The sequence below is a fragment of the Sebastes fasciatus genome, chromosome 1 (genome assembly GCF_043250625.1).
Source record: "Sebastes fasciatus isolate fSebFas1 chromosome 1, fSebFas1.pri, whole genome shotgun sequence".
Taxonomy (NCBI): Eukaryota; Metazoa; Chordata; class Actinopteri; order Perciformes; family Sebastidae; genus Sebastes; species Sebastes fasciatus.
This window is the reverse complement of record NC_133795.1, coordinates 13,679,196-13,823,374: the sequence shown is the minus strand read 5'-3', so window position 1 is coordinate 13,823,374 and position 144,179 is coordinate 13,679,196. Positions and strand designations below refer to the sequence as shown.

The 144,179-nt window shown below is 39.6% G+C and overlaps 6 protein-coding genes, 1 long non-coding RNA gene and 2 other non-coding genes across 10 annotated transcripts; 3 read left to right on the top strand and 6 right to left on the bottom strand.

The window, feature by feature from the left end:
• Positions 1-1,805: 1,805 nt before the first annotated feature.
• psma5 (proteasome 20S subunit alpha 5) lies at positions 1,806-6,296 on the bottom strand. The gene is made up of 10 exons (XM_074630665.1): positions 6,171-6,296; positions 5,833-5,883; positions 5,294-5,360; positions 4,634-4,760; positions 3,919-3,986; positions 3,726-3,833; positions 3,506-3,564; positions 3,289-3,391; positions 2,437-2,523; positions 1,806-2,202 (listed from the first exon to the last, which is right to left on the bottom strand). Exons 2-10 carry the CDS (start codon positions 5,859-5,861, stop codon positions 2,125-2,127), a joined length of 726 nt encoding a protein of 241 aa, XP_074486766.1. The 5' UTR covers positions 5,862-5,883; positions 6,171-6,296; the 3' UTR covers positions 1,806-2,124.
• Positions 6,297-7,350: 1,054 nt separating this feature from the next.
• trnae-uuc (transfer RNA glutamic acid (anticodon UUC)) lies at positions 7,351-7,422 on the top strand. The gene has a single exon. It is a non-coding gene; the product is annotated as a tRNA-Glu (tRNA).
• A 1,404-nt stretch (positions 7,423-8,826) lies between these two features.
• On the top strand, positions 8,827-20,878 carry LOC141764942 (matrix remodeling-associated protein 8-like). Its single transcript, XM_074630651.1, has 12 exons — positions 8,827-9,094; positions 10,121-10,147; positions 10,248-10,553; positions 12,012-12,113; positions 12,200-12,333; positions 12,459-12,638; positions 14,450-14,591; positions 18,568-18,726; positions 18,807-18,831; positions 18,913-18,998; positions 20,068-20,139; positions 20,259-20,878. The coding sequence occupies exons 1-12, from the start codon at positions 9,043-9,045 to the stop codon at positions 20,279-20,281; spliced, it is 1,308 nt and encodes a 435-aa protein (XP_074486752.1). The 5' UTR covers positions 8,827-9,042; the 3' UTR covers positions 20,282-20,878.
• Positions 20,879-21,876: 998 nt separating this feature from the next.
• On the bottom strand, positions 21,877-37,412 carry per3 (period circadian clock 3). Its single transcript, XM_074630608.1, is given in 23 exon segments — positions 21,877-23,285; positions 23,385-23,535; positions 24,515-24,701; positions 24,863-25,049; positions 25,166-26,031; positions 26,130-26,381; positions 26,491-26,643; positions 26,836-26,981; positions 27,087-27,198; positions 27,300-27,408; positions 27,506-27,634; positions 27,873-27,981; positions 28,074-28,233; positions 28,378-28,484; positions 28,602-28,680; positions 28,837-28,985; positions 29,411-29,462; positions 29,770-29,968; positions 30,152-30,270; positions 30,403-30,563; positions 31,966-32,089; positions 32,092-32,363; positions 37,194-37,412. Coding segments are annotated over 22 exon segments (3,762 nt in total). The 5' UTR covers positions 32,180-32,363; positions 37,194-37,412; the 3' UTR covers positions 21,877-23,162.
• A 2,740-nt stretch (positions 37,413-40,152) lies between these two features.
• On the bottom strand, positions 40,153-51,466 carry vamp3 (vesicle-associated membrane protein 3 (cellubrevin)). The gene is made up of 5 exons (XM_074630619.1): positions 51,328-51,466; positions 46,995-47,073; positions 44,349-44,507; positions 43,991-44,042; positions 40,153-42,658 (listed from the first exon to the last, which is right to left on the bottom strand). Coding segments are annotated over exons 1-5 (309 nt in total). The 5' UTR covers positions 51,330-51,466; the 3' UTR covers positions 40,153-42,641.
• Positions 51,467-60,879: 9,413 nt separating this feature from the next.
• On the bottom strand, positions 60,880-60,952 carry trnar-acg (transfer RNA arginine (anticodon ACG)). Its single transcript has one exon. It is a non-coding gene; the product is annotated as a tRNA-Arg (tRNA).
• A 1,087-nt stretch (positions 60,953-62,039) lies between these two features.
• On the bottom strand, positions 62,040-75,350 carry LOC141764911 (uncharacterized). The gene is made up of 5 exons (XR_012593319.1): positions 75,221-75,350; positions 74,987-75,100; positions 66,489-66,574; positions 62,575-62,717; positions 62,040-62,170 (listed from the first exon to the last, which is right to left on the bottom strand). It is a non-coding gene; the product is annotated as an uncharacterized LOC141764911 (long non-coding RNA).
• On the top strand, positions 62,395-77,446 carry ccdc3b (coiled-coil domain containing 3b). The gene is made up of 3 exons (XM_074630588.1): positions 62,395-62,759; positions 69,372-69,546; positions 75,002-77,446. Exons 1-3 carry the CDS (start codon positions 62,395-62,397, stop codon positions 75,293-75,295), a joined length of 834 nt encoding a protein of 277 aa, XP_074486689.1. The 3' UTR covers positions 75,296-77,446.
• A 14,350-nt stretch (positions 77,447-91,796) lies between these two features.
• Positions 91,797-143,755, bottom strand: camk1b (calcium/calmodulin-dependent protein kinase Ib). Of its 2 annotated transcripts, XM_074630567.1 has the most exons (13): positions 143,605-143,721; positions 140,047-140,059; positions 134,244-134,357; positions 108,911-109,042; positions 101,387-101,461; positions 99,433-99,571; positions 99,146-99,272; positions 98,740-98,815; positions 98,457-98,569; positions 97,024-97,102; positions 96,776-96,863; positions 95,110-95,209; positions 91,797-94,943 (listed from the first exon to the last, which is right to left on the bottom strand). In XM_074630567.1, exons 2-13 carry the CDS (start codon positions 140,055-140,057, stop codon positions 94,846-94,848), a joined length of 1,152 nt encoding a protein of 383 aa, XP_074486668.1. In that variant the 5' UTR covers positions 140,058-140,059; positions 143,605-143,721; the 3' UTR covers positions 91,797-94,845. The 2 variants fall into 2 exon arrangements, with proteins under 2 accessions (XP_074486668.1, XP_074486676.1); XM_074630575.1 differs by lacking the exon at positions 140,047-140,059 and having other exon boundaries at positions 143,605-143,755.
• Between the last annotated feature and the right edge of the window lie 424 nt (positions 143,756-144,179).

Sequence of the window (144,179 nt, the reverse complement as noted above, 5' to 3'; positions counted from 1 at the left end):
GTGTAACGGTCTATATAGTGTATATTTGTGACATCACAAATAGACAGAAATCCTGATGGCTTGTTTCAAACGCACAATTTCTGAAAACGAGTTGTGTGTATTTCTCTGTATATTGAGCATTTCGATACTTTCACACTATGTATATAGCACTTAAACCTTCTTTATAATATAAAAGATATGAAAATCTTACTTTTGACAATATGGGATCTTTAAAAAGCTCTGAAAGGTCAAAGTGGATTGATTTTATCAGACCCCAAAGACAAGACTTTATGTGAAACACGTGCATAACTTGAATATTCCTCCCAATTATCTTGTGTTGTACATAGTTATGTTTGGTAACAGCAATTGATGTCTGTAAAATATGACATATGGGGAAGGAACCCAATATATTTTCATCTGGTAATTTTATTATGTTTTTTATGTCTTATGTTTGCAGACACTTTAAAGGGGAGAAATGTCAGATAAAACAAGTAATAAGTAACAAGGCGTCATTTTTCATACTTTCAATGTTATTTAATTTACTCATTTATTATTATTAATAATAATATTTTAGTATATAAGTATAAAACATTCCCCTGGATAATAGAGATGACTGTCTTGATGATTCATTTAATGGAAATTGATTTGAATCTGGATGTTTTTTTTTGTCTTTGCTATCTTGTTTGTTTCTTTCCTATAAGCACTTGCTTTTGTTGTGATGTAAAATAGTCAAAACGTGCGTGAGGCAAAGTATTTGTAATTGTCTTCTGTAAATCCTGTCTACTAATAAAACGTAATGAAATATCTTATGACATTTTAAATATTATTTTAGCAGTTCATGATTATGAAGCCCTGAAACTGACTAAAGGAGAAAAATATAACTGACCACCTCTACGATCATAAAAAATATTGTTAGTTAAGTATTCAAAATGGAGTGTAAAAACAATTATAAAGCTTTATAATTTTAACCCCCAAGCAGTTGATTGAAAAAAAATTATTTTCTTTTACCATCAATCAGTTGTTTTAATAAATTAAAATGTACTTATTTTACTATTTTATTTCTAATTAAATAGAAAATGTGGTGAGAAAAATAGGACATTTTACACCGGGAAATATATAAATAAGTGTGTGCCAAGACAAAAAAATTTGAAAATTAAGGAGTTAAAATTAAATAGTAGTAAAGGATAAATAGAAGAGTCAAATAAATTAAGTTTAAATTTATTTTGAGGGTCATTTTCTGCCTTATTTAGATAGTGACATGAAAAAAGGGGATAAAGATTGGATAAGACATGCATTGGCAGAATGTTAAACCCCTACAATATGTTTTTGTTTCTGATATACGTAGAGCTACAACAATTAATCGATTAGCTATCAACTATTAATCGGCGACTATTTTGATAATAAATTAATCAGTTTGAGTAAAAGTCCAAATTCTGATTCCAGCTTCTTAAATGTGAATATTTGTTGGGTTTCTTTACTCCTCTATGACAGTAAAATCTTTGAGTTGTGGACAAAACAAGACATTTGAGGACGTCATCTTTGGCTTTGAGAAACACTGATCAACATTTTTCACCATTTTATAGACCAAACTAATCGATTAATCGAGAAAATAATCAACAATGACAATCGTTAGCTGCAGCGCTAACTAAATGATTTTCTTGTAGTTAAATTAATTCCTTTTACCATGAGTATCACTATGTAATGTGATGTTGCCATGTACATGTAGTACAATACTTTGTCTAGTATTAAGTACCCAGCTTTTAAACATTATACTCGAAACAATAAGAACACAAAAAATACACAAAAAATACAAAGAGTCAGACCACTTTCTGAATACAACAGTTTAATTGTAGTACTGATTCGTAACAAAAATTACCCCCCCACACCCCCTACTGTTTTCCTGCCACTCAGCTGTAAGCGCTGGTCAGACTGCTGTACAGAGTTGTATAGAAACTGAGAGACAAGAAGTAAATTAGCACATTACAAAGAGAAGCTTCTTATGCAATCAAAACAAATTTGAATGCAGCTATGAGAATGTGCTGATGTAAAGTTGTGGTTGTGTTGTGACTTTAAGCCCAGGTGTACTTCCATGTCCTCTCCTCTCCAGCCCAGAACTCAAACCAAGACTTTCAAGTCTTTCCTACTTTAGATATCCTTGATTACATCCTCCAGCTCCTCTTTGGAATACATGTGGAAGGTCTTCCCGGGCTCTACTGTTGCCAGCTGCAGGAGAGACACAGATAAAGAAAGCCTGCATGAAACCTGAGGATTTAAACTTTGGCAGTCCTGTACAAACTCAACACTAAGTTTGTTTTTCAAACAAATTCAAAAATAATTACACTGGGCATTTCTACTGATGTGGTTTCAACTACACATTATCAGACAAGTCCAATCTTCAAGCACCTTGCTGTAGTAAAATCAATTATTCAGAAACTGGGTGAGAAACAACGAACAAACCTCAATGTTGGTGGCGTTGAGCTTCTCCTCCATCACCTGCTTCAGAATGGTGAGAGACGACTTGATGGCGTCTTTTAATGTCATGGACTGTCAGTTACCCAGCGAGAGAGGGAGACATGGAAAAGAAACAACTCGTCAATCCTGGTGATTTGCATGTATTTCCTTTACCTTAGACGACTTGTGCCTATACAGGTTGAAAACATTCTAAAAATGTTCATTTCGCACACACAAGATAGCAGCTTATTAAAGGGATAGTTTGGGTGTTTTGAAGTGGGGTTGTATGAGGTACTTGTCCATAGTTAGTGTATTACAGATGACAGTCGGCACGTCCCCCAGTTTGGAGAAGTTTGGGAACTGAAGCCCTAATCTATGCTCTCACCAAAGCAACTAGACTCCATTGAAAAAAACAGTAATTCTACAGCGTTAGACCAGCAACCCTTATGTTCTGCAAGGTAAAATTACAGTTATTTTTCAATAGAGTCTGGTGGCTTTGGCAAGAGCATAGACAGATACAATGGCTGTAGTTCTCCGTCGGAATGGGCTGTCTGATGGAAAGGTAAACTGACAATAATATTCTAAACTGATTTTTTTAGGTGAGCCTTTCTTTTAGGTGCTAAAATGTGTTTTGCTGCCAGTCCCGCCCACAGCAGTACATTGCTTTGCTCCCGTGCGGTTACTCCCGTCTGCTTCTCCAAACTGGGGGCATGCCGACCATCATCTACTGTAGATAATACACTGACAATAGATAAGTATCTCATACAAACCCACTTCAAAACACCCAAACTATCCCTTTAACATCACAATTTGCTTAGCTAATCTTCTTGTTGAATTTAATCATGCAGTGGTCGGTACCTTGTGGTAGACCTCTTGCAGAGAGCTCTGTGCTCCCTCGGACGCTGAGCCGATGGCCCGAGCATCGCACTGCACAAAGGTTCCTGATGGGTCCATGTGGTACCTTCATTCACAAAGAGATAACAGTCAGGTCTCTGAGAAGTCAGAATTAAAGGTGAACACGTTTCTGTTTAAAATGTCAAGTATGTGAGGTCCACAAATTGTAATCTTAACGTACAGCTGGGGTCCTTTTTCATCAACTCCACCGAACAGGAGTGCTACGCCGAATGGTCGACTCTGTATAGATGACAGCACAGAGGAACAGAGCAGAGAGAGAAGACTATGGGTTATGGTACTTTACTCGAACACCATCAAACATTATACCTTTAGAGAAAAAAACATGACATGACATGGCTTGAGGTTTGAATAGATGAGTATTGATAAGCCAAGTGACTGACCATGGCACCGGGATCAGCGTCTTCTTCTCCAAACTGCAGTGCCAGGTTAGACACAGCCTGAGTCACACTCTCCACTGTCATCGTCTCATTGTAAGTGAACCAGTGGTTCTAGGGAGGAATTTAAACAGATTAATTATAGATAAAAAACAAGGTCATTGAAATGCTTATATTACAGTGTGCTCAGCATTTATACCTGTGTTTCCACTCTCGCTTTGTCAATTAGAGTCTTGGCATCAGCTATCAACCCACTCATGGCACAACCTTTGAGGTAGAAAGAAAGAAAATTAAGAAACTGCAGGTCCTGCACCTGCTATAGCCTTAAACAACAATCAGCACAGTCAACCTGGGAGAAATGTGATGTCATTCTTTGTTATCTGAGGGAACATTATTATGCAACATATCATTCCTCTGATCAAACTTTGAAGTCACTTGTAAGGGATATGACTGAAACAGCATCCTATCAACTAAACAACAAAGGTGTATGTTTTACTGGGGAAAAAATCATCCCAAAGCTCCCAAAATATTTAAGCAGCTACTAAATATTATCACCATTTAGCATTTAAAAAAAAAAATTTTAATGAGCATTTTAGTGCTTTCATTAGTGTTGAGAAATTTGGAAAAATATGTAATTGCGATATGATTAGCGATATTAGAGGGAATGATTTTTTTTTTTACATTATTATTTTAATTTTAATTGAAAAACATATTAAAATGATAATGGATTGATGTTTGCAGGGATCTGTACCAAACAAAGATGTTTTCTTAAGTATATAGAATATGATGCAAATACAGCTGATTGTTAACCAAATCTGACTGGTTATCTTCTTTATGATTACAGAGGCCAGCAAATGACATGTTCAAGTTAACTCGTCTTCGGACGGCATGCAAATTTGTGTCTTTCCACTCACCGATGTGACTGTCAATCTCCACGATCTTTTCAATGCTGTTGGGCTCCATCAGCGGAGAGGTGATCCTCTTCTCCACAGCCAGACAGACCCCCTCTGTTGTCTGGATACCGATGGCAGTGGAGCCCAACTGGGATAGCAAAGCCAGACCAAAGAAAACTTATCAGCTTCAAGTAGGGCTGCACAATATGAGGAAAATATGCGATATACGATAACATTGTTGAATATCACGATAACGATATTACTTGCGATAAATAAGCAGATATTAAAGTGTCCTTAGTTCTGCCTTCCTGCTGTTTTCAGTATTCTTCTAAAATACAACTAATTGCTTGTTGAATTAAAAGAATTAAAGGAACTTATGTCCAACATTGTTTTATTGGACAAATTGAACTGAAAACAAAAAAGAATGATAGTTGCATTTTAAAGTGCATTTTTTTTCCACTGATACTCTCTTTCAACTGATTAAAAAAAGACCAGAGTGCAATATCAGTCTTTCGCGATGTGTTTATTGTGCAAGTTGATATTACCATGACAAAAAAAACAACACAATATATTGTGCAGCCCTAGCTTCAAGGTGGACACTTGTTTTCAAGTTTAGTATACATTATATCACACAGAAGAAGTATATTAGCAAACTGACATGATTCAGTGTGTAATACTCACTTTTATGGCCTCTATGGCATATTCAACCTGGAACAACCTTCCTTCAGGAGAGAATGTGTTCACACCTCTAGAAGACAGATAGAAGAGTGAAAATTATTAATAATATAGTTTGAAAACAACTTGTGCTGCAAACAAATACATATATTTAACAATATGTTGTGTTTGTGTTTAGAGTTACAACACAAAATAGCATCGTTTTAGCTGCGTATCTTAAGTAGAACAGTACTGAACACCACATTACAATCTAAATTAGGTTGGGTGGTTAAATCAAGTAAAAAAAAAAAAGCGAAAGTGAAAGCAAACTTGTTGCGAAGTGACTACTAGCTGTAGCTGATAGCTAACTACCTGCAACAAACAGCTACAAGGTTACAACAAGGGGTTGGAAACAAGAGTATTTCCACATTCCCATGAGCTTTTTAAATAAAAAAAACTGCCTGTTTAAACAACTTCTTAACATGACTGTGCTCTTCTGAGTTTGCTCGTTTCCACTGAACTGAGGAGCGCTCAATAAATGACAAAGCAGTTTGTGTTGCACCGACCTGTCATACTCCGATCTGGTCAAAAACATCTTTTAACGTTGAACACAGGGCCTGCAAGGAGAGAGGAGAGGTTTATGTACCGCACAAATCAGTTAAAGCAATTATAAAGAGGATAATTCTTCAGAGTTTGCCGTGACACCGGGTGATTAGCTAGCTACAGTTAGCTAGAGACCGAGCATGCATGCAGCTAGCTGTGCAGTTAATCACTAAAACTGATCATAAACACGCTGATAGAAGTCAAACATCAACATTCAGGTATTATAATCATATTTAACATGACATTTAGCAACAATCCCGCGACATTCCTCTAAATAATCCCACTTGTTTGACTCGTTTACCTCCAGACACAAACACTTCAATGAGTTCGCTTGTTTGAGAGGAAGCGTCCGGGGTGTAACATACAAAACGCGCCGGTTGACAACAAATCGACAAAAACGAAGGTTCCGTGTGTGTGCAGCGCTGTCCACGGTGTCATTCACACACTGTTTTAAATATCATGTTTGTTAGCAACGAGGACAATTTATAATGTCTGCTATAAAAAATACGTTGATATCAAATAAATCATGTGATTAATTCACAGTTTACATAACAGGGCAGGTTATTGTGAAAGTCCACAATAAAAGAACACAGATTAACAATTTAGCTGGGAAAGACAAAACATCCCAGAAACATAAATTGGGGCTTGATATAAATGATCCTGTTATTTTTTGAGCTCCTTTTTTTTTTTTTATAAATATAATATTTGTATTTAAGAAAAATAATATTATTCACAGATATTTAACAAAGAGCATTTTCACTTTCTCCCACTGCCTAAACCAAATAACGTATAATAAAATATCTACACAGGGAATGATGGTTCAAAATTAAGTAATACGATTAAAAAAAAAAAGATAAATAGATAATAATAAAATTAAATAAAATTAAATAAAATTAAATTAAATTAAATTAAATTAAAAATGGATGTGTATCTATGTATATATGTGTATTATCCTATGCAAAATGTTTAATTAATTAATCTGTATGTATGTTTTATTTTATTAATTATGTGTTTGCTGGCTTTTTTAATTCTTTATTTATTTAATATTTAATTTTTGTTTTATTTATTTATTTATTTCATTTATTATTTATTTTTTATTTTGTTTATTTACATTCATATTTTTTTTAAATGTGAATTAGTCTAGATCAAGAATATATCCCAATCATGCAAGTCATTGACTAATCACAAAGGACAGTCAGAATAGGCTATTCCTACTGGAATAGTGACCTGGATAATACAAAACAGATCTTGTAATCTAATACAATTCATAGGGTCATGATTTATTTAATTTTAAAGACTATGGACAGTCCCATTAATCAGTCACAATTTGGAAGGAACCTGCCATATTTATTATATTATTATTATTATTATTATTATTATTATTATTATTATTATTATTATTATTATTATTATTATTATTATTATTATTCAATAATAAAACTGTATTTATTGTGAGAGGTGATGGATATTGCACGTATCGGTCCCATATGGTCTAGCGGTTAGGATTCCTGGTTTTCACCCAGGCGGCCCGGGTTCGACTCCCGGTATGGGAACACACTTTTAAGATAAGTGAGCAATAACTCAGGACTTTGTTATACTGAATAGAGAAATCCGTGCCTTAAATGTCCAAATGTACAGATATAGAGCCTATACGGCTGTTCCTACCTCCAGCCTTTGTGATTACATGAATAGACACGATGCAGATATAATATGCACCTTGCAATGTTGTTACAAGAGAGCTTTGATGACTATACAGTAATTGTGCATGTCATAGCATGAAATCAGCCACTAAGGGTCGCCTTTGAGCTGAAAAACGAGCAGTATCAGCTGGAGCAGTGGAAACAATTAGATACTGAGCGACTTTACTGGATAAATAGGATCAATATACAGTAAAAGTGATATGGTGTACATTCAAATGGATTATATGTGGAGGTTTTATTGACTGATGACGATTAAGGACAAACTACAGCCTAACCAAAAGTTTGATATGACCCCTTTGCCCTGCCCTATCAAAATTATGCATTAACATGCAGAGATCAAGCTGTAGTGGAAAACATCTTTCTAATTCTAAAATTTACAGAAAAATGTTTTAAAAGTCCCACATCCAAAACTTGAGTTACTTAAAAGCACATACGTACTGTAGGTATCCAAAGTACAAGTTCGCAAGAATGTCTCCTATCTTACTATATGTTATCTTAATATTTGTACACAAAGTCACATTTTTTATTCAATCTTTTAAAGTTTGTTTTCACTTCCTTTTAATGTTTGTAAAGCAACAAAAAATGACTCGTATGAACTGTGCAATGTAAATACATTTATCTTACCTATATAGGCTATTGTTGGATAATAATAATAATAATAATAATAATAATAATAATAATAATAATAAAGAAGAAGAAGAAGAAGAAGAAGAAGAAGAAGAAGAAAAGTAAAAATAAAAATGAATCATAATCATAATAATTCGTATCATTATATGTATTATTATTGTTATTATTATTACTAGTATTATTATGATGGTGATTACTATTATTATATTATTATTATTATCATCATTGATGCTCTGAAAAAGCAGCATTTTGGACTTCTGGCTGTTCAAGGTGGAGTCAATTTTATATACTCAATGGTAGAATAATCTATAATAATTCATATAAAATTATGATAAATGATTTAATATAAATAAATAAATATACTTTATATATATTTATATCCATATATACTTTATATATACTTTATATAATCTTAGAAGTAAGTAGTAAACGTAGCTGTCAAACAAATCAAGTAGAGTATACAAATATAGGAGAACATATAGGATAGTAAGTCTACTATACTCTGGTAATATTCAGTCTATGGTAGTATAGCCTACTGTTATTGTTATAAGTAAAGTTTAGTGAGGAGAGGGAGGGGATGTCCATGCAGACCGGTTGGTGTCTGGTTTCATTTTCCGGGTGGGATCAGATCAGTCCTGTTCTGTTTTGGTTCTGTGTTGAAGCTCTAACGTGCTGCTGCCTGTTAACTTCTCCAAACTCTGAAATCTGATCAAATCAAGTCCTGCTGCTGCTGCTTCTGCTGCGGATGGATACACGAGACGTGTTTTCTTACTTTCTGCAGGAGCGTCTGCCAACAGGTGCACAACCTTAACAAGTCTCCTTCTTACCATTACAATAATAGTCAACATGAAGTCTGAGAGGGAGGACATCATTCTTCAGGCTCTCCTCTTGATCCACAGTAAGTAGGCTGGAGTCTGCTTTCTGCAGCATTATATTTAAAAAGCATGCATGCAGATGTATGAATGCTTATATAACTTATTTTAGGCTTATTTTAGGTGGGTTTTCTGTCTCGTCCTGCACTGCATATATTATTATTATTATGATGATGATTATTATTAATAATCGTAATAATAATAATAATAATAATAATATGTTGTTGTGTTTGTGTATTTTTAAATTGTGCAAAAAATTAATAAACTAAAACTAAACTAAAATGTTTTTAAAACGAATATATAAATATATTTTATTTTATTATTTTATTATTTAAAATGTTTTTACTTGTGTATATTCTTTTTACTTATTCATATATTTTTTTGTATATAATATGTTTTTCCTGCAACTATTCTGGCTTATTTTATATTAATATTAGGTTTGTTAAGTTTCTTTGTACCGAGAATGTTATTATTGGGGACGTTTGTGAATGTTTGTTCTGTTGTTTCAAAATGAACAAAAAAACAATAAATATAATATTGAAAAATTGGCCTATTAAGGCCAAGCATTTGTACTGCACTAGTACTTGTTTAGATTGAGTTTTTCTTCAATTTTGTTCCTAATGTCCTCTTTTTCATATTTTTTATCTGAATATTTTCAGGCTCATATTAAATCCAGACCTGATGCTTTCATCCTGTCCACCTCATGATTCACACGCAGACACGCACATTCCTGTCAGATGAGTTCTACTGTCTCACTGTCCAAAACATCAACAGTCATTTGCTTAACTGCACATTATGAAGAGTTTAGACTTTCCATTATTGTTTTCAATTATCCATATTTAGTTTATTTTAAACAGCTGTAGTAAATTGTCTGTTGTTGATCTCACTTGCTGACCTTGAATCATTTTATTACTTGAACAAACTTCAGCTGTATTTAATCTGAATTTAGAGACTCCTCCAACATGCAGGAGTTATACATTTTGACACAACATGCAGTCTGACAGGATCTGTTTAAGTGATTATTCACACACTCCCTACTGTTTCCATTTCAGTCCCTGTGGCCTGCCTCTTCACTGCAGGTATGTTTCTCTTTGTGTGTGCAATCATAATTCATATGTACTTCTATTAGATGCTGAATGTCTCAGTGTTGTAACTCTTCACCCTCTCGGTGTCTGTCAGTGTCAGGTCAGGGTGACAGCAGCAGCAGTGTGGTGGTGGCAGGGTATAATGTGAGTGCCCCCGCTGGGTCGAAGGTGGTGCTGCAGTGTGTGAGCGGACGCATGGTGTGGACCCGGGACAGCGTGAGGGACAGGCAGAGGGTGGTCCACTGGGACATGTACCGGGCCCGTCCAGACTACGCCATGGAGAGGGTGATGGACATGTTTTCTGCAGGCGACCAGAGGGTCTACAACTCCTACAACCAGGGCCGGGTCGGCCTCAGCCCACGAGCCTTCAGGGACGGAAACTTCTCTCTGGTCATCAAAGGTCATACTCACTGTCTTTGACTCTCATGTCTGTAGCTGTTGATGTTGGTGAATTGGTCTCATTATGACTGACTTTGTCTGTCTGATTCATTACAACTCTGCTTTTATGTCATTTTTTACAACTGATCTCTATAAAAGGACCAACTTGGTTATACTTGTACTTAAAGGTACAGTGTGTAGGATTTTGCGGCACCTAGTGGTGTGGTTGCAGATTGCAACCAACTGAGTACCGCTCCGCTCACTCCTCCCTTTCCAAGACTGTGGTTACGTGAGCCGCCGAGTGCAAAATCATGGTAACGCCGTTCGCCTTCCTCAGAGACCATCCTTACCATAATGACACTACTTTAGGAGCAGCGGAAGTCAGACGGCTGGCGTTACTACGGTTTTGCACACTGCGGCCCACGTTACCGCAGTTTCACAAGCGTGTCGGAGAACTACGGTGACCTTGTGTTTGTTGGTTGAAGTTGCATTATTGTCACATTATACAGCTGAAAAGAAGGTTGGTTAAGGGGTTTGTTCCCCATAAGGCATTGTTTAGGAGAAGTGATAAACCAGATCTTAATGCATCACACATAATAACCATCGTTTAATCTTTTATTTCACTAACATTTTTTAATTTTTATGAGGTGGTATTTTTATGAGGTGGTCTTTGTTTCAAGCGAGGCAGCTCTTTCGTACTACATGTGGTAAAGCCTGCTGTTTTGATAAATGCATTCATGTGCTTGTGGGCAACATCCACACAACAACAACACAATTGAGAGTCGACTCCAACGGTTTTGACTCAAGAATTTAGAGGATTATTTTCTTTACATCTGTGGTTGCGTGTTGTTGTTGATTTATCTTCCAACAGCTGCATGAAAAAATAAAAGTAACATGAAGTATCATGATTTCTAACTCATAAACTTCAGCACAGCACTGTAGTTCTTTGTAGACTTTTAAAGGAACAGTGAATATGGATCCTACATCTAAGTTTAAAGTTCCAGTGTGTAACATTTCAGGGGATCTATTAGCAGAAATGGAATATAAGATTCATAACTATGTTTTCATTAGTGAATAATCACCTGAAACTAAGAATCGTTTAGTTTTAGTTAGCTTAGAATAAGTCTTTTATATCTAGATAGGGAGCGGTTCCTCTTCACGGAGTCTGCCATGTTGCTCCGCCATGTTTCCATAGTAGCCCAGAACGGACGAACCAAAACCCTGCTCTAGAGAGAGCCTTTCATGTTTTTACGTTACCTGAAAGCCACCGTAGTTTTCCGACACGCTTTTGAAGCATTTTTTCAGCGGCTCACGTTACAGTAGTCTTGTAAAGGGAGGAGTGAGCGGAGGGTTACTCAGCTGGTTGCAATCTGCAACCACACCACTAGATGCTGCCAAATCATACACACTGTCCCTTTAAGTAAATAGATAACGATTTCATTATCAGCATGTTTTCATATTCTGTGTTTCTGCATCACAGACGTGACGATGAACGACAGAGGTCTGTACTCTTGTAACCTCCACCATCTCTACTGCCACCTGTACGAGACAGTCAGAGTCCAGCTCAACGTCACTAAATCACGTACGTATCACACTGTACCGTTCCAACTATAAGCATCTTCAACGCGTAGCAACTTTAAAGCTGACTCGGTTCGTCTTTTCATAAAGGTCGTAAACAGCAGCGCTTCTGGGACGGACACAAGGCGGTGTACGTGGTGCTGCTCGGTAGTACCGTGGTGCTGCCGTGCGTCAACCGACGCAACGTGTGGACAGACTGGAGCGAGGAGGAGGAGGACCAGCAGGTGTGTGGAGGGCATGAGCTTGTTTTCAGACAATCAATCTTGGTCTAGATTAACTTTTTAATTTAGAGGGAGTTTGTGATATTTACTGTAAAATGTAACTCCCTCCCTACCTTGGTGGCATCCAGGTGGTCCACTGGGACCGACAGTCCCCAGGAGTCCGCCATGACCGCGCCGACCGGCTGGTGGACCTGTATGCCTCTGGGGAGCAGCGTAGCTACGGACCGCTGTTCCTCCAGAGGAAGATGAACATCAGCAATCAGGCCTTCTCAGAGGGAGACTTCTCACTTTCCATATCTGGTCTGCAGGTGGGTGTAAAAGGAGAGCAACTTAACAGAAAACATCACAGAGGCCCGATAGTTTCAGTACACATAGTACAGATTTACTGCTTTGGCAAGAATTCCCACTGTAGTCCCCCTGACTGTGTGTGTACTGGTAAACAGTGTTTCCAGAACACATGGTACCGTCATTAGTAATGCAGCTCTTTATCGCTCCGTTGAGAAAATGAGGCAGACACAGTAAATTGAGCAACTACATCAGTTTTCTTAAAAACAACAACAGTAACATAACAAACAAAAGGCCTACAAGATCTGTCCCCTACCAGTCCCCGCTCTGTGTTATTGTAGTGATAGCAAGCAGAGAAATGTTCACAGTCACATTTTAGAGAACTCAGGGTCTCTGTGTTTTTTGATAGAGCTCATAAATCAGAACATTTAGGTTAAATACAGGCTCAGCGGGCTACTGTGCTTAACTACCACGCTGAGGAACGGGGCCAGGTTTCCAGTCAGCTACAGGCAACACTCAGCAGACTGTCACACCAATTCTGTTCTTGTTTTAGGTTTCAAAATATAAAGGTAGAATTAATTAGCTCTGACACAAAATCTATTATTCTGGCAGGACAGTTATAGATAATTTCTCAAGTTTTCTGCTATATCAGAAGTTTTAAATGTTTTAAAATGATCCCGTTTGCACAAATGAGCATTTATTCAACACAAGTATGTTGTGTAAAGCGCATGCAAAACAGGGACAAACGTTTTTTGACAAATTATAGATAGTTAAAGAGTGATTACTTAACTTAATGATGAAAAATTAAATTAATTAAAAAAAAAAAATTTAGGCAGAACAATGTCAAAAGGGTTGTGTGTTAAAGGGTTAAATTACTGCTGTAAACCATAGACTTCGTATAGGTCGTGTCTAGAAGGGCGCCCACAAATTGCAAAATCTGATCTGAGATAAAACTTGCAAAAACTCTCACGAGACTCGCTGCCCGATGACCTATCCTAACCTTAACTATTCAAGATCAATACCTAACCATAACAATCTCGTGAGAGTTTCCCAATTTGCGGGCTCCCTTCTAGCCACTACCCTGTATATAAAGATGGACGACATGACAGCTCCCCAAAAATGAAGCCAAAACATCTGGATTGCCCCCTGGTGGCTGGCTGCAGTATAGGTCATAAAAAGTGGATACTGCGTCGATACTGCGGCTCCACAGCCTGATCACTACTGCGCAGACTATGGTTCCACATGACGTCAAAATTTCAAGATGTCAGTGTGTGTTCTGTAGTGGAGGAAGTGGAAATGCGTCGTCCATTTTTATATACACATCTTTAAAAGGGGCTTGTTAACAGTGACACCTGTGATTTTTGTGCTTCCGTGGAGTTTGTGTTAGAGTCTGAGTTGTGGTGGAGGCTGGTTGTTTATCCATTTCTAACTGAACGTTAGCTATCATTGCACACTGTTAGCCCTGTAGGTGGAGCGCGCATGAAGTCACATCCGTTGGATTTTCCCGTAAAAAAAACGTTCGGCATTCTTCACATCAAAAGTAGTCTTCAGGCTGATAGAGGAAACCCAGAAAGTCGCGGAAGGTCTTATTTTTTAGGTTAGGTTACAACCTGTTCACACATTGTCAATAAAAAAACACTTTAAAATGTTCATACGTGTAAAAACTTACATACAGTCCCTCTCACAGCACCAGAAACTTTTATCCTGCGTTAGTGTGCACATTCAAATCAATCCATTCTTGTGTTTTTGAACTTCAGTTTCTTTTTTTGTTTTTGGTGGTGTTTACATTTTGATGATTCATCTGTGTGTTTATCTGTCTGCGTTCCACACGCAGCCCACAGACCAGGGGATGTACTCCTGCCACCTCCACCATCACTACTGTGGTCTACATGAGAGGAGAGAGTTTCACGTCTCAGTGGAAGCACCAGTGATTCAGGCCACCCTGCCGGCCAAAGCTCTGCCCAGTGGAGACAAAGGTAACACACACACAAATATACAAATACATCCACACACAATCTTTCCTCCTGCTCTAGCTATAGTGAGTGCCTGAGCAGAGAGGATGTTTTATGACTTAGTGGATTTGAACTATCATGTGTACAATTAGGATAAAAAAAACACATCTGCTCTTTCCGTCACTCTTCCCCTCTGAGCCGTCCTCATTCATCCTTGCCATGTTTCGCCTCAGACTCTCCACAGAGTAACATTAGAGGAAGAGGAGATGAGAGGAGGAGGAGGAGGAGGAGGAGGAGGAGGAGGAGGAGGAGAAGGGGGAAGAAAAGCTCTTATTGCTGAACTTTTCTGTTTGTTTCATGAGAGATTTCTTTCTTGCGCCGTCAGCCTTTCTGACACCAGACCCCTGAAACCACACTCCCTCCCATAAACCTCACCCTCATCGCCTCTCACCTTCTTCTCACCCACCACCCTCCACTATTTCATCATAGCTACTAGGCAGACTTTTTCTTGGCATGTACCTATATGTGTGCTTGGGGAGGTCTGTTTTTGTCTTCGGTGCATTATCCCACTTTCTTTTCTGCTTCTTCCTCTCCATTTCTCCTCTCTCAAAAAATTCACTTCACATTTCTCAGAGCTTTGATCTGCCTCAAAACTCTTTCCCCGATTAGAGAAAAGGGAAAGAAAAGGGAGAGGATTTGCACGTTGGCATGCCGGTTGCCTACCTCAAATTCTTATTGAATGAGATAGTTTTTTGGGTGCATGTGTCTGTGTTTCCAGGAGGTGACTGAAGCAAAGCAGATAATGACAGATGGATCAATGTGGGAAACTCATTGAGAGAGGTTTAGAAATGACTCAAATGAGAGATGCCTGTGGCCAGGTCCATCTGTGTGTGTCAAAGAGCGCGCCAAGTCCGATCTCATTTCGTCGGAATCTCTCGGATACTGGACACAATTAATCCTTCACTCCCTGAGCCTGAGCTGTAATACAGTATAGGATTGCACCATGGGAATTTAACTGTTTAGAAACAAGATGCATAAATGATTTATGTCCAGCGCAGGAGTGAGTTTGTACAGTTTCTTCCTCAGACAGTATTTTATCATCTTAATCTGCTCCTGTTTCGCCCTCTCCGATTGTTGACTCTGGCTCTCTCCTGACATCTGGAGAAGTTTCACTTCCCTCTGTCTGGCCTTCTTTCTGTTTCCCCCCCTTTGAGAATCCCACAAACTCAGGTTTGTTTATTTTCATCACGCTCCTTTCTCTTCTTTGCTCTTTTCCATCACTTTCTTTTTAACCTTTCCTTATGAAGGAAGAGAGCTGTTTTTGGTTGACAAGAACAGGAAGTTTGCCTCATCTGCGCGGCAGCTGCCACCACAGACAGACTGAGACAGAGAGGAATGAGGTTTTTGAGACGGGAGATACACAAAGAGAGACGGAGGGACGGGGGCGAGGAGTATGTTGATGAAACACCGGAGAGGAGATGTAGGTCACCCCTCCCTCCCTCCCATCAGAGTTATTTCTCCTTGAGCCGGGAGAGGACGGGGCAACCAGTCTAAACACACACACACATATGTTCCCATCTGGGCACGGGTCAGCAGAAACTGGCTTTAAACTAAATAAAAGGATCAGAGGATTTGTAATGTTAATGAACATGTTGTTTTCATGTACTCTGCAGCTGCGTATGCGCGTTATAAGTTTGTGTTTGGGGATCAAGGGTCTTTTCTAGCTTCATTTTTGCGAGGCAAATCTCTGGAGAAACATCTCGCCGTCCCCTTCCTCTCCCTTGGCTCTCCTCCTCTGTTCCACCCCGCTCCGTCCTTCCTTCTCTCCTCTTCCTCTCCTCGCTTCTCTGTGTTTTATTGCCAGGAAAAGTAAATCACAGCGTGAGTTTCTGTCTGGATCTCATTTTGGCTCAAATATGTTGAGTCTGAGGTCCACAGCTGCTCCTTGCCTTGCACTTTTTTAACAAGGCAAAATGAAACCAGGCCTTCGCTCACCCCTCTGCTTCTCAACACTCGGCAGAACCGCACATCTCACCTAATGCTTAATTATTCCTCGCTGCCCTGGAAATGTGTTTTTACAGCCAGGAAATGTCATTGCATGAAAAAAGGGAAGAAAAAAACATAAAAATTTAAGGTGTCAGACCTTACGTGGCATCACACACGTGGCATCGCACACGTGCAACAACAAATGCACACGCATATGCAGCCACATGCACAGACTGAAAATGATTTTCGTTGGCATTAGATGTTGTGTGCCACTGCAAACACACATTAGACACAAACCACAGAATGCCTTGAGATCAAAGACAAGATAATTTGATCCAGTCTTTTAGTGTCTTCAGTGTCCACCACAAATTGGTAACAAAAATGAGGATATGAAAGACAAAGTGACAGTGGGTATTGAAAACAGATATATTATTCATCCATTTAAAAAAAGAGAATATCTTCCTTCTTTAAATGATTTCCTTGTTTGCTGAAGAAATAATCATTTAACTAAGTACAGTAGTAACCTGGTCATTATATCACAGAAGCTTACATATTTGCATGTTAGCTTCTATGTGTGACTGTATTTAGCACTCAAGCTAAACATGAGTATGCTTACATGCTCACAATGACTATTGAACCATGCTGATGGTTAGACAGTAATGATTACACTGTATTTATCTTAGTTTGCATGCTAACATTTGCAAATTAGCACGAAATAACAAAGTTAAACTAACATTTTTGACAAATTAAAAGTTTGACCTGATGATTATAATTCTTCTGAACGGAGGTATTAATCAATGGGCAGCTCTGGGTCCGAAAAGTGAAGCCAATGCTGAAGTGTTTTAAACTTTCATTCTTTCTAACAGTCAGCAGGGGGCGACTCCTCTGGTTGCAAAGAGAAGTCTGATTGTATAGAAGTCTATGAGAAAATGAGCCTACTTCTCACTTGATCTATTACCTCAGTAAACATTGTAAACATGAGTTTATGGTCTCAATCGTTAGTTTCAAGTCTTCTTCAATACAGCATGATGTTCATTTAGTCAATTATGGTCCCATTAAAGTCAAATAGACCAAAAAGCAGGGTATGCTTTAGGGCGGGGCTACCTTGTGATTGACAAGTTGCTACCACGGCGTTGTCCGGTCTGGGAGTTGTCCGTGTTTTTGTCTTACAACTTTAACCCTTTCACAGTGTGTTTTCAGTTCATGGAAGTTAATTAATAACCTTTTTGGTTGCCTAAAAATATCTTATTCAGCGTTCGGTTGTACTTAGCTCCACCCTCTCGTGTCACTTCTGGTTCCAAATAACCAAGATGGCGATAGCCAAAATGCCGAACTTAAGGATTTAAAACGTCAGTCCACAAACCAATGGGTGACGTCATGGTGACTACGTCCACTTCTTATATACAGGGTATTAATATGTCCTAAATTTTATGACAATCCATCTAATAATTGTTGAGACATTTCACTCAAACCTACAAATGGAAAACTCATGGTGGTGCAAGAGGAAAGGATAGTAATGAGTCATGTATCATCAGGGAACCATGAATGTCTGGACCAAAGTTTGTGTCAATATATCAAGGAGATGTGATATTTCACAGGATAATTGAAAATATTGGCCTGCTGTTGGCACTAGAGGGAAAGTCAGAGGGTCACCAAAGTCAGTAGGATTGATTCTCTATGTATCAGGAATATCTGTGCCAAATTTCATGGCGATCCATCCAACAGTTGTCAAGATATTTCAGTCTGGACCAAAGAGTGCATGGACTGACTAACACTGCAAGTGCGGCTAAAAACATGTTTACTCTCTGACTGAGAAAGAGAATTATGAACCTGCAGGAAGTTAACTACTCCACAAATACAGTTCAGTGGGAGTTCTGTGTTACTCATGAGGTGTGTAATGTCTGTAGTATTCAGTGAAAGTTCTGGTCTTGTTTATTACATTTGTAAACCTCACGGTGACACATTGTTCAGAGGAAAACTAAATGCTAACTGTTGTGATTTCTGCTCCACTCAGACGCCACGAAGGCTGAATCACCGCGAGTCATCAACGTTATTCTGCCAGATCAGAGACACCACTTTCTCCTGCCGCTGGGCTACGTCCTCACCTCCTTCCTCCTCCTGGCATTCATCATCCTCATCATCATCCTCATCACACGCAGACGAAAAACCAAAGGTCTGAGCTCCAGCGCCTCAGTCTGACTGTAGATTTACATTGAATTTACATTTCTGAATCAGATTTTCTTGTGTTTTCAGAGTTTTATCCGCAGCCATCCACCAGGTGAGAACTCACAAACACACACATATAATCACTGTCTTACTCTTCAACACACTCTCAGATGTCTCTTTATCACCCTGATAGGTCCAGCAGATGTCAAAGCAGCTCGGAAGAGTTTGAGATGGACGTTACTGAACTTAACGTGTGCTGTCAGGAGGAGAGAACATTTGGTGAGTCAGAAGAAAGAGAAAGAAAATGGCTTTTGTCTCGACTGTGTGTGTTTGTGTGTTTGTGTGTTTGTGTGTTTGTGTGTTTGTGTGTGTGTGTGTGTGCGCATAGACTTAATATAAAGATGGACGACATGTCAGCTCCAAAACATCTCGATCGCCCCCCTGGTGGCTGGCTGCAGTATCGTATAAATCCAGCCCCCACCATGTTAGTGGATGGGACATGGGCCAGACTAAAAAGTCAAAACTATTAGGGCTGTCTTCGACTAAAGAAATTCTTCGTCGGCTAAGACTCATACGATTTTGCCGACTAATCGATTCGTTGATTTAATCGGCAGATCTGTAAAACCAAGTTTCTCCACAAAGAATCACACAAAAGCAGCACATCTTGTGTTTACCAAAGGTATGTGTGTCGGGGTTATCAGGAAAAAACACTTACAGGAAACAAAGATGCAGCGGATCGAAGCAAGTACAAAAGCCAATCCACATGGTATGGTACAAAAAGCAATGTGCGGGAAAAGGAAAACTGGAAAACCGACTCTCTAGGGTGAAAAATCACACACAAGGAGTGACGACGAACTGACAAAGAAACAGACTAAATACACCAGGTGAGCAGGGGGATTGAACACAGGTGGAACAAATCAGGGCGGGGCAGACAATCACAAAAGGCGGGAAGTTCACCAGACAAGACACAAGAGGAGTGAATTTTCAAAAAAAATAGGAAACACTACGACCAAAACCCAGGACCATGACAGTGTGCTCATAAGTTTCTTGGAAATAAGTCATTCAACATGAAAAAGCATAAAAAAGGACTAATCGACTAAAGAAATCTTAGTCAACTAAGACTAAAACAACCAATTAGTCGACTAATCGTCTAAAAGAAGGCAGCTGCTGCCATTCTCGGCTCTTGATTGGCTCGGGTGTGTGTATGGGCGGGACCTTGTTACCGCCAAATGACGTCAAAATCTCAAGATGGCAGCTCCCGAATCTGGGATATTTTGGCTTTACTTTTGTACAGTGGGAGGAATTGTGTATATAAAGTGTGTTTTTACTTTCTCCTGTGTGATTTCAGACTATAAGAACAATCTGCTGAAAGAGAAGGTCCACAGCAACATTCAGCCGAAAGTCATTGATCTTGACAAAGGTAACACACACACACACACACACACACACACACACACACACACACACACACACGTGCAAAGTCAGCTATCATGAATTGTCTCATTTTCATCCTCCTTAACTTCAATTTTGTCTTTGCAGAGATGCAGAATTTTTCCAAGTGAGGAAAAGACAAAGTGAGTGAGGAAAAGACAAATAAAAAGTGACACTGGAGTCACTGGCTGGTCCAGAGGCTCCAAACTGAACAACTCCACAGTAGTGCCTTCTGTCCAGGGAGGAGAGACAGCAACACGACTAAATGATGCAGAAAACCAGTAAAAAATTGAGGCTTTGTGGTTTCAAATTGTCAGTATTAGAAATTTTGTTTTCTTTAATTGTTCTTGATCAAACTCAATAAACAGGACTTGGACCACAGCACAATAGCGCCACCCAGAGGGGAGTTTAAACTGAAGCCTTGACTTTTAAATGAATGTGTGCATACTTTGAATAAAGTTGTGATTGAGTGAATTTGAATTATCGGTTATTACAGCTATGATCATTATTCCTCATGTTTTACTCACATATCCATCTTGGCTTCACTGACTGGACTGAAGCGTGACTCTCAGTGTGTGCTGCTTCTGTAGACGATGATTAACTGAATGCTAACTGACCAATGAAGCAGTGTATGTACAAATGATTGATTTTGATGCTCAAAATGTATTTTTTGTGGAAGGTTCCTTTTGTACATGTAATAAACTTCAATGTTCGATGCTGATTTTTAACTGGAGTCCATTATTTGTGTGGTCGGTCTCTTTGCATACAAATGACTAAAGGTACGTGTCCACAGGCTCCTTTCCACGCTTCCCATTCATTATGTATGTAAGCAGCCGTGCAATGCATTCATGGTTTGACTTTTGAAAACTAGAGCCAATGAAAATGTGGGACATCGTCTGAATAAGTGGGATGTGGGACAAGTGATAAAAATGCTGTGCAGTCACCCATCTGGTCACCCATGGTCTGTCAACTTAAGTTTCACCCCACCCCTATGCATTGAATTTTTTATTATATTGATTTAAATTTATGAGCAAGAGGGTCAAAGTTCAAGGCACCATGTTTTGACAAAGTAGTATGTCCCGATTGTGTGCATACTGTATGCAATATGTACTACAAGTAAAAAGTAAAAAGCATGTGATTTGGAACGCAGCCATTGAGTCTACAAAATATCAGAATCAGCTTTAAAAAGCCACCATGTGATTTTGTAGAAAGTGAACTCCTCCTCAGGGCATGACGTCTGTGTCCTCATTGGTGGTTACAACCCTGGTTGTGCTGCCACTTGTATGCATGTAAACACTTTGCTGCTGATGTTTGCCTTTTTTAATGTTTTGCGTTGAGCCAGCACCTACTGGTAGCACTGATGAGAGTAGAAATAAATGATGGAAGGTATCAGCATAGCTATTATCTATTTTAAAATAACTAAAGCTAACTAATTTCCGGGTTTTAGGCAAGGCCTGTGGAAAGGAGTCTGGGTCACGGGCGGACATGTATCTTGGGGTATGGGGTATAACATGCAGTGTAACTGAAGCTGCAGTCATACGTTGCGATTGACTCAATTTCGGGGAGTGCAGGCCAGATTTGACTTTGCATGCGTTATACCCCCAAAGATATGACGCGTTGATGACGCGTATACCAGCTTCCTTTCCATATGCCTTTGTTTTAGGACTCCTTCCTCTAGCACTCTATAGTGCTTAACAGACAGTCACACCAAAGTACATGATGTTACGTACATAGTTTATTTATTCATTCCTTTGTGTCACAAACAAACAGTCCCTGAATTCAAGACAAATGGCTTTTTATACACTTTGTGAAGTTTGTTTTTGTGTCCTTTTTTTCTATAAAATACATGGTACTGTAATATACTTTAAATTTAAAAATGGTAGAAAACCCTGGTCTGTCTTTGCACTGTTGGACAAATCTATTGAAAGAAGCAGCTCTCAATCGCACCCTCACCCGCTCACATTCACAAAGTCAGCTGCAATCTGAAGCCAGTACAAGAAAAAAGAGTGACGACATTCACAGAACTACAACGGGTTAGTTAATTCCCCTCTGGCTGTCTCTTTCATACACATACACAGTCAAACAGACACAGAGTCTAAGAAGAAATTCATTCAGTAAGTAAACCCAGGAGGATCAGAGGATATTTAGGGCCACGCTGTGTGTTTACAAAAGGTAAAGGTAAGCTACAGATACAGTAGGGTGATGACCAGGATACTGGGTGGAGTAAGGACTTGCTACAGGACATTTTGGACTTGTGCTGTAGCAATAAATTCAATTTAAAATGATCACCATGTTTGCTGTTGTTCGTGAGTCAGAGTAACATAAAAACTGATGTTGTAGACAAGAGGAAACCAACATATGGAATAAGAGAATACACTCCAATAACAACTTACAAGACTAGAATCTGAATATCATAAACAGAGAGCAGCAAATGTGTCTTTGTCTTTATGTCCATCAAAAAAAACATTCACCATGTGTCAACCACGGTGAGTTACTACGCAGTTGAAGGAGTTGACGTACTGTACAACCTGCCCTCCACGTCTCTGGAGAAGAGTACAGCGTGTGCTCTCAAACTGGGCCAGTGCCGTCTTTGTCAGCCGGTCGCGCCCATCTGACAGACCGGGTGTGTCATGTACACAGTGTTCGTGTTCAGGGAGCAACAACCATGGGACCATCTTTCTATATTGAGTGTCAAGTGGTCCACGGTGCCAGTCTTAAATATAAACTAAACCCCTACCGGGGTCTATGATCACAACAAGAAGAGAGGTATAATATTTATGGTCTGATAAAGGCAGTCACGTCAGGTTGACTGAGAGAAAATGCCCGTCTCTTTTTGCCTCCTCCGTTCCTCAGAGCCCGGTCCAGCCTCCCGACACCTTTACAAAAACATGTTAAACTAAAGCAAAGGGACCCGCTCCTCCGGTGGTCAGAAGAGACGCATGGTGGGAGTTGTTGAGGTTTCTGGCAGGGCTGGTTCGCTGTAAGGTTGTAGGTTTTGTGGTCCCAGGTCTCTCAAGTGTCCTCCACAGGTCCGACGGAGTTCTGCAGGGGGATCTGCAGAGGGGCCGAGCTGTTGGGGGCAGTACGGTGAGGCGGGTGGGCGACCCCTGGGCCAGAGTTGCAACTCACACAACCCTGTGAGACACAAAGAGACATTAAACATGTGTTCAGGTGAGCAGAAAGATTAATATGTTTGTGATGAGTGTGTGTGTGTGTGATATCGGAGATGCCCACCTGTGTGTCTATCTCCTGTGGGATGGTGTGCTTTTGAATCCAGGGATGGACCTCCGCCAGCTCCTCTTTCTGCTCCTGGCTGAACCAGGGCTGGAGTGGCTGAAGCACCCGAAGCTTCTCCCTGTCTTCTGCCAACACCTCAGTCTGGTCCCTGCAGGAGAGGAAAGACAAGAGGATGAAGGGTTAATTGACATCTTACACATAAAAGACGATGCATTTTTCTGGATATTACACATGAAAAGGTGGGATTGTCTTACATTCAAGGATTATGACAATGTCATTACACAATCAAATCAGCAGAGGGCACCTGTAAAACTGAATTTCACCTTTGCCTTTTAAGCAGCTACCCTCTCTAACGGACGACTCCAGTGAAGACACAGTGATTGTCCAGAAAAAGTGTCTCGAACAGTTTTCCACGGTAAAACTAGGATTGAGAAGCAGCTATGATACTAATGTGAAGATCAAGGGAATTTGAGAAGCAAAGTCATCAAACAACTGTCGAGCAGCCGTATCACAGAATGTTATTAAAAAGATGGCGAGCACAAAAAGACTTTTGTCCCAAAACCAGCTGCTTCAAAGAGCTTGACAGGACACTGAAAGACATTAGTAAGGAATGCATTATTCACCAAACAGTTGAATCCACTGGTTAATGCAAAATCTCTTGAAACTTTCCAAAATTAAATTACATATTAAGTATTGATTTAATTATGAGTTTGGCCAAAATTAACATGTTTCTTTTAAGGTATTTTTGTTCATTTATTTTATTTCTTCCCTTTCTTATTTTAGACTGCTCTCTATGTGGATGCACATGATGCAATAATAATAATAATAATAATAATAATAATAATAATAATAATAATAATAATAATAATTATTATTATTATTATTTTGTTAAAAAAGATAAATAGATAAAATAAATAAATATAATATAATTTGAATATATAGTAGTAGTATATTTCACCCCCAAAGGATGGTGATTTCAAATGCAAATCACATTGATGTTCTGATCTGCTCGGGTTGAAATGTTGCTTTTATGGCCACATTTCAATCAGTATACCAAAGTAAATGACATTTTATTTTCATACATCCTGAGTGGAATGAAACGGTTAAAAGTGGTGTTGTTTGTGTACCTGGTGTGGATCTGGTACGTCATCATGACACGCTCAGGCGTGTGCTGGATCATGCCCCACAGCGAGTTCTCCTCCCGAGCGCCGAAGCTGTGTTGGTGCTCTGCCGCTGCCTCCTGGCTCTTACGGATTTTGCGCGATGTGTCCGATGAATCATTGCTGGCAAAGTATTTGCTGCTGTTGCTGCTGCCTGTAAGCCCGAGAGTGATCTGCGTCAATCGCTTCAGTAAAATGTATTTTTTATTAATTCGATGCAGATTGTTTCAACTATGAATGTGTTTTAGAAATATTGCCAAGGGGACAGTGTTTGTTGGTGCATGTATGGATATACGTGTGTGTTTTCCCTCTTACCAGTGAGTGAGATGGAGGTTCCATTGGAGCCAGATCCAGATCCCAGGGAGCCTCCAGACTCCCCTGACCCAGACCCTGAGGCGTTAGAGCCGGTCCCTGACCTGGCATCCTCCTGCAGCAGCATGTCAAGCAGCTCACTGGATGTAGACTGGGCGTCGTGGTGCCCAGACTCACTGGGGTTATCACCCTGATCAAGCCAAAAGGTTTAACAGTCAGAACTAAGCCAAGTACTTGTGCTGTGAATACAACTGGAGAGCTATGAACTCTATATCAACATATACTGTGTATGTATGACGGACTGACCTGGTTGGCATGTTGTTTGTGGAGGCTCTCTGCGTGGTTGTACCCGATGCAGCTCTGTCCTTCGCTCGTCTTTGGCAGCTCCTCCTGCAGCAGGTTCAGTTGGAGCGGAGAACTGGAGCGAGAGCTGGAGAATAAAGCCCGAGGCTCGGCTGCCTCCTCTTCTTCCCCGACAGAGGAGCTGGCTCTGGGTGAGCAAAGCAGAGGGCCCAGGCAGGTCAGTGAGGGGCCCGGCAGGGCTTGGAACTGGGGCTGAGGGAAGGGGACACCGGCGGGAGCGAAGCCCGTCATGGTGATGGGTGCCAGGGGCAGCATGGAAGGAGCGGCCGGTGGGTAGATGGACGGGTAACCTGGAGTGAACGATGGGTAGCTGGGCAGGATGACAGCCATGACAGGAGTCATGTAAGGGTTGATGCCCGGCGCTGGCGCCATGGGCTGCAGGTTGGGAAATGTCTGGATATTCTGCAGATTCTGAAAGGGGTCCATCTGGAACGGCTGCATGCCCGGCAGGCTCTGAGCGGACTGCATGATGTTGAAGTTGTAGCCGAGCTGGGTTTGGTCAGGAGGCTGCAGCACCATGGGGGTTGCTGCAGGCAGCTGTTGTGGTGTGGGCGGTTGCTCAGGACCAGGCTGGGTTGCCATCATGGGGAAGAATGACGACTGGAGTGGGGATGTTTGGCTGTAGGGCGCCCCCATCTGGGGCTGGGAGGACTCTGAGGAGGGCCAGGAGGAGTCTGGGACACGGCGAGGAGGGCCAGCTGGGGAAGCGTAGCTGTCTGAGGAACCCTGGGGTTTGTGGCGCTTGTGTCTGGGCTTCCCTCTCCGAGAGCGGTTTAACCCGCCACCGCTTACTGGACGCACGTAGTCGCCTGTGGTGATATGGACACAGGCTGCAGAATAAGTTTCATTGAAGGCGCTGAAGTGTCCTTTATATTCAGTAAAAGCCTTATATTAAGTAAATAAGTACCTGGGTGGTGGGAGTGAGCCACAGAGCTGTTGTCCAGCTGCAGATAGGAGCTGTAGGGGCTCTGGTGGATGCGATGGCAGAATCGATCCACATACTCTTGCTCCTCCTTCTGGGTGTGAGCTGACAGCACCTGCTTAGTGAGACCTATAAACCTTCGTCCCTCGGCGGCAGGGCTCGGGGCGCGACGGGAAGGGGTCGGAGCAGCATCAGCAGGCTCACTGCCCATCGGGACGTCCTCCAGTGCCGTGGCCTCTGTGGAAGAACATTGAGGAAAAAAAACATGTTCAACAATGTTAAAAAAGATCCTAAAAGAGAGTGATCCAAAGCATTAAAATGCAAAAGAACATTTTTGTTTATGTACCTGATTCAGGCTGTGGCACATGGACGATGGTGCTGCTGTACGAACACTGGCTAGTGACACTCATGGCCTTAGTGGACATTGTGATGTCTGTCAGAGGCGCTCCAACAACAGCTGCTGCCGTCGGGGCCACTGATGCCGCACTGTCCAACACCACTGGAAAGTGAGGAGAAACAAGTAAAACAGTTAATATTACAAAATATTACCCAAATGATAAGCGAGTAGGGGTGTCGCGATTCTAAATCCAAAAACAATCGATTGATTTCAACCTTTAAGTCAAAAGCAAATCAAATCGTGACACCCCTATAGCGAGTAGTGAACAGTTGGGTGTATGTGCCATGTTTATACCGTCTGAGCTGGCCTGAGCTGTGTGAGTGGCTTCAGCAGGCTTGTCATCTTCTGAGGAAGAGGATGAGGATGAGGAAGAGGACGTGGCCAGGGAATGAGAAACACTCTTCCGCTTGAGGGCTGGGCCTGTACAGTTCTCCAAATATCTGCAACACACGAAACAATTAATGAGTGTGACAGGAATGAGGCGCTTTAGCGCGTAATAAACTGAAACGATCCAACAGTGGCGTGATGATGCTGCCGTCACACACCTGATGATGTTGTCCACACAGTTGATCTGCTGATAGGAGGGAATGTGTGTTTGCTTCCTGCCTTCTTCATGATCTCTGACCTTAGGGTTGGACACTGCAGGGGGCAGACGTGCTGGGGGGGGAAGATCATTTTAGCAAATAGTATAAAATATTTGCACATTTTAATAACAGTGTGTGTTTTATGTTTTGTATTTGTACTTGGGGCTGCATTACCTGTGACTGGTTTGCCAAGAAGAGCAATTTTGTGGTTGGAGCCCAGATAAGCCTGCTGGCCCCAACTCTTGACTCTGTTCACATCAGCACAGATCCGCTGCAAAGTCATCTGCAATATCACACAAAACAAAGTATCAGCATGATTAACCTCGGCAGCAGTGTTACTACTCGCTTCCTGGCTTATGATGTTCACTGTGTTGTCTCACCGGTTCCCGACGCGAGTCCTCCCACAGGTTACCATTGCTGTCACTGGAAGAAGCCACGCTGATGTAGGGCTCATGAGAGCCGTTACTCCCCAAACTGCCGTAACCACTGGAACCATTGTTACGGACCGGCTGTGGAGGAGAGACACAAACAAGTGAAGGTACTATAGAAGCTCTGACACACAAAAAGAAAGAAAACAAAAGTTAGTTAGTTAAGTAAGAGCTGTGTCAACTTGCTTTCATCATTAATACATCAATTATATAGTAATATTTTTTTTTTTAAAAAGGCCAATAATGGCCAACAAATTAATTATTATTATTATTATGAAATTATAATAAATATTTGAATAAACTCTACTGAAATAATGACCTGCAGGAAAAGCTTATAGATCTTTGATTGCAGATCTTTTATTTCTTCATGGGTGACAGGGACATCCTCCTTAGTCGGAGCAGCAAACACGTCCTCATTCAGTGGACTCCTGGTGAGAAAAGACGACAGCACAGTGATGTCATCTTAATGATGATGTAATTTCATTTTAATAACGCTCTGTGTAACAGCGCTGCCACTTACGTCCTGACTTTGTGCCGTCCGATGATGAAGGCCACCTTGCGGCTCCAAGGGTTGATGAAGCTGGACCAGCTGGTGTCCAAGGTGATGTGATCTCCGTTCTGACAGCGCAGACGCACCGGAGAGTGCTCGAACGGACGAGACTGGCCCGCGTACTTCAACACTGCACATGGCACGGAGAGTTTAAGTGAGGAAAAACGTCAAGAGAGCAGTGAAGATTGTAGACTAGATAGTAGACTGTATCGCTGATCGGCAGACAAATTCTCGTCTCAATATACAAATTATGTCTATTTTTAAACTTCCTTACCTTTCCGGTGCATGGACAGCATGAGGGGGCGGTCATCTGGGTGAATGCAAGTCAGCAACGACGTGCCAATCAGATCCTGTGGAAGGTATCCTACCAACGGCACAGCCCTGTGGATTATGACCATCAAATTAAGCTTCATCCACACACCGGCACTTTAAAAGCTCAATGTAAACTCTGATTGTGCACGCGTGCGTGTGCGTTTATGTGTGTGTGTGCGTACTGACCTGTCATCCACTTCTAGAAACACACAGCCAGGTGAGTGTGTGGTGGTGAAGATGCGCTTGTCGATGGGGATCCGAGGTGCTGTATGAGCGAATGAAATCAACGTTAGGAACATGTCAAAGTCTTGTTATGTTAAAGCTATGCATCCAAACACAAGCCAAAAAAGGAAGTAAAATAAACAATTTGTTGTTTACTATTCATGGGGAAAGGCTGTTTGAGTTGTGCTAATAATTGTACCCTCATATCCAGAGATGATGCGCTCAACCAGCGCCAGGCAGCACGGCTCCTCCTCTTCCCCACTGCTTCCTGTTCCCTGCACCGTCAGCAGGTAAGGGGTTACCCGAAACGGGTTGTAACGCATCTCACCCTCACGGTCCTTTCCACCCCTAAAACATGAATTAAAATGTTTATTTGTTCTGTAATTTATTAAGTAAACATGAGACAATTTACTCAACTAATATTAAACACTGAAAAAATAATGTCAAGCTGGAGACGATTTAATCAAATGCAGACAAATCTCCATCTTTCTTCTACAAAATAAATCTGTACAACAAAGTATGTCAATGTATGTTAACTATCTTTAGCTAAATGAAGTCCAAAGGGGTTGGCAGGATGTATGAGGAGCGTTAAAAAGTGAATTTTCAGCTGTGCTTTACTGAAAGGTTTTGGTAAAGACATTTAAGATAATGTTTATAAAGAATTCATATTTTCTGAACACATCCGGTTTTCCCAGAGAGATGTTATTATTGTGAAATCACAGGTTTATGGGAAGCCTAGTGAAGAAAATCCTGAACAGAATGAAGATACTGACCTGATTCTGCAAAAGAAAGACTTGACCTGGGCACAGTCAAACAGAACCCCCGCTGCAGAGACAAACAGCAGAGAAAAGTTAGTCTTAGTTCAAAATAAAACAGAAAATATTTACAACAAACACATAAAATCAACCAAACAGTCAATTTAAATATAATCTGGAAAAAACAAACGGCAAAAGGATTTTAGAATATATTTGTGTTATATTTAGGGACTAGCAAAGGTAACGCAATGATAACGTGTTAACGCAAATTAATTTTAACAGCTATCATAAACTAAACAAATCATGAAAAAATATTTATATAATGAAAAAAAAAAAAGACAACTTATTCAAAATATAAAATTGTGGTCCAAACACACCTGTATGCGAGTTGCTCCAGGGCGGCAGATGCGGCTGAGCCGTGTGCGAGTAGAAAACGTTGACATCTTGGTGGAAGAGCAGCTCCACAAACTTGGCCGACTCCAGGAACTTCCTCTTGCAGCAAAGGATGCTGGGAGTCTGCTCCGACGTGTACAGCACGCGGCCGCTCGACAGCGAGAAAACCACCACGAAGGAGTCCTACGCACGCACATGTAGAAACACATGCACACAAGCGAAAACAAAAGTGTCACTGACACACCCAAAGCAGTAAACACACATACACTCACACACACGCCCAGGCGTGAGGCAAATAAACATGTGCACGTACTGTATGTATGCAAGTGTGTGTGTGTGTGTGTGTGTGTGTGTGTGTGTTCTTACCGTGTTTTTAAGCGTGTGTTCAGATGTGACTCTTTCCAACTCTTCCAGGGTGCAGACTGTGGCATCTCTCCTCTCATCCTGACCGTTTTTCATCAGCAGTTTGTAGTATTCGCTGTTGGCTACAACACAAACACACATGCTGCTTTGAAACAACACCAAACGATGTCAAGCTTGTTGGAGAAAAACAGACTACTCTGATTTCGAAAGGAAACAAAACAGTTTCTAAGCGTAACCAAGGGTTTCCGGGTTACCTTGCACTTGCTTGACACAGTTGAGTGCGTATTGTAAGGCCTCCACAGTGCTGGCTTTGCTGCGACTGCGTTTTTCTGATGGGATCCTCTTCTTCATCTCAGACACTGTGACCATCACCTCTCTGTGGGCCTGTCCTCTGCTGCTGCCTGTATTCTCACTGCTACACACACATTCAGAGAGTTTAACTTAATAAGATGCAGCAGCAAACAGAAAAAAAGGCTTTAAGCCCTGATTTAAAAGAACTGAAAGTTGGAGCAGATTTCAAGTTTTCTGGGAGTTTGTTCCAGATATGTGGTGCATAAAATCTGAATGCTGCTTCTCCGTTATCGTTTTGAGTCTGGGGACAGTAATGCCGGGTACACACTACACGAGGGTCAAGCCGATTTCAGGCCCGATTCCCCCCTCCCTCCTCGACAATGATGAGCAAAGCCCTGATTTTTTGATGGTTCTAAAGATTATCTTTTCAGATATTCTTCCCCCGATCGGCACAGAAGTCCATCCTGGCCACACCGTATTGAAATCATAAATATTAAACAATATTTATAATCGGATATCCTGTTGTGTGTGGGAAACCCTGATGACAACCAATGACGCAGTCACTCTAGAAAGACCAAAAGACAACTGGGAGCAAAGCTGACTGAAGAAGGAAGGACAACAACCGCCGTCATGGCGGTCGCGGCAAATGCAAACGCGGAGCATAAAGTAGTAGTAAGATTGAAAATGGAGGGCCAACTTGTTGATTTGTGGCACCAACACAAGTGTTTATTTAACGTGTCTCCATGACTTCATACATATTATTTTTGCTTCGTGAATTTTCAGTTCAAAGTAGAGCTAACATCGCTAATTCTTCCTGCCTCATCATTTTATCCCTGATGTTTATTTTATTTTATTGACTTTTATTTAAAATTGTATTGTTTATTGTTGTAATTTTTTCCACTTTTTATTGTTTTTATTTTTGTTTTTAATCTTTCTATGTGAAGCTCTTTGGGCTGCATGCTTGTATGAAAGGTGCTATATAAATAAAGATGAGTTGAGTATGTAAGCCAGCTTGTTTTTCTGGCTATTCTGACCCACAGTCCTCTGTGAAGAGGATATATGAGCAAGAGGGTCAAAGTTCAAGACGAAGTAGTGTGTCCCAATTGTATGCATACTGCATGCAACAGTATGTACTGTGTGAGGGCAGCTGCAGTATGTACTAAAAGTAAAAAGATAATGTGATTTGGAACGCAACGTTTGTATTTCTGTGTAACGAATTAATTTAGTTTTTACTTCCAAAACAAATGGTGTAATCTGGCTAAACTGTCAGCTTGTTTACAACCTGTATGATCATCTGACTGGTCGTGTGTCTCCATTGGAGTTCTCAGCTATTAGTTTGGTGAGTACAGTGTTATAACGGATAGAACCAAAGGCCAGATCTACAAAAATAAAACCCAAGCCACTGCTACGTTTTGCTGTGGTTCATTTTAAAACTTGTCCTGAGATGAATAAAGAGATGTGGCAGCAGCTTGGTTCACTGTGGTATGAAGTGAACATACGCCAGGCACACACAATCAGATAACTACCTCTTGGTTGAAGCTGAGGTGGATCCTGTGACGCTACCAGGGCTGTGATTGGCCGGAGATGAGAGATCATGCGATCCACTTGTCATCTCCTCATCTTCCTGACCCACTTCTCCACCTGGCGCCTCTCCGTCCTGCTGCCTTGACGACATCCTCGCCTCCTGTCCACCTCCTCCTCCTCCTGCTGTTGCTGACAGTAACGCAGGCTCATCCCCATCACGACAGCAGTCACCTCCAGGCATCTCGGTGCTTTGGTCACACATCAATAGTAATTTGTCCAACTACAGTGGTCAGTAGAAGTCTTCATATGTTCAACCAGGGAATGGGTTCCATGTGGTGACAAGAAATCGGTGCTCAATGAATCAGTGCTGAACGTGGGATGTGAGGGTCGGCCTTGAGCACTGTAAGGTAAAGGAAGTAAAGAGAGATATAAGAAACTTGGGGGTGTAAGAAAATGTCGATACACATGAGTATGGCGATATTATGTTTTACGATACTGTATTGATTCTCCAAAACACTGTATTGATTTTTAATTAACCTCTTAAAAATCCTGGCCGCAGTGGGCTTAGTTTTAACGCCAGAGTGAAAATACTGGCATCATATGAAACTAGAATTGCGAAGGAGGCTAAATAACACTCCGCAATTACGCTAAATTTTGGCGAGGAAAAGCTGGCATGGCCATTTTCAAAGGGGTTCCTTGACCTCTGACCTCAAGATATGTGAATTAAAATGGGTTCTAAGGGTACCCATAAGTCTCCCCTTCACAGACATGCCCACTTTATGATAATCACATGCAGTTTTGAGTCAAGTCAGCACACTGACACACTGACAGCTGTTGTTGCCTGTTGGGCTTGAGTTTGCCATGTCATGTTTTGAGCATATTTTTTATGCTAAATGCAGTACCTGTGAGGGTTTCTGGACAATATGTGTCATTGTTTTGTGTTGTTAATTCATTTACAATAATAAACATATACATACATTTGCATAAAGCAAGCATATCACAACAAGAAAATGAAAATGTCTTAGCTGTGGGACCCCTGTGAATCAAAAAAAGAATCTATCTGATAGTATGTTTTGAATATACTTCATTTTTCCAGTGTGAACACAGTGAATCCTCTTAGAATCAGTACGAAACTGGGACACAGATATAATACGGAGTAGCAGGAAAGGCCACAGGTGTAATTAATAACATTGATGATTGCTGCCTTCTATTTCTGTGTGCTAGTTCCAGGCATTACTTTAACTGGGGCATTGAATGAAACAAAGCCATCATTACTGGAATTACTTTCACCAGTGCCGTGCTTTCTCCTGCTATGACGTGTCAAAATGTCTATTGAGGAAAACCCCAAATTAAAATGCCAAAAAACGTGTGCCAAGCCCGAGGTGGTAAAAACACCAAAAAATAAAAAAATAAAACCAAATATAAACAAATCTTCTGTTCTATGTTTTTCATTTCTCAAATGTGAACAAACACAATCTGCCATGTTATCTAATACTGTTGGACAATCTGACTATCAAACTGGCTCACTGCTTTCTGACTCACTCCCATCATCCACGACTCACACATATGGGCACATTTCATCCATCAATACTGCCAACAACAACTCTGCCAAATGCCATCCTTTACACACCACCAGTAACACAATAATAATAATGTGATACTCTGTCGCATAATAGCTGAGAAATGTTCCTCATCTTTCCTCTGAAATCAAATGCAGCTCAAATCCCCTGCAGACACTCAGAAGTGACGCATCTTATTTAATGTTTGTAGAGTAACCCATCCCATATGGGTCTAAATTCAGACACAGTATTTACTGTATATTTCAAAATAGTTCTTTTTGTGAAGTATCTTTCTGAAATCGAACTCAACATAACAGAAGTAAATGCATTTGTCTTCTCCAGTCAAACTGCCTTTTGTCAGTTTTTTTAGGCCATCATAATATCAGTAATTAAAAAAACAAACCAAACCGGCTGCTACCACCACATACACAAAGCAGCGAGACAATATAAGTGAGACACAGACAAAGAGGCAGGCACACAGAGATAAAAACAGGAGCCAGTGAAAATATCCTGCGTCGTTCAACAGGTCGTCACTGCAGGATTACATAACCAGCTTGCTCAATTCGGAGCGTATAAGCCATCCTCCTATTACTTGAGACATTATATTTGTATTTGTGTGCGTACGACGCAAACCTGTGATTACGGTGGTGTAGGGATAATGCTCTGGCCTTGCTTCAATTTACAACACCTGATAAAGCCACGGTCATGGTGCTCAGGCAGGTTAGTAATTAGTACTTTTCTCGAGAGGAATAGTGTGAGTTTGAATTCTTGTTCAAAGTACATTGTGATCCAAATGTAAACAAAAGTTTAGACGCAACACTAAGATTGGTGATTGACACATACTCCCGGTCATTTAATGAAGGTTATCACAAGAAAAAAAATTAAGTTATTTATGTTTTTTGACACTGATTTGTAGAGCTGCAATGGTTAATTGATTAGTCGTCAAATATTAAATTAATCGACTATTTTGATCATTGATTAATCGGTTGAGTTATTTTTTTTAAAGAAAAAAAAAGTCGAAATTCTCTGATTCCAGCTTCTTAAATGTGAATATTTTCTGGTTTCTTTACTCCTCTATGACAGTAAACTGAATATCTTTGAGTTGTGGACAAAACGAGACATTTGAGAACGTCATCTTGGGCTTTGGGAAACACTCATTGACATTTTTCACCATTTTCTGACATTTTATAGAGCAAACAAGTTATCGGTTAATCGAGAAAATAATCGTCAGATTAATCAACAATTAAATAAAAAATCGGTAGTTGTAGCCCTATTGATTTGTATACATAGTTAATGTTTGGAGTAGTATTCATAATTATGCCTAAATGGGAATTTGCAACACCTAACTGCCGGGTCAAAGAACAGCCATGAGCCAAATAAAGTCAAAAATCTCTTTTTCCAGCTTTTTAAGTGTGATTATTTTCTGGTTTCTTTACTCCTCTTTGACAATAAACTGAATATTTTTGAGTTGTGGACAAAACAAGACATTTGAGGACGTCATTTTGGGCTTTGGGAAACACTGATCAACATTTTCTGACATTTTATAGACCAAACAACTTATCGGTTAATCAAGAAAATAATCGCAGATTAATCAACAATGAAAATAATTAGTTGCAGCCCTAATACAGACTGGCTATCCACACTTTAACATGTATTTCACATAGGAAAATACCAGGAAGATTTAGGTGTAAATAGGTTGAATTAAATATTTATGAGTTGAGGTATATATGTGCAGCCAGAAGTGGTATAGTGAGCCTGTAAGTAAGTAAGTGCATCTATATATAGGTCACCTCACACCAAAGAGTATAACAAACATACACAAATACAACAGATATAAAAGAGGATTTAAGGTTAAGTCATCATGAATAGTCTACCTGTTTTACCTTCGCCCCACTAGAAAAAGAAAACCTTCAACAACAGCCCCATGACCTGTTCCCACTCAAAACAAACCTGACACTTGTTTGAGGGTTCACCACCCCCCTCCCCACATGAACCTAGTAACCTCAACAAACCCAGCAACGTGACATCATCTATACGTCTTAAGGCTTAACACACAAGCAGCCACTACTACTATAACAACTAAAGCACAAATTCATTACAAGTTTTGGGTCCTGTTTTATATATTTTAGCTTACATATATTGTTGTTGTTGTTGTTGTTGTTGTTGTTGTTGTTGTTGTTGTGTGTCACTATGTTTGATCTATGTTTTTTATGTACAAGCTGCTTCAAACCAATTGCCCCTAGAGGGATTAATAAAGTTGTTTGAATTGAATTGAATTGAATACAATTACATTATTGTGTATATTGCCACACATTTTGGCGAGCTATACATTACATTTAATGTCAAATTTGTAATATAGGATGTGAACATTAATAAATCATGGCACTAGTAAGTGAGCAAGTAAACTAATCAATACATCTGCTAGTGTATTAGCTGATATGATAACTGTATTTGTTATTTCCTGCAGTGTAAGAGTGACAACATTAACTACAGCTTGGTTTGTTTAGTAAACAAACTTGACACTCATTTGACGTTCACTACCCGCCCCCCCCACACTACTACTATAACAACTAAAGCACAAAAGCATTACAATTACATTATTGTTGTGTATATTGCCACACATTTTGGCAAGCTTATACATTACATGTCAATAAAATGTTTAATATAGGATGTGAACATTAATAAATCCTGGCACTAGTAAGTGAGCAAGTAAACTAATCAATACTGTGTAAGGTGTATTAGCTCATATGATAACTGTTATTCATGCAGTGTAAGAGTGACGTCATTAACTACAGTTTAGTGTGTTTAGTAAACACATTAGCAATACAGGCTGCTGAGCACTGCTTTACAGCTAAGAGATACTGTTTGGAGTATCCAGCTTAAACTACACGATACATACTCACAAAGTAACTACTATAACAACTAAAGCACAAAATCATGACATTACAATGACATTATTGTGTATATTGCCAGACATTGGGCAAGCTATACATTACATTTAATGTCACATTTTAATATAGGATGATTAATAAATCCTGGCAGTAGTAAGTGAGCAAGTAAACTAATCAATACATCTGCTGCTGTATTATCTCATATGATAACAGCATTTGTTATTCATGCAGTGAAATAGTGACATCATTAACTACAGTTTAGTGTGTTTAGTAAACACACAGAGGCAGCCACTACTATAACAACTAAAGCACAAAATCATGACATTACAATGGCATTATTGTTGTGTATATTGCCACACATTGGGCAAGCTATACATTACATTTAATGTCACATTTTAATATAGGATGTGAACATTAATAAATCCTGGCACTAGTAAGTGAGCAAGTAAACTAATCAATACATCTGCTGCTGTATTATCTCATATGATAACTGTTATTCATGCAGTGTAAGAGTGACATCATTAACTACAGTTTGTCACTAACTGACTATTTCAGATGTTATTTAGTAAACACATAAGCAATACAGGCTGCTGAGCACTGCTTTACAACTAAGATATACTGTTTGGAGTATCCAGCTTAAACTACAAGATACACACTCACAAAGTAAGTAAAGAAAACAACAAGAACGCTATTTAAATTTGTTTACATCCTCTGTAGTCTCTCTGGTTGAAGCTAGTGAGGGTGAGGTGGTTAACTAGCTGGCTTGTTCAGCCAACTCACCTCAAATCTTCGGTCTTTTTAAGGAATATTTACCTTTTTTGACTCCACGTGTGTCTCCGCTTCAATATGCCGAACAAATAAAACTCTATCAACTTGTATCTAGACTGTTGTTATAGTATTTGTTTGTTTTTATGTGCCAGTAAGTTAGCTTAAAGCTTCATCTACTCCTGAAGGGGCTTCACACATTTGTGCAACGTGAGGCCGGCGTGGTGAGACTCCGCCCACTGCGCGCTGATTGGTCAGACGGAATATTACATCTGTGCTGTGATTGGACGAGGCGTCTGACAGGTGGGCGTGTCTAACAGAGCGGCGTGTGGTGGGCTTGATGGTTCACGTGGACTTCAGTGTTACGCAACAGGAGGGACAACAAGCCAGCTGAAGGGCTGCTGGAGCTGAAGGGCTGCAGGAGCTGGAGCTGTAGGACTCACTATACTGCATCCATCCACCCCTCTGAAGGCTCCTGGAGCTGCAGCTGTAGGCACCAACTCACTGTACTGCACCGACCATCCACCCCTCTACTACTAGAATGAATGAACAGAGCCCCTATATGATGGTCCAGCTGGTGCATTTCACACATCTGGATGCCTTTCACAAGAATTTTTTTAATCTTTTTAACCTCTTGAATTGTTGTCAGTTATCTGATCTTCAGCATTTTTCAGACACAAATGTCACCTTGGGCGCTAAAAGATTGCGCTGGACATTTTTTCACTATTTTCTGACATTTTATAAAATGATTTAATTTGAACTATTTGGTATCACAAAGAAACTTAAAGGGACTGTTTGTAAGAATCAGAAATGCTTGTTAACAGCAACACCTGTGGCCGTTAAGTCAACGAAAGTCAGCGTCGGGCTCGCGCTTGCTCGCTCTAAATAGACATGAACGAGCGAGTGAACAGTGAGGCGACACACGTCAGCTAAAACCACAATATCACTCTATATTTCACCTGCTCGGCAGTAATGTTAGCTGACCAGACGAAGGTCTCTCCATGAATCACTGCTGATCCTACTGTTGGCTTTTCCTGCTTCAGAGAAACGTTATCGTCTCCGACTGGGTGCCGGTGTCTCCCTCCGGCACCCGGTCGGAGACGATAACGTTTCTCGCTGCGGAGCCCCGTCACTTCACAAGACACGGGAAACCTCTGTTGGTCTGGAGGAGCTGCAGCATTTATTTTTGCACAAACGTCCACTGTACATTCACTAGATATTCTCAGAGCTAAACTAACTCTTCTGCAGTGTGGAGTGCGAGCGCGCATATGCGAGCGTGCATGGGACACCGACCCGGTAGGTTTATACGTGTAAAAAGTTACAAACAGTCCCTTTAACAATATGTTTTTGTTGAATCAACTGGCAAGATAATGAATATTTGCTAGACAGAGTTGGCCAAGGTGGCATTTTTCAGACACAAATGCCAAGATTGTGCTGGAAATTTTTTTCACTATTTTCTGACATTTTATAAAATCAAACTTAGTTGTTTGATTGCTTGAAAAACAATCATTAGTTGTGGCCCTAATTTGGTTTACTTGGTTTTACAATCTGGACTTGAAGACAAATTATTTAATTTGAACTATTTGGTATCACAAAGAAATTTAAATTTGAACTTGAGAACGGTTTGATACAGTGATCTCTGTTATTTATTAGTCTACATAGTAATAGAGCAGGCAGGTCTGGATTACTAATTGGGCAAAGTGGGCAACTGCCCCAGACCCTCAGTGGGCCAAGGACTCCAGGTTTATCATGTGATTTGTAGTAGATAATGTTTTCCTGTGCATGAGTAAGGCACACAGTGGGCTTAGCGGATCATTTGAGGCCCACAGCTTATTTTTGCAACCGTTTCACCTAGAAGGTCATTCCTGCCCTGATTGCAGGAATTGTACAAATTATTTTTTGAATACAAAAGTGTAAAAATAATAGTGACAATTGCAAAGTTAAGAAAACTAATTGATACCAGGAGTCCTCCTCCTGTTGTAGGTTTGTTGGGGCTGGGTGTCATGGTTCTGGCTAATAAATAGGTTGAAGGCTCATATAGGAGAAAGCTACTGAGGTGAACAGCTGGTGCTGGGTAATAAGAAGCCACAACCCTTTCTTTCTATGGAAAATTCGTAGCAATGACGTAACATTATATTACAGTTGTTTTTCTTACAGTCTTTCTAGTGTCAGTGACAGTCAGGTGACGGCCAGTAAGCTGCTCAGCAGAGCAGATGACCCATCTGGATCTTTGAATTATTTAAGAAGTATGTCTATATCCGGCTCCAACAGAGGAATCAAAGACAATATAGCCGTCTATGAAGCTGGAGCTGTGAGACAGCAAGTCTAAGGATGCACTGATCTGACTTTTTCAGTCCCGATACCGATACCTGGGCTTTGTATGTATATCGGCCGATATCGAGTAACGATCCGATACCAGTGTTTAATTAATAAACTGTATGCCTCACTGTGTGGAAGGGATCATTCCTTTTAATGTAACGCAACATCAGGCTTGACTTAAACATTGCTCTCAACTTTGTAAAACAAAATAAAATAAATACATAGATATACATGTATTGAATTATATAATTATGCATCCCATTTCAAGTATTTAAGTTTGTTCATTATATGTGGTCCCTGTCAAATAAACTTGTAAACAAATAAATAAAAATAAAAATAAATATTATTAAAATAATAAATCATGCCACCAGCAACTTGGTAAAAATCTTCAAAATTAACAGGTATTACAATTCAGGTGTAAACCTTTTTTAATGCAGCAACAAATTGGTCAAAACTGAAAAGGGAATTCAAATATAAAACAGTATATAGTATATAAACATAGCACTGAATTTAATAAATCGGCCCCATTGTCACCGATATCCGATCCAGCTATTTGAGTCAGTATCGGTGCGTCCCTGAGCTGCTTTTGAAAATTGCAAACTTTGACATTTATTCTGTCACAGATCAGAAACAAATAACAGATGAGGCTTTGTGATTTAAGTTAAATCTGTTTTATTCAAGCAAAAGGCATTTTGGGCCAAAGAGTAGAATTGCACTTATTTCCAAATGCGTTCCCAGTGGGCAGACATAAGCAAGGGTTTGACGTTACTGGGTCTCACATTTCTCGTGTAGACGTGAGAGGATGATGACAATTCCACACATCTGTGATAGAAGCCTGGTCTGCAAAAGTATTTTCAGTGGCCTCTGAAAATATTACAGTTTCCTTAATGGCTACAGTTTGTCTATATCTATATACTCTAAAAAAATAAGAGCCCATCCTTGTTTTAGTGTTCATTTCAATTACCATATTATCCTGCATACACTGGGAAGGCCATATAACTTCTTATGCCTTACTGAAAAATGCAACATAAGCAGTTGTACTTGCAGTATTGAAATTCAACACAGAGTGAAATGAATGTACAAAGTAATCCCAAACTGTTTATCTCATTAAAACATGTATTTTAATAGGATAGAGGCAACAGCAGGGAATGCAATCATCCAGTGTCGGTATATAACACCGTCATTGCCCAACATTCTGTACACTCATATACGCATGACGCTCACCAGCAGACAAAAAAAATACTATACAGTCTCCCTAAAGTTAGTTCTACATATAATAGACTGCAAAAAAAGCTATTGTTAATAAAAACTAAATTATCACACGTGAGAAGTACTTTGCATTGATCAACTGGGATAAATGCCAGTGTAACTAAACAGAAGACTTAAATCAAGGTTAATAAGCTCAGCTGAATAAGCAAGCAGCACAGTATTTGTTTGGAGCGTTCAGAAGGCACTAGTCTTTATATATGATCAAGGAGGCGTGGCTGTATTTTGGCTGTTCTCCATTGGAGAAACCCATTAAGGCATCTGTCCAACACTACATTTTCTTACTTCTCTTTTTGTGCTTGAATATATCACAAAGGCAAACGTTCTGGCACATCCTTGAGAGCACCTGATTGAGACACTTTTAACCCAGTGTAGCACTTTCTTTAAAAATCCGTGGCAGTTTCTCTAGCTGTGAGGCTTTAGATCTTAACATAGAGGCACTTATCTAAACACAAGCTCATGCTAGTTTTTACTGGAACTAAGCTCTATTTGAAAGGAAGATGGACAAGGATAGGTATGATCAGGTGGTTCAACAGTGTGTTACTGGTTAGCTTATTTGTTGTTGGGTGACAAATGAAATAAACTTTTTATTCAATCCAAAATCAAACATCTTACACAGAGAAATTAATTAGCTCTAGACCATGTGTATAAATAAAATAAAGGCATCAGATCCCACCATTCCCCGGCTGACTGTAACCATCTCACAAAAATGGAAGGAGTCTCTGTCGGTATATATGTCCTTTGATTTTTCTCGACAACCGCTGATCCGATCGACTTCACATTTGGTGGGTGAGGACCCAAGGATGCAAGCTCTTGAGATCTACGGGACAAATTTATTAGTAGTGTGTTGTGTGCACTCTGTGCAGTGTATTGAGAAGGGATCCCTATTAACTGTTACACCGTCGAATGGCATGCTGGGTACAGCTCACTCTCCATCGATGGTCGCGTGAGCTTTTGCACCCAAATGACGCCTATACTCTTGCATTGCTAGGAGATGCAACTATGACATGGCAGGTGTATTGATAGGGATCAACGGAAGCGCAGCGTGGAGTGTGAAGTTGCTTGGATGAGCGGTTCTCGAGAAAGCAACACTGGAGGCCACGCGATCGGCCCATTCTGAACAGGCACAATTTGAACAGGCACGGTTTGAACAGGCACTGCACTAGTGACACTAATGACAGACCAGCAAATCTTTTATATTAAAAAAAAAAAAAAAAAAATGAGGAGAAAAATCTAAATTTTGGCATCTGTAAAGTATAAATGTGTGTGTTGGAAAGCGGCATCTCTTCAATGATATGCAGGGTTACTGTTACAATCATAACTAACACAGAACAGCATATCCTCAAAGGCACTTCTCTTAGCCTGGCACACAAAATCAATGGCTATTAATAAAACATAAAAAAGTAAATATGAGTTGAGGAGAGTTTACAACAACATCTTCACTTCTAGTCCTGAGGTTGGAGTATGTGTGTGTGTTTATGTGTTCTTTGTCATACTTTCAAAGATGATTCAGTTGTACTTTTTAGGTTTGTTTGAGTTTGATTTTAATTATCAAACTGTTTCTGTTTACTTTGGCAACTGGCATAGAACTCTAATACAAGTTGAAAGATGGTATGGTGCAGTGATGCAGGGGAAAACTCTGGTATTATGACAATCCTTTGCTCAGGCACATGTACAAATACTCACAAAAACACACGCGCACACAAACACACACAGGGAGCAAAACAGGACAAGGAATGAAGACTCCCTGCGAGGAGAAAAATGTTGTGGAGCTCAGTAGCCAGTAATCATGCGACGTCTTCCTCTGAGACATTAATTATGTACGTCGTTTCTCTCCTCTTCTTCATTGTTTCCTCCGCTCCTCCCGTGGCTGCCGTTTTAGGAGTAATTCCAAACTGTGAATGAAGTAGGCAGGAACTTCTTAGATGAAAGACTTACATGAACTAATTCGATTTAACAAGAATGTAATAACTAACAAAAGTATCTGAAATTTAAATATATTATATTTCCCCATACTGTGTGTGTGTATATACAGTATATACACCAATCAGCCATAACATTAGGACAGCGTGGGCATCTTGACCGGTCTGCGGCTACACAGCCACATACGCAACAAACTGCGATGCACTGTGTGTTCTGACACCTTTCTATCTGAACCAGCATTCTGTAGCTCAAATTGCTCACTTTTTCAGCAATTTGAGCTACAGTAGCTCTTCTATTGAATCGGACAACACAGGCCAGCCGTCGCTCCCCACGTTCATCGATGAGCCTTGGGTCTGACCCGGTCGCCGGTTCACTTTTGGTAGGTCTTGACCACTGCAGACCGGGAACATCCCACAAGAGCTGCAGTTGTGGAGATGCTCTGACCCAGTCGTCTAGCCAGCACTATTTGGCCCTTGTCAAAGTCGCTCACATCTTTACGCTTGCCCATTTTTTCTGCTTCCAACACAAAGTTCAAAATGTTCACTTGCTGTCTAATATATCCAGCCCACTGCCAGGTGCCATGGTAACGAGATAATAAATGTTATTCACTTCACCTGTCAGTGGTCTTAATGTTATGGCTGATTGGTGTATATATATATATATATATATATATATATATACAGTGTAAACAACCCAGATTAAACTGAAGTCTCTGTAAAGTAATTATAATGACACTTTATTATTATATACAGTATATATTATATCATTATTATTTACTTTTTACTGACTTAACTGTATAATAATTTGTGCAATAATTCACCTGTGCAATACTGTAATTAATACTGCATTTATACGGTATATTCAACAAATATTCTTATTTCTGTTTTCTATTTAACACACTTTTGTTACAGCATTTTGTATTTACCTTTTTGTATTTACCTTTTTGCATGCTTTATAATGCATATATTTGAACGTACATATTTCATATTTTTTATATTCTCATTTTTAATTTGAATACTTATTTTAATTTTATTTTTTTACATATATTTTGTTTATAATGTAGCATTATGTACATAATTTACATGTTACTTACTATTTCTATTTTCTTACATTTCTTATGTTTATACAAGAGCAACTGTAACGCCCCAATTTCCCCCCGGTTGATCAATAAAGTATTTCTGATTATATTAAGGGCTTTGTGCAGTAACTCATTGAAACTCAGAGATACTTTTAATCATCTGAAGTAACAAAAACCGCACCGTCTTTCGATGAGAAGCTCCTCTAACAAAAGGCTTGATACTCACTAATAATGATGACGATGATGATCAATATGACAGCTATCAGGATGGCCCACATCTGCAAGGAGTAATAATACAGCAAATTCAGTGCCACACACATTAACTGCAATTAGTAATTGGAAAATGTAAGAATTTTTGTTCAACAATATCTTTTTGTATATGTTTGTTTCACTTCAGTTCACTTTTATAAGTGGCATGTGTATATAATGTATGTTGGGTAGGCAAATGAAACTATTCATAGAATTTAGGCCACTTACAGCCAAGAGACGTCTGGTATGGAGTTCATTTTAGATCAGTTAGTTATTTTCATTTACAGAGGGAAAAGGGGTGTGTGTTTTTTTTGGACCAAACTGTGTTTAGGCACCTTGCAGTTCTTCCACCAGAACTTCCTCTTCAGCTTGGCAGCACTGGTCTCGAACTGGGAGGCTCCGGCCTGCAGTGCGTCTGCTCTGTCATCCAGTTCAGACAGCTTCTGGTCACGTTCCAGCACTTTGTCCACATTAACACGCATAATATCCACCACCTACTCACAAAGACACAAAGCAAGAACAAAACATATGGTTTAATGTCAGTACTTTTTAAATGACTGTACCTGCAATGCAATAAATACAACGCAAAAATGCCGCGTGGGCATACAACTATGTGTGTGACAACTATGCACACCGGTTCCGGTGCGAATTATCTGCGTTTGAGGCCAAGTGGGTTTCCTCCTAAAAATTGCCGTGTCCACTTCACACAACAAAAACGCAGAGGGGCTAACGTTAACTACAAAATACATAAACTAATTGAACCCTAAATTTGATACTAACGCTAATGTTAGCTGTTGTGGCTAGCATACACCAATCATATACCTCTAGGGACTTTTACTTTGGAAAATCTCTAAATTTACACAGTGAAAATGTTTGATTTTCAGCGTGTTTGTAGTCAGAGATGTCCTGAAGTCAAATATATCAGTCATTGTCAGGAATAATTTATTACATTTTTTTCCAGCAACCCAAAAATCAAAGAATAAAGACATTTCCCTCACAAAGTAGTGATATTTTCTTTTTAATTTATAAGGGACATGTAATGTTTTATACTTCTGGTGAATATAATCCAATCAATCTTATTTCCATATATGTATTTTGTATATACAGTTCCCTTTGTTAACACCTTATTTTGAAAACTGGATATAGTCACACGTGTATACTTCCACTAACTTCACCAAGTCCGTCACTAGCTTTCCCGTCAGCTCTGTTCTCTTTATACATCCATGATCAGCTCTATCGGGGCCGTTTGAATACATTTAGCATAAATGTCAGTATATGGGTGCTCTACAGTTGTAGCGTCGGCCGATTTGACCACGGAGATGAGCGTGACGACTGGCTTGACCGCACGTTACCGCAATACGATAACGTTTCCTGTCCATGACAGAGTTAGCATGCAGCTTTAGCCATGATGTCTAGCTCTGCTTTTCCTGGCAATGTGTGAAACCAAAAGTGTTTCCATACTTTACTGTATGTGTAGTGTTGTAGTGCTGGAGCGGTAACTTCCTTCTACCTCCGCATAGACTCAAATGAAGCAAATACAGTATATTGATTCTGGCATTAAAAAATAAATTTAAAAATTGTAAAAAAAATAATTGCGATACATAGGTGAATCAATTTCCCCCCCCCCCATCCCTACTAATTATCATGCCGAATGACGGTAATCAGTTAGAACAAAGGATTTCATTGGTCAAACATATATTTCCGCAGGTGGAAATCTCCTGAAATCGAGGCCTGTCCGAATATTTTTTCCCCACACGAATGTTCCGCAGGGCATTCATAAAAACCAACAAAATCAGTTTTTATAAATTTACGTGCAAATTTTTCAGACAAAAATCCTTGCTTGGCGTGAAACGGCTTTAATCGTGACTATAACTCATTGAAGATCAATCAAACACTGCCTTAATTAGTTATTTTAGAATTAATAGAAGAGATTGGAAATGCACCTATATACAATGCAGAATCATGACATCAATGCTGGAAGTGTTGAGTAACAATGTTACCGAACAAAACCGCCAAAAGTAGAGATCACACCTTACTGTACAAGGTTAAAAAAAAAAAAAAGGTATATAATACACATTTTCTGCTTAATGACAGAGATCACCTACAATCAGGCAGGCATGCATGTGCGCACACACAGTATCGCAGACTACACATAACCCATATGTTCCACTGATCCACAAACACTACAACTGCCCCTCCTCTCAGACAGAGTGGCAGGGTGGAGAGAAGTGTGTAGGGCCATGCAGCTCTTACATAACCATGGAGGCAGCGATTATATAACCCGCTGGCAGCCAATTGGAGGCTTCGTGTGACATGCTACGGTTAAACCGCTGTGTAGGAGGGGCCAACATCAAGACGGCCACAGCTAAGAAAGGGAACTGTAAAGAAGATTAAGAACAAAACCACAGGAGGAGTGAGACTAAGCAGACGTTTCTTCCTGGTGGCCTCCTGACATGCTTTTGAATATAATTTTTCTCTGGCATGTGAGCTGACATGTGGAGGTGGAGCATTATAGAGCCACTGATTCCACGTTGTGGTGATTCATGACACTGCTGCCAAGGATTATGCAAGTCTCTGCTCCACACAGACATTAAGGAAGATGGGAGTCTCACAGAGTGGCTGGAGATGGAGGGGGTGGGTGGGGGGTAAGGTGGAGGTCAATAATAAGAGTGAGCTAGGTGAGAGACATGACGCAAACTGGGAAAGGTAGACGAGGTAGAACCGTCTCTAAATTTGTCCACTGATTTCATAAATAACATGTGATTGGCTTTGACAGGGGAAAGAGTTAAATGGTCTCTTATATGGCAGCTTTCTTTAAAAATTATAAACAGAAATGTGTGTATTACTCATGGTAGGTCATATATTAATAGAGATTATAAATGTATTTTTTGGGGGATTATCATCAATATCAACTAGTGTGAAAACATAAGTTTGGGGCTTTATCTGGACCTCGTAAGCCAGTAAAAAGAGACGTATCATACCTCATCCACCTGGGCCTGGGTCTGCTGCAAGCGCTTGTTGCCTGACGCTCCGCCGGAACCTTCTGGACCGGCTGCTGACCTGGTGAAATGATGACAATTAAGTGTAGATATTAGCCTTCTGTGAGATTTCACCAAAAAATATTATTAATATAAAAATATAACTGTTGAGACTCATATGACTAATAACAGCTGGTGGTAAGTGGAAGCAAACGGCCTAACGACAATTGTAAAAATCCATTCTTATCACACTTAAACTCTAGTTTATCCCATAGCTATATATCTCCTGAATCACAGTCAACGCCATTGAAAATATTGTAAAATTGTAAAGAAATGAACTGATGATTACACATCTGTGACTTTATTTTGCAGCTCAAAATACAGTCTAATATTCAACCTATTGTGATTGAGGTAAATGTCTGCAACCTCCAATTGGAGGGGGCTCATATAGGGAGGCCCATACAATTACATGATTACAAGCCAAAATAGTGTAATGCATCCTAAACTCTTAACCTACCTAAAGATATATATATATATATATATATAAAAAACATTATGTACATAATTTACATGTTACATACTCCTTTATTTCTATTTTCTTACATTTCTTTATGTTTATAAGAACAACTGTAACGCCCCCATTTCCCCCTCCAGAGATCAATAAAGTATTTCTGATTCTTTTAGTTTAGGGAATAATTATGTAACATTTTGGGAGGGGAAGAGGTGGGGCCTTCTAGCCATGTGAATATTGCACTCATGCTCTATTTGTTTTGTCCCTCTGCCAATAACGGCAGTCATAAAGCACACTTTCCTTAACATGTAATGTTCATCATGTCTGCCTGGTGGCTATGGGTGTGATTTAAAAAAATTAAATGAGAGCTGAGGGTGGATAATATGACAATGGAGGATATTTTTTGTAAAGCAAGAATACACTGGATGATGATAGGGAATGAATGGGATGCCCTAAGAGTTGCTGCATGATTAATGCTTCATATAAATGCTTCATAACAGTTAAATAATTGACAATAGAGAGCTGGGTGAAATACATGGAAAAAATGAACCGCTGCGCAATTTAGACATGACGTCATGCACCCACAGCCCACCTCAAACTGCAAGCAAGCCTCTGAATTTTTATTTTTCTGAAGCTTGTTCTTTCATTAACAACTTGGGAGATTGTTTCTAAACAAGGACACAAATATAAATCACGGAAACTCGCACAAGGAAATTATACTGTTTACATGAATCATTTAATTATGGTTTCTAATTTGACCCTACAGCCCAGCCCATTTCACAGCGGTTAGCTACTGCCACCCTCTGGCACGACACAGCATTTCTCTGCAATGGCTACACTTTTCTCAAGAAAGACAATAGATAACTGAATGTGGGAGGATGGGTTGAAGGCCGAACTGAAGAGATTATACAGGATTTATCATGACTCAGTGAAAGACACCAGTGTACACCAAAAACTCAGACTCAGTCCACATTAAAAGACAGCTGTAGATGGATCACTCCTTTATGCAAAACAGTTACTGCACACAGCAAACAGGCACAGCCTTTTTATAAATAAAAGCTCATCAAATTAAAATATCAAATTCATATTAAATCAAGGTATGAAACAAAATTGAGGGTCTAAAAAGGGCCAAAGAACCTGATGGTGAGCAGTACAAATTGATCCATTAACATTTAACTGCAGATTAGATCTGCTGTGCACTAACTCTCACATGACGCTGATAAAAACCCTCACAGCCTCTCTCTTATTTCTCCTGGTATTACAGAAAGAGGGCCCTTAGTTTCAGAGTGCAGCAGTAAACCTTTTTATTGCAGCAACAAATTGGTCAAAACTTAATAGGAATTACAATTTCAGTAAATAATGTATATGGTATATAAACATAGAATTGAATTTAATATATTGGCCCAATTGTCACCAATGTCCGATCAAGCGATTTGACTCAGTATTGGCCCGTTATCCGATCCAGTATCGGTGCATCCCTAATTTTCATTATTGATTATTTTCTCGATTCATTGTTTGGTCTATAGACTGTCAGGAAATAGCGAGACGTCTCAAAATGTCTTAATTTGTTTGACCAACTGTCCAAAACTTTTTCTCAAAATAGATAATATATTTTCTGTTGATCAACTTATCAGTTATGACTACTGTTGCCTGCCTGTTAACAAACATGATAGTTAATTTTAGCTGCAAGGTCACGGTATGTACCCCTGCAACTTGTATTTTTTGAATAAGACTTTTCTGTAGAATTTCTATTTGACCATGTCTTTTATTTACCTTTTACACAACAGACATTCAGACTTGTGATACCACAAACATCACAGGTATAATTAACATGAATGATGACTCTATTCAATTGAAGTGCTCCAGTAAGTAGTCGTGCCAGGTGAGCCAGCTTACACAATAACAGGAACCTGAAACTAGCTGACAAAATGGAGCAGCAACCATTTATGTTATTAATAATTACACCTGACATTTCCTCTATTGACATGTCAAAATGTCTGCCATGTAAAACGGTTGTAAGCAGATTACACTTCCCAGCAAAAAGCATTTCACATGATTGTACTTGTATAACCGGCGTGACAATAAACATCTTTAATTATTAAGACTCTCTCCTATCTCTCCTGACCCTAGAGGTGTAAGATGTGTTCACAGGCTTAAAACTGTCCAAAGTTACTGCAATTGCATGAGACAATGTATTATGGGATTTAATTTAACTTTGATGTTTTACTATTTATTTGTTCATGAAAATGCATAATGAATGGGTTCAAATGGCTTTATGCTCACCCCATGTCATACATCCATTCTCTACGCAATGAAATCCAAACTGTGGCTAAACAACGTAGGTTTTCCTGAAGCAAACCAGCCCATTTATAGAAAGTTAGAAAAACAAATACTGTTATTTGATTTGCCTTTATTGCTGATATTCTTCAGTAGGGATGCACCGACACATATACTGGATCGGATATAGCTGGATTGGTGACAATGGGGCCGGTCTATTAAATTAAAATTTATGTTTATATATTGTACACATTACATACTGTAATTTTAATTCCTGTTTAAGTTTTGACTAATTTGTTGCTGCATTAAAAAAGTTTATACTTGAATTGTAATTCCTGTTAATTTTGAAGGTTTTTACTCAGGCGTTTAACCAACAATCTTTGGACAGATGTTACATATGTATAAATCACTACTTATTCATAACTCGTAGACAAAAAAAATATTGAGATAATGAATTCGGCTATACTTCTAGGTTCTCTACTGCGTTGTCAAAGCATAAAGCACACACAAATTAGGTAGTTAAGATGTGTCATGTATCTGTGTAGTGTGACTGAACCGTTAGCTGACTAATGTAAAACACTGGAAAAAAATCACAAAGTCAGCAATATTGATTAAATGATTCATGCAATCCTTCATCATAACAGTGTGTCTTTAACACTGATTTAATAAAAACACCAGTTCCATTTAATCATGCAAAATCTGGGTTGCTACTCTGAGAACTTCCCTTGACTTATAAATCAATTGGTTACAATGCCTCTAGTACTATTTAAATGTGGATAGATTTGATCAGGGCTGCAATATATAATTTTGACAGATCATTGGATTACACTCCTACATATTATTCAGACAGACTTCCTGTGTAGGGTGGTAAACAAGGGTGGTAGGTAGGAGCAGGGTGGGAGTGGATGAAGGGATGGGGGGAGGTTAGTGGAAACAGGGAAACAAACAAGGGCATTTGATTTGGCTTTAAATCTATTGTAACATTAAATCTGATAAACAGTGAATGACAAGAATAAAACATCACTCCTAGTCACACCACTTTAATTACCCACTAACATGAAGTTAACCATCAATACATTTCCTACATGTCAACACTACTTTGCTCAAACTGTTAATGATTCCCAATTACAGTTCCTGTTTTTCCGCTTTTTTTAACTGAACATAAACACGTCATAAACGTTGCTAGCTCAACCAATAACACGGAGGAAATGCTAAAGTTAGCATGAAGCTAATTGTCCCAATATTTATATTTATTTACGCAGCTGTAAACATTATATAAACCTGCCATGTATGTTCTCATTTAATTATCTAAATTCACATAGGGCAAAGTTACTAAACTCTTAATGTAACGCTGCGATAACTAGCTTAGCTTAGCTTAGCTTAACAACTAGCACTTGTTGCATGCTAACGTTAGACTCAAACTTTTGGGCGTTGCTTTTCCTTCTGTGATCCTGTTTCCCCAAATCCACCCGGAAGAGTGCGGTAAGTTATGCAGCTTTCACGGAGTAACATTTATAAAAACATTTGGTAGAAACATGATAGACTTACATTGTGAAATGAACTTTCTCTGAGCGACACCGACGCTGTTTGTTGACTGTGAGCTAAAAGCTAAAAGCTAAAGTGTCAACCCGTAACAGTTACTGCTCTGGGTTGTTATGCTGCCTTCACGTGCTGTCGGAAATGGGACAAATAATACGTATGCAAACGAGGTAATTAAACACTAAAGTGGGAGTTTCTATTTTTATTAGCTGTACCAAGATGTGAGGGCAATTTATATTAAGATAATATTGTCTATATAATATATATATATATATAATTAAATATATAATTTGTAGCACAATTATTATATAAATACCCCACACCTCACCTCCATACCATTATTGACACACAGTACACCTGAACTGTATGGACTGTAATGCTGTGCAACTGTCTGAAATATATTAATTATTTATTTTTAAAAATATTTATGAGAGCTACAAGTTCTTTTAACATGGTCATGGAGCATATATATATATATATATATACTGTATATTTGTATTCTGGGGGTATCGTTCCTATGCAGAGGGTAGTTTAGTTTATTTATTGACTACACTGAGGGCGTTTTATATTTTAATAATTAATTAATTTATTGTGTTGAGTTGAATGTGCTACTTATTTTGTACTGTAATTACCTTGTGCCTTTTCTACCTTTTTTCTTTTTTTTTAAAGCTGACTCGGTGTAAACTGCTCAGAATTCCAATTAGGTGCAAATGGCAAATAAAACTCTTGAATCTTGAATATTGTCTATAGAATAACTTTTTTTTAACACAATTAATATATAAAACCTAAGTTGTATAGCCAATTTATCTATTTGTAATATTCCTTATTCACTGTGTAATCATGCACAAAGCTGTGCCACTTAATTTCGAAAATAAAATATCACCCAATAAGAAAGTAAATAAGAAAAATCCAAATAAGAAAGTATTTACTTCTAAAACAAAAGTGAGTTTACGATGAGAGCCTGAAGGCAGCATTAAAGAGGCAGTAGGCTAAAGGCCTCTGTGCATAGCTACAATTATTAACACATAATTGGATTACAACATTAAAGGGAGCTTGTACTTGAAAATATGGCAAGATAGATGATTAGTCTTTAAAATAGAAGAGTAACGCTGTCTATTTTCACCCTCCATTCATTCTATTGGTCAACTGTCCAGTAGATATGTGAGGAGGAGGAGGCGACCATCAAACCCCATGATCAGCATGTGACACATGGGAACTAAAACTAATATTTCACAAATGCTATAGAGAAAGAAAAACAAATCGTTATTTGAAGCGGTCCACATGGACAAAAGGGATCTCTGTATAGTTCAAATATGAAATACTTGGAGCAAGAAACTGCTGGAGCATTTTTGTTGATTGTGTGCATTGCTCTCTGACTTATAAATAGAAAGTACTCAGAGGACAATGATATGCTTTGTTTCAGAGAACACCCAGAGTTCACAGATATGAATTACTCCTGCAGGCTACTGAGTGAGTTATTAAAGGGATTAATCAGTGGGTTGGTGCTAATTATCTGGATTGGTTTAACCAACACATGGATTAATAATACCAACACAATAACAAAGCATACAAGACACACAGGTCCAACTAGCAGAAGAGAGGACGACACACAGGCTTGTTTACAACCTAAATGAAGAGCTAAATGATTACATTTTGCACACACCCTGTCACAGCATTAGCAAGTGGCTGAGGGCGACCAAACATCTTACTAAACAGTCCTTTAATTAACTCATGATGAGACAAAATTAGCAAACATGCATAATATACATTTATTAAAACGTTAATATAAAGCTTCCTGCTGAGAATGGTTAGTTTGTACTTATCATACACATAAGATTCATGGTAGGTCAATATATTTTTAAATGTTAGTTATAATTATACTACAAAATGTATCTAATATTGATGTACTTTTAAACTCTTAAACACTTAAAAATTATATGTGTAATGAAACAGTGTTTACAAAATATTCTCAATTTTCTAACATACAGGATACCTACTTTTTTTTCTATTTCCAACTCAATACCAAGTTACTGAGCTGGAACAAGATATCAGTATCAAGTACTAAACTAAAAACAATAACAACTGTAGGTAACAAATAAAAAGTGTTCTTTAGCACCATTCTTAATATTTTAATGAAAGGAAATTAAGCATGCAAATTCCCCCTTGAAACAAATCATCTTAATTGTATAAATCTTTTGTTCAAAGGTTCATATTAGTGATTATATTATTAATTTATAGTGTATTGCTAGTAATGTTTTTTTACTGATATACAATCAATAAAAGTTGGTAGCAGGATGCTTTTGGGAAGGCTGAGCTTCCCTCGACCCAGCAACAACGTCATCGTCTTGCGCTCTCCCTCCTGGCTACATCCCAGATCCTTCATCCACCTGGACTTCCCCTCCAGGGCTCTGCTACAAGACAAAAGGGTTTTTAGGCTTTATTGCAACGGTTTTATTCATAATGTGTAATATAACTTGTATTTATTTATTAAAAACAACATAATGAAGATAAGATTCAAAACCAAACTACAACTTACATTGATTATTTCTGTCTGAGCAGCACCTCCATTATACAGCTGGCTGGAACTCTCGTCCTATAAATGAGTTGTTATGTTTATTCCAAATGCACATAATACACAACAATACCATGATTGCTAATAGAATCAGAATCAGAAATACTTTATTGTTGCCCGGGGGGGAATTGTAAAAACATAAAGAAATGTAAGAAAATAGAAATAAAGGAGTATTTAACATGTAAATTATGTACATAATGCTACAACCTAAACAAAATAAAAGTAAAGAAATATAAGTTAAGTACTAAAGTTCAGGGCCGGTTGTAGCTGTTTTGGTGCCCTAGTTGAAATTTGGATTTGGAGTCCCCCCCGTGGCCATCACAATGGTTTTAGGACAGAAATTAAGATTCTTATTTTCATAAATAACTTTATTTATTTTATATATATATATATATATATATATATATATATATATATAATAAATAAAGTTATTTATATATATATATATATATATATATATATATATAAATATATATATATATATATACGTAAATAAACAATTGGACCCTGATATTGTTGGCTTAAAAGTGATCAGTCAGTTTCTCTACAATTTACACTTTTATTAACAAAGAAGTGCGACCGGGCAGATGAAAAAGTGAGAGAAAGAGAGTTACAGGGGTGACGAGTGTATTTCTTTCTTTCTTTATTTGTTCATTTGTTACCTCAATGCAGAAAATGGGGAAGGACGGCACTTTTTTAAAATTATTTTTTTTAGACGACCAGCGACCCCCAGAAGGTGGTGCTCTAGGCGACCGCCTATATGGCCTATGCCTTAAGCTGGCACTGCTAAAATTTAAAATAAGAAAATAAGAATATACAAAAATATGAAATATTTACAAATATTTGCATTAAGACGTGCGTTATATAACAAACAACAACAGTGCAAATAAGTAAATACAAACGCTGAAAAGTGGGATCTATTACGTGTGTTATATATAAATGTCAGAATGGTGTAATAAAAAATGAATAAGAATATTTCTTGAACAGTGTAAATGCAGTATTAATGACAGTATTAGTATCCATGAGGTCTACCTTTAAAATTAAAAAATGGTTTATGCCATGACTTTATGTGAAATAAACAATAATGTACCTAAATGTCATACAACATAACAGAAATCCTAGCTGATCACATTCCTCCTCTCTGCTGGCTTTCATGCCGGTCACCTGATATTAGCAGCAGGTGCACTAAGTGACAAAGTGGATGTTAATGGCCTGCCTTCACTCTAAGCCCGGTATGTAGGAACACGGTAATGGTAAACGCCTCAGTGACTCGCTTGATTGAGTTACAGCGTATCCCTGTCGAACAGAGGAGTACTTCTCAACCCTCGAGTCTAGGCTCTGGACGTGGTCTTTATTAGTACTTTCATGTGGATAGAGTCTCCCTCTGTGCAGAGACCTGGCTAATGGCCAACTTTTAATTGAAACCTTCCTGTTGACTACAGTTACTGACATCTACACTTGTTTTGAAAAATGAGAACTTGCAGAGAGTAAGATTTTCAGTCTGAATACATATTAAAAATAAACTTGTGCTTTGAAATTTGTTATTTATATTTAGTTTTAGTTAAAAGCCTGAGCTGAATTAGTTTAAAGAGGAACACTGAGAATAAACATTATCTAATGAGTTACATTATTAAGGTCGAGACACTACAGGCAAAAACATTGTTTTTTATAGAACATTTCATTCCTAAAAACATGGCAAAAAATGTTTTTTTATGGCTGTTGACAGTTTTTTTTTCTGATTTATGGAGTGACAAAAAGAGATATCCAAAATCTCCTCTGTAAAAACCTTCGACTCTAATTTTTCGACAAAATGAAACAAGTAATTTGAACCTGGCTTCATCCAGTGTTCAGATTTCTGTTCTGGAAATGTTTGCAAATTAGCACATATTTAATAAGATAATGCCTCATTTGAATACAGATACATTTGAACATACAATTTCATAAAACTTGTAATACTAAAAAATAATGGTCTTAATATAAGTAATCAACTGGGGAAGTTAAATGGTGATCTGTGATGATGATTTTCCCCTATTCACCCGTAGTGTCTCCCTGTAAGTTGGAATTTGTCTACGTGTTTCTCCCAAAAATAAAACCAAACTAAGACTAATTTGATGTCAAATTAGTTGTATTATCAGGTACATGTTTGCTGTATGGAATCTTCTATTGGCATTGAATGTGAAAGAAAGTACAATTTACAGAGAACTTACATATCCTCCATCTTCTGCTTCCATCAGTTCTCCAGTCTCGTCGACCTCGGTGCTGCAGCCTCCAGGAAAACACTCAGATTCACGCTTCTCTCTTATTTTTTGAAGGAAGTTCGTCGCTGTCGACTTTCTCAGCAGCGCTATCACATAAACAGATGCATTCATTTCCCAGATAACAGCTGAGAGGTTACATTTTCTCTTGGAACTATCAATCATAAAAACATCTCACCTCCCTCGCAGATGTAGGGGATCATGAGCATCACGGTCAACAGTGTTGCATCCATGTCCTCGTGCAGATTCTTCACCTCTCACACACTTGAGTGTTGTTGCCGCTCCTGGCACTTTGTGTTTGTCACCTGAGAGATCCCCACGCCCACCGGCCTCCCAGCTTCATTCCCGAGGGGATAACAGCCATCGGATGGATTTGTACTGAGCAGTGGGGAGGGAAAAAAATGTGTTGTGAGGGTGTGGAGAAAAACATCATAACTACCTGTTTGAAGGCCTTGATGAGAAAAATATTTGTGTGTCTGTGTTTGGAGAAAGTCCTAAGAATAGATTCTGGTTTGGAAAGAATTTTAATTTTGAAGGACATTTAAAACTTTGTATTTGCTGTGGTGAGTTACTTTTCTGGCAGTATGATTCACTATGACTCACTAACGGGGCGTTCGGACAAGAGACAAACTGTAACTGCCACTGTAGCATTCAAGTACATAATGAAATCTTGTGTTGAATGTTTTGCAAATCATGCTTTCTATGTGATAGTTCAATTGAGTGACGAAAAGCAAATTAAAAGTGAAGTGCATTTGAAAGGATTGGCAACAACTTATCTTAATAATGGAGACCAATTGTACTAACTCTCAAGGCATTAAGGCTGTGATACTTGATGATGCTGCCACCTAGAGGTTTATTTGTTTTATATCAAATATACTATGACTGCATGGGAGACATTTTTGTACAGTTACCCATATGACTGTATGTCATGACATTTACTGAAGTATTCAACCTACACGATCTGTTCTGTTCAGCTTAGTGAGTCAAGTTATATAACTAGATTGAGTAATAGGCACATTTGTTATCTGGCAATAAGACATGATAACTTAATATGATGATTTTATCCTGATATAGAAACACAATAAATACATAATAATTATTATAATTTGGTTAGATGTCAGTGTATACCGCTGGTTCTTAACTCTGCAGAGCCCAACTTTTTTGGGACTGATTTCCACCCGGACACCAGCGACAACACAATACCTGAAGTACTTTTGTTTTTTACTCCTTCTGACAGAGGCCTGTTTTCTGTAGCTGTTAGACTGTATCCAAAGTAGATACAGTAGAACAAAGATTAATCAATTAGCTGTCAACTATTAAATTAATCGCCAACTATTTTGATAACTGATTAATCGTTTTGAGTAATTAAAAAAAAGAAAAAGGTAAAAATTCTCTAATTCCAGCTTCTTAAATGTGAATGTTTTCTGGTTTCTTTACTCCTCTATGCCAGTAAACTGAATATCTTTGAGTTGTGGACTTAACAAGACATTTGAGGACGTCATCTTGGGCTTTGTGAAACACTGATCAACATTTCTCACCATTTTCTGACATTTTATAGGCAAAACAACTAATCGATTGATCGGGAAAAAATGCAACAGATTACTCGACAATGAGAATAATCATTAGTTGCAGCCCTAATCCAAAGTCTGTGCTGTTGTGTTACTATAATTACTTTCCATGATGTTTTACGTTACGCAAGTGTTCTGGATGCTCTGCAAAAATGTAAAAAATGTTGTGCCAGGCAGGAGTCCCATCCAGATGGCAGCTTGCGAAGAGGCTGAAGGGGCAGCAGTGGCAGGTCGGCTCCGGCTTTTGGAGGATCTCATCTCCATCTTGACCTGAATGGCATAACGGATCACGAGATACTAGTGTGAAATGTACCTCTGGAAGGCTCTTTTGTTAATGAGGTTTTTATATGAATCAGAGCTTCCTGACTCCCCTGACACTGATGCATACCCCAGCGCATCCTCAGCCAACCACTGAAATGTTTGGCCCCTCAAGATTATGAACTGTAGCTGATGTTGGCCCAGGAGATGCTGCTCATTATCAGGGTCCTGTCGCAACGCAGAACAGCCATCAGGGTTGGAAATTAGCACCAGCCAAATGCTTGTAAAATATACAAGTGGCTGCTAGATTTGCTTCACTCACCAGCCAAAAAAAGCTATGGTAATCTATTGAGTGGTTGGTAGATTTTGAAATCCACCAGCCACAGTGGCAGGTAGACAAGAAAGTTAATCAAATAACTAAATACAATGACTGACCCATACATATTTATTCATCTATTTTAGCCTGTTTGTGTATGTTAACTTAACTGGGGACAGATTATGTTGGTAACATTAACCTGTAGACTATGTCATTTCCATCTTATTCTACTGATAAGATAACGTCAGTGTTATTGCCAGCCGGTTATTAACTGTACATGATTTACTAAGTAAACAATAGGCTAACACATCTAAATGCTCTCAGCAGTCTTAAATAAAGCGTAGTTATACATCAGCTAGCTCAGGGGTCTGCAACCTGCGGCTCCGGAGCCACATGTGGCTCTTTAGCGCCTCTCCAGTGGCTCCCTGTGGATTGTTAAAAATGGAAATGAATAACTGTCTTTTGTTTACTTTTTCATTTTTATTTATCATCGTTGTAGGTCTACGGTACGACGGAGTACCAGGGCCACATTGAGGAAATAAAATAAATCTGAGATTTCGAGAATAAAGTCGTAAAATTACGAGAATAAAGTCAGAATATTATAAAGTAATAATTGTATGTGCTATTTTCTTTTTTTCTCGTAAAGTTATGACTCTATTCTTGTAATATTACGAATTTTTTTTCTCGTAAAGTTATGACTTTATTCTCGTAATATTACAACTTTTTTTCTCTTAATATTATGACTTTATTCTGGAGATCTCCAATTTGTTCCCCTCAATGTGGCCCTAATACTCCGTAGTACATTTGCTCTTTGGCCCTCACTGCATTAGACTTATATACTATATACTTAGACTATAAACTGTGTTACCTTCATCAGAATACTCAAATGTTTTGCGGCTCCATACAGATTTTTATTTATTTTTTGCCTAAAATGTCTCTTTTGACAGTAAAGGTTGCTGACCCCTGACCTAGCTGGTTATGAATGGAGATTTGTGTGACTTTGGCCAGCATACACTAGCTAGGTTATGCTATTTTCATAATTAGCCTGCTAGCATGCCGCCTCGCAACCACTGTAAACCACATATTTTCAATAATTTAATTTAAAATATAATATTAAAACTTCAAGACAATAGAATAACAGTTAATTTACCTAAAATACAGCAAAAGTTGTCAGTCTGAACGGTCCGAACCAGCTCCCCCGCCTCAAAGGAGGACTTGACCATGGATGTGTTAAAAGGACTTGACCTTCGTTTCTGGGGGAGGGCTTCCGGCTTCGGGTCGTATCTTGGTAGATCTACCGCTCCTGATTGGTCATAGCACTAGTGGGACGGCCTCTGATTGGTCAAATCTTGGTAGATTTTTGGTATTGATAGGGTACGTGATTGGCTCTCACATGACTGATTCACTCGGCCAGCAGGAGATATCATAGGGATCTGTGTTACCTCGGTAATGATTCACAGGATCATTTCAACCGAAAGCTTCAGTACTGCCTTGGTGGTGTCTACAAGGTCAAGTCTTAATATACAGAGTTTACGTATTCTAGGCTACACGCTGGCTTGCTGGGCTATTATAATCATTACACTATCCGTCCACTATCTGTCTAACTTAGATAACTTATGGTAAACCCTTATACAGGCAATTGGCCTCATCTTGATTGTGTTTTTTTTTTACTTTATTGCCATTAATACAAATTAACAGGCAATTAATCAGAAATGCACTGCTCCCAGTAGACCACTTACACACCAAAAAACTGACAATAACCTGATATTTTTAGGTGAAATTTCATTTAATTCTCACTGTGCAATATCATTTTCCACTTGTGAAATTTTGTTAATAGTCTGTTTATTTTCGATACCGTATATACTGCTCCTATTTTTATACTTCCTTTTATTTAAATGGTTCATATTTTGTTACACTTTGTTTAGCTCTTTTTTACTCTGTTAGATGATGCATCTTGTTTTTTGCACTATCCCCTTCTGCTGCTGAACACTGCTAATTTCCCCACTGCGGGATTCATAAAGGAATATCTTATCTTATCTTATCTTATCATCACAACACTAAACCGCCTTGAGACTGGGCCTCACTTGACATACATGTACACAAAAACAAAGTAACGCTGCATATGGATGGAGTGCACACACATCCACCCACATACATACCTACAAAAACTATACATCAAAGACAATTAAGTACAGGATTACTTGACTAAGGTATTCTATAACTAACATCCATCTCCTTTTTAAAATAGGCAATTTCAGTTGTACCAGGGAAGTCATGTATTCCATCATGTACACCTGTTTGTCTTTTTGTAAACATTGAGCAATTGTGGGAGTTTTTTTAGTAGTTTTATAGCCCTTTTGCACCCAAAGGCAGAGGACTGGAACCATCCTTACATACAGTAGACTTTATTCGCTTCTAAGCAATCTCTGTAGATATGACAGGCTACCATGTTGATTTTATCTCCAATTTTAAGCAATAATCTCTGTTTGATAGTTGAGGGGGAAAAAAACAAACTACTGTAGACATGATGACAGTTTATAATCAGTTAAGTAATTAAAGTGTTCTGGGTGCACTATGTAGATGTTGAAAATTCGAGCCAGCCAGGAGTCGAACCTAGAATCTTCTGATCCGTAGTCAGACGCGTTATCCATTGCGCCACTGGCCCTACGGAAGGACTAAAACCACGTGGTTGATTTTAGCTGTGTTGTGATTGGTTCCTATCGGAGTCAGCTGATCAACAGCAGTCTACCTACCATACCTGAGCAGCAGGCTGAACACAATGGGACAGCATATATATATATATATACATATATATATATGTATATATACATATTTTCAATCGACTTTATTTTAAATTTGTAAACAATAAAAAGAAAAATTAAATCAACACATAGGTAAAAAATTACATATAAATTAAATAAAGGGATAAATAAAAACAGAAATAAAAATAAAATTAATTAATTTAAAAAAAGTTACATAAAACACAAAACATGTCAGGGGATAATATAAATAAATAAATAATAGTAACTTCAATAAAAACATTAAAATGGGAGCACAAACTCACGGTTTTACTAGCCTTTTTTTTTTTTTTTTGCAGAAGATATTGTCTTAATATATAGCTCCATTTCTTTCTTGAAAACATTAGTGACTTTTAACTTTAACTTTTTAACTCTAAATTTGCATTTATGAATCTAAAACTTTGCAACAATGATAATGAGACTGATTGGAAAATATTCTCTCTCATATATTGTGTTGAACCTTTAAAAAAACAAAACATTTTCCAGGCGAAATTCAAAGTCACATAATATTTTGTGTGTGCCACCGGAAAACGTTGAAGTAGCCTATAATAATCAATTAACAGTGAAATAGCCAGGAGGAAATCTATAAGACTCGTCATATACTGTACATACAGGTACATGAACCCACTTAACCCATCCTAAGCGTTTTTTAGGAGCAGTGAGGTGCTCAAGGACACATCGACATGCGAATAGGAGGAGCCGGGGATCGAACCACCGACCTTGTAGTCAAAGGATGCTCAACCCAGTTTTGGATAAACTCCACTACAGACCATTGTGTGTCCATATTGACACTAGAGGGCGCCACTGATTTATTCTAAACTTTCATTGTTTGCTGTGTAGACTTCAATACGGTTCTTCTTTGTTGCATTAAATGCCACCTAATCTCACAACATTGGAGGATTTGTTGTACATTTTCATAAAGTTTTTACTTTGGAAAGTTGACACGCATGCAGGCCTGAATGCACAATCTTTATTTACTCCTCCTGATCTCATCTCAAAGGTCAGATCAGAGGCACATTTTCTTTTTTTTTGCATGGGGATGCTGGTGTGAATGGGCTGATCCACTGGTTGCAGGTATATTGTGGCTGGAGGAGGGAGAGCAGAGAGCAGAGAAGTTGACAGGACTATTTTGTTGCGTAAAACCTTTGTTTAAATTGATTTACTGTGAATAATCAGCATTAGTGGAAGCATATGCATGTAAAGCCTTGCAGGTTTTTTTGTTTTTTTTGGTGATTTCCTCCATCAGCAGCATCGTGCGCCTCGGTGCGCCTCTCTGACCCACTAGTCGTCTCCTCTCTGCCGGATCATCATGTGGATTATTGTGTTGTTCATCGTGGCAGCGTTGGGTCCTGATGGGAGCTGGGGATGTCAGCTGCCCAGAGACTGGAGACCTCAGACAGAAGCGTGCCGAGCCGAGCTGGCGCAGATCATAGTCTTTGCCAAGGTGTTGGCACTGCACAAGGAGTCTTACAATGTGTATAATAACTACCTGCCCGTCCTGGAGACCGACAACGAGCTGCTTTTCTCCGCCGAGATCGAGCTGCTGTGCGACCAGGCGTGGGGCAGCATGCTGGAGGTCCCTGCAGGCTCCAGGTTCAATGTCACCGGCTTGGGCTACTTCACCTGCTTCTCCTACAGTGTCACCAAAAACAACAACTACTACTTCTTTCTAAGGTCAGATAATCCCTATTTTTTTTTTTTTATATATTATATTTATAGTTTTTTTGTTCATTTTGAAACAACAGAACAAACATTCACAAACGTCCCCAATAATAACATTCTGGTACAAAGAAACTTAAAGGGACTATTTGTAACTTTCAGAAATGCTTGTTAACAGCAACACCTGTGGCCGTTAAGTCAACTCTCTGCGGAGCCCCTTCACTTCACAAGACATGGGAAACCTCTGTTGGTCTGGAGGAGCTGCATCATTTATTTCTGCACAAACGTCCACTGTACATTCACTAGATATTCTCAGAGCTAAACTAACTCTCCTTCAGTGTGTAGTGTGCGCGCATCCACGTCTAGAGGTGGAGCGAGAGCGCGCGCGTTGTGTGACTGAAGGCAAGCAGGCAGCGGAGCAGTCTGAACAGCTTAGCCACAGGCGAGAGCGCATACGCGAGCGCCATGGGATCCCGACCCGGTAGATTTATACGTGTAAAAAGTTACAAACAGTCCCTTTAATATAAAATAAGTCAGTATAGATACAGGAAAAACACATTATATACAAAAAATAGATATATAAGTAAAAAGAATATACACAGGTAAAAGAAATACAATTTAAAACAATAAAATAAAATAAAATCTATTTATATATACATATATATACTGTATACATATATACATACATACACATATATGCACACGCAGTATATACACAGATAATCCCTATTGATCTAATCAATCATGAAAAGGATTTATTGTCACAGATGCATTCAGTTTTATTCACATGGAGCAGAAAGAGTGGATAGTCTTTATGCATCTGAGTAATATAGGCTATAAAAAACTAATCTTTTTATGATGAATTTCCAACAAAATAAACTGTTCAGTTGGGCTGTATCAGTTAAGCGTTCTCCCATAAATGTATGCCCTGTTATAAATGTACTTTTTACCCTATCAGGGTAAGATTTCAAGAATATGAATATAATTGTGTTATAGGCTGAAAGTTTTAAAAGTGTGTCTGATGTTCAGAGACCCACTTTCACCTTCTTTTACAACTGTGTTTGTGTCTTTGCTATTTCAAGTTAAAACTTGACTAAAACTCTGGGTGCTGGAAAATCAGGCATCTGTTTTGTCAAGTTTTGTGAAGACAGTCTATAAACTCAGCCAGTAAAAGATGACAGGACTGCCTCCTTTTCTTGTTGGAATGCATGACCATGAATGGCAAAAAGTTAATGATTTGATCATAACCGATGTATATTCCAGTGATTCTCAAAGTGGGGTCCGGGAACCCCCAGGAGTCCGTAGCACTCTGCCATCGGGTCCATGAAAAGTTTTCAGATTAAATAATTTAAATTATCATGCTATAATTTATATATATATATATATATTTGTTTGCAAAAGGCTTCATAGTCCAACGAATAATATAGATATTTTTTTAAATCTACAGTATAATAGTTCATAGATTACATTCTAATTAGGGCTGTCAAAGTTAACCTGTTAAAGCTTCAGTAGGCAGTATATTTTTGGCATCATTGGGAAAAAATTCTATAATAACCTTTCAGCATATTGTAATTCAAGTGTTCTGAGAGATAACTAGACTTCTGCAGCTCCTCATGGCTCTGTTTCCAGGCTTTAAAAAATCTTTTTGAGAGACCGTTCCTATTGGCTGTGATCCGGTCATGTGGCGAGAAATAGGCATTAACGTAACATAATATTGATTCATATTTGATCAGCGCTGCCTAGTTTGACCGTTTGGTCGGAGTTCGCGAGTGACTGACAGCCGGCTCTCATAGACAGCAGATGGACAGCAGACCTCAGATCAGCTCTGACTGCCTGTTTTTCTCCGGTCTGTAAAATCTTGCAGATGCCGTTAGGAGCACCGGAGGACACAGAGACACATGATTTTTTTCAGGTTACCTGTCTCATGTACTACTGTCACAATATAGTGACTGTTTTATAAAATAACTCTTTTCAATCATATTTGCTCCAATCTTACCTACTTCAGCTTTAATAACACGTTAACGCAAATTTGTTTTAACTCCACTAATTTCTTTAAGGTATAAACGCAATCGATCTTCCGGAGGTTGTAACGGGCTCAGCTTTAAAGCTAGAGCAAAGATACTGGCATCATACAAAACTAGAAAACCTAATGAATCCATTGGTACCAACCCCGGCATACTCGTCAGGAAGGAGGTTAAATAACGCTCGAAACTTGTGCTAAATTTTGTCGAGGAAAAACGGTCATGATCATTTTTAAAGGGGTCCCTTGACCTCTGACCTCAAGATATGTGAATGACAATGGGTTCTATGGGTACCCACAAGTCTGCCCTTTACAGACATGAACACTTTATGATAATTATATGCAGTTTTGGGGCAAGTCATAGTCAAGTCAGCACACTGACACACTGACAGCTGTTGTTGCCTGTTGGTCTTCAGTTTGCCATGTTATGATTTGATCATATTTTTTATGCTAAATGCAGTACCTGTGAGGGTTTCCGGACAATATTTGTCATTGTGTTGTTAATTGGTTTCCAATAATAAATATATACATATATTTGCATAAAGCAAGCATATTTACCCACTCACATGTTTATATGAGTATTAAATACATGACAAATGTTTTAGTTGATTGACAGCCCTAGTTCTAATCTAACAAATCTATAACTGATCTGAAAATATGTTTAATACATATCTAATATCTTTCTAATGCATTTCTTTTGTGTTGTTCTTTCACATAACTAAGACTAAAAAATAGGCAACGTTAAATTATTCCCAGGGACATACATGAGGGAGTCCCCGGTATATTCTCTATTTTGTAAGGGCGGGGAAAAAAGTGAGAACGTCTGCTTTATTCAATCTCTATAAAAGTGGGAAACAACAGGGTAAGCACCATCAGTCAATCACACTTGAGATATCCAGGCGGAAATGCCGACCGCTGAGTGACCTCACGTCGGCTGTGTCTTGGCCAAAAAGTTGCACTTGAACTTGACTACAGCTGATAACCAACTACCACGTACGTTCTACGCCAGCGTGAGATGAAATGACTCCACACCAGCAGGTCGCGGAAGTCTATATTCAAAATTCAAAAAGGGAAACCGGAAGACCGAGGACTGTGGATACAAGATATACAAGCAGTTGTTATGATATGTACATGAAACATAACGGCGTTTGCTGACCATTTTCACACCACTCTCACTCACCACTTAGCTTCATTCCAGATGGCCATGTCGAAAATATCCGTGTATTTGAATGATCAGATGAGATGACGATGAAAAATGAGAAGAGCCTTCTTTTGACTTTACTCGTTTGATTTCCTCACTTCTGTTTCTCTTCTCGCTCACTGATTCGTTTAAGCTGAACAGCCAATCAAAGTGATTTCTCTCACAGACGGGCTCCGCCGCCGATTCAACATGCTGAATCGGCCAAAAAGCCTCCAACACAGGTAGACTAGAGCCGACGGTGCAGGACACACTGCAAATACTAGACCGACAGACGCTCACCGACGGCCCTAAACTGTCCGACAGCAGGATATCCATCATTTCTTTTTAGAAATTATTTTTCAATTTTTTGGGGGGGCATAGTTGCCGTTATTCAATAGTGAACAGTTGAAAGGAGACAGAAAATAAGGGGAGAGAGAGGGGGAATGACACTGAAGTGAGTATATTGTATGTGTCTTAATCGCTAGTCCACCTCAGTAATGTATTCTCTGTGATTATGATATAAAATCCATGGATTGAACCTCACCTCCTCCTGGCCCATCAACTCTTCAGACCTGTGCAGAGATCCGTCATGGAAGTAAAGACTCTCGGAGGAATCAATCAATCATCGGCCTGTAAGGAAACATTCAGCTGTCAAAAGCAGAGGATTGGCACCATCCTCACATATTCTCTTTTAATCAGCATCTGTCCATGTGATACCGTAGCCCACTGATTTCAGGTTAATAATGTATTTAATAACCTGCTGAACATTCCACTCAACAAAAAGTGTGTGGCAGGTTAATTCTTAAATGTCTGTGTTGGACAGAAACAACACTGTTACTCAGGAAACGTCTATTGCATTCCAGCCAGCGTAATTACAGAGCCAGACATTTCCCAAAAGCTTGAAGGTAAACCCGGTCGGTATATAGGACCACCTTTTGTCCTGCTCAAACACACCAGTTTGCCGCTCGATGATGAAGGGAACGTGTGCTGACAGGCCTTATACCGATATTTCTCTCTTACTCTGCTTTTCCTCTCAAACAGATGAAGAGTTAGATATTCAGAGGGGGGCACTGGAAAGCATTCCTCAAGTTTAATGTTTGGGGCTGTCCCACATTAGGGCCAACCACAATAGTATTCTTTATAGCATATGTTACACATCATGTGCACAGAATCACACTCACACTTTGTGTGGTCATGCAAAAGACTTTACAGATGATTTCACTGGTTTTAGTTAATTACACCTCCAGGGACGACTTTGCTGTCCCCTGTTGTGATGGTGAAAACATCCGGACGTTATCCCCGTAATCAGCCGGGCGACCACCATCGGAAACTTCCTGAAGCTAAAGTCACAACAGAGTTGTGTTTAAGTGCAGACCTGATGATGATTAAGAAGCAAAGATTGCTTCAGTAAACCAGAGCAAACAAAAGCTGTTTTGCCAGTTGTTTACCAGGGAAATAATGGAGAGAGCGAATCCTCTAAAACGCTCATGCACATTTTCCTTTGCAGCCGACAAGCATGTACCTATTGAAACAAAACATAGTTCAGATGGGTATAAAATAATATTTGTGTCCAACTTGTCGTTTACTTGTCGTTTAATTAGTGAACTTTAGAGGGTGCTGGTAGGCAGATTTTGTTACCTTTGGGCAGCGCCATGCTAGCTGTCTCCCCTGTTTCCAGTCTTTATGCTAAGCTAAGCTAACCACCTGGTTTTAGCTTCATAAAGAGTGCTGCAGGGATGACGTATATTTGTAGGCCATCCTGGAAGTTAGCATCGCCCTGGTTCCCTCAACAAAAAGTCAATAGGATTTTCGAATGGATTTTGCATTATTGCAAAAATGAAACTCTGTCGCAATCAAACGTATATAATGCTTACACATTTTGTTCAGCAAGATAATCTCAACAAATGAACACCACTTTTATGTGGTTTGAAGTGTAAATGCAATCGCCAGAAGTAAAAAGCTAACGTTGGGCTATAAACAAACCACCACTAAGTTAAAGGCGGATTAGTGTTCAGCATGATGACGTTTATTAGTCTCATTTAGCCACTTGTTAGCAACCGCCTTTTTTTAAGACACGTAAAAGCTTCAAAATTCACAAGTAGGGTATTTATTGAGATATTTTAAGTCGTAGACAGCAGACCTTATTTCAGGCATCTAACAAAAAATACATTAAAAAATCCATTGACTTAAGGCAAGGGAACTGTAAGTGCAAAAATGCTCATTCAGCACTCTATTAACCGTACAATTATGGGAGTGGTATCGATCTTCTCATCTAAGTCTCAGCAAAAAAATTAAACTTTCATGAAAATAGAAAGAAATGAGATATGGCTAAACAAATTGCATACACATGTCCCACTCTGTGGCATTCTCGCTAACGTGAAACTCCCCGTCATAAACCTAAAACAGATCAGTGTAGAGTTTCAAAGGAGTGTTTCTGTGGCAGCTCCACAACACTGAGTCCCAGACACCGTATGAGCGAGCCAAAACTGAAAAGTTCTCATCGTACTCTCCAATGGACATCCATTTCCTGTTATAAAAGCCCCAACAACACTTATCTCAGCCCAAAAATAGTCTCTCCAATCAATCATGAGTATACGCTCCCAGGACAGAACGTATGTGAGCTTAGCATGGAGAAAAATGTAACTCAGGATCTCCCTCAGGACCTTTAAATGAACCAGACCAACTGTTCTGCTTGAGCTTTACATTCACTGTAAAAACTCCCTCTCCCTTCTTATATAAACTGTCGAGTAAATATGTTGAGTTGTACGTATGTACCAAAAATGTACTAAATTTTTACTGTAAAAAAAGAGTTTTATGTCACTTTTCTGTTTACTTTTGTTTCCATCATTGTAGAGTTCCTCTGTATACACAATTCCTTCTGACCTCCTGGTCACTGTGCTTACACCTGACCTTTGACCTCTCCTGGTGAAGCAAAACATCAGCTTTCTTTTTGCTCTTTCAACATGCACACACACACACACACACACCCCCGCATACCCACACAGTCTCTGAGGGACAACCAAACTTTTGATGTCCCTCGAGGGATGCAAGATGGAATCCAGATGTATGGAAACACACTGCTTCAAGACTTCCTCCCTCACACTTGAAGATATGAAACATGCTCAGTAAATCCCTTTGGCTTGTAGTTTGCTGGCGTTACACATCCACATAATGCTTGAATTTGCATAAAAATAGACCAGGATCTGCAAACAATTTTGCGTAAATGTTTCTTTTTTGCTAATGACATACTGTCAACTTTATGAGATGAATAGGTGAAACCTGTCCGTTTGCTTCCATCTGACATCCAGATGACATGAAGATAAAGTAGACTTCTGTTTGTGTGCATCTGCTTCTGTTTTTAAAACATGCACAACTTTATACGTTCATTTTTGCATTCGTTCCAACTGCAATCTTTTCTGCCATGCAGGATGGATGAGGACTACAATATTATCCCTCATGGAGTGAACTTCCAGGACCCCATCTTCCCCGACACTCCAGAGAACCACCGTGCATTTGCCAGCCTTTTCCAGTTTTCCAACTGCACGTCTGGTACTCAGGTCCACAACTACGCCCCGGAGTGGGAGGCTCAGGAGGACAGCCGGGTATGTATCCCATCAAAACCACCACCACTAACTGGTTCCTAGTGTTGTTTGCCTCTTTTGAAGAGGAGGAGTTAGTGATAAGGACGTCTATTTTGAGGCAGTTGTTGCGCATTTATGCTGGTTACGCAAATGGTTTGGGAAAAAGAGTGGAGTCAGCCACAATAGCCCGAAGTACTGCGGTGCACACATAAAAGGATTCAATATTACATCCTGTTTTTTTCAAAGGAATACTATGAAGAAACTGGAAAGTTAGATATGTTCTTAATACGTGGGAAACCAAACACACATTTTCTGAGGTTTCGACTACACAAAGAACTCACTATGTTTAAAGGAAAAATCGACTTTAAACAACATTGTTTTTGCCAGCTCTTTGGCAAACCTTTTTGTTGTTTAATGGAGAAGTTTCTTGTGCCCAAAGACGACAGCTCTAATGTGGAAGTAAGTGACATCACGTGGAGACATGTCCAATTAAACTTCAATTGTCTCGGATGGCTCACAAAACACTAAAGTCAGGTTTGGGTGTCAGTCCCTCAGAATCAAATACAAAGTGCTGTTTTATGCAGATGTTCAACAAAGAAACAAAATTCACCACAGAAGAAATGGTAATGTTTTTAGACCACAACACAAGTGTAGCCACAAGATATGATGAATATTGTGTAAAGAGGTTGATTTAGGGCGCTTTCACAAGCCATAGTTGGTTTGGTTAGTCCAAATCAAAGCGAAATTGATACTTTTGGTTTGCTTTCTATTTAGTCTGGTTCGGTTTCACAGTGCACAAATCAAAGCGAACCAAATAAAAAATTATTTTTACTGAGGGGCGTTTATGAAGGAGCAGGGCCAGAAGTCTTTCTCATTGGTCAGAAATTTGGCGGTGGAAAATGTAAAGACGGAAAGCGATAACGCTAACCGAGCAACATGGAGCAGAATGCGCCGTGGATACGTTTGGTGATACTAGCTGTAATCCTGCTTTGGTGTTCCTACCAAACACATTTGGAAAAGAGGGTTAAACGCGCTTCAACCGTTTCACAAGGAATAGTAGGCGTGTCCGGTGCTCACAGAATCGGGTAATCTTGGAGAAATCCAGGAGAGACTTCAGAGACCAGGTCCAAAGCACTTTGGAGCACATGGATTTAAGGCAATCAACTTTATTGCAGACTAACGTTTCAACGCCAACTGCGTCTTCATCAGAGTCCTTTGGAAAGAGTTCAGAACAAACGTCTCCAGTTAAGGGTCTGGGTTGTAAACAATATATTGAGCAACTATTTCCAAATACTTGCTGCGATCAGACAACGGCACGGGCAGCCCAAAACTCCCTGCGTTTTGGTTCACTTCCTGCAATTGGGTCGGATTATATTCTCAATCCGACCTAGGGTTCGCTTGGAAACGGTCTGAGAGCACCTCTCGCAAGTGGTCTTGAATCGGTTGTTTTGGTCCGCACCAGAGTATAATTACAGCGTTCACAACCGCCCAAACAAACTGCACCAAAGATCGATTAAAACAGACTAAATGTGGGCTTGTGAAAGCACCCATGGATCACTTTTTTTAGGACTAGAAAAACCAACTCTCCACCTTTTTATACAACCAATGCAACAATATCATGTCCATCCTCTGGGGGTTACGGAAAAGAATTTATGGAAATGTAGAAAATCACTAACTAAAGTAAAACCAGGGGAAGTGGATACCTCGTAAAAGTAAATGCTCCTGGATTACACCGGACGATGCAGATTGATGACAGTGTGAGACTATCTAAAGGTCACTACTCTTTTTATGACCTGAATCAATAAGCTTCAGCTCCACTGTTTAATTGATGAAAGCTCTTTTTTTTTTTACCTTAACACTCTTGGCAAACACTAACACCTGGTGCTCCTTGACTCTGTAAATTTCCTGCATCTCGTCCCAGAGTCCATGTGTCGGTACATAAATGGTTTCCAGTTACTCAACGCTGCTTTATCCCCTTTAATGAATCTAAACCTTTGGCCTAATCCCCCTGATTCAGGCCAGTCTTCTTCTGTCTGTTTCCAATCATCTGCTGACTATAAAAGCAAAAGCCGGCCATGGGTAAAGAGAATGAAAACATGGTTTGTATTTCCATTAACTGCAAACTTGTGGGCCAGGATTGTGATTATAATTACAGAAAAACATTTAGATATCAATGCTGCTCTCTTACATCATTCTCATGATTAGATTTCCTTCTACAGCAAAATAAAAACAGACTTTGTTTTTACTGGTACTGCGCAACCATTGTTTGGACAACTGACCTAAACTGACAGAGCAGATCATGCCATACGCATCACATAATCCAGTGTCAACCACAGTAAATCAGATAGCATGTAGTCATGGTGACATTTAATGTCGAACACTATCAGCAATAAAAACATTATTTTAAGCATTTTCCCACAGTTTTATGGTCCCAACACTAATGCGGAAATATTAGCTTTGAAGGGCTACAAACACTTTATAAAGGCAAAACTGACTCACAAGATTTCAGCTTCAGTTAACGTGGTATGACTAAAATGTGTCTGTTTTCGCTCAGATATCAATCATGCCTCCTCTGAGACGGGAAATGACACTTGAAGAAGGCTTTGTTCTTGCATAAAATATGAACCCTTTTTGTTTTGTCCATGTTGCAGTTGGGTTTGGATGACTAAGAGTGGATGAAATCCTGCTGGGTACCGAGGGTGTGCCACATGGATCCATTTTGGGGCCTCTCAAAAACTGGGGCTCTTGCGTTTGAAAGACGTGGGCATTTACCAGACGGGGAGGGTCTAACGAAAGCGCTATGGAACAAAGTTGCATTGTGGGAAATGCAAGAATCAGTGTTTTGGGAGCTGGGTACTCAGTTGGTTGCAATCTGCAACCACACCACTAGATGCCGCCAGATCCTACAAACAGCTCCTTTAAGAAATAACAATTGTATGTAACAAAATATATGTTGTTTTTGAGATCCAGAGGTATACTGTAGATGGCAATAACTTCTCCTTTCGGACTCTTTAATATTGAGAAAAAACAAATCTTGGCATCTGGCTTGATGGCAAATAGAAAACCTTGTTGGTAAGCTGTGACAGAAGCTTGACTTTTTAAAAACAAAAAGTGCTTCCCAAATTAGTTGTAGAAAACATTATAGAGATATGATTCATGGATATGCGACTGTGTCCATTCATAAGCCCTTAAGACTATTTTAAAACTTTCACTCCTAAGTTTACTTCCTAAATGGAGGCAATTCAAATACTGACTGCTGCATTTTATATGATAAATAACACCACTTTGCGTTCCTCTTATTCAGAGACGTAATAACCACTGGTCTATGTTTATCTACAAAACCCTTGTTGGAAAATTGCCAAGTCGTACCTCATCTTTGCTGCTCTGGAGCTCTTGCCTGTACTTAAACTGCTCCGATGATTGATTAATGCTTATGAAACAGTATATCACACAGGAAAGAGTGCTTTTCCTGATAGCGCAGTAGTAGTCTATAGCCAGTATCTTCTTCACTGTCTATCATTCTGTCCTCTTTAGGTTGTTATTTGTCAATGTAACTGTAATTAGCTTCTTTATCAAGCTCTATCCCCAACATGTGGTACAATAATTTGTTTATTAATACCCTTACATTGCACAGAAATAACACAAATGTACCTTTCTTGTCTCCTGGTTTGAACGTCACATTGATAAATTACAAAAGCTTATCACTAGAAAAATATGTCAGGTTTATATTGTATGACTGTGTCTCACTCTCGACTCCAGACTGTTTCAAGGGCAATTACTTAAGTATTTGTCTACACTGCAGCTTAGACTGAAAAACTGTCAACGTGGACAAATAGAAAAACAACTGAAGGCGTCTTTGTTTGTTTGAGTGAAAGTCATACCTGGGTGCACAGAGCAGCGATATGCTGTTTTACACCTCCTGCTTTACATAACTTGATTGTTCTGCTCCTGAACTTCATCTTTTGCATTATAAAGTTTCAAATCCCTTATGGGACATAAGTAACTGCACATGGGAGAAAATCCACAGCTAATATTACAGCGGGTAATGCACTAACCAGTGACGTGGGCCGGCAGCCAGCCGCACATTTTTAACATTTCCTCAAAACCCTCAGCGGTTGTTATCTGATGGCAGGGAATATACATCAGAGTTTCACGCTGGCCCCATGTGGAAGCATTAGGATCTGAGGAGGAAATCCACACTCAGGCAGACAGGCATGCAGTCAGAGGCAGCTGGAGCTCATTTTTTCACCTAGGAAAAGGTCCGGGAACTTTGGATCGTCTGTCGCAGGTTCGCAGGCATGTTGGGTTTCATCTCGCAGCATGTTGTGTAACCATTTTACCTCAGAGTTATCTTGGTCCCTATCTGGAGCAATACTGTGTGTTGTGTACATGGTAACTCTTAAAGAGGACTTTATGATGCTTTTGTGCTTTTTCTCCTTTCCTTTTTGTGTGTTATATACAGTAGTTTTTTGTGCATGTAAAAGGTCTGCAAAGTTACAAAGTCCACGCCAAAGGGAGTTACTCTCCCCCACAGAAACACTGCTCCTGAACTCCCTGAAACGCCTTGATTGAAGTCCCGCCTTTTCTTCCGTAACATGGTGATGTCACCGAGTAATACGTTTGCATAATCCCTGCCTAGTGTCTAGTTTGACACACCATCAAACAAAGCTAGATAGAGCGCAGCTGGAGCGGAGGCCGAAAAGTGACCAATCAGAGCAGACTGGGCTTTTCGGGGGTGGACAGGAGCTCAAACAGAGCGTTTCAGACAGAGGGTCAAAAGAGGTGCTGCAGCACAGCTGATATGAGAAAAATAAAGTGTTTTTTGAACATTAAATCATGAAAACATGTTTGTAATGTAATCAAGTATGCACTTGAAAAGAAGCACAATAGGTCCTCTTTAAAGTCTCAGTGAATTATCCCACAGCAAGAAAGCAATAATCTCAAACATACTTACAGCAATAATTAATTTCTTGACTTTTTCCCCTTCTCTTCTCTTTCTTTTTAGGCTACAAGCAGCCAAAAAACTTTCTTTCTCTTTCTTTGACTCACTCATACCAAAAACAGTGGAATATGCTGAAAGACTTACGAGCTGTTGCCGCTGGTTGTCAGCCCAAAGAGCATGCCACATGTGTTCTCTCATATGATTTATCCAAAGGAAATCCTGCATCAAAAACAGTAGATCTGTCCGGGGCTACGTCATAAATGTTACAAAAACATACCAAATCTGACACTAGTATTTAGTGTGAGCCGTTATGGGATAAAACTCCAGTGTACGATTTCATTCAAACGGCAGAGCGAGATGAAAATCTGTTGGAAATTTCACGGAATATAAACCGATCCTGGCCTTATTCGAGCAAGTAACCTGAAAGCCATTAATCAATATTTTGACAGTTCAAGTGTTCAAATGCTCCTTTTCCTGATATTTCAAATGCATTTAATGCAAATAATAAACAAAACGTACCTCTTCTCTTCCCAGTTGTTGTGCTCTGCGGTGCAGAAGGCTCTGTTTGAGGAGGAGGAGAGGGTCTTGACTCTCTCTCAGAAGGTGCGCTCCTTGGAGAAAGCCAACGACCACCTGAGGGAAAAGGTGAAGACCATGAAACGTCTGCTACGCCAGGCCCAACGAGAAACGACGAAGGAGCAGCAGACCCTCGGCCTCAAACAGCTCTACGAGTCAAAGACGCCCCAAACTCACCCGGATCAGGACACGACCCAGGACCAGAGGAACCAGCCGCTAAAAAAGGTCCTCTCCAGGACGCTAAAAAACTAGAGTACAATTGACCTTTTTGACAGCAGCCATGTTGACATGAAATAGCAGGTAAACACAGGTGTTACCAATGATGCTAATTAAGGTCTGGTTCCATTCTGGACAAACAGAGTCAGTGTGCTGCTGTTGTGTATGTTGGCTCACTGGAAAGGCTCTGCTACACTAAATGGAATCTTAATTAAATTCATTAATTAAACTTGTGTTTAGCTGCTGTTTCATGTCAATGTGGCTGCCGTGAAAAAAGTCTATTGACAGTGGTGATCAATTTAAAGTAACGCAATGAACTCCATGTCTTTAACCTAATTAATATGCTTATTTCAAAAGGAACATACCAAATCTCAACAAACTTCACCTGCTCAACACTAGTTTTAAAATTGACCTGTACTATCGAGACTGTCACCTAGAAAGAGACCATTCGTGCCCATTTACATCCTTATCCGTATACTTCTAAGCACTGTGTGTGTGTGATTGTGTGTGTGTGTTGGGAGGGCTTTCAGTTGACCTATTTTGACTCCCCAGATGAACTAAAGTGAGGGATTAACTGCCTTTGAGATAAAGGATTTGAATGGTTTTCACAGAGATCTTCATCTAAATCTCCTCAACTCTTATTTCACCCCATTAGTCCAGTGTGATTGTTCTCTCTGAATAACTGTTGCTGTAAAAACCCTTTTTATCTTTTCTTAGTTTAATTCAGTGGCAGCACAAACATTTTCCAAACATCGGAGAGAGCTCTCAGCTGGCGGATGAACTGTTGAACAACATTTAAAGCTGCAGTCGGTAACTTTGAGCAAATGAGATGAAAAGTTATTTTTATAAAATGGTCACTATATCATGACAGAAGTGCACGAGACGGATAATCAAATATGAATTAATATTCTGTTACTGTAATGCCTATTTCTCACCTCAAATGTTTTCAGAAACATCTTGTAGTGTACTGTTTAGCTGTAAAATGAGAAAAGTTTGTTACTTGAGATCAGCTGAGGAAATACCAAGCACCGCCCACCAGCTGGAGCAAACTTTAGGACACAGGAGGACATAGAGGAACACGATTTTTTACAAACGCAAATGTCTGTCACTGAGCGATGGAGTGAGTGTGGAAGTTACATGATTGGTCAGCCGAGTGTTGGAGTTTCCTCATTGGCTGTTGCTCTTTCAAAATGAAAAGGTTGGAACAGTCCTTTGTTTATGTTTTCAGGGGGGCGTGTCAGCGGTTCCACTCACCGGCGCTTATTTTTTCATACATAGCTTTACAATGTCGTGATATGCTACTGCAGTAGGCTACATTTAAGAAAGACTCACTGCATTTAATATTATCGACATGACCACTGACTATTTGTGTAAGAATTTAGCCACAAATTCACAGACAGACCGTAGACGGTCCAGCCATATACTCGGTTTTGACCGAGTCTTGTTTTCACAGATTACCTGTCTCATGCACTACTGTCAGGATATAGTGACCGTTTTATAAAAATAACTTTTTTATCATGTTTGCTAAAAGTTACCGACTGCAGCTTTAAAGCATTGAAAATTTGATATCTTGTTTCTTTCTGTGCTGGACACATAATGCATTGTATAAATATTAGAATTACTTCAGAAATACTATCGTCAACATGCTCCAAATCACCCTCCGTCTTTTGAGGTGTCTCGTCTTTCACATAATGCTCTGGCTGTTTATATGAGCGTATAGTTACAGAGGAGCAGCTGTGCCAAAGTGTAAAAAGCTGCGAGACCTAACGTCACATTACGTCACATCATTATTTTCTACCATTGCCTGCTTTTCATTTACTTGCATCTATTTATACCCAAGAAAATATCCCAAAGTGTATAATTCTTTAAATTCAGTGAATTGTTTCCCAAGAGTGCCTTTTTTTCTCCAAACTCTTCTTTTATGCAAATGTCTGTTCATACACGTTGTACTGAATGAAAGTATAATGTTTGTATTTGAAAACAGAGTGTTGAGCACTCATTAAGTCCAGCCAGTGAGCCTGGCGTGGTACAAGATTGGCTTTTTCTGTGTCAGAAATGAAAGTTTTGCTTTTATTATACTTTTTGCTTTCTCTAAACTACATATGGTTTGCTTTGCCAATAGCATAATCATTTGTGTAACAGTTATTGTAGTTTTTTTTTTTTATGAATAAATGAACTTTTACAAAACTTCCCATGTGATTAGTTTTAGTTGTCACAGTTGATGTCATCTTCATAACATGCATGTGTACTGTATGTTACTTTTTAGGTGTAATTTGAAAGAAATTAAAGGAACAGTGTGTAACATTTTTGGGGATCTATTAGCAGAAATGGAATATAATATTCATAACTATGTTGTTGAATCATTGCTTAGAATGAGCCCGTCATATCTATATAGGGAGCCGGTCCTCTTCACGGAGTCCGTCATGTTGCTCCACAATGTTTCTACAGTAGCCCAGAACGGGAAAACCAAACATGAGTACCGTTGCGGTGAAGGAATTTGCTCTGCGGTGACAATGACTGGCTAAACAGCGCGATAGGCGGTTGTTACAACCCGGAGTTGGTGTAGGGGTAAAGGGAGTAACATTGAGCCGATGTTATCAGGCAATCACTTGTTTATTGATGAGTGATTGAAATTAAAGCAAAATAAAACATACAATGGGTGGAATTAATACTAAATGAAAACGAGGGTTTAGGGTGGCCGAAAAGGAGACAACGAAGGCACACACCCTAGCCCTGCACAATCCTAACACACAGACAAATTACACAACTTCGCTATGCACAATTAAATATAAACAAACACGAGTACCTCAAACTAGTTAACATTCAATATCACAATCTAAAGTCCACTGACTCCAGTGGGACTTATACACAATTTCTGGTTAACAATTCCACACAACAATCGAGAGGCACGGGGAACAGATCAATAATAATTACTGCCCGCCTTGGTCTAGTCACAGCTGGCCTTTAATGCTTTCCACGCGCCCCAGCCGGCTGGTGATTGGCTAATCACATGTGACGTCGTCAGAGGCAGGACCACAAACGGCGGGAAACGAAGGGCATCCACCTGAGGGCGTTCCGGAGGCGTGGCCCCGAAGGGAATCCCCAAGACTTGACGTCGTCTTGGAGAGACGGGACAGCAGAGCGCACCAAAAGAAGAGAGCACAGGGAACAGCGCCGCACAGCAACATACAACACTACAAACAATAACGAACGGTCACTTCTGCGACCGTAACAGCGGTATTATTGCAACTTTTTTTTTTGCAAATTACTTTATATATTCTGATTTTAGTGCTATATAAATACGCTTTATTGTTAGGCTATTATTAGGTATATTGTTGCTTTTTAAATGACAAAGATGACAGCTTTAAAACAAATTAAATACTTGTTTATTACAGAACAAAGAATGAGGCGCAGCTGAAGGCCACCGTAGTTTTCTGACACGCTTGTGAAACTGCGGTAACGTGAGCCGCAGAGTGCAAAACTGTGGTAACGGCAGCTGCCGTCTGACTTGCTCCTAAAGTAGTGTTATTATGGTAAGGATGGCCTCTGAGTGAAGTGAACGGCGTTACCACAGTTTTGCACTCGGCGAATCACGTCACGGCAGTCTTGGAAAGGGAGGAGTGAGCGGAGGGGTACTCATTTGGTTGCAATCTGCAACCACACCACTAGATGTCGCCAAGTCCTACCTACTGCACCTTTAATTATTTTAATATAAAATATAATACATCGACAGGTAAGAGCCTCTGAGTCATCATAACATCTAAATCTACGAAGCTTTCAACATATAAATGAAACAATAAAAAACAATATCATGTAAAGTTGTAAAAGAAGCTTCCTGTGCACATCCCTGGATGAAACTATTGTGTAGTCACAATCTAGAAATGTGAATTGTAGTCTGGGTGTGTTAAAGACTTCGGTTTTTATGCTTTTTTATCTTTTGCCTCATTGACTTTTCCAGACCTGTCCGATCAGTTTCATGTAACAATTTGAACCAGTTTCCTGGTTTAGGTGCAAACAACAGTGTTACATTATTTTCCCTTTTCATCTGCAATATATTTTATAATAAACGTGTCTAGCCAAACACCAGAACCAAGTAATGAATTCAAGTAAAACGTTCTAACCTCAATTGTAATGTTTCCTGCTATCCATGTATTCAAGTCAGGAATGATGAATGCCTTTTGGCATGCAAAACATGTTTAGTGTGATTCAGTGCTTAATAAATCAAAGGCCTTCAAAGAAGTGGTGCAAATTTTAAAAGCAACATAAATCCTGAAGATTCATTGGCCCTACTTTGACCTCTTCTTCTCATGTCCAGTTTTATGTCCGGTGCACTTTGAGAGAGAACACAGGACCATTTGAGAGGAGAAATCATCTTGGCAGATGAAATTTTCAACACAATTTCAAGGAGAGCTGAAGCAAATTTCTTCCATATGGTGGTGTCGCATAAAAACCGAGTGAACGAGAGGCAGGGTTTTCATGGCAAGAGGAGAAGCCAAAAAAATGGACACATTTCAAACATGTTTTGTGTCAGGGACTCTCGTAGGATTGTTCTGCAGTAAAGCTGGACATTTAAAGCTTTCCTCTCGCGCATCGTTTGACCTCTCGAGCAAAGACTGAAAGTGTTGCCGAGAGCGGCTCCTCGTCTTGTCTCCTCGTTAGCTCTTTCTTCTCCCCGTGAAACCTTTGCATCAGACAACCTTGCCTGCAGCCAACTGTCAAAACCCCATGGACCGGGGCCAAAGATGATATACACACACTGCTTTCTCAACATAAACCACCGTGCACAGCCAAGCTGCAAAACAGATGTCAGGGCATACGACGGCACAGTGGTGGTCCCTTCCAGAGGACCTGGCTATCTGTGGACCTGGTTTATTTATCCAGCCTGGTTTTAGGTTTTCAAATGCTGTTACTTTCTCTGGATGCTCTGGTTTAATTTTTTTATTTTTTGTATTAATCACCAAGCATCTGATTGGTTAATACCGTATATCTTTTTCCTTAATTACCCCCTTCATGTTCATGTTTTTTCAAGCAGCTACACTTGAGTCTTTCACTCTGTCTGTCATTCATCGCTCCACATGAAGAAATCCACCAGAGAGGTTTCTAACTTTGAGCTCTCTAACCTGCCGCTGGCTCCATTGTTTCTGTAGGTAATTACTTGGATCTGCACTCGGAGAGGCGGTGTTTCCTTTTAAGAAAAGAAGACCAGCTCTTTGTGTTTTCAATTAGTCCCCTCTACAGCCTCTACAGCCATGCAAGTGGCTCTGTGAGGCTGCACAGTGGTGCTTTGAGCTAAATGCTAACGCTAACATAGCATGAAGTTAAATAACGCTCCAAACTTGCACTAAATTTTGTCGAGGAAAAATTATCATGGCCATTTTCAAAGGGTTCCCTTGACCTCTCACCTCAATATATATAAACTGGGAAACAGGAGAATACACTGTTTACCATTGGCAGAGCATTTTGGCAAATTTGTTCTTGGGTGCTACCCACATAATCAGCTGTGCTGCTCATCCCACAAATGCATGATCTTTACAAGTTGGACATCATTGTGAAGGTAAATAACAGGCTTTCCAACCATGTAAAATACATACTCGACCAAACACAAGTTTCCAAACTTTTTTTTCCCAGTTTATATGTGAATGAAAATGGGTTCTATGGGTACCAACTTCTGTGTCCGTCACGTGATGCCATTGGACCCAAAAACACTTTTCCCCATAGACTTACATTGGGAAAGAGACACTAAAAAACACAAACGTCAACCTGGTGATGGCGCTAGAGGAAAAGTCAGAGGATCATTAAAGTCTGCAAGATTCATCCTCGGAGGACCATGAATGTTTGTACAGTTTTTAAAGCAATTTAATATTTGCTGAGATTTTTCAGTCTGCACCAAAGTAACCCCAGAATCTGCAATTCATATTAAGCATGATAAGAAATTTGATATTAGGTTGCACCCAAGTAAGTTTGACATTCCACACAACTCATTCAGTCTTCTGCTTCACAAAGTGAACATTACCCAGCACACCTGTGAGCAGGGCTTCGATTTGAGTGGAAACGCTTCCTCATCATCTTTTCACACTCGACCAGCTGTACTCTGGCGAGGAGGAGGAGGAGGAAGTGATTTTTCATTGTTACCTGTCCACGTCTGCTTCAATAAAGATGACTGATGTGTGTGTGTTTGCCCTCAGAGACCTCTGCTGTTCCAGTCAAACTACAATCACAATACCGCGCTGTTTGCCTCAGCCCCGTATACTGTACGCTCAATCTTGAGACTCCAGAGAGGGAAACAGAGTATTTTGTGGAGCCAAAAAGAGTGAGCTCAGTATTTTACTTTAAGGCTACAATAATGACCATAACAACGGATTCAATTCCTCAGCCCAGTTATGGCACGCAAAAAGGTCGTAGTTCACACTTGAGAATTTGAATTTCACTGTTGTTTTTTCCACTCTGGGAAATAATCTGTCATGTCCACAGTTCCTGACTAAAGAAACAAACTTTATTTCAGGCTGGAAATCACCTCAGGAGCACTAAGTGTGTTTGTATTTAGTTGAATTATCCTGTCATAAAGGTAAACTGCTGTTTTTACCTTCACAAACAACCTACATCTTCTCTTCCCCTCCCCCCATTTCTTTCTCCCTCCATCCTTCTCTTGTAATTATTCCTTTCTTCGTCTGAGTTGCTGACGAAGTCCACGAGACAAGCAGGAGGAATTTGACTTCATGTGTTTGTTGTTAGTGCCGCCAAGCTGTTTTTATAATCTAATGGTTAGACGCCGGGATGTTGGGTTTATGTTCCACCCTGAATGTTTACAGCGTTTTTGAGTGATTGTTCAGGATTTGAGGTTTTTCTGTGTTTAATTCTGGACTTCATGTGAAGTATTTGTTTTGAGAGAATCATATCCTGCTGTAGTTGTTCTTTGTGAATCCACCAGTTGTATGGATTACTGGTGATTGATGTTGCTATTTTGATAAACACTGAGGTGTTGCATGCATCTATAGGGCCGGCTGAAGCTTAGTGAGTAATGCGGGTCGTCCTTTAACTACAAGGCTGGCGGTTATATCCCCAATTCCTATTGTCTGCATATAGGAAGTAGCCTTGAACGAGACAGTAACAGCCCACTGCTCCTAATGCTTGGGATGGGTTAAATGCAGAGGTCAAATTGTATGTACATTATGAATCAAATAAAGTTTTTGATATAGGTGAGTTGGTCCAATTATCATTAGCTGAGTCAGAGCTGATGGTGACGAGGTTCAGAGGTAGAGCTGATTGGGAGACCAGAAGAGTCGGAATATCAGATGGAAACGGAGAGAGTCTGCGTGACAGACTGTGAGGTGATGAAGCTTGACCGCTTATGTATATAGAGATTAGGGAGGAGCCACTCACCCGACCTCCTCCCTATTCACCGCTATTTATATTTCCTGGTTCACGATTATGTTAATTACACATTAATTGATTTTGTGGGATATATACGAATTATAGTGCATTACTTTTCGAAGGTATAGCTACGAACAGTGTATGAGAACTGCCTGAATGAACTATGATCTTGTTCTATTTAGTGTCACAGCCATTCTAGTGAGCCAGCATGCACAATACCAATTAATGTTATCAGTTACACCTGTGTTTACCATGCAATAACAGTTTGCCAGTCTATCACAGGGCTGCTGACACAGAGATAGAAAACCATTCACACCTGCGGACAATCTAGAGTCACCAATTAACCTCACCTCCACAACAGTCTTTGGACTGTGGGAGAGAACCAGAGTACCCAGAGGACATTATTTATAATATTTCTGTTGTTGGTATTTTAAAAAAGTGTTTTGCAATCGATTGAATCCATTCGGCATGAGTCACTGGGCGTGTTACAGCAGATTTAATTCGCAGCTCTGTCGATCAACAGCACTCTTTGCACCTTGGTACGAACACATCCTGTCAGATAAGTCTGAGCATATTATTTGAACATAAATTACCTGCTTGAGAAAAGGTTTGAAAAAGCACAACCCTGCAGTCTGCACATGCACAGTTTGAGAGTATGTGTGTTTTTACATGTGAAGGATTGGTAGAAGAGGCTTCAGTAAATCTAAAATGTTCTTGGTGTAGGATGGGAGGAACCTGGAGCAGAATCATTTTAGTGGTAAAACTGAAAGAACTGCCAGTTTAAAATAAAAAGTTTAGTGGCCAAGACATTAAAGCTTCAGTAGGCAGAATATTTTTGGCATCATTGGGCAAAAACTCCATAATAACCTTTCAGCATTTTGTAATTCAAGTGTTCTGAGAGAAAACTAGACTTCTGCACCTCCTCATGGCTCTGTTTTCAGGCTTTAGAAAATCTAGCCCATGACGGGAGAGTTTGACCAATCACAGGTCATTTCAGACAGAGAGCGTTCCTATTGGCTGTTCTCCGGCTGGTGGGCGGTGCTTGGTATTTCCTCAACAGATCTCAACATGGCTGCCGGGTCACAAACTTTCTTATTTTACAGCTAAACAGTACACTACAAGATGTTTCTGAAAACATTTGAGGTGAGAAATAGGCATTACAGTAACAGAATACTGATTCACATTTGATCAGCGCTGCCTAGTTTGACTGTTTGATCGGAGTTCTTGAGTGATTGACAGCTGCTCGGAGACAGCAGGCTCCAGCTCAGCTCTGATTGGTTGTTTTCCTCCGGTCTGTGAAATGTTGCAGATGCCATTAAGAGCACCGGAGGACACCGGATGACTTTTTTTTCAGATTACATGTCTCATGCACTACTGTCAGGATAGAGTTTTTATAGCTTTTATAAAAATAACTTTTTTTTATTTCTACCCACTGCAGCTTTAAGAATCAAGGTGATCAAGGTGCACGAAAGAATGAATGAATGAAACTGGGTTATCAGGAACTCGGTCACATGGACACACACATTTCTCTGTCGCCATCTCCAGCGACTTCGACCCTGAATGTGACCTCAGACGACCCAGAATTCCACTCTGCATCCTGTCTGGTGTCCGCCCTGACATCCCATTCTAGATGTGCAAAGGTCAAAACTCTTTCACAGCTTTCCTCTCCATCTATCCTGCTCTTCTCATGTTTTCTTCCCCACAGTGTGTTTCCTTCTCATCTGCCGCGGTCTGGGACTGTGTCGTCAGATGGCCAGAGTCGGCGTAACCTCACAGCAATGGGCCAGTATCAGATGTATTACTAATGCGAGCAACATGGATGTCAAGTTTCTGCCGATGTTTGACCCTAATTGCAGGCTGACTTTTCCCAAAAGTGGAAAATTAGTGGCTCTCCTCATGCTGCCAGATACTCTCCATACTGTTTATTATTACCAACTGTGGTTTGCAGTCATGCAGGACTTTGAGGGTCTGTAACTTTTCATAAACTGCATTGCTTTGGCTTCAGGAGCTGCTCGAAGACTCAGAGTTTTTTTTTCAGAAAGAGATCCCTGAACATCTTTTTGGATTTAAACAAACTTTGAAGAACTAGCCGTTGAAAACACTTTCACACCGTCTCTCCCACTCAGATCTGCTAAAAATGAGTCATTCACAGCAAGCGAATTGTTCACAAATTGCACGTCACTCATCTCCAGGGCATGAAGAGGAGGGTGATCTCACTGTGTAGTTAAGTCTCTCTCCCTCCGCTGTGCTCCAGCACCTCAGGGACTTTGACTTGCTCAAACTCAAACAACCTGGTTTTACTCCTAAAACAATGTGAGGCCAGAGGAGCGAGGGGAAATGGAACTGGAAAATCTTTTTTTACATTAATGATTTTTGTCTGTTTTGCCGTGTTCTGGTCCAAAGAAAATATTTGTCCAAGATGCTCTGAGCTATCTGACGCTGCATCCAAAACAAATGCACAACTGGGATGTGAGGAAATGATCTCATTGATTAGATGTTGAAGGGAATATGAGAATGTGTGTGTGTATTTATTTGGTATTTTGTTCATAAAGCCACACTTGATCTATCCACACAACTATTTGTTAATTAAGCTCTCAGGCTGCATGTCACGGCGTGTGTGTGTGTTTGTGTGTGTTGGCCTGTTCAACACAGTCTGTAAGATGTGTGTGTTTTAGTTTGTGTGTGAGAGGAAGTTTAGTCTTCTTAAAAGCGTCTTGAGATAACTTCTGTTGTGATTTGACGCTATACAAAAATAAATTGATTTGATTTGATTTGATTTAAAAGCTGGATCACTTAATTAAATGTATTAATTGATTATTATCATTATTTACTCCTGCAAAACTTTAACTTTTTTTGCAGCACACATTTAAAAAAAAAAAAATCAAAACACACACAGAATCTTGTTTTCTTAATTTTTGTTTTGGCTTTTACAAGTAGTTAATCATTTTAAAAATATATTGATCTTATTTTTTTTCATTCTTTCTTAACATTTGTGTCCCTTTTTCATTTTTTGGGCTTCATGACTCTGCTATGACTTGCTGATATTCCTAAACTTTGGGAGGATGCTTATGTATTGATATATTGTATCTAGGGCTGTCAAAGTTAACACGATAATAACGCAAATTTGTTTTAACGGAATTAATTTGTTTAACGCATTAACATAACGTGCGATTTTAAGGATGTAGAGGGTTCAGTTTTGGTTAAGCGAAGGAGGCTAAATAACGCTCCAAACTTACGCTAAATTTTGCACAGGAAATACTGTCACGGCCATTTTCAAAGGGGTCCCTTGACCTTTGACCTCAAGATATGTGAATGAAAATGGGTTCTATGGGTACCCACGAGTCTCCCCTTTACAGACATGCCCACTTTATGATAATCACATGCAGTTTGGGGCAAGTCATAGTCAAGTCAGCACACTGACACACTGACAGCTGTTGTTGTCTGTTGGGCTTGAGTTTGCCATGTTATGATTTGAGCATAATTGTTATGCTAAATGCAGTACCTGTGAGGGTTTCTGGACAATATTTGTCATTGTTTTGTGTTAATTGATTTCCAATAATAAATATATACATACATTTGCATTAAGCAACATATTTGACCACTCCCATGTTGATAAGAGTATTAAATACTTGAAAAATCTCCCTTTAAGGTACATTTTGAACGGATGAAAAATGTTTGATTAATCTGCGATTAATCGTGATTAAGTATTTTAATCAATTGACAGCCCTAATTGTATCGTGTCATTGCCCAATGGTATGTTGTGTATAAGAAAATTCATATAAACAGATCGCAATCTAAAAAACACACACAAAGGTCTTATTCTTTACCTGCATGTCAGACACTGTGCAGTGTCTGCATGATGAGATTAAAGTTTGGATATCCTCCTGCCATATGATAATAAACAGTATATCAGACTAGACATGGCGTGTCATTGGATTAGTTGTTACCTCCAGGAGGTTATGTTTTCATGTGTTTATTTGTCTGTTTCTACTCAGAGTTTTATGAAATTTGCTGTTGAGTTCAGCCATGGGCCATGGAAGAAATGATTTGATTTTGATGCTTTGTGAATAAATGGCAAAATAAATAAAAAAATCAAATTTTTCTTTTCCCAAATGGCCTCATGGGGAAGTTGGGCTGGGCGATATATGAAGAAAATCAAATATCACAATATTTTTTATCAAATACCTCGATATCGGTATTGCAACGATATTGTAGAGTTGACCATTGGTGCTTTGATAAAATATTTATACAATGAGATTTTTGATAAATAATCATCAGTAAAGTGGGTAAAATAATAGAACAGCTTGAACTCTTGTTAGTTCAGAAAATTACATCACTTTACTGTAATGCGGCCTTAAAAACCAGGAAAAGACAACGCTTAAGCTATATTACGATATCAAAAATCTAAGACGATATCTAGTCTCATATCACGATGTTGATATAATATCGATATATTGCCCAGCCCTAAGAGGAAGACCAGTCTAGTCTAGATACACCGTTTATTTACTTAAATAAGTTCTCTCTGGAAAAGAGTTGAAAAAGAGTGAAAAGCTACAACAGATAGCGAAAACTCTCCACACCTTCGACAGCACAATGTTGAAGGACATCATGGATATAATAGGCAAATAAACCTCCTGAGAGCACTGACAGACAGAAACACAATAGCTTCCTGCTGACAGACAGGAGGGCAGAGTGTGTGCTCGCTCTTTCACTGTGCACACAACACATTTCATTTCAAACCTTAACTCAACACTTTGACATAAGGTGAAAACAGCTAACCTTGAATAATGAAGGATTAGTGCTTTTTCCCCAAAAGATGCCATTATAAACTGACATACAGCTTGACCTACAGTATCTTATCAGTTATCTTCATAATGATCGGAGTATAAATGTGTGCCAGGTACAGTAGGTCACCTTGGATGGGAGTGACAAAGGTTTGTGGACCTGTGAGACTTCAGTGCTGCTGGTCAGAAACTCACTGAGGCCAAATAGCGCTTTTTAGCATTACTAGCAGGGATGGTGGTCTGTTGACCACTTTGGTCCGGACTGAAATATCTCAACAACTATTGGATGCTTTGACATGACATTTTGTAAAGACATTTATGGTTCCCAGAAGATGAAAGCTACTGACTTTGGTATTTGACTTTGGTGATCCTGTCTTGACAACTGTTGGATGGATTGCGGTGAGATGTCTTCCTCAGGATGAATAACTTTGGTGACCCCCTGACTTTTCCACTGGCGCCAACATCAGGTCAAAATTCCAACTTGACCAATCCTTTAATTTATGACCAAAAACCATAGACTGAAGGAGTGGACATAGTCACCGTGATGTCACCTATTGGGTTTGTGAACTGTCGTTTTGAAGCCTCGAGTTCGCCATTTTGGCCGTCTCCATCTTGGTTCTTTGCAACCTGAACTGACACGAGAGGGTGGAGCTAAGTACAACCGAACGCTGAATAAGACATTTTTAGGCGACCAAAAATGTTATTATTAACTTTGATGATCTGAAAACACACTCTAAATGGGACCATAATTTACTAAATGAACATCATGCTGTATTGAAGAAGACTTGAAACTAACGATTGAGACCATAAACTCATGTTTACAATGTTTACTGAGGTAATAAATCAAGTGAGAAGTAGGGTCATTTTCTCATAGACTTCTATACAATCAGACTTCTTTATACAACCAGAGGAGTCGCCCCCTGCTGGTTATTAGAAAGAATGCAAGTTGAAGGCACTTCTGCATTCAGATCTGGAGGTTAATCACTGCCAAAGACCTGCAAAACTAATAATATACCCATCAGCATCAGCTGTAGGCCTACAGTTTGGTGCTAATTAGAAAAATGTTTGCATGCAAACACACTAAATTAAGATGGCATGGCAAACACTAAGGGTGTACACTTTTCCTCAAAGTACAGTTGGTTTGAATAATGTGAACGCTGCGTACCCTACTTGGGCACGGTTCGTCGATCTGTACCCAAGTCCACTTGAAAAGGTGGTCTGGAGTACGGATCATGTGTACTCGGGTACGGTTCGCATCAGGTGTGAAAGCCAACCGTACCAAAACACGGAAGTGTATTTAACGTGAGTAACGTTAGCAGTTAGCGAGTAGTTTTGAAAGGGCAGGCTTTTTTCAATGCCGCCGGTCTCCTCTGAAATCTGTATACATAAAACTGTTTCATTTCTATGTCTGTATATGCGCGCATCATGCGCCGATCTCAACTCTGAACTGCACGGCCGTGGATGAACAACTGATCTCAACATAAACAGAAACACACGTGGATGATGACGCAAGTGTATTCAGGTACAAAACAACTTTAATAATGTGAAAGTTGACCGAGGTGGGGGGCAATTGTACTCGGGCACTGTACGGATCAATCGTACCTAATGTGAAAACGCCCTTACTTAGCATCAGCATGTTAGCATTGGCATTGTGAGCATGTTAGCATGTTGACGACAGCATTTCGTTTCAAGCACGGGTATGGCTAACTCAGGTATGACTGAATAAATTACAAAGGATATAAATAAGTGAAAGCTAAGCGAACAAGTCGACAAAAAGACGACCTCATTGCCCGCTCTGTTTAAATTCAGCAGTATGCTAGCGATTTTGTTCCTTGTTCATTTGACAGCAGCTAATTCACGATTCTCGTCACGCAAGGAATTTGCTTACAGTTAGAAGGTTTGACTTGCTGACATCGCTCAGATAAATCAACTATGCAAATGATGAAGTTGTGAGTCAGTAAGCGATGTTCCCTTTTGGCTTGTTTCTGTATATCGAGTCTCTGTTTCACATTCCAATGCAAGCATGGGCAACAGCGCTGCATGATGGGAGGAGGATGTGGAGTAAGCACAATCTTCATCAGTGGTGCACTGCTCTCATTTTTCTAGAGGAAATGAAACCCAGGCATGAAGATCTGTGTGTTAGCTTTAAACATGTCTCCTCTTCCCATCCTTGATTTAGTTGTACTGTTCTACAAGGTGCCAAGTTTCACTCTTGGCCTTGTTTCACTTCATTTTTTCCACTCGTCCACATCTAAACGCCGCCTGCATCTTTCAGCACTCTCTCCCTTGTGATCCATGCAATTTCTCTCCCATTATTTTGAATCAGTCCCTTGTTCCTGGGTTTGACCGCGTCATTTTGACTCTGTCTACTGTCTCCTGAATGAGGTCGAACCATCACACTCACGCTCTCGCTCTCTGCTCTCTGGTCCGCTCCGCCGGCGCAAACGCTCCAGAGAGCCAAAACCACAAGCCTCAATTACCCAGCATTCCTTGGAGAGGACGAGAGAGAGGCCTCATGTAGCAGACTATGAAATTAACATTCATGACAAACCTCTCAAGCCACAAAACTATTTCATGAGAGCAACAGTTGCAGAATTTCACCATTGAGAAAAGTATCACATCTATTCTGCCGGTTTTTTGTTTCTGACAAAGGATGAGAGGAACTTGAAAAAACCCTGTCATGATACCTACTAGTCTGCCCTACACAGCCAAAATGAAATGTAGACATTTATTTTACCATATAAAATCGTTTAATGCCATATAAATATATAATTTCAAAGAAAACATAAAGTTAAATGTGCAGTTACAACGGCCAGCTAGCGGAATAGCAGAGAAGTTGCCATCTCAGCTTGTACCATTCAAGATTTGCTGTGATTGAACTACTTTTAAATTATATATGTTTTAAATTAGACGTGTTAATTGTTCGTTCATTTATTAGATTTGTTTAAAGGTAATAGTTAATGGTAAATAAAAGCTTAAAGGACATATTTTATTTGTTGATAATTGTTGACTGATTTCCAAGACTATAGAGGTGGTTAGCTTACCGAGTTAGCCGGCCCGTCGGCGGGCTGGCAGTTAGCAAGTCCCTCAGACGTGGCCTCGCCAGCATTGGTCCCTTGAGTGGCAACAAGCTCCCTTCAGTTCAGTTTAGGTTGTAAATGAAATACAACAGTGTTGTTGGTCTTCACAAAAGTTCATGAGCTGGATGTGTGAAGCTGTAATGTGTCCAGAGTAGCACTTTCTAACTCTGACTCAATTAGCATCACTCATTCACCTGCTGCGCTGCTCTCACACCTGAGCCTCGTCACACCTGAGCCTCATCACTGCATTATAGCTAGATAACTCTCAATCGCTCACTCTATCAAAATTAGTCTTAAAGATGTTATTGTTTATTTTGAAAGCAATGTTAATTCATTGAATTTTTATGATAAATGTCATGATCCTGCTTGGAAAATTTAATTTACACAAATCTAAATTTGCCAAGTCATCCCCCTGTTTAAAGTTTATTTAAATACATTTTATCACTTTAATGCAGTCTCTGAAACATGTAAATAATAAGAAAAGTTTGTCTACTATACATCATTATAACCATTTTTGGATGATCCGTCACCTTAGCTCTATATATACTCTACTCTACTTACTATTTTACAAACTGTGTACACCTATAGCCTATATGTAAGGGATAATGTACAGCAAGCCGGTCATTGTTGTGAAATAAACCCCCGACAGGGCGATGCCACACCCCGACTGCAAGACCCCATCGTACTGTCGGGGTTTATTTCAAAATGAATGACCGGTTCGCTGTACATTATCCTGCTTATTACACAGCTACGTACTTAGGAAATCAATAATTTGACACAAAAACGGTCCGCCAGAGTCCGACATCAGAACTGCGCCCATAGCAACAGTCTGTTATACATAGCAACGGTCTGTTATAAAGAAATAAGACCGTAGAGCGTTGTGATTGACCAATCAGTATAGAGTATTCAACAAAGCCGTGTAATACTGGCTTCCACAAATTTATATTTACATTACTTATTTTATATTTATGTATGTTCATATTTAAGCCCTATATTCTAACACTTGTGTTCTTTTATATACATTTTAATGAGCATTGTTGAAGGGTACCTGAGACCCAACGACTGCTTGCTGTAATTGTTGTGCATATGACAAATTCATTTGAAACTAGTATATTATATTAAAATGCCGTCTATTCCATTATTTCCTGCTTGTGCAAAAAAATAAATTTGCCTAAAATAATTGTTTTCCAGAAATGAGAAGAAATAAGAAGCTAAGATGATTACATGCTTTGGCATAATAGCGTTAAACATGTATGTGACATGAAATATATTTCCTTTTACAAACGGTCTCAGACAGATTCATAATGCATAGACAGGGATTTTAATTTTAATGTCTGTTTCACTGACAAATCTGTTTCAAGCACAATCACTGGCTTTCACACCGAGCAGTATAGTCACTTTTCAACAACCCATGATGCATTGCATCTATGTATACAGTAGGTACTGTAGCCCAAAACAGCATTTCTTAAAAGGCAACATATTTATGGTACAAATACTCATACAACAAAATCACACATTGGTCATTCTCTATAAGCGGTTAATGAACGAAAACCTTCACACAAATCATCTCTTTCCTTCACTGTAAAATACCACGGATGAAATAATCTATGTATGTCATATCACTCCTGCTATTTTCCTACAGATGTGGTCGGGTGGTGAGGTAATGGGATATTAGCCTACTTGGTTATGTATTTCATCGTTAATTGTTTCATTGCACTGGAATGTAAAAATCTTTAGTTTTCCGTTTCCAGGTTCTTTTTTTTTGTTTTGTTAGCTTTGTTTGTTCAACCCTCATTTCCTTGAAATGTATTTTGCATTTACGGTTTGTAGGAAACCTTTTAATTTGATTAGTTTTAGGATTGAGTGTGCTGAACCAAAAAGGAGCCGGAGTTTGTAAAAAAAAACTTTGTATATTGTAATAACATAACATTAATCATCATCAGTAGGCAAATTACAGGAGCTAAATCGGACGGCAGGAGATTAATGACAGTGTTTGTGGCTGTGTGTCAAATTAGCAGAGTTATTATCAGGAGATTAATTGTGATATTGTCAGTCTGCCAACATAATAAGACTGCGGACAACAGCCTCATTTTCCTGCGCTTGTTTGGCTCTCCCTCTGTCACAGTAATTCATGAAGTACGAACAGTTCACACTGAAAAATCCCAGAGAAATAAATCACTCTTTTAACTACGCTTTACAGTTTGGAGTCACCAGTTACATTACTTGTCCAAATACACGACAACGCCTATCCAATAGGAATGCAGAATAAAGCTTAAAAATTTTGAAGCAGCACATTGAACTTGTTTTGACCTGTTGAACATTACTTTTGATGCTCTTTACTCATCTGCATTACAAACGTTTGAAGAGAATTAAAAGAGTTAAAATCTCTCCTTTTCCAAGCATCTCATGGCAACTGTTACATTATACACTTTTCATTGTTGATCATGGTATTGACACATTTCAAACCACATCATGCAAATCACATCAGTACCAAATATAGTGTTGTATCAGAGAGACAATGAAACGGTTAAAAAGAAACTGTGATCCTGCAGCGATCCGAGGATGGATGAAGCTCACGTCAGTGGAAGATCTCAGCATCACTCTCACTGCCTTAGTGGAGATCTCTGAGTTCCTGACTGTAACATGCCCCAAAAATGAAGTACATTAAGCTCCTCTTCACCATTCTCCTCTCAACAGTTCACATCGTAAAAGAGCCAGAACACTGCTGTAAGTTTGTCTATGCATGTTTTTAAAAAAAGAGTTGGATGAATGAATAATGAATAGAGTACGTACTCTTCATGCACACACAAACATAAAAAGCACCAATGACGTACAGTAAAGATGAAGTGAGTCAATCTGATGCATATTCACATCCTTTAATCCGGGTTTCCTTTCTAAAACAGGCTGCATGTGGAGGACATGTGCCTGTGAATGAATGTCAGAAGATTGTAATGACGGTACATGGTGACAGATGCATATTCAATTTTGGTTGCACTTTTTTTAATTTTGCATTCAAACAACCTACTTAATCCTACAAATTCAGCCTATTCTTGAGTATGGCTAAGCACACTGATCGATGCTTTTTTTTTTGCACAAAATGAACTGTAGGATTTGCATTGAAATACATGATTACAGTTCTTTAATATGTATCATTGAGGGAGCTGGAAAAATATTAATAATATTTCTGAAAAACATGTATTTTTTTGAAGGCTCCTGGTGAAGCTCTCCAGAACATTTTTAACAATATTATTGTTTCACATTGAAGTTATTTTCACTTAGATTATTATGGCAGTGTGCAGTGTGTACGGAAGCCTCCCTTCTGTGCAACATTACTGTATTTAACTTTGAGACAAAAAGCATTAAAACTGCATTTTAAAGCTTAAAATGTGATACATACAAAAAGTCTGTGCTGCAAGAAACATTTCAGAAGCTACCCGAAAATAAACTCATCATCCTAAAGGCACCTTAGACAAAGATATATCCCTGTGCTCGAGTGGTTAAAGGGGTTCAGGGTTGAAAAAAGAGAAGGGAGAAGCCTCTCAAAAAGCCTAACAGTTAAATGGAAACACTATATCGCCACAGGAGGGGCTACATAGTAGATAAATGGAGTTTTCATTGCATAAACTATTCTGTTGCTGATTGTCTAAAAGCACGACTTAAAGAATGCAGAAGATTTGACCAAATTTCATTTCAAATACTGCATCTTATCAAAATGCTCTATGCCTTTTCCACCTTAAACAACTTTCACTCCATCTTTTGCATCGGACTGCGATACTGCATTTGTGCAACAGGGTATATTTCTAAGATAACAAAGACATGCACGGGGGAAACTCTCTCCTGATCATGCAGATATTGTCTCTGGATTTACACTCCACAGTAGGAGGTTAAAAAGACAAAAAATATATAAAACAATAAACAATAAAACAAACAAAGAGACAGGTTGAATAAAAAAAAATCATGAGTAAAAACAGTGTCCAACAAGCTCTGTCCTGCTTCGGCAAAAACAATCCCCCCTGACATGCTGGTGGAGGAGGTTATCTCACCCTCCTTCCTTTGTATCCTCTCCCCATTTCAACTCATCCCAAACTACCAGCCCAGTCTGTAAAAGTAATCCTCCGGTGCATCATCATCATCATCATCATCATCAAGTCTCCCTACTCCTCCTCTCATCCCATTTTTAGGTGTTCCTTCTCAGGCTGGACAGGCTTGCTCCCCCTGCAGGCGTGAGGTTGGAATGACGCTGTATTCCTAACCAGATAAGGGGGAGATGATGCCTCCGGTTCCACCGAGGGGGTTAAAATTGGAAAGTCACTGGGATTGATCAGGCAAGTGAGTGGAGCAGGCGCAGGGATCACACCCTGCTGGTCGGGTGGCAGCGGTAGGTGCAGTTGGACAGAGGGGCGGCTCCTCCGTCGACGTTCGGGGAGCATCCTCCCTCGCAGCAAGCCTCTGAGAGAGAAAGAGGATATGCTATCAGTACTGTCCCTGTTTGTCATTAAAGCCAATACATATATTACACTAGAAATAACAACAGCTGCAGTCAGAACATTGTGTGTGTGAAACAAATAACTCAGAGGGAATCTAGCAACAATAGACCCTTAACCTCAGGTGGTACCTGCGTCTTCCTCTGGTTGGACGAGGTTGGCTCCCTCGTGACTGGTGCCCAGCTGGAGACGCCTCATGTGACGGACCACTGCGGTGGCGTTGAATGCTTGCTGCAGAGGAAAAGACACAAATGTGATATAATCCAGAAAACTATAGATTTTCATTAATCTGAAACTGAAAGTCGACCAACTGGGACCCAGCCAGCAGCCTAAAGCAATGGTTTCTGACAATTTTTGCTTAATCAAGGTTTAAGGTTAATTTATTGTCATTGTACAACACAGGGTTGTGCAATAATATGCAGTTGTAGTCCCTTTATGCTTTATGGTGTGTGAGTGTGGAGGATGAGTTGATGAGGACAGAAGCTGCTCTGTAGTAGTCTGGTGGTGAGGCAGCGGATACTTCTGTATTGTCTTTTAATATCCTTTGAGCTCTTCGCAGGCACCTCTTCACACTGATATCACTGATGCTCGGTAGATGGGTGAATGATGTTCTGGGTGGAAGCAATACTCCTCACAACAGGGTGCACTCCTGTGAGTTGTGAGCAGTTCATTTAAAGAGTGACTTTTACCTTCTCAGAATGTTCCATACTAGTGCAGTGCCCATTCGACTGATTGTCATCCAAACAACTTCACACTCGACACTGCCCTTCCTCGAGTCATCAGCAATACACCCGCCATGTGTGAAGTTAATTGGATGAACAGTTGTCGAGAACCATGAAGGACAGACATACAGACAGACAGAGACTCCTTCCATTTTAATTAGATTAGTAGTTTTTAGAGGAACCAAGAGTTAAACTGTGCAGTATTTAGCTTTGAATAAATTTAAATTTCCCACACTGGTAATCATCTTGTGACCCCATGGACTCATCTCGCAACCCTTGAGGGGGTCCCGACCCCAAAGGTTTCAAGCCACTGGCCTAAAGATTTGAGGCAGTCCCAAAATCTTTAACGTTTCTAGCAATTCAAACACGATACATTCCCAAAAGTTTAAATTTAAAAAAGGCTGTACTTTCCTGAAATTCAGACCAAGACCAGACTTTTTTATTGTAGCTAAACTGTATTCTCTCGATGAACACTAAGGGTGCTTTCACAAGCCATAGTCCGTTTGGTTAGTCCGAAACAGAGTGAAATTAATACTTTAGGTTTGTTTTCAATTATTCTGGTTTGGTTTCACGGTGCACAAATTAAAGTGGACCAAATACAAATAATAATTTGCTGAGGGGCGTGTACGAAGGAGCTAATTCATCTTTTTTTGTCTCGAGTTCTGCCACTCAGGGAATCGCAGATTTTGATATATTGCTGTCAACGTTATTTCACTTTGACTCAGCACTGATCAACTAGGTACACGATTCCCTTCTCCTCCAGTTTATCTCGAATTACCTTATAAATGTCACTATTTTTGTGGACTTTATTTATCATATTCTGTATGTTCTCTTCGGCCGAGATGTCAAGCAAACATCAGACTTCTGCAGAAGTCCAGGTCAGTCCTCTCCCACTCCTGTTAACCTGTCGTTTACCTGTGTCCATCTCAACAAATGCCCACACAGGCTGCACCAGATTAAAACGGACTAAATGTTGGCTTGTGTAAGCACCCTAAAATGCAAAAAATCATAAGGCATAAATCATGCATGTAAGAAAATTAAAGTGCATCCAAGATAAACAGGAAGTCTGACTTACCTTCCACTTGCTTTTAGCAAAATTCTTCTTGATCTGAGCACTGACAGACTCATGGATGTTCTTTTCCAGAGCAGTATCCCCAGCAATCCTGGCAAACAGAGGGAATAGGAAACATAAGGGTGTGTGTGTGCCATGGATAGAAGTCACATGTACAGCCAGGGGTTGCATAATATTTGTAACCTGAATTAGTTAAAACAAGTACATCACTGAATGAGTGCATGTGTGATAGAGGAGTGTAGAACCAGTACCAGGGGTGCTGCAGAGCCTGATCACAGGTGTTACGTGAGTTGGGGTCTTTTGCCATCAGGTGGACTATAAAGTCTTTAGCTACAATGAAAAAGAAAAAAAAGTCAATATTACAATGGTCAACAGTTGCATTGATGCAATAATATTTCAGTGCTGTAAACAAGAGAAAACAAATCTTGAGCTAATTCCCCGTTTGACAGAAAATTGGCCGCTGCCTCAATTGTGTAATTTGTTCTAAATGTTGGAGAGATCCTCGCCCGGAGCAGGGAAACAGGGATCAAGTCCAAGAGACAGGACTGGGGAATAAAATCAACATGGGATCATTGCCTTGACTTGTGAGGTGAAAGGTAGGGGGATTGGATAACATATTCACTATCTTAGAAAAACTTGAGACATCACTCTCTTTGTATGAGAAAGAGCTTGACTGGCTCTGGAAACACTGTTGGATAAGAGGTGTTCTCTGTCTCGTACTTAGACTTGCTGAAGGTGAGACGTGTCAGGTGGGTGAATGGATACTAACAAGTCCTGGCTGCCTACTTCTTTTTCCTGCTGGATTAGAGCGTCTGTGTGTCGCAGAGGGGAAAACTGCATTGTTGTTTGTACATCAGTGTGCCAAACAGCTGTTCAGAGTATTTACTCTTCTTAAAGGAGAAGGTGCAGGAGAGGACTTTGTCTAAATATGATCTAGATGAATGTCTTTTACTGTGAAGAATGTCATCTTATTCCAGTATTTATCGAGGCAACATACTGAGTTAACTTTGGCAAAGATAGTTGTACTAGACAACATTTCAGCTAACACTCATCCCTGAAGGAAGATCTAATTTCAGATGAAGTGATTGTAATTTTGTTGCACATAAAAAGTTTGCCATTGTTTTTTTGTTTTTAATGCCAGGTGCTTTCTGCAAGGACGGCCACGCAAACATGAGCTGACGTGGAATCGTGACGAGGAAACATCTGGATCTTTTATACTCCGTGCGGGTTTCTCCTCGTGGCAAACAGACATCAAAAGTCTCAAAGTTCTCCATTTTACCGCATAGTTAGAAACATTTTGATGTGCGTGAAAAGGCGAAAACCTGCCACACGGAACCCTCACAAGGGGCCGTGTCTGATGGTGTGACATCATTTTGGAGGATGTGGCAAGCATAAATCACGCTTACGTTGTTCAGCAAGGAGTGAAGAGAAATTCAGTAGGTTTGGGTACAAGATACAAGGCACACCCAGGACAGTTTCCAAGCTGACCTGAGGTCAAGGAAATTGTTTACACAAAAATGTTCTGGCTGCTTTAATCATTGTGTTTCCTCGGTGACCTTTACTAGATTATACACTTCTAAAGAGCTTAATGCACGCTTGGAGATCTACACACCTAAAGAGACATACACGTCTTTATGAAAAATCAACATCATGCCTTTATGAAATAGCTTGATAAGTATTGTACCTGAATCAGAGATATCATCCCAGTACGGAGAGTCAAACTCATATTCTGCCTTCAGGATCTGTTCAAACAGTTTGGCATCGTTTTCATCGTAGAACGGAGGGTAACCACACAACCTGAGACACACGGGAGAGCACAGAGGTCATGTCTTTCTACTAGGAGGTTAACATTCATCATTCACTGAAATTATAAAAGCAGTCAGCTGGCAAAACAAAGAGATATTTATGACTGCATCAATGACTAATAAATGTATTCATCCTGTGTTAGGCTAGGTTCATGTACTCACAGAATATACGCTATGACACCAATAGACCAGCAGTCCACTGCTTTGCTGTAGGGTTTCTGAGCCAATACTTCAGGGGCTGAAAGAACAAAACAAGGTCATGAGCAAGATAGATGCTTAATGATATCTAGTGCATTAACTGTAAAATTCAAAGTTATTCATTTTGTAGTTCAGCATGTGAGTAAAATTAGAGTGTGACCCTGGTTGCAAAAGTAATTTACAAATTAAACTGGATTTTTTTTTTACTGGGCTAAAATGATTCATGACTTTGAATATCTATATGAGCTTCCAATGGCTGTAGATTTTGCATGACAGTGCTAGAATTTGCATGATACAGCATTCCCTGCCGTGCAAAACGTATTAATTCTAAGCAGATTTGCAAATTTCAGACTGTCTCTGACTTCTTTACCAACATATCCAGGTGTTCCACACGCTGTCGACATCACGCTGCCAGAGCCCTCGATTTTAGACAGACCGAAGTCACTGATCATGATCTTGGAGTCTTCATCCATGCTGTAGTACAGCAGATTCTCTGGCTGTGACGAGGAGGGGACAAAACCAAAACCTGAAATGTTACCATCTCACAAATCAAGCATTCTTGAACACACAAATGCACACACGTTAATTTGGCTCGAGTTAAAAATTCTCAGTGACACTCATAGGCAGGCTAACTTTCCAATCATATCTCTGACTGACCTTGAGGTCACGGTGCACGATGCCCATGTCGTGGAGGTATTTGACGGCGTCCAGAATCTGTTGAATGAGCTTACTGGCATCTTTCTCCGTGTAGAAGCCCTTCTCTATGATACGATCGAAGAGTTCCCCACCAGACACCCTGGACCCAGAGAGAGAGAGATTAATCCATTAAAGCAAAGTGAAGCTCGTGGAATATATAGTACAGCATGGAGACAGACAACAACCACAAAATCAGACTGGAAATAATGGAAGAAGCCCACTGACTGGCAGAGACAGCTTAAGATTTCTCAGCAAACATAATACAGGACAAACTAATTTACTTGGTAGCCTACTGCTGCTGCTTCGAGTTAAAATCCGGGAACATTAGGCGCCAAATGATCTGAGTCCTTGGATATTACCAGCATTTTCACAGCTGGAAGGCAGAACTTTACTGTGATTGTTCCCCTTTTTCTGCTTTACATACAAAATAATTGTTCTTTTCTCTTGTCTTTATTTGCATATTTGGTATTGAGATGATTCATCTGATGATCCTGCTCCCAAAATGCTCCTTATGATTGTAATAATTGACGACAAAACACATATTAATTGCATTGATTGCACAGGCAGGACATCCTAAAACACCAGCAACTTCACGAAAGCGCTGCATTTTCCATATACACCACTCAGATGTTTATGGGCTTAATGAATGTATTTCATTTGGACTGCAGGGCAAGTGTTGCGTCCAAGTAAAAAAAAACTATGCGGGTCTGAGCTCCAGAGAAACTCTAGTGTGAACAGAAAGAGGACTGAGGCTCCATCAGAGCTGAAGTGGACCAGAAACAGAACTGAGTCCTCTTTCAAATGAACTGACAATGTGAACGCACAAAGAACCGAGTCCTTTTTTCTGTCGGTCCACTTTTTGGTCTACTTTAGGAGGACTGAGTTTGGTTCATTTAAAAAGGACTATATATGAAAACACCCTTAAAGTAAGCCTCCCAACCCTGCAAGACAAACTGCCAGAGTTTGAGAGAGAAAAGGACACGAGGGAAATAAAAAATAGGGATTTTATTTCGGAAATCCCCACTAATCTAAACATGGAAACTTTTTTATTTGTTTAAAGTTGTAAAGACAAAAGCTTTTTTTTCCCGTGGGAGTGCTTGATATTACACTTACAAGCCACTAGATGGCGACTTCACTCTATCTACAGATAGTCTGAGGCACACACACACACACACACACACACACACACACACACACACACACACACACACACACACACTGGAAGGCTAGATGGAAAGATGAAGAAGAAAAACAAGAAATGAGGGAGGAGAAGCAACATTTTAAAAGAAGGTCAGAGCTGTGGGAGTCTGGTCTTTTGCATTCAGATGTTTCTCCTTGCAACACATTTTGTCATTGTTAGGCCAAGGCAACAACATAAAATTGAATAAGTAGATCCATTAATGTGGGGAGGCACTGGGTGTTACATGAAAGAGTGTGCAACCATGATTCAGAGGGGAACACAAAAACGTATTGCGAGGATGCACAAATACTATTATGAGGGAACACAAATACATTGGCAGGGATGTACTTAAGATTTCCCACTCGTCCTTTTCCTTGATAGATGTACACCCTCCCTCTCTGCCTCCGCCTTTTATGTCTCGTTGATTTTCCGTTGACTGTGATTAATGCATAAATGATTTATACTTTCTGGAGCCTCACAGTTAACGGCGCTTCTGATCCTGATCTGTCCTTTCTCTCGTTCTCTCTCCCTCTCTGACATTTCAGTAGTTGAGGTGGGTGGGAGGCTGACAGGCTGCAGGTGTGAGGGCGAACTCCCCACTGGTGTTCATGAGTAGGCACGGAAACACTGTTGTGTGTTACAGAGTGCAATTAAATGGCATGTGTCGTGCAATGTGTGGGAGAGAGAGTTTGAAACACACATCACACAAACCCACACACACATGTGAATACTCACAGTTGCATGACGAGGTAGAGGTGTGATTTACTTTCAAATATCTCTTCCAGAGTTACGATGTTGGCGTGTTTAATCCTGTGAAGAAGGAGAGAAGAGAAATGAGCCAAGACATTCTTATAATACTAATAGATCTTTTTATTTAGCCATTAGTAGGTAGGGTTCAGACAGCCAGTGTATGTATCCGTCCAACAGTCACATGTGCTGCTACACTGTGTGGTGGCATTCAGCTCCCTAATTGGCTGAACTCAGTGCTCTGCTGCCCCTTGAGACCCGTGGGTGCTGTGACAGGGGTGAAAAGATGACTCACAGATTGGTAACAGTGTGTATCATACCTGTATTACACTCAGTGGCCACTTTATTAGGTACACCTCTACAATATAATTCCACACAACAGCTCTGCCATAAAGTCAACCTGTACAAAGGTCGGAAAACAGAGCGTGAATCATAAAGGTAGACTTTATAGCAGAACAGTTGTATTGGATTGTGTTAGGTTGCACAGGTGTGCCTGATAAAGTCACCACTGTCAAACCACTGTCAAACCCACAGACTGTATATAAGAAGTGGACGTAGCCAACGTGACGTCACCCATTGCTTTGTGGACTGCCGTTTCGAAGCCTCGAGTTCGGCATTTAGGCCATCGCCATCTTGGTTATTTGCAACCAGAAGTGACACGAGACGGTGGAGCTAAATACAAACTAACACTAAATAAGGTTATAATTAGCTTTCATGAACTGAAAACACACTGTGAAAGGGATAAACGTCTAAGACGAAAACACGGACAACTCCCAGTTGTTAATCTTCCATCAGGTACTTCTTGTCTATCTCATTTAGACAAATGTATTTTATTGCTGTTAAAGTGTGGTTTATTTAATTAAAAACATGTTTATACTAGGGCTGTCAACTCGATTTGATTAATCGCATGATTGTCCATGATTAATCTCGATTAATCATAAATTAATTGCACATTTATTTTTTATCCATTAAAAATGTACCTTAAAGGGAGAATTGTATTTAATACTCTGATCAACATGGGAGAGGGCAAATATGCTTGCTTTATGCAAATGTATGTACAGTATATATTGATTATTGGAAATCAGTTAACAACACACAACAATGACAAATATTGTCCAGAAACCCTCACAGGTACTACATTTAGCATGAAAATTATGCTCAAATCATAACAACAGCTGTCAGTGTGTCAGAGTGCTGACTTGACTATGACTTGCCCCAACCTGCATGTGATTATCATAAAGTGGGCATGTCTGTAAAGGGGAGACTCGTGGGTACCCATAGAACCCATTTTCATTCACATATCTTGAGGTCAAAGGTCAATAGACCCCATTGAAAATGGCCATGCCAGTTTTTCCTCGCCAAAATTTAGCGCAAGTTTGGAGCTTTACTTAGCCTCCTTTGCAACAAGCTAGTATGACATGGTTGGTACCAATGGATTCCTTAGGTTTTTCTAATTGATGATGCCACTATCTTCACTCTAGCTTTAAAATTGAGCCTGCTACAACCATCGAAAGATCGATTGCGTTAATGCATTAAAGAAATTAGTGGAGTTAAAACAAATTTGTGTTAACACGTTAACTTTGACAGCCCTAGTTTATATTTCTAAAAGTAAGGTACAGTATGGTAAAACTATTGTTTTGCTATCGTACCATAACTCCGGTATCATATTGGCATTAGTATAAAAAAGGTCAGATGATACCCAGCCCTAGATACATGTGTACCTGCGTGTTATCTCTCATTCCCACCATGTGACGACTTTAATAGTCTCAATTTTAAGTTGCTCTGTGGAGTTTTCTTGTAAACAAAAAAAGTTTACATTCATGTGCCTCTCACCACAACACATAACATGTAGCTTTGAAGTCTATCAAACACATTGAGTGCCAAGTTTCCTTTCTCATAAAGCAGATGTTTAAAATATGCTATTACATTTGTTTGTGTGTCATCCATTCATTGAATTTACCTCAGTATCAGGACTATGAATGTGTGGTTGAGGGTTATTGAGTTGACTTGAGGAGTAGGAGGACAACACAAAGCCATGTGTCTGAGTCAGCATGAGCTCACGCTGGATTACAGCAATGACTCTTATCCAGATTGTAACAATACTGTACATGGACACCTTCATTCATCTGCTTAGCTCAGAATGGAAGGAGAGATGGACCCGGTGGAGGTTGAATGATGGATTAAACCTGCCGAGTGAGCAGACACATGTAGTGCATGTGAGCTCATGCGTGCACTTCCACACACGATTACAGGGGGGTCAAATAAATGCAGTAAAGGTGCATTTAATTTGGATTTCTGTAAAGGTGTGTTTGTGAAGAACTTATTGTGGACACTGGTGATGGTGATTGACAGAGAGCGGAAATGTCTATTGAGGGCTGGTGAGTCATCTGAACATAGAAGTCAGCGGCTCTGCAGCCAGGAACGACTCCATCTGACATCTGGGTGAATCTGGCAGATCTACTGATTCTTCAATCCATATTCTGTTGAGTTTCTCAAATGATTACAAAGTTTATTGATTTATTTAAGGAAAAAAAACACACAGCCTCAGGTCCTCTGGCATTACGCCTTTTCTTTTGTTTTTGTATATAATTTGTTTTTCCTCATAGCTGTGACACAATTTTCCAGAGCGTTGAGTGGGCCGGCCATGAATGACTGAATGAATGCTTCTTATAATAGGCTCGTTCGAGATGAGCAAGGCCTGCACAGAATCGATCACCGGCGATCGCAGCGCAATGCATTCCGGTTAGGTTTGTGTCCGACTTGTTCTGACGTCATGCACACGTGGGCAACGATAACCTCACGAGATCGAGGCGGCCGCAGTTTTTAGAGCCAGGCGCCGCAGTTGCTCTGCACCAACTGCAAGACCCAGGGCATTATGGGAAACGCCTGGCTGTTGCCTGATCAAAGAGCTGATTGGCTCTTAGTTTGTCAGCAAATACCACGTGTTGTAGAAAGTCCTAATTTTCTGTGACATTTTACACTAAATTGTAGGCGATTAGTCTCATGTTGTGCAATGAAGGTTTCATCTGTTAAACACACCATTCATTAATAATAATGAAGGTTATTTATAAAGCACTTATCTAAACGAGTGCTCATTACAATGTGCTTTACAAGGCAGCCATAAAAATAATAACGGACAGAATACAATGCCAGATTCATGCACATGTCCACATATATTTACAAATAAATATAAATAAATCCGAACGTGGTCTGCAAACTACAAGTAGCCTAAAGATCGGATCCTGCAAATTCTTTGAAGACTGCTGGAAACGGCTGGAAACTGGCTGGAAACAGCTTTCTGTCACCGCCCCGTGCTGCTGATCTTTAAGTTCCTGTGGTGGGAGGAGGTGTTTTTTCTTGTGGTCAGAAACACACAATTATTTTGAGTCCAAGATTAATTTAGATCGATCCACTTGACATTTCTAGCTTCAGGTATGCAGCCACGTTAATAGGTATTTACAGAGTCTCAACAGAGCCTCCACAGCAACTTCACACCAACTCCTCTGATTGGCACGGCTACAAATGAGTTGGCACAGTATGATTAGTCACTGTATTTGCACATGTCTGTGTTTGAGTAAATATTTGGTCTAGATAGAAACAGCCAGCTAACCAATGTGGTGATGATATGATATGGTTATATTAGTGGTATATCAAACTACCATTAGGCTGGGTGGCCATCTAACAAACAGTAATCAGAGCAGAGATGAGTTGAGGATCATTTGGCTCGATATCTGCCCCAACACAAACTGGGCCATTAGTTGATAATAAATTAACTTCTTTTCATATCAAAGCACCGTTACAAGTGCTTTACGCTGGTTGGGATTGATTAAGTAAACACCAGTAAATTACAGCAGGAGACATAACAGGAGTCATTAAAGAAAAACGTCAAGATGACGGGTTTGGCTCATCACAGGAAGAAAAAGCAGAGTAGCGTGGGCCGTTTAAAGCTTCAGTAGGCAGAATGTTTTTGGCATCATTGGGAAAAAATTCCATAATAACCGTTCAGCATATTGTAATTCAAGTGTTCTGAGAGAAAACTAGACTGCTGCACCTCCTCATGGCTCTGTTTTTAGGCTTTAAAAAATCTAGCCCGTGACAGAAGACTTTGACCAATCACAGGTCATTTCAGTAAGAGAGCGTTCCTATTGGCTGTGCTCCGGCTGGTGGGCGGTGCTTGGTATTTCTTCAACTGATCTCAGAGCTCTCCACCTCCCGCCGGAGGTCCGACTGCAGGTTGTGGCGGAGGCCCCGCTGGAGTTCTGAGCTGAAGGAGTTTTTGGTGAACCTGCATGATTTTGTCTGATTTTGTTATATTATCTTTGCTTCGTGCTGTATGTTGAAGTATGTTTCTTTTTGTCAAGCTTGTCCGACCTAGCAACAGTAACTAAGGGGAGCAGGACTTAGGATCGGTCAATTACACAGGTACACGATCAATTTAGTGTTCGGACTGATTGTTAGTTGGACTTGGATGCTGTATTCATACAACTGGCTGTGATTACACCTTTAACAGGACTGAATAATCCAAAGGGAGGGAATATATTTTCAATCTGGTGATTTCATGACCTTGCGAACCAAAGGAAATGGTATATATGATATTATGCTCACACCTATTCAAAGCATCAGAAAATATCTGGTTCTTATATCCTAAATGCTGCTGGGAGCGAGCGGTGTTACTGAATCTAAACAGTGACATCGCAAACCGTAAAACCAAAACAATGATCTGAAAGACTGCAGAGCTGACGGTGACTTTAGCGTCAGATGATAAATCTCTGTGGGTTCACATTACACCCCGCCGTTCACATGAAGTCATTTGATCCATTGTTAATATAAAACTATTGATTGATTCAGCTTTAAGGTAATACCACTCAGTCAGACCCTGTCCCTATGCTCTGCGTACTGAGGGGGAGTTGAGGATGACGTGTTAAGATGAGTAATAAGACCTTCGTATGAGTCTACACAAACTTCAGACAAAGCAAGCAGTGAACCATGATTTTAAGGCCAAGTTTACTCCATTTGTCAAAATTGTGAGTGCTAACTAACCCCCACCGCTCTCATTCCACCAGCCTCACCTCAGGAGGGATCATAGCTGTATACTGGCTAGAGTTGTGTCTCCTGTAACCCAGGCAACAAGAGCTCTAAAAATAACTTGGGACCCAATGTAGATCAGCCATTTTCACCGTGGCCTGTAATTCCCCACATCTGAAGAGAGGTATGTTTGATCCACTCCACAATTACAAGGAGCGTTATTGTCACTTGCCTTTGTCTTTTATATAATAAAACAGTTTAACTCTTAACACAGGTAGAGAGGAAACTTGTGCATGAGCTGGGTGAAGAGGAATCATGTGTGGAAGATTTTGAAGGTGTGAACCATAGACTGTATAAAAAGATGGACGACATGACAGCTCCCGAAAAGTGAAGCCAAAACATCTGGATCACCCCCTGGTGGCTGGCAGCAGTATAGCTCATAACTCTCACCCCCTCCATGTTAGCGGATGGGACATGGGCCACACTAAGAAGTCAAAGTACACGTCATATAATTCTTTCTCAAAGATGTTTTTTGTCATTTTAGGTAGTTCTTATAAAGCTGATGTTTGTTCAAGTGTTAATTTTTCTGGTAAGTTTTGTTTTAATGAGCTATTTGATGTTATAAAAAGGGGGTGAGACATCATGATTGACAGCTGCTCTGAGTGAAGTAGTTGCAGCCGAAAGGCTCGGCAATAGTAGGTAGAGGAAATGTAACTTTAACTTTCCATAACCGTCACGAGTCTGTGTAATAGAACATGTGTCAGTTTGATCATAAATGTAGTCACAGAGATATTATGGTTAGTTTTTGTGTCTTTCTAGCCAAACAGCTACCGTGGTGATAACGTAGCAGCTAGGTGGCTCACGCTAACAAGCCGTGGTCGTGATTGGCTCGGGCGGGACCTCGATACCGCGGCTCCAGCCCACCGATCACTACTGCGCAGACTCTGGCTCCAAATGACGTCAAAATCTAAAGCAATATTTTTGCTTGACATTTGTACAGTGGAAGGAGGTGGAGAAACGTCGTCCATCTATAAATACAGTCTATGGTGTGAACGCACCTGGGCATCACTCTGTGTTACAAGCAAAACCCTTTTATACATGATGAGTCTAGAACAGGGGTGTCAAACGTACGGCCCGAGGGCCAGAACCGGCCCGCCTAAGGGTCCAATCCGGCCCACATGACTTTGCAAAGAAGTCATTAATTCCGTCGCTGTCCTAATAACAGTAGCAAGCCCTATGCTGGATATGCTATTACAGATCCCACATGCTCACGTACAGGCTACATGACAACGCTATCAAGCGTAGGCTACTGTTCATGCAGGAGCCGCCGATGGGAAATATCTTTGTCAAAAAGGAGTAAAACGGACTCAGAATGTCGGGTTTTCCAAGAAAAACGGACCAGTTCATCTTTCTTCAGAGGTAAATGGGAAGCCAGTGTGCTTGGTGTGTTCACAGCACCTTTCAGTGCTCAAGAAATATAATATGTGGCGTCTCTCTTGGACTCATCATGATGAAAATACAAAAACATGCAGGGAGAACAGAGAAATTCATTTTTAGTTGTAACCGACCATCCATCTCTTTTGTAAATGGATTTTGGATATTAATTGTGAACATTTCAGGAATGTACTTGTACGTCTTTACACTAAAAGAAAGGGAAAACTTTGGTGTTATTTATAATGCAATGGTTTTACTGGTCCGGCCCACTTGAGATCAAATTGACTGTATGTGGCCCATGAACTAAAAGGAGTTTGACACCCCTGGTCTAGAAGGAAAGGTTGAAAGATTTTTAAGTGTTTAGGGCAGATCACAGAACAATGTGTGATCTTCAAGTTGATTATACTGAATAAGTTGACTGATATTGTTTTTATTGTGCGTACTTGTTAAAACAACACACAGCGGTATCTTTTTTTCCCAGAAGCTGCTGATCAGGTTAATCCACATGACAAGCTGTTAACAGGTTTCACAGGAACTATTTTCTTCAATAGAAACTAGTTCCAATGAAGACGCTTCACAGTTAGGTCTGTGGTTTTTCCAGATTAACCAGGACGTTGCTTCCTGAAATACAAGCTGGTGTTGTATTTTCTACCTGGAATGGTTTGATACTAATAGAGGTTAGAGAGGTAATCTTTCAGTAATTTGAGTGAACTGGCCCTTTCTGTACTGAATATATGGATCCATTTCTTACAGTGATCAAGTAGATAAAGCTCAATACGATGCATAATACGTGCATCAGTATATCATATGTGACATATATGATATCTAGTAATGTGATAGTACTTACATGATGCAGTAATGGAGAGACAGTGATGAAAAATTTACCATCTTGAACCTTGTGGTTAGTATTTCAGATGCAGGCTAATGCTGCATGTCGCAAAACATCTGAAGGTTTGTGATACAATACAGATTGTTTTTCAGATGTCCTATTGATTAACAAAGAAATATAGGGTCTATTATTGCTAATATATCAAATCATAGAAGTCAACTTACTTGTGCAGGACTGCTATCTCATTCTCAATGCTGTTTTCTTTGCCCTCTAGGGCCTTCTTGGGGATACACTTGATCGCCACCAGTTTCTGGGTCCTCTTCTCCTCGGCCAGGACCACCTCAGAGAAAGCTCCCCTGAAACACAAACACACGGGTCAGTCAGTCAGACCTCAGCTCATTTATCTTCCGGTGTTTAGGCAAAGCTCTTCACATGCATCTGTGACATTGTGGAGAAAAAAGAAAAGGAAAACTCCTGCTTCGATGTTAAATCAGCCAAACTTTTCGTGATAACTTCGCTACTTACATTTAAGTGCTGGTAGAAAGTCTAGCTTGCTGATGCCAGATTGTGTTTATTTTTAACTTCAGCCTCCTCCTGAAGTCTTTGGGTTGCTGCTGCTGAGTCAAGTTTTGGAGAAGGGACAACTTGGTGGGAAGATTTGGAAGCATCAACATCGAATTCAGAGCTTTATCTTGGTGACAAACTTTGATAGTGGACCAAAACTGTTTTAAATTTAAAGTTTCACTCCTGTGATGCCCGTCAATCAAGTGGATTGCCACATTATCATTCTGTGAAAAAATACTGTAAGCGAACAGGCCCCTTTCTTTCTCTCTTTCTTTCTTTCTTACAGAGTCAGCTTAGTTCAATACTTCATATATGAAGGTATGTGTATGTGATAGCTAGGTTCAGACATAATAACCGTTAACATAACAGAGCAGCTAACTCCATGCATTATTCAATTTCAGCAGCATATACAGGGACTAGTAGTGACATTATCACTTAACAGACATTTTAACGTATATATAACCATCTAGTACTGTATGTTGTAATATGTGTGCAGTAGAACTGTCAAAATAATAACACGTTCACGCAAATTTGTTTAAACGCCACTAATTTCTTGAACGCATTAACGCAACTTGCAAATTTTTAGGTTGTAGCAGGCTCAGTTTTAAAGCTAGAGTGAAGATACTGGCAACATATGAAACCCAAGGAATCCATTGGTACCAACCAAATCATACTAGCTTGTCGGGAAGGAGGCTAAATAACGCTGAGGAAAATTTCAGCGAGGAAAAACTGGCATGGCCATCTTCAAAGGTGTCCCTTGACCTCTGACCTCCAGATATGTGAATGTAAATGGGTTCTCTGGGTTCCCACGAGTCTCCCCTTTACAGACATGCCCACTTTATAATAATCACATGCAGTTTAGGGCAAGTCATAGTCAAGTCAGCACACTGACACACTGACAGTTGGGCTTGAGTTTGCCATGTTATGATTTGAGTATATTTGTTTTATGCTAAATGCAGTACCTGGACAATATTTGGACAATATTTGGTATTGTTTTGTGTTGTTAATTGATTTCCAATAATAAATATATACATACATTTGCATAAAGCAAGCATATTTGCTCCCTCCGATGATGATAAGAGTATTAAATACTTGACAAATTTCCCTTAAAGGTACATTTTAAACACATAAAAAGTGTGGGATTAATTTGCGATTAATCGTGATTAACTATGGACAATCATGCGATTAATCGCATACATGATGAAGTATGCACAGCTACTAGCTCTGTCCTGATGTCTTCTACAATAAACTAAATTTATTTTTATTTTTCTCTCCAAGTGTCCCCCTGCCAACTAAAATCAAAAATGGTAAACAAGTAAAGCAACAGAACTCAAACTAGCATTTCTTTTTTTTTTCTTCTCATTTTCCCATGACCCATTTAACAGCAGAGGCAGATATGTCTTACAACCTCTTGCGTTTTGGCTGAGGTCCAGAGATTTCTTGACTCAGATCCAAAGCTGTACAATAACTACGTGGAATCCTGACCCACAATTCCTTTCAACTGAACTTTGCACCAATACAATTAGAAGTACAACTGCAATGACACATGGCACAGGAAGGAAATGAACCCTCTGACGTGAATACTGATTTAGACCAGTGTGAACAAAGTGTGAAAGACATGCTGCTGTTCGAGGTAAAGCACCATAAGAGGCTACATTACTTCCCGCCACTGCAAGTGCCATACTGTCTAATGTGTTGGGTTTTTGTGTGATGAACATATTTCACCAGGCAGTTGATTTAATGGTAAATAAGGTCTACAGTGGGAGTGGTATGTATGAAGTCCCTTGAGGATCGGGCAACAAAGTCTCTACAGTATGTTGGTTGAAATAACATACAATCACTTTAAATTGTCATGCCTTGTGATGACTTTTGATCTAAACTATGTCGCAATTGCAAAAAGAGTGTTGAAAATATTGATTTTCTTTTGATAATCACATCAGTGCCAGTTACTAATGTCTATGTGTTGTGTTCTGGCTGTGCCAGCTTGTTGTGGTGAACTGTTGTGGTTTTGGATGGGGTTTATTTGTATGTATTTCCGGTGTTTCCTGTTTTATTTTGGTGATTCACTCCTCCTGTGTCTTGTCTGGGTTTACTTCCTTCCTTTGTCTGTTTTCCCGCCTTGTGGTTGATTGTCTGCCCCGCCCTGATTTGTTTCACCTGTGTGTAATTTGTCTGTTATTTAAGCCTGTGTGTTTCCCCTCTGTCCTTGTTGGTTCGTACTTGTCTTCCCAGTCCCTTGTCCTCCGTGTTCCTAGTGTTCCTCCGTGTTCCTAGTGTTCCTAGTGTTCCTAGTGTTCCTCCTGCCCGTGACTCTCGCACCCTCTGGTTTGTAGTTTTTTTGTTTTTGTTCCCAGTTTGTTTTTGGTGTGTTTTCATTTGTACTTTGTTCCCCTCCTTGTTTTGTTAGTTCTGGAGTTTGTCAGCTGAATTAAAGCTCGCTTTTATTTAAAAATCTTCCTGTCCTGCTTGTACTCTGCGTTTGGGTCATCTTGAAAACTCTACACACGACACTATGTGGTGCATTAAAGGGATAGTTCTGGTGTTTTGAAGTGGGGTTGTATGAGGTACTTATCCATAGTCAGTGTATTACCTACAGTAGATGACGGTCGGCACGCCCCCAGTTTGGAGAAGCAGACAGGTGTTACCGCATGGAAGCAAAGCAATACAGTGATGTGGACGGGGGCAGCAGTATTTTAGCCACCTAAAAGAAAGGCCCACCTAAAAAATGAAACTTATCTATACTGTTTTTGTCAACGAATGCTTATGGCTTTGAAGAAAGCATAGATCAGTTTCACTTTCAGTTCAGTTCCCTGTTAAAAAGGCTTTCTGCCTGCAAGATAAAGCGGTGAAAATATTCTAAATATAGCGTACACTTAAATGGATATTGATTTTTCCGCCATCTACTCTGGGTAATACATTGACTATGGATTAGAACCTCATACAACCCCACTTCAAAACACCCGAACTATCCCTTTAATGAACATAAATATCATGTAATTTTGATTTGTATGGCCATTATTCTATTGCACATTTGGTAATATTTCAAATGTTACTACAATAATCATAGAGGACACACTGGGATCTGCATACTCTATTGTATTTCATACACTGGCATACAGGGAAAACAGAAAATGAAAGAACAGTCAGCCTAAAGGCATTCCAGTCCAAACATCTGTGTATCCTACAAACAAGACTTTCTGCTGAGTTTACGTCATATGTGATGGATTGTAGAGATGGGAAAGATTCTCGTGTGTGCGACACTTCACCACATAACTCAAGACTGTTGGCTGTGATAAAAACGTGCTGCACTGTATAGATACATTTATACAGCTGAGGTATTGTCACATCCCTGGCTGACACAAAATGTACTAAACTACAGGAGGTGAACTCTCTTTGTCTCCATTGAATCGATCAAAACATAGCAGGAGTGTCACGCAGTAACATAGACCAGCAACGTTTCTGGATGAAAAGTGGCTGCATTTTTACAAGGAAGTTTGCATCAGATCTTACTCATACTTCCTCTTATGCTTTCGCAGTCATTCACTCTGCAGGCTATTGTCTAATCTGTATACCAACAGTGCTGCCAATAAATGTCAGTATCGGCATTCAAACACATCTCTGTCTCCTCGGTGTGGTAGGAAGGTATGCATCACCGTTGGGAATCATACAAGTCGACACAAAGACAAGACAACCTTACACAACCTGCTGGTGCACTTTTGCAAATTGCTAAATGTAAAAATATCCCCTGAAGATATGTCATTATAACAAAACTGTGTGTGTGTGTGTGTGTGTAGGTGGGGTGAATGTCAGTCAGCTGTCTTACAGTATCTCTTTGGACACATTTAGCTGTATGTGTGGGCAGAGAGGAACCATAATCATCCAGTCACTAGATACTTTATCAGCTTTACAAACAAGGAAGGACTGCGTGGTTCCATGCCACTGCGACCAGAAAGGAAAGTGCATGACCTACAGACAACAACTCCTCCAAGAACAACTTCCTCTTCAGTGTAAAGCAACTGCTGTCCAGAAAAATCATGCTTACAATTAAATTATCAAAATTAACAACAAAAAAGAACCTCCTCTTGGGCCTGTGAACCTGAATACTGCAACATTATTGATATTTTGATCCACATACAAAAACATCAACACTTGAAATGTTTTGCTCCATTGAATCGTTGTGGGATTCTTAATGTTCCTGGTACTGCAGAATTCTGTATTTCATTTGGAAGAGCAGCAACAATATCCAAGAAACACCAGACTGTTGTCAGGCCATTAAATAAGCGTTATCCGTCGCTATGAGCACCATATATGTGGGTCAATAGGGACTACACCCAATAGTAGGTTTTATCATCTATTTACATGGTAGATCACCGAAAAGAAGGTATAAAAGAACACAACAACGAACTCTAGAGACCATAGTAGTTATGACAGGATGAAGTCAGGCGCTGTAGTATAGACGATGTGAAACTCCATATGTGGTGGTGTTCAGAGGCGTTGGATGGGACACGCAGGGGTTTCACCCAGAAGACAGGGGTTTGTATCCTGTGTGAAACCAAGAACGTGTAGTTGTCTTTGGGCGCTTTCACAAGCCAACATTTAGTCTGATTTAACCAACCTCTGGTGCAGTTCAACCTCTGGTGCGGTTCGTTTGGGCGGTTGTGAATGCAGTAATTGTAATCTGGTGCGGGTAAAAACAACCGGACTGAGAACGCTTGTGTGAGGTGGTTTCGGACCGTTTCCAAGAGAACCAAAATGCAGGCTGCCTGTGCAGGCATTTGTTGAGATGAACACAGGTTAATGACACGTCATGTTACACCTGGTTCGCCGGATGTAACATGAGTGGGAGAAGACAGACCTGAACACACAGAATATGCCAAATAAAGTCTACAAAAATAATGATGTTAATAAAGTAATAAACTGGAGGAGAAGGGATTCAGTGCCAAGTCAAAGTGAAAAAAAGTTCGACAGCAATATATCAAAGTCTGCAATTCTCTGCATAGAAGTGGCAGCGCTTGAGATGAAAAAGATCAATTTGCTCCTTCGTACACGCCCCTCAGCAACTTACTTTTTTATTTGGCCCGCTTTGATTTGTGCACCGTGAAACCGAACCACATTAAATACAAACCAAATGGCTTGTGGAAGCGCCCTTTGTGTTCACAAGCCTTAAGTTTCACTTCCACTTTTGAAAAGTAGTTATTTTAAGCCAAAGCACAATGGTTTTCCCGAAACTTGAACAAGCATTTTTGCAGCCTAAACCAAAAGAAGTTGTAGTTTTGTTGTCTAAACCTAAAGAAGACATTTTGTTTGTGTTCAAAACGTAACGCGTTAGAATGCGTTACTTTTAAGATTCGCTTTCACTTTTACAACATAGTAGGCCCCTATTGACCTTATGGTCAATCTAGCTATGGTGCTTATAGCGACTGATAACACCTATTTAATGGCCTGATAACAGTCAAATCGGGTGATGTCTTGCAACCGCATATCGAGAGTTCCCACAATTGGTCCCAACCCCAAGATTGGAAAACTCAAGCTATTAATCAGCTATTAACTACTACAAGTTAATTGCGTCTAACTTACAGTATTCAAAAAGTATATTTAATCTCTCTTTATCCAGAGTGACCTACATACAACTTCTCTGGTGTTATTAACCTCAAAAGCTCAAAGCTACCAGAACACTGAACCCATTTCCTGATCAAAGTAACAATTATCCTGGGAGCGAGGCCTTGTGGTCACATCTCAGCAAGAAAGTAAAACTGTCACAGAAAGGCCATTAGCTTTGGCAGAAATCCAGCTGTGTGGAGGAGGTTGTCAGCACTGCAAATTCCTCTGTAGCATCTGGAGGATTTAGCTGACATTCTCCATGCTCCCACCGAGGGGCTCTGGGGAAGTGTCAAACAGTGGTTCACACAAACATTGGGAAAATCTGAGAACACTAATGTGTCTTTGACTGTGGATAGTCCCACTGTCTGGCTGTTTGCAAGCAAAACCCCTTCCAGTGGCACATAGTTGTCTGGTGAAGTAATGACACACTGCAACATGTTTTCCATTTTCCCAGAATTACAGATAGTGAAGCAACAACAACACTAGTTGAACTAGACTGCAGACAAAGCCGGTTCATCAGGAACAGAAGTCTTTCACTCCTGACTTCCTGTCACCAAATGGCGCCGTGCCACACATTGTTCTGATGTAGTTCAAGAAAATACTTCCTTCTTTCTGAGTGTCAGTGAAGTGCAGGGTAACATTTTCACTGTGTTGGGCAATGATCTCTAGCACAACACCATTTAAAACAGGCAAATTCTGCATCTGGTGGATTATGCAGCACATTCTATAAAATAAATCCTTTTTTTTTCTCCCCATGATGTTTATTCTGGGCGTGATAGCAATCATTATATTAAGCTATTGGCAGGCAGTGGTCTGCTTAGTTCTGCTACCAATACCACCTGCTTACAATAACAACTCACTGTTGTATCATCCAAGTGATAAATGCTGAGATTAGAATGATTTTCATTAGCACGGATGTAGAGGAGGGGGATGAGCAGGAGGAGAATAGAATCATGCTCAATTTTTTTTATGTTTGATTAAAATGCTGAGATGTTACAACAAAGACACTGCTGAAAAAATACTGCTGAAGAACATGGTTCCACACTTAAGTCCTGTCTCGTCTGTCATCAGCTCACTCATCCAAGTGCCTTTCTACTAGAGATGTAACGAGAACCGATATTTCGCTACCAAGTCGATGCCAAAATTCTGAATGTGACGGTACTCGTTTTTTTTATAGGACCGTAGGTAATGTTAAGCCTCGAGACTAACGGCGTCCCATCATCCCGCAGACGATAGAAAATGTGTTTGGGATGCAGAAAATTCACTATCGAGTGTGTTGAAATCAACAAGACGAGAGCTAGGGCTCGAGCTAAAGGACGTCTCATCGTCGTGTACTGTATTTTGACCAAATGCTACTTTTTACACATAAAAAAATATTTTAATTGAACTTAGCTGCATTGTTAACATCAAAATCAAAACAAACATGCACTTTGTAAATAAAAAAAACAATAAAATTACTTTGAAATAAAAAAAAGTTTGGATAAATTATAAATCAATGTACAAAAATAAACCACTTTTAATGTTTGATTTATGTTAAAGGTTACTTTGAATTATTAACTAATGATGATGTAGAAAAACAAATATTCTAAATTTGGGACGGTCCACATTCTTTTCTTCTGTTTAACTTCCTAACAAAAACGGTATGCAAACGGTAATAAAGGAGTGACTGTTGAAGTTTCATGGGATTTATTGTTTTACTTTAGTTTTTTACCGTGGTATTGAATTGGTTTAGAGAATTGTGGAATTGCATTGGTGTTGGTATTATCAACTACTAAATATGTGGTATTGTCGCATCCCTACTTTCTACTGTGAAGAGCCACAATATTTCTACTATAAGGATGGAACGGTAGAAGATGCCTGTGTCCAGCTGTGGTACAGATGTTACACTAACTTTAGTTAATTAGGGCAAAAATGGCCTTCTAGTGGAGAAAAAGCCCCAAACAAAAGTCCATTTCTAGCCTACCACTGACACATTTCAGGCCCAGAAAATATGAAGAGCATAATTGTGATGAATATTTGATGGGTGCTGAGTAGTGTGGTGAGTTTGCCAAGAGCTTAATCCTAGCCAAGGTTTCGACTGGATTATGAGGTAAACAACTGTGTTTGCTGAGCTGTTCCTGTTCCTGACAGGACATTCTTATCACCACCATGGGACATGTGTCCAGGAAGAGGATACACACACACACCCAACACACACACACACACAGTACCACTGCACAGCTATTAGCCACTAAACCTTCAATAAAGATACGCTTACTGACATTTATCCAAACAGTTGGGCGTGTTCTCAGAAATTCACTGTGCAAATACGTTACACAAGAGTTTAAATATAGACAGGCAGCGACTAAATGTAAATGTCTGGAGCCTTAAATAGAATAAATATTTACACGTCAGTGACACAACTTATATTCCAGTGATGTACATTGTGCTATTGTGCACAATTTCCATATCCAAACACTAATCCAATCCTGCACAAACAGTGAACAAAAAGCCGCCTTTTTACTTCCACCGCTCAAAAAGTTCAAATATTAGCATAGTTTATTCACTCAGCTCTTTATTACATCACCCTTTTCTGTCTCTGAGTAAGCTGCTTGCTTAAAATAAAGACTTGGCGTTGCTTAGTTTCTGTCGCTACAAGCAACCTTTTCATGTGTGCATCCCACGATGCCTCACTCGGTGCATCAAAGGAATTCAAAACCAAGGAATTAGGATCTCACATGCCATCATGCACTGCGTTTGTGCTCACTCCCATACAACAAACACGGGCACATAACACGAATGCAAACATGTACTAATAGACCATTATAACAGGCTGTGGTTAAAACCAGCCGAGCTCTTATGATTTCCAACGAAGACCATAAACATATTGTTATTACTGACACACTTTTACAGGCTAGTATCACAAGACAAACACAATCTGCATTGCCTTTTTGCAGAGCCAAGCAAGGCCCACTCTCTGTATGCTGTTACAGTCTCTTCTCTTTTTATGAGAACAGTTTTTGTCCTTTGTTACCATCTGCTGTGTTACATACAGTAGGTGTCTGTGCCAATGCAGACATGCACACATGCCGTGTTAAAGTAAATTAAAATAATATCAATGTTGATTTTCATTATAAAATAAACAAGGAAGCTTTCCTTGTATGCTGTGGTGTTTTGTATTTTTCCCCCTATAAATCCCACATTTCTCAAACTCCCAAAAATTGTGCCATCTGTCCTGCTGAGAAGTTGGTTAAGAAGGTATGTTAGCAGATGACAAAATGGTAACTGTGGAAAGGTCAGCGAGACATAGGGAAGGACCATCTGGTCCAATCAGAGCTGAGAGATACCCAACTGTGATTCTGGCCCTGAAACATAAAAAGACCATCTTTGCTCTGTGGGCCTTCCAAACACAAAGATCTGCAAAACCAAATCACAACCGCTCTCCTTATGTGTTATATTATTAACACAATGCATAAAGACTCAGTGTAAGCAAGCACTATTAGCTAGATTTAATGCTCCATTGCAATATATAGAGCAGCAATTTAAATTCTAGATACATTTCTCTAAGATATGAAGGACGATATATAATTTTAAGAGCATAATAATTCTGTTTGGATCCCTTAGTGGAAAAAGTGAGACTTCAAAGCTGCTTTAAGGCCTGTGTCCATCCATATAGGGTCTTTTTCTGGCAGAAAAGTGCCGCAGGACGCTGCGGACGCTTCATCGCAGCATTTCATCGTTAATATCTTGACAACATATCACTACTCTAACCACAGTTGTAAAATAGACTAGCATCACCCCGTTGCTTTTTATTATCTATTTGGGCTACTATCTATTTGTTTGATATTTGTTTGTATGTCTTTCACCATGAGCACCAACCGGAGGATGCTTGCCCTCGTTTGTATGGATGAGCTTGTCACCGCTCAATTGGACAGCCGTAACGTTAGAGCAAGGAGGAGGATGTGGGTGCCTGACATGATCCGTCGGAGACAACAATACGGTGTATTGTCATCGCCTCGTCCATAGAGCTACGGTTAGATGGAGCCCGGTTCCAGGTTGCCTGCAAATGAGTGATGGTGACGTCTCCAGCGCTTTTCTGAAAAGTTCAGAGAATTTAAACTAGAAGCGCTCGGAGCAGCTGCGTATGTTCTCTCCTCATTGGGGAACAATTGAAAAAAGATGCTGTTCCTCATGCTATAAAAATGCTATATGGACACAGGTGCATAATCAATATTTTTATATCAACAATGGATTCAATTACTTATTATAAACACACAGAGAATTAGCACCAGATTCAGCAGTCAACCTCACCTCTACGGAGGGTTTTAGCGTCTTTCACAAACGCAACCTGTTTTTGGTAAAGTGCGGGAAGCAAGAAATTTAAATTATTTTCATTTATTTAGAAAAATATAACACTTCTTCAATCTGGTGTACCACAATTCTTAAGTAAAAATCCTGCCACTGGTAGTACTGGTACTGAAGCACTTTGAGCGTATGCTTGGATCCTCTGAGTAAAGTCACTAATGTGCGATAAGAAACATTCCTACTGAATTGAAAATGTTACCGGATGAATACATGCACACCAAATATCGCAATTGTAATAAAAAAGGGATATATTTAGTGTACTCTAATAATAAATATAATCTGCTGGTACCATCATGTTTTGCTCACTCTCATCTTAAAAAGCCTTTAATATAAGAGTGTTGCCATGGTGCTGGTACGTTTTACTCACCACCAGTCACTGTGTCCTTAGGCTGAAGACCTCAGTGCACTCCGGCTCACCAAGAGGAAATGTCATGATCATATTAAGATATATGAAATATAAATATTGTGTACTGTTATCAGGTCCAGTAGGGAGTACGGCGATGGCGACAGCGACACTGGATTTCCACCATTCCTCCGACTCTTTCTCCCCAACCTACTTCACAAACATTTGTGTCCATCTGTAAACCTGAAAGTGGGAATCACTAACAATTTACATTTGGACATCTGGTGTGTATATCAGATACCATGAACCATTAACAAGACGCATTTTCACGTTTTATATAGTGCTTTAACATTTGTAAATATGTCAAATACAAACAACTGTAAATCTAGGTATACATAACAATGTTTGGACTTCGTTAATGTCCAGTGTGTGATGTACATCGTGGTTGTGTGACGGGATCTTATGCGTTGTAAAAATACGTTTGAAGTGTCCTGATCGCTCAGGATAGCTCACAGGACTTGTGGTAAACAGTTTTAGTAGGAACTATCTACAAACATACACAACCCACATTCAAACACAGACCAAAAGTCAAAAATAAAAAAGACAACAACCACAAAGAGCCAGATTGGACAGAGATAAATATGATGTCATCCTATGTCATTTTTTAAAAAAAAGCACATGGCTAATAATAGCAAACTGGGTATCATGCATGGTGTGTAGGGACAGTAGGGACTTAACCCTCTGAGACCAACAATAGACCAGATTTTTTTATTTTTTAGGGGGGTACAGGAGGTCTTCAGGGGGAGATAGCAGGTCAACAGTATATCATTTTTGGGTTGATATCATTTGTTAAAAGATTTGGTGCTAAATTTGACCATTTTTAACTACTTGAGAATTGATAAAACTAATCAATAATCCCTCCAAAATACCACATTAAGACACCAAGACCTTGAGGAACACCATAGAAAAAGCCATGCTGTGATTTGGTTTCAAAACTTTTGACATTTGGAGATTTCTGCAAGAATTGCATCTTTTGGTGATTGGGTGGCGAGCACTTCTGTTCTGTAAACGGCTCAGAAACCCCCTTATTGTTAATCTAGATAGGAAAGCCATTCACCCCCTGAATGCCCTAGGTCTTTAGTTGGTACCAATGAATTCCTTGAGTTCCTAGTTTCATAATATATTTGTATCTTCACTAGCTCTAAGAATGAACCTTCTACAGCCTCTGAAAGACAGTAAAGTCGGTTGGGAATGCCGTGATCTTATTTTTTTCTGTAAACCATGTGTCTTGCTTCGAAGCCTCTCAAGTTGTATCCCTGACACTAGTTCCCTAAACCATGTGGAGAAACAAGGAGCGCTGGGAGCCTTCCAATCCATGAGAATCATCCTCTTTACTACTAACATACCAAACATAAGGGTCTGCTGTATAGTATGAACAACCAAGCAGGGCAATCAGGTTCAATCTGTAAATCATACATTTTACAATACCAAATTAAGATATCCTGCCAAAAAGGGACAATCTCAGGAAAAAACAGAAAGATTTTTTTATTTTATGGTCCGTGCATTTCAGTCTCAATGCTCTCAACAATACAGTTTCCAACAGCAGTACAGACCAACAAGTCTGCCTTACACCAAAGACAAACCAACTTAGCAAGGAGCTGCTAAAGAATGAAAAGTATCTAGCAAGCTAAACACAAATATTTTGCTCAGGAGACTTAAATGGAACTGAAAGTAGAGCAAACGTCTGACTTAAAATACCCCAGGCCGCAGGAAACACGACTCCGACGGAAGGATAATGTTGCTCTGCGGTGGATGCAGTTAATTGTGTGCTTACACATTAGCCGTTTAGTGGCTCAATTAATGCCACTTAATTCCATGCTTTGAAACACACACACGAAAGAACAATATCACTTTCCAAATCGTATATACCGGATTGTAATTAGGCTGCAAAGCTGAGAACTTGCTCCCCGAAGGATTTCTAGGACCAGAGATAAGCAGAGCACAAGGAAAGTTTTCTCAAGCCAGTCAGCTGATTATGTGGACAGCTCGTAATGTGGAGAGTACGGGCAGTAAGGGATTAGAAGAATCGCAAAAGACTGTGGGAAGATGTGCATGACAAGCCTGCAAGAGTACTTAAAATTGTTAGGGGGGATATATTGCTCTGAGCAGATGGAGATGCATAAGTGGGCCAGACTGTGGGCATACATGTGTGTGTTTGTGTGTGTGTGTGTATGTGTGTGTGTATTCCAGGAACTGCAGGCTATGCCATGCTGAGCTGCGCTGTGCTGAGACGCAGGCTTCTGTTCGAATTAGGTCAGGGCAGGGCTGAAGGGCTGAGGGTGCCATAAGCAGGGATGGATTTTCAGGATCGGGTTGGGAATTGTTCCAAGTTGTCATTTTTTTCCAAATAAAAGTTAAACTGTAATTGTTATGAATGCTGGAACGTGATTTAGTCTCAGAATGAATCAGCGGCTGACTTGATTTTATATTCCTGTAATGTAGCCTAGTTGACAACTTAGCTTAAAGGTGACCAAGAGGGTATCTGCACAGCTTTTGAGCACAAATAAGCAGTGAATCAGATGAAGAGAGAGAGACAGTGGTCCATACCCCTGTATGGTCTTATCAGTTGCTGAGACAGAATTACAAGGGCACACACGGTGACATTTTGTCCTACATGTGCTTTGAGGTCCAGTACAGGAGCCTCCTCCCCCTTTAATGAAGGAAGGTCTTAGCTCTTATCTCCTCCTACAGCTTAGACACAATCAAACCTTAGAACAAAAGAGAAGCTGAGCAAGGCAAAGAAAAGTAATTCACTCGTTTCTTGAAAGGCAAGTGGTGTGCATGTGGGAAACGGAGACGTATTTACGGGAAGATAAAGACGAGTGAAAATTGTAACAAGAGATATCACGGGAATGCAATGGGATAAATATGAAATTTACTGTATAAAGATTAGGGCTGTCAATAGTTAAAATATTTAATCACGATTAATCTCTTTCTCTTATCAACATGGGAGTGGGCAAATATGCTGCTTTATGGAAATATATGTATATATTTATTATTAAAAAATCAATTAACAACACAAACAATGACAAATATTGTCCAGAAACCCTCACAGGTGCTGCATTTAGCCTAAAATAAAATGTTCAAATCATAACATGGCAAACTGCAGCCCAACAGACAACAACAGCTGTCAGTGTGTCAGTGTGCTGACTTGACTATGACTTGCCCCAAACTGCATGTGATTATCATAAAGTGGGCATGTCTGTAAAGGGGAGACTCGTGGGTACCCATAGAACCCATTTTCATTCACATATCTTGAGGTCAGAGGTCAAGGGACCCCTTTGAAAATGGCCATGCCAGTTTTTCCTCGCCAAAATTCAGCACAACTTTCTAGCGTGTTTTAATCTCCTTTGCGACAAGCTAGTATGACATAGTTGGTACCGATGGATTCATTTGGTTTTCTAGTCTCATATGATACCAGTATCTTCACTCCAGCTGAAAAGAAAACTGAGCCCGCTAGAACCTCCGAAAGATCGATCGCGTTAATGCGTTAAAGAAATTAGAGGCGTTTAAACAAATTTGCGTAAACGCATTATTATCGTGTTAACTTTGACAGCCCTAATAAATATAGTATAAATGATGGGGAGAGAGGAAGAGTTAGGACAGACACAGAAAAGGAGAAGCACGGAGAGAGACAGAGATGAAAAATAGATGAAGCGGGACAGCTCTCATGCTGGGAGACTCATCTGCTCTATAAAGGTGGCTGTTTCCTTTTGTCGGAACCACTTTGTTAATCATCATTTTGAATTCATTTGATTCTGACTCAGCACACAAACACTGAATAATGAAGGAGCAACAAAAATAGTACATGGAAAAAAGGCGGTCTGGGCTGAAATTCCCTCAAACTCCATTTCTGGCCTCCTCACCGTGTCTGCACCTCAACTACACTGCGGAAACGCATGCAGAGTATGGTGACAGATGGACGAGTGGTCACAGGCTGCTTTGCCTACTCACTATCTGGACATCAGGAAGATAGACATCACAGTATTGAAGCAAATTAAGTTTAACGATAGGGATTCATACTGTATGCAAAAAGTCTGGTACATCTTACTGGTAAGCTCTGAATGGACAGTGTTTACCTTCAGCACATTCTCATACAAACAAGTTTGGAAATGTTCTGGCAGACTCAACTCCTGTACTTCTGAGTTGAAGTGTCACCCCAGCTTGTACTCATCTCCTGCAGTGCACAGGTATTGATAAAGTAAATAAAGTAAAATGAGTCAGATATAGTAGTCCCCAGCTGTATCAAATATTATTTTACATTTCTCCTTCACTGTGTTTGCTACAGTGTCTTGCACCTTGGTTATTAATGGTAACGATAGACTGTATATAAGAAGTGGACATAGTCACCGTGACGTCACCTATTGGTTTGTGGACTGCCGTTTTGAAGCCTCGAGTTTGGCGTTTTGGCCGTCGCCATGTTGGCTTTTTGCAACCAGAAGTGACACGAGAGGGTGGAGCTAAGTACAGCTGAAGACATTTTTAGGCGACCAAAAAGGTTATAATTAACTTTCATGAACTGAAAACACACCGTGAAAGGGTTAAAGTTATAAGATGAAAACACGGACAACTCGCAACCTGTCAATCACGAGGTAGCCACGCCCTAAAGCATACCCTGCTTTATGGTCTATTTTATTCTAAATGGGACCATAATTTACTAAATGAACATCATGCTGTATTGAAGAAGACTTGAAACAAGCAATTGAGACCATAAACTCATGTTTACAATGTTTACTGAAGTAATAAATCAAGTGAGAAGTAGGGTCATTTTCTCATAGACTTCTATACAATCAGACTTCTTTTTGCAACCAGAGGAGTCGCCTTAAGTTTAAGGCACTTCCTCATCGGCTTCACTTTTCAGACCCAGAGGTTGCCCACTGATGGTAACTAACGTCTATCACCTGTTTGTGCAGTATTTGATGAATCTCCAACACATTAGCTTCATAGACATAAATACTCAGACCTCTCTGTATTAAGGAGCTATTTTGTTTGTTGCATAGTTCCAACATAAAGAGAGGTCTGAGAGGAGAGCAAACCTTTGGCATTTAAACACAGAATCTGCATTATTTTTTCATTTCATAAGTTAATTTAAGTGCATTTGACATTAAGGCAGAGTCAAAGCCTCAGCGGCTTGTCACACAATTTATAGTCTTTCACTAATGTCTCTGCAAGCACAAGTGCACACACACACACACACAAACACATCCACCCCGATGAATGTCGAGTTATTGAACCTTTCCACTCAGAAGCAGAGAGCCCTCAGCCGGAGTGGTAAATCAGCTTTAAAACCCGTGTAATGTAGCCGAGAGGCACCAGTGTGGAGCAAAAGGTTCCTCTTTTGACTACCAGATTGTGTCCCAGCCCAGACTACATTCATTTGTGAATCACAAAACAACAAAAAAATCTGTGTGGATTCTAGGTATAACATTTAAAACATCAGCATACTTGTGTAATGAAAATATGAAGCACTAAAATCACGGGCATTTAATCTTTGTGGCTTTTTATCCACTGAATATGGATAAAAAGGCAATGAGGGAGATAAGAGAGAGAGAGACGGGAACACTGGAGGCAAAGGTCATCAAGAAGAAAACACAGAAAGAAGACATGCAGAACAACTATGAACCATCAATTACAAACATGTGTGGACATACACAGAAAAAACAGACATACAACTCTAACCAAACAAGTGTTGTCTCGGCCTCGTCCACGCACTACTCTTCTCCAAATCAATTACGGCCAATAAGCTGATTATACGGCCAGCGAGTGCAGGGGCTACTGGGTCATCGTTCCACATGAGTGACAGAAACAGGCGGGGGCCGATCCATCAGCCCTAATGATTTTAGATGATTAGACCACGCTCCCCTACCCTCCACTTCCTCCCATACCCCGTCACTCCATCCTGTTCTGTGTTTTGCGATGTATTCTGGGCTTAAAATGTGGAGAATTTCCCCTCGCTGCCCCTTGCGGCATTCATTCAAAATGTCAGTAAAAGCAATACGGCCCATTTGTGCAGTTTGTCATCGGTAGAGAAAACTCAAAGCTGGCAGCCGAGTGTGGGAAACGTTGAAATAAAAAAGAACAACAAACAAAACACAAAGCTGCTGTATTGAATTCAAGAATCTTCATAATAACATTACAGGACATCCAGATTCAGAATAATATTTATTCCCCAATGACTTCATTTGTCATAGAGCTGTGAGCTGGTAGAGTTGTTTGATATGGACATGAAAGTAGATTTGGTGCACTGCTAAAAATAGTTTCTGCTGTCATATAATAGAGTTACAGCAAAATACAGAAAATATCAATACCATTTTTCCAAATATGTGGCCTGTGAATCTATAAGCAGCCAGCTTTGAATGATGCCATACTGAAAAATGTACGCTGGAGAGTGCTGGGTAAGTCAATATTTGAAGTAAAGCCAAGAGGAGCGCCGGGGAAGTCAAGGGAATCCAAATTTTCTGAGCAAGAAGGTCTGGATGAGTGTATGTGTGTGTGTGTGTGTGTGTGTGTGTGTGTGTGTGTGTGTGTGTGTGTGTGTATGACATGGTATAAAAAGTGTTTTATTTTTTAATTTTGTGAGAAAAACCCAGCAGATAATTGTGACATGGAGGTTTTTAATGTTACCAACAATTCAACTGTAAAGGCCTTTACATACCAGGGGCGAGATGAATAAACGACAGAAAAAAATGAAGTAATCACCTGTGAATATTATACGTCTAGGGCTTTTATTGTGAAAGGTAAGAATGGAAGGAGTGGATCTGGGCTGCGTTGCCTTTGTCAAGGAGTAATAAAGTTTGCCATCTTGGTTCAGACTACGGAGATTCTGTGTTGATAGGACTGCAACTAACGATTAATTTAATTTTTGATTAATCTGTCGATTATTTTCTCGATTAATCGATTAGTTGTTTGATCTATGAAATGTCAGAAAATGGTGAAAAATGTTGATTGGTGTTTCCCAAAGCCCAAGATGACGTCCTCAAATGTCTTGTTTTGTCCACAACTCACAGATATTCAGTTGACTGTCATAGAGGAGTAAAGACACCAGAAAATATTCACATTTAAGAAGCGAGAATTTTGCCTTTTCTTCGTAAAAAATTATCAACCCGATTAATCGATTATCAAAATAGTTGCCAATTAATTTGATCATTGACAACTAAACGATTAATCGTTGCAGCATTTTTTCATAAATAAAGTGATTAGTTGATGCCTTTATTTGCGATGCGAAAGCTCAGAAAAATTTAGCTTGTTACGTGAATAATTATGTTGATTTTTCAACGCGTAATATTTGCATTCTGTGTGACAGTAGTCATGACAAAAAAAAACAGTTTGAAAAAATATATTAACGTGCAAATGAATCGCACCAAAAAAATAAACGCTCCTGGTGTGTAAAGGCCTTTAGAGTAGATTGTTATACTATGTCTTATTGACAATAACACAGAAGAGATCAATGGTCCTGCCTTGTGCTTAGTTGCATGTCCTGATCCCTGTATAATGAAAGCTTTAATTTCAGCTGAACATCAAAGGGCGGCAGGACACACTGGGATCCCTGCTCCACAGCGAACACAGTGTGAAACCAGGAAGCAGTTAGCGAGCAGGTGACAGGGATGGGGAGCCAAAATGGAGCTGGATTTGTGACAGCAGGGAGGTTGTTTTGGGTTGGATTGGACGGAGAAAGACACAAACAGAAAGACAGAAAGAGAGAGAGACACACACACACACCATCAACATCATACACACAACTTCAACACACACTTCCACAGTCTTTCACAAACACACACACAAAGCGAGTGTTTATTGTTTTCCTGCTTCTTGATTCTTTTTTTAATCTCATTATTACTTGACACTTTGGCATTATTGTCTTTGTTACAGCCATGTCAATAAAGCATTTTGAATTGAATTGAGAGAGAGAGAGGCGGGGGGGTGTAGATTAACATAAGTAACAGAAATGAGAACAGAAGGGAGGCAAAAGGGGATTTGAGTAGATTGCAATGACAGTGAGTGCCGTTGCCTGTGTGTGCATTATTAAGTCCCATCTGTTTAGATTACAGAAACATGTGGCAGCAGCTGGGGATTCACAGTACCGCTACTATCTGGTTTAAAGTCCCTGTATCACTACTATTTGTGTCACTTAAGTCAGACATTTGAAAGAAATAATGAAATGTTAGAGAACTATTTGATGGTGATAGTGTACTTTCATATGATAACAGGCTCTGAAAACATAGAAACTAGGTAAATAACCAATTTCATACTTTGTTGGCAGATGCCAATAATAATAGGTGATATGTAACAGGAAGATTTGCTCATGTTTTGGACATGTGGAAAATTTGATTCAGTGATGAGGTGATTCGTAGCACCTACAGTACATCTCCTTCATGGTGAAAACATCAGTGAGGGAGGCTCCAGAAACACATTTATAGAGGAATATCTGTATGTGTGTCATTTCTTTCTGTTTTCCTGTAAAAGAGAGCGAGTTCATCTCTTGCACAATGCACACATATGCACCCGTTGGAGGATTATTAATAGCAAATCAAAAACTTTGTTTCCATAGTGACTGTTTGAGTCCATTATGGAAAGTGTCTCCTGTTGTTACCAAGACAACAATCCAGCAATGGCAAATGAATGTGGCGCACAGCTGAGTGATGCGGTGAGCCGGTGATCTCTCCATAAACAAGCTCAGCACCAAACTGGGGGCAGGTGGAGGACTGGAGGGATGACGACGAGAGGGTTGAAAAGACGGGAAAACATTACCATGTATGCACCCATCATCAGTTGTGCTTATATACTTATACGACTTTAATTTGGCTTGATATTACTATAGTTACCTGGATGTAACATCACACTTTAGTGTATGTACAAAATAATTTCATAAATCAGACTTTACGTTGGAAGTAAGTAACACAATTACAGAAACTAGCCGCATTAGGTTGTTGTTTGTTCATTTAAATAAGTCCTAGCAGCTATTGCACATATTTATGGAAAGTTTATCCCTTTTCTCATTTATTGTATCTTTTTTGTCCTGATATTTCAGTGTTTTTCTTTTCTTTATATTGTTCTTGTGGCCTTCTTTTTGCTGGGTCCTGATCCCAGTAAGCCTTTGAGTACTCTCTTTGTCATGTTTTTGGTATGTCTGTCTCTTGTCTGTGCTCTACCTCATTGTCAATACGGATGTCATCCTCTATTTTTGCTACAAAAACAAATCAACCTACGGGTACAAATAAAGTCACCTGAACCTGAACCTGAACCTAGGTTGCATACCATTTAGTATTGTCAGTCTGTATTTCAGTCATCCCTATTAAAGGGCTTGTCCTTCATCGTTCTTCTTCATTTTTCTTCAAATGAAAACGCCCACTCAGCCGTTGCAAAAAGCAGTGACGTGAATCGATAAGGTATGAATAATGTGAACTCTAGCACTATACTGAGACAATGTTAGCTGTGCTAAGTTTGGAAATAACTGAAGGGGTTAGTTCGGATTTTTTGAAGTGGGATTGTATGTATACTCCCGTGTTATGTGTTTTGTGAATGGAGTCTGGTCTGATCTTGAAGACTGCGATATAACAGTTTCCGTTCTCTTCAGTTTAAGTGCACACTATATTTACAATATTTTCACCCCTTTACTTTGCCATCAGACAGCCCTTTCTTCAAGACCCGACTCCATTGACAAAAACATTTTATTTCATTTTACCTCGCAGAAAACCGGAGTTGCTGGTCTACCGCTGCATCGATCAGTTAGTTTCTTTGTGTTATTGTTTGACTTTCGGATTAAAATTAACATGGCATCCACAGCAGTACATTGCTTAGCTTTCGTACTGGTATTCCTGTCTGCTTCTCCAAACTGGGAGCATGCCGACCGCCATCTAAGTTACTTTATGTAACGTTAATACACTGACTATAAGGAAGTATATACTGTATACTATACTGTATATACTGTATATATATGTAGCGTCATCACGCAGAAACCTACGTCAGGTCACGTGGGAAAAGGTTTTTAGAAGGGCTTGTGAAAATAGCATTTTGATGCTAAAACATACACACTTTGACCACAATTTGAATGTTTGGATTTGAATACATAAGGAACACCACTGGGAAGCTACAGACTGATGTAAAAACCTAAAAAAAAAACGCAAATGCAGTTTGTCTGTGTTGGGCATATGCAGAAATGAGTGTGATTCCCATAAATCTTTAATAATCATGAATATTTTGGTCAGTCCTCCTGCAAATTTTGCCACAGATTATTTTGCCTTTGCAGCTTTTCTTTTGAGTGGGATTTTGCCTTTATTGAGTGTTTACAGTAGAGACACTGACAGGAAAGATGGTAAATCGCCATCAAGACTTGCAATGTTTGTAACTGTGAAAGTCACTTCAGTATTATTGCATAAGGATGCTCGCAATATTTGTTCTACCCTCTGTGCATCAGTGGCTTCGTACACTCACAAAACACACTTTGGTTTAATCTTGGGTTCAGTTTGTGTTCGCACAAGGATGCTAACAAGGATGTGTGTGTATGTAAAAGGTGCATCAAGAGACACCTTGGATAAACATCCTGTCTCATGACACTCAGCAGCACCCATGATTAAGGATAGTAAGACAAAGAATACACAGGGATTAAGAGTTACTCTTAACTGCAGTGCACTCTCACAGCAATTTGTTTTTTGAGAGCCGAACGAGGGTCCAAATTGCTTCTGCCAGTTTGAGAAAGCTGGGCAAACACTTCAGTGTGGGATGGATAGCAGGACCATTTAGACAGGAGGACCAAGTCGACCTCAGGAGGGATCAAGAGGACAGAAATGCTTCTGTCTTGGTGATGGAATATGCTCTATTGTTGTGAGTGCCAAATTACATTTGGGTTGTGACAAGTGTACTATATAGCTACCAGAATTATGCTCCTGCACACTTGCGTAAATATAGAATAGACTGCCATATAAGTCGGGTTTGAGAGATGCAGCAAATGACTATGGCTCTAGTAAGTGACAAGCAGTAGGCAGGCCATCATGCACTCCGAAAACCAAGCATGACCATTTTGAGACAAATGGATAACACACGCACAAAATGCCCTCAAAAGTTAAGAGGTTTAAGAGAGATTCCAAGGCACCAAAAAAAGCAGAGCAAACAGCAAAGACAGCACAGACACATCCGACAGAACTCAGGGCAAAATACCCTGATAGTACTCCACAGTATAATGCTCTTCTCGCTGTTATACACTAAGGCGTTGTCAGACATTTTTCATTTTCAGGTCAATCAACGATGCTGAAATAGCAACACGTTCTCAACCCATCTTGTCACATACTGCCGCTTTGTCACGCCCCTTGGCGTCACTTTAGCTTTAGGCAACAAAATAATTTAGTTAGGTTTAGGAAAAAACTACATGGTTGAGCTTAAAACTACTACGTTTACAACACATTGTGAACACAGGACACAAACGAACAGCTGATTGTAACGTAAAATTGAAACTTAACACACAGGACAAGAACAGTGGTCTCTTGGAGGAAAGCCTCGTGTTTGTTGGACCCAATCACCTCCAATCTCGCCCGCCCTTAAGCCCGGGCCACACAGGGAACATCAGCAGCGTGTTGTGGCTGCGGAACCTGTTGTTTTTTATTTCGCCGCCTATGTTAACAGGTAAGAGCAGCCACACTGCCCGCGTGAGCAGTGTCAATGTCTTCATCTGTAGAATGCAGACATGAAAAAAAGGAAAGATTTATTTTTAAATCAACACTTCCTGCTTCAATTTCAAAATAAAAGCCCTCAATCGTTGCAAAAAATGCAGTGACTTGCACGGCTCCCTGAAGGAATAAAGTACAGGGTTTTAATTGTGGATTATTACTATTATTTACAAATGAGCACACACGTCTTAACCTTTATAATATAAATGACATTTATAATGAAATGAAATTGCTATTATGAAAGGCAAACTCTATGTATAAAGAAAGGGCTGGCAGCAGTAGCAGCAGAAACGCTGCCAGTGTGGATGCCATACGCTTGAGATACGCAGCAGTTCATCGAGGCAGCCATCACGCACTACTCACACGGGCAGTGTGTCCCCAGGCTTAGTGTGTCTTTTCACTCTTTTAACCATGTCACCCATCACTTTCTTGGAGCGTTTACTGTTGCCACGGACGGGTTTACATTGTAGTTAATGGGATGCCCGAAGTGTTTCATACAGGCGCTAAAGGGTGCCTTGTGTGTCAGTATCAAACGCTGTTGGCAATGACAAAGCCTTGGTAATTCACGCCCTGTGAATGAGAACGGGCTGGAAATAGGGCTGAAAACATTGCTTATTTAAAAAATGTAAATAGTTTTCACAAAATAAAAATGGACCAATGCCTGTTCAAGTCCAAAAATGAAAAACAAAAACAAACAAACATTCACACAAATGTTGGAACAAACGTGGGCCTGCAGCAGGACTGATCCCAGCGTACATGTGGGACTGAATGCCTGTAATCTTAATGTGATGATGTGTTCACCCTCCCCAAAGCTACGCTGACATAAACACAACAAAACAAAAAAGCCAGAATCCAAGGTCGGAACTGATGGCAAGTAAATCTCATTACTGTAAGTGACTGTCTATACATTTTGAGCTCTGTTGAGCCACTCTAGCTTTATAAATTAATGTTGATTAGTTAGGTCTAGTCCTTTGACAGATCCTTGAGTTACCACTTTATTAAGTACACCTCTACAATCTGATGCAATCTAATACAGCCGCCCAGCAATAACTCCTATCTTTGTGAAGTGTATCAAGTTCAGTTTTTGTTGACACTGTGTCAGAGGTGTTGATTCAACTCTGTGCTAATTTATGAGGCTGTATATTTAGTGGTGCTGTTTCACCATGAACCGCATTTCCTTAAGAGGTGTTTCTAATGTTCTGTCTACAATCATTTACATGCAGGGAGCAGGATATCAGCCTCTCAGTATAATGTGGCGGGTTTGTTGACACTGTGTCGGAGAGGTAAATCAACAGGGTTCTGATGACACAGTGTCAACAAAAGTGAGCATTGGAGGCTTCACAGAGATATATTACAGTGTTATCTATTATTACAGGGTTATTGTATTAATTTGCGTTAGACTGCATACACCGACCACTCCCAAATAATCCTGTTTACTTAACGGAAAACATCCTTTTAATCACAAAGAGAAATGGCATTTGGAGTTTTTCCCAAATAGAAGATCTGTAATGGTGCTCAGGACACTTCCTGCACTCAAAATGATTTCACTGGATGAATGTGGAATCTGAAAGAATTAGTTACTGTCTTAATTGCTTTAAATATTGTATTTTAATATGTTTTTAAATGTAAGAGAGGTTTATAAGATTTTGTAGAAATCTTTGTGTGATTCTAGTACAGCACAAAAATAGATGTTTGTGATAATGTTGCAATAAGAGTTGGTTTGAGCTTCTGAAAATGCAGTTGCAACTTCATGCCAAAGCAAATACAATACCAAACTGCACTGCACCACCTGATCCGAATACAAACTTATCTGTGCCACTCCACCTACCTTGGTATTAGCAGATTTGTTAGAAATTACCAAACTGGTAAAGGTGCAATAAATGCAGTGAGAAAAACAGCGTTGTTTCCACCGCTGGCTTTGCACGGACACAGTTACCACATGTGTGCTGCTTGCACCACATCAGGTTCCCATTAGAGCCTGTTATGTCCGATTAAGCAACAAGCTGTTTATCTAGGGACACTAACAGGTGCAGTCCAGCATAAATATACTCTGAGCATTGACACATTTACTAAATACAGCAAAACCTCGACAGGAGTTTAGTTGCACTGTAATAAATTCATGGCCAGTAAATCCATACCAAATTACACAGCAATATCTTCCTGCCGGAATACTTGCACGATAATTTATAAAATTCAATCCATACAAAAGCGTCGGGGTGTCAGAAACAAAACAAATGTTCAATCTTTTGTCCGTCTGACAGAATTGGCTGACAAATACACATTAAATACATCATTAACAACAAAGGTGCACTCAGTATAGTGCACATCTCCGCCAGGTGTGTCCGCAACGACCACTGCTGTAATGTTTGATTGAATGAATACAACCCACAGTTGGCTAACCCCTCGTCTAGACTGCAAGTGTATCAGATGCGTTTTTCATTTGCACGTCTCACACAACACATACGCTCTCATTTTAATCCATGTAGATGTCTGCACCGGCTCTGTGCAGGCGCGTGTCTCGGCCCCAACTCACAGGCGTAACCGCATTTATTTAGGCTGTAAGCGTGTAAACGTGAGGTTGATGCCCAATAAAAAGGGACGGAATAACTGTGTCTCTGACCGTAGAGCAGCGGCAGTCGGAAGTGTGTGGTTCTATTATCTGTTAGCCAAACACACCATCCAAAACAATAAAAGCAATCAATCAATGGTAGTGTCAAACAGGCAATAAAAGGTGTTTTGACAAAGTGTGAGTCACTGCAACCACGCTAGGTCCTTGAGCATGCAGCTATAAATGAACACGAGATTTGCCGTGGACAGACACAAAGATGCACACACACGACCGATGTCATTATCTCCTGGCGGAGATAAAAATGTAAAAACACACACCCTTTATTCAAACTGTGACAAGGTTACCCAGAGTGGTGAAAAAGCCATCATGCAAAGCTGAAACATGAGTGTTGTTGCCGCTGGCACTGACACACTTACGTTCCCAGGATCTCTTTGAAGTCATACTGATCCTTCACATCCGTGGTCTTCTTTTTCCAGGCATGGCAATCGTCACCCAGTGGCATCTTCTTGGTGTTACGGTCAGAAACAATACTAGTGAAGAAAAAGAGGATAAGGAAGAGAAGCTCATTAATACCAACAGTTTAACTGTTTCCATCCCCCACCTGCAGTAAATACAATACTGCACTGATAGAGCTGCTCACTTTTCCTACAAGGTTGACTGTATTAAAGTGAATAAAAAATAATTTTGTTTTTTTTATACGACATGGATTACTGACATCAGTGGATTTTTTACAGTGTTTGTCACTTGTGATGACACAGTAATAGTATGCAAAACATGATGTCATGTTGGGAAATACTGGCATATGAAGTACCTGACATTAACCATGTGTAAAAAACACTAGATAGAAGCCGGTCCCATTGCTATGTGAGCATTATTATGTTGTTGTGTAGCATTGTGTACATTTTGGGGGTTGATGACTGGGGTTTGCATTAGCCCTGTGGGTGTGTGTTGGAGAAAAGCACTTCCTGCAGCTAAAAGTCACAATGAAGTGAAGTTACTGAACAATTTAGCACAAAAGTAGGGCTGCACAATTTGATCAAAATCGCAATATGGACTAATGCAATATCCAAATCACAGGAGAAACAATATTTGTTAAAGACATCACAATATCATTCTGATGTAGTACTGTGGTGCTGAAGAGATGTCCTGTCCTTAAAAGTGTATTCTACATATTTAAGAAAACAACTTTGTTTGGTACAGATCCTTGCAAAAAAAAAATCACACCATGATCATTTTAATATAATTTTCAATGAAGCTGAGAATAATGATGTAAAAATGATCATTCTCTCCAACGTCGTCAATCATTGCAATATCAGTCAAAACAATTACTGTAGATATTTTTTTCCAAATTGTTCAGCCCTACACAAAAGGATAACTTCTATTTCACAGGTTCAGACAAGGAGCTGGCCTAAACTTTGAACGAGTTACGATATCACAAGCAGCTTGACTAACAGTCCATTGCGAAATGTCTGTTACACAGACAATTGCATGTGTCTCAGGTCATTTGAGAATGTGGTAAATCCTGCTTCCTCTCTAAAACAATTTTAGCACACAAAATGTATCGTACGGCACAGGATATTAAACACAGGCTCCGGCTGCATTTCATCCATTATACTGAAATACTGGTCGCAGGTAAATACAGGGTCATTGTTGTTTATGCGCGTCCTGCAACTTTAGGGTGGTTCCTGCAATGTTGTGGTTACTTCATGGCAGACAGCCAAATGTGTGGAATTTCTTTTCTTTATTCTGTCAAGTTGTGAAAAGTTATGTCCTGAAGTCTTGTTCAACTATCTTTATGATCAGCAAGAGAGGAATTTATTACAGAGAGGGCTGAAAGTCAAAGCCAATATCTAAGTTTAATAAGTTAATAAGTAAGTTTCGCTCTAGTAACTCGGCCGTTGCTGTGGAAGAATGAGTTCAGGTATACAGTGGTTCACCTTTTTATAACACAGCCAAGCAGTGTAAGAGCTGCAGTGCTTACTTTGGTGTATCAATGGTGTATTGTCAAACGTACAATGAGCCTCTGTCTGAAGAGACACACTGTTGTGAAGGGACTTTACTGAGCTTCTGTAATGATCAACTTTAAAGGAACTTGTTTGTATCTATTAGCAGAAATGGAATATAATATTCATAACTATGGTTTTCATAGTTAGTATAGTTAATCAGTTAGTTTATAATCACCTGAAACTAAGAAATGTTGTGTCTTTGTTAGCTTAGATTGAGCCCTTCATATCTACATAGGGAGTGGGTCCTCTTCACGGAGTCCACCATGTTGCTCCGCCATGTTTCTACAGTAGCCCAGAATGGACAAACCAAACACTGGATTTAGCGGGGGCCTTTCACGTTTTTACGTTACCTGAAGGCCACCGTAATTCTCTGACACGCTTGTGAAACTACGGTAACGGGAGCTGCAGAGTGCAAAACTGTGGTATCGCCAGCTGCTGTCTGACTTCCGTTGTTCGTAAAATAGTGTTATTATGGTAAGGATGGGCTCTGAGTGAGGCGAACGGCGTTACCACTGTTTTGCACTCAGCGGATCACGTTACTGCAGTCTTGGAAAGGGAGGAGTGAACGGAAGGGTACTCAGTTGGTTGCAATCTGCAACCGCACCACTTGATACTGCCAAATCCTACACACTGCACCTTTAAGTGAGGTGATACAAATTAGCTTCACAAACTGGGCCAAATCAAAAACCACGCCATGGTGTAAAGCATAAAAACACTCCTACCTTTAAGAGTTAGAAAAAGACACAACATTAATTCTAGCTTTGTCTCACTTCCTCATATTTTTCAGAAGAAGTTAATGTTCAGATGTTTGTCCTCGCCACACTCTCAAGAGCGCGAGTGAGCGCAAAGGACCCTGCTGTCACAGCTATCATCATCTAAACCCAGAAAGTGCCCATAACTCAAGACCTGGAAGACTAAAATAGCCCTGTTCATATCAGCACGCCTCACTCCTCCTCTGTCCCTGCTGCCTGCCTGGCAACCTCACAGTCCGTCTATATGAGATGATGTAACGTATTGTTCTGGATTGTACAAGAGCCATTAAGACTTTATATAATAGAACAATTGATCATTTCCCTATTAGTGCAGAGTCAACTCTTTCAAATGCTTAATTGTGTGTATGTGTTGTAATAAGCGACAGACAGGGGTGGGCTTACTGCTGTTATCTCAGAATAAATGTTGATAGGACGTGGCCTCTTCTAGCTGCATTGAGGTGCAGTCACTGATTGCTGCACACACACATGCACGCAGAAATGTGATGGCCCTCTCGCCACCTTCACTAATGTCAGAAGTCGGCTTCATACGTGTCGTCATGGAAACCCAAAGGAGCTGCTATGGTATCTGAGAGAGTCGACAGTGCTTTGGTGGCAGCTAAGGTGGAAATCATTCTGGTCACTTCGATGGGCTGGTTTAGCTAAGAACACGCTCACACACACACATACAAGAGCATCCGGTGTGTGGTTATTGGATATGGATTAGAAGGACATATCACACACAAGAAGCAGTGAAAAATGATACAACCCGATCAGGTATACACAACATACAGCATCTGATATAAACTCAGTGTAACCAAAAGTACTTAAGCCTACAGTTGAACATTTAAATTTATATCATTCATCGTTTCCTCTGCTGCATTTTGCATGCCATTTACAGTATCCGAAGGTAAAGGAAGTGTTTCTTAACTTGGCATGATAAAACAGTATGCAAAGTCGTGTGCTTAGAGGAAGCAGTAAGAGGAAGTCCAGTCCAAATGTTTGTAAAGGCTTTGCTGGTAAATCTGCCCACCTATTGAGGCCTCTGTTCCTCTAACAACTACTGTAGGGGACAAACAAACAATACATAGTAGGCGGTAACTCTATTCCTCAGTACATCTTCCACTTGACACCAGTCTCTTTCTCTGAGAATTGAGGATCCATTACCGAGAATGATTTTTTTTTTCCAGAATGCTTTCATTGAAAAAAGATCTGGAGTAGGTCAGTATGTACTGATCAACATCTGAAAATACAAAAGAATACAGGACAGTGTTGTGCAGACAACAGGGTGATTTTTGTGTTCTGGTTTTATGTTCTGACATGTTGACATTCTTTAGGTTTTTCCAGTGTCTTGTTACGAAGTACAGGACTATAGTGAGGCAGATAAGCTGAAATATTCATAACAATTGTACATTTGCGATAAAAGCAACACATCTGGCAAAGATGTAGGTTTATGTTATGAAAAGATATAGATATCGGGTTGCTGCAAATTTCAAAATAAACGCTTGATGAGGTGTGTTCGAGCTGATTAAATCAGATGTCGGAAGTTTTTTTCCTTCTTTATTTTTTAAGGGTGCTTTTTAAAAGCTTTTAACTTGAAAAAAATTTAGAAAAGGATCTAAACAACTTGAACACACCTAGGAAATCATCAAGAGTCATAAAATCAATTTTTGGCAACATTTAGGAATATAAAGCGCCTATTTGCCGGCCATTTAAAAAATGGCTGTCACGGCCCCCAAGGTCCCAATCTGCAGTGCCCCGATATCTATATATTTTCATAACATATAAACCTAGCTGTTGCCCCCGCGACCCGATCCCGGATAAGCGGTTGAAGATGGATGGATGGATGGATAAACCTAACTCTGTGCCAAATGTGTTGCTTTTATCTCAAAATGCACAATTGTTATGCTTAGGTGCCCCGCTAATATGAGTTTGTAGTGCTGAAACTAACTGACTAGTTGGTCAACACAGAGATATTTTGTGATAATTAAGCAAATGATCATTGATTAATTATTTACTAAGTAGAAATATCAATCATTTCCTGAATACAGCTTCTTAAATGTGACGATTTGCTTGCTTTTCTCTATTTTAAACTGATGTTACCCAAAATATTTTTTTGACCACCACGTATAAAAAAATAAGCTATTTTAAAACATTACTTCCTCGGCTCTGGTAAACTGTGATAAAGATTTTGTAATGTATTGCATTTTTTGCATTTTATAGACTAAATAATTAATTGATGCATTAAAAAGATGTATCAAGAAGGATTCATTGAAATAGTTGCAGCTGGAGGTGAAACGATTAAGCGATAAATCGATTAGATGTCAACTATTAAATGAATTGCCAACTATTTTGATAATCGATTAATCAATTTGAGTCATTTTTTAAGAAAAAAAAAGTCAAAATTCTCTGAATCCAGCTTCTTAAATGTGAATATATTCTGGTTTATTTACTCCTCTATGACAGTAAACTGAATATCTTTGAGTTGTGGACAAAACAAGACATTTGAGGACGTCCTCTTGGGCTTCGGGAAACACTGATTGACATTTTTCACCATTTTCTGACATTTTAGACCAAACAACAAATTAGTTAATCGAGAAAATAATCCACAGATTGATCGACAATGAAAATATCCGTTAGTTGCAGCTCTAACCTCAGGCTATCTGCTGACCAGCAGTATTTAAGCAGGGCATCACAGTACACCTGTTTACAGAGTAGTAAACCTTTAGGCTAAAAATAACAGCAACAGCACAAGACCATAAGGAGGAAACACTGAAGCCAGAGAAACAGATACTGCTTGTTTGTAGCATCTCACCTTGCTCATATATGGAGATTCATGTTAATTCATGCACTGAGAATGTGTGATATTGAACATCCAAATCATTTAAAATCTATTAATTCATCAACCTTTGCTTGTCATTGGTTGTGTTCATTTCAGAATTCTACAGGAAAATACCAACATGCACATTAAATCTCCTTCATAACACATGGATTTCATTTCTATGGCACAAACATCTGGATATAATAGGCAACTTCATATTACATTTCAAATAACACATTTCAAGCAATCAGAGCTTTAAGGACAAAGTTGAGCAAGGGGGTCTGTTTTTCAAACAGGCAAATGCTATAAACGGCACAATAAGGTTCAAGTTGAAGACACGAAGGAGCAGATAGGAACACGTTTAAAAAAGTGGGAGAGTAGAGGAGGAGAGAAACACATGCAGGTATCGTATGAGCATGTAGAAGGCCAAAAACAGCCCCTCCATGTCCACTGATGACATGACTTTTGGCCAACGGGTGAAGATAAGCTGCTCAAAAACAACCCAAGAAGCAAAAAGGATTGAAGAGGCTGAAGATATAGGGAGATGCACGATACCATGATCACATTCGTCGACTAGTATGTGACATGCAGCATTCATCCAAGTTGTTGAAGCTTTACACAAAAAGAGAGTCGCTGTACTCACTGGTTTCCCATTCCTGTGATGTGCAGTAGACGGAAGAAACACACACACACACGTACATACGACCACAGTTAAACATGACGAAATGACATGTGGTTATGGTGTTAGAGCGTGAAATTTTATCTGCAATGGTGTTAAAACTTTTGGCAACACTTGCACACACACACACACACAGACATAGAGAACCAAACATTACAAAAAGACAATGGAGCTCAAATTAAAACCAGATGTCTAAAAGTTAAAACTGAGTTCTTGAACGCATCTCTAGTCAAATCCACTTCTTATCTGTTATCTAGATGGCTCATGACTCTACATAAGTGCAAATAACAAACTAACACACTGGTTTTGGCTTGTGTTTACTACTATTATTTCATATCTCAGCAGGTAATCTACTGCACAGCTCAGAACTGCCAGGAATTCTGCCGCCAAGTTAAGAACAAACACTTAAATCATGTCAACGGACTGCATTCCTGTTAGAGCAGATTCACTACACTGGACGTTTTTGTGATGATTGTATTTTACTACTTCTTTTCAGGGCTTCGTTATGTCCGGTGCATAGCTACATCTCTGAACTTTGAATGCTGTCAGAGCTGCAGAAGGCAGGACCCTTCTGATCAACCTGAAATATGGTCTGAAGACTGACGCTGCTGAATGTTTTTCACATTCAGCTGCCCAGGTATAATGCATTTTGAAGGGCAGTAATCCCTTTTCTAACTCCCAACCTTAATGACTTTATTATTAAGGAAATCTGGGTTATCAGGAAGAGATAAACACATGAATAACGACGGATTTAGTGATTTGGGGGCCCCAGGCAACCGTATACTTTTTACCCTTTCTCTAACTGGGAATGCTGGCAGTGGTAGATATGTGAAGGAAAATGGGTCATATGGGCACCCACGAGTTTCCCCTTTACAGACATGCCCACTTTATGATAATCACATGCAGTTTGGGGCAAGTCATGGTGAAGTCAACACACTGACAGCTGTTGTTGCCTGTTGGGTTTGAGTTTGCCATGTTATGATTTGAGCATATTTTTTATGCTAAATGCAGTACCTGCGAGGGTTTCTGGACAATATTTGTCATTTTTTGGGGTTGTTAATTGATTTCCAATAATAAATATATACACATATTTTCATAAAGCAAGCATATTTGCCTACTGCCATGTTAACAAGAATATTAAATACGTGACAAATCTCCCTTTAAGGTGCATTTTGAACAGATAAAAAATGTGCGAATAATTTGCGATTAATCACGATTAACTATTTTAATTGATTGACAGCCCTGATAATAATGCATCATATTTTAATTGTTATATTTTGTGAGTCAAATCTGAATCTGCTACGTAACCAGTAACATTTCTCTGTCAGGTAAATATAGTACTACAATGTTTTCCTCTGAAGTAGAAGTACACAATAAGTAAGTAGGCTAGTTGAGTTGCATATTTTTTATGTGCTTCGGGGGCTTTTTGTAAGTTATTTCGGGGTACAATAAGTTAGAATAGTAACATAATTCAATACCTTTCATATCTAAACATCATAATAAATCTATAGCTGTTAGTTTTAGTTGGGGTAAAGTCTGCCCCTGTGCACAGCAAAACTTCAGTCACACAACAAATAAAAATGATTAATCAAATGGTTGAACTGGCAAAGATCACAGGTCTCTGCAGTGGTGGGTGAGGCATGAAAACAGAGAGAGAGCAGTGGAGAGGCAGTTTGTGATTCCCTGTTTATTAACTTGAAAACAATACAACTAATCTAGACCATCAACTCCCTCAACAGAGGTGTCCAAAAACTGCATGGCTCTGTGTCTGGATCCATCAACCATCTGCATCCACTGCATGGCTGACTGGCAAACAAACACAGAGGGATTTACTAACAGCAGTTTAATTGGTCAGCTGGTGTCAATGACGCACAACAAATCTCCTCTTAAAGTCAGCTTATTAATTGATAAGCAGACAAGATCCCATATAGATAGAAAAGGTGAGGAGGTGTGAGTGTGTGTGAGAGAGAAACAGAAAGAGGAAAAGGAGAAATGAGAAATAAAGGGAACTAAAAATACACCTAATGACATTTCTGCTGTAAAGATTATAGGCTAATAATAACACCAACAAGGCTCTCCCAAGACTTGAGTCATCTATATTTGGTAAGACCATACTGTAAATACTTGAATTCAGTCTAGTTATACTGGTTTGTATGGAAGAAGTCTAGGGTCTAAAATTAAGTTTTTTCCTCACCTGCCACTGTGGCAGGTCACTGAACATTTCTACTAGCCACACAATTGTTTTGTCTGCCACTTCTGAAGTCTATGTAGCTCGCTTTAGAATCTCAAACACTAGGGCTGTGTATTGGCATGAATCTGGCGATAAGATATGTATCACGATACAGGGGTTACCATGCAATATATTGCGATATATTGCGATACTGTAAGTAAGACGATATATATTGCGATTTAAAAAAAAATCTAATTTTAGGAAAACTATTATAATATAAATAACACTACTATATTGCATAAAATCTGAGCATAAAAAAAGTTAACTTTTTTTAATGCAATCAGAATAGAAGGATCTGCATTTGCATATCTTTGCAAATAAAGTAAAGTATTTCCTGAGTTAATCTTTGCATGTAAACTATTAATTAGAATTCAATACAGGGTTTTTGAGAATTAATACAGTATCACAAAACACAATATTGCAATACTCAATATTTTACCCCTAGTAAACACTGAGTCAGTGGTAACAGACAGTAGAAATATGGATCATGTAACCTTAATCCCTGACTATTTTTTAATTTATTTAGGAATTGCTTTTTTAAAACTAATATTTCTTAATATAAGGAAAACCTATCTGCCATGGTGGCAGGTGACCTGAACGTTTTACCTGCCACAGCCAACATTTACCCTGTATTTGGATTTATTTTTTTTAAATCTAATTTTAGGAAAACTATTATAGTATAAATAACACTATTATATGCATAAAATCTGAGCATAAAAAAGTTAACTTTTTTAAATGCAATCAGAATAGAAGGATCTGCATTTGCATATCTTTGCAAATAAAGTAAAGCATTTCTTGAGTTAATCTTTGCATGTAAACTATTCATTAGAATTCAATACAGGGTTTTTGAGAATTAATACAGTATCACAAAACACAATATTGCAATACTCAATATTTTCGTCCAACCCTAGTAATACACTGAGTCAGTGGTAACAGACAGTAGAAATATGGATCATGTAACCTTAGTCCCTGACTATTTTTTAATTTAGGAATTGCTTTTTAAAACTAATATTTCTTAATATAAGGAATCTGCCATGGTGGCAGGTGACCTGAAAGTTGTACCTGCCACAGCCAACATTTACCCTGTAGGCTATTTGGCAGGTGGCAGGTGCTAATTTCATTCCCTGCTTCAGTTCCTCGCATATACTCCAGATCTGATCTAGGAAACTGCAGCTTCAGTTACATATGTAGCTAATAAACGAGCTGTCAGCATGAAAACACGCCTCTAACCTTTGGAGAAAGAGTCCGAGTTAAAGTTAGTTTCGTGTCTGTGTAGCAGTAGTCGTTCCTACCTGAAATGTACCGGTCTACAGGGTCTAACACCGTGTCCAGTGTCCGTCCGTCCGTCCGTCCGTCTCTACAACTCGGAGCGCTCTCCTCTCACACGGAATCTGTACTTACTTGGCAACCTCCACCAGCAGCGCTCCTCCTGACGTCACCGCAGGGCAGGACTGAGCGGACCAATCAGAGCCCGAGCTGAGGCGCACAGGTAAACAGCTCTGTGATCCTATTGGTCGCCTCTCTTCTTCCACCACCAGTACTGTAACTTATGATAACAGGCTTGAGTGAGTTGGTGCCGGTGTGTGCAGCCGAGGTAATGGTTTTAAATGACACCTGCTGTACTGCTGCAAACATCATGGTGTTTTCCCCCCCCCCCTCAGGCCATTAGACTTTTAAATAGATGATTCATACGACACCTTCTCACACAAAAAGTACCTCAATCATATATCTTATACTGTATATACTGTATGTTCTTAATGTATATGTTCTTAATATGCCTGTATATGTTCTTAATGTATATGTTCTTAATATGCCTTGTACAAAGTATTTCTTATATATGTACATTCATACTTCCTGATATGTATAT

Excerpts from the sequence above, each read along its gene's own strand:
- vamp3 (XM_074630619.1), bottom strand. Across the intron at positions 44,508-46,994 it reads CCCAGGCCCAGGTGGATGAG|GTGGTGGATATTATGCGTGT; the intron begins GTATGATACGTC and ends CTTTGTGAGTAG. Across the intron at positions 44,043-44,348 it reads TCTGGTGGAAGAACTGCAAG|ATGTGGGCCATCCTGATAGC; the intron begins GTGCCTAAACAC and ends TACTCCTTGCAG.
- camk1b (XM_074630567.1), bottom strand. Across the intron at positions 97,103-98,456 it reads GGATGATATCTCTGATTCAG|CTAAAGACTTTATAGTCCAC; the intron begins GTACAATACTTA and ends TTTTCATTGTAG. Across the intron at positions 96,864-97,023 it reads CAGGCTCTGCAGCACCCCTG|GATTGCTGGGGATACTGCTC; the intron begins GTACTGGTTCTA and ends TCTGTTTGCCAG.
- psma5 (XM_074630665.1), bottom strand. The coding sequence starts at position 5,861 with ATGTTTTTGACCAGATCGGAGTATGACAG. Across the intron at positions 3,565-3,725 it reads ACGCTGATCCCGGTGCCATG|AGTCGACCATTCGGCGTAGC; the intron begins GTCAGTCACTTG and ends TCATCTATACAG. Across the intron at positions 2,524-3,288 it reads TGCAAGAGGTCTACCACAAG|TCCATGACATTAAAAGACGC; the intron begins GTACCGACCACT and ends GGTAACTGACAG.
- LOC141764942 (XM_074630651.1), top strand. The coding sequence starts at position 9,043 with ATGAAGTCTGAGAGGGAGGACATCATTCTTCAGGCTCTCCTCTTGATC. Across the intron at positions 12,114-12,199 it reads GCTCAACGTCACTAAATCAC|GTCGTAAACAGCAGCGCTTC; the intron begins GTACGTATCACA and ends CTTTTCATAAAG. Across the intron at positions 12,639-14,449 it reads TTTCCATATCTGGTCTGCAG|CCCACAGACCAGGGGATGTA; the intron begins GTGGGTGTAAAA and ends TTCCACACGCAG.
- ccdc3b (XM_074630588.1), top strand. The coding sequence starts at position 62,395 with ATGTGGATTATTGTGTTGTTCATCGTGGCAGCGTTGGGTCCTGATGGG. Across the intron at positions 62,760-69,371 it reads AACTACTACTTCTTTCTAAG|GATGGATGAGGACTACAATA; the intron begins GTCAGATAATCC and ends TCTGCCATGCAG. Across the intron at positions 69,547-75,001 it reads AGGCTCAGGAGGACAGCCGG|TTGTTGTGCTCTGCGGTGCA; the intron begins GTATGTATCCCA and ends TTCTCTTCCCAG.